Source organism: Peromyscus maniculatus, chromosome 11 (assembly GCF_049852395.1).
Source record: "Peromyscus maniculatus bairdii isolate BWxNUB_F1_BW_parent chromosome 11, HU_Pman_BW_mat_3.1, whole genome shotgun sequence".
NCBI classification, from domain to species: domain Eukaryota; kingdom Metazoa; phylum Chordata; class Mammalia; order Rodentia; family Cricetidae; genus Peromyscus; species Peromyscus maniculatus.
In genome coordinates this window covers 37,994,795-38,127,036 of record NC_134862.1, presented here as the reverse complement: position 1 = coordinate 38,127,036, position 132,242 = coordinate 37,994,795, and the positions used below count along the sequence as shown (strand labels likewise).

Below are 132,242 nucleotides of genomic sequence, written 5' to 3'. Positions count from 1 at the left end.
GGGGTAGCAGTGTGCCTTAGCCTAAGACACAACACATGTTCCAGTTACATTTTCTCTCCTGCCTGTAAAGCTTGTTCTAGAGACAACCAGGGCTCGTAAAACTTGTTGGAACCCTGTGCTACAGTTTAGGCTCAGTCCCACTTTACCACAAAGCAAAAACAGTACCTTGGGGTCTACAGATAAGAGCTGACTTTTAGCTAAACTCCTATATGTGCTTTCTCAAGCTTGACCGTAGGTGAATCCAAAGCTTCAAGCCCTCCAAGCCAGGATGCCCTTTATCCCTTCATCTCCACCTCTTTGGGGATCTCTGCTGAGAGATCCTATAGAGGGAGAAGAGAGAATCTATGTATGTATGTGCATGTAAATAGTTATGGATGTAGATGACATCATAATTGAAACGTAAGTTAGAACACTCCTGCTTTATTTATTAAAAGAGTGATGATAGGGACTTTCTAAAGGCTTGGTCTGAGTACCAAGATGCTACTGTTCATTGAGAGGCGCCAGATGCCTTTGCAACAATTTCAAATTTGTAGTCAGCATTAAGTAAACTGCAGGGGTTCAGGACACAGAAGTGGAAGGAGTCACTCAGCTCATCATCTCTCGAAGTTAGGGATTCAATTGAGAATTTGTTCATCCTTCCTATTGCTAATCTGTGGGTCTAAATGTTCCCAAAGAGTTAACACTTCAGACCGGGTGGCAGTGGCACACACCTTTAATCCCAGTACTCAGGAGACAGAGCCAGAAGGATCTCTGTGAGTTCGAGGCCAACCTGGTCTACAGAGCGAGATCCAGGACAGGCACTAAAACTACACAGAGAAACCCTGTCTTGAAAAACCAAAGGGAAAAAAAAAAAAAAAAGTTAACATTTCAATTAGGAGACACGTTGAAGGCATTGATGTACAACAAAGTCAGTAGAGTGCTTGTATGAAGCCCTGATTTGAATCCCCAGCACTATATAAACCAAGAATTGTGTATGCCTGTAACTAAACATTTAGGGATAGAAGCAGAAAGATCAGAAGTTCAGGACTATCATCAGCTACAAAGGGAGTTTCAGGCCATCCTGAGCTACAACAGATTGTCTCAAAATCAGAGTATAAAAATGTGTTTCCTCTGATTAGCCAGATCTGGTGATACACATCTTTATATAATTAGTCTCGATACTAAGAAGGTGGAGGCAAAAGCATCTAAAGTTTGATTCCAGCCAGGGCTGCAATCACCAACAAGAAAGACCCTGTCTCAAAGGGGGAAATAGGCTTACCTCAGAGAAGCTTTTTACAGTGGATGTGAAGTAACACAGACACCCACACCTGGACACAGTGCAGACAGGGAGAGATTTTTTGGAGCACTAAATAGTAAATGGGATGTGTTCACCAAACTCCTCTCTTCAGGGTTCAGGAAGTGAATTGGGAGAGGAGGAGGAAGGACTGTGAGAGCCAGAGGAGTGGATGACACCAAGGAAACACTCTTCCAGACACAGCAGGGCTGATGAACAGGAATGCAGACAGTATGCATAGGGTCTGCACAGGTTCAAGCCAGCAGTCTCTGCTTAGAGGGGGAATAGACACAAGCTCCCATCCCTAACCAGGAAGCTATCTCCAACTGACATCAGCTTGGAAAGGAAAAACTTGCTCCAGTAGGTTGTCTTGGGCATATTAACCACACAGAAGGGTAGGCCCCATGCCCAGCCGTGATGACCAACTCAAAACGAGCTCAGTGGTATTTTTATAGCATTGCCTTATTTGGGCACTTTTGTCTTACTGGTCTTTTGCTTGTATATTATGGTTACCAATTTTGTGTTTTTAATGGGGCTTATGAGTGTGTTTTTTCTTTTTTAATTCTGGTTTGTTTGTTTACTTGTTTGTTTTCTAAAGAGAAAGAAAGGACATGCAATTTGCTAGGCAGAAAGATTCTGGGAGGCGTTGGATATGTTGTATGAAATTTTTTCTTTTTTTTTTTTTTTTTTTTTTTTGATTTTTCGAGACAGGGTTTCTCTGTGTAGCTTTGCGCCTTTCCTGGGACTCACTTGGTAGCCCAGGCTGGCCTCGAACTCACAGAGATCCACCTGGCTCTGCCTCCCGAGTGCTGGGATTAAAGGCGTGCGCCACCACCACCCGGCCGAAATTTTTTCTTAATAAAATAATTTTTTATTATATACTTTTTTGTTCATTTTACATACCAACCACATTTCCCCTCTTTCCCCTCCTTTCATTCCCTGCCTCCATCTCCCTTCTACACGCCGCCCACCCTCCATCCACTCCTCCGTCTCCATTCAGGAAGGGGCAGGCCTCCCATAGCAGTCAACAAAGCATGGCACATCCAGTTGCAGCAAGACCAAGCTCCTCTGCCTACATCAAGGTTGGGCGAGGCAACCCAGCATGGGGAATGAGTTCCTAAAAGCCAGCTCAAGCACCAAGGATTGGTCCTGATCCCACTGCTCAAGCCCCACAAACAGACCAAGCTATACAACTGCAGAAGGCCTAGGTCAGTCCCATGCAGACTCCCTAGCAGTTGGTCCAGAGTCAGTGAGCTCTCACTAGTTCAGGTCAGCTGTCTCTGTGGGTTCCCCTGTCATGACCTTGACCCCCCCTGGTTCGTACAGTCCTTCCTGTCTCTCTTCAGTAGGACTCCTGGAGCTTGGCTCAGTGCTTAGCTGTGGTCTCTGCATCTGCTTCCATCAGTTCCTGAATGAAGGCTCTATGATGACAATTAGGATAGTCATCAATCTGATTACAGGGGAAGGCCAGTTCAGGCACCCTTTCCCTTATTGCTAGTAGTCTTAGATGGGGTCATCCTTGTGGATTCCTGGGAGTTTCCCTGGCACCAGGTTTCTCCCTAATCCCAAAATGCACCCCCATCAAGATAACTCTAGCCGGTGGTGGCGCATGCTTTAATCCCAGCACCCTGGAGGCAGATCCAGGCAGGTCTCTAAGTTCAAGGCCAGCCTGGGCTACAGAGTGAGTTCCAGGACAGGCTCCAAAGCTACACAGAAACCCTGTCTCAAAAAACCAAAAAAAAAAAAAAAGATAACTCTTTCATTATTCTCCCCATCCATCTTGGGCCCAACCTAATCCCTCATGTTCCCATCCCCCTCCCCTCTAGCCACCCACCCCCAGCCCCCAGTTTTGCTTAAGAGATCTTTTCTATTTCCCCTTCCCAGGAAAATCTATGTGTCTGTCTTTGGGCCCTCCTTGTTACCTAGCTTCTCTGGGGCTGTGGATTGTGGCCTGGTTATCCTTTGCTTTACATCTAATATTCACCTATGAGTGAGTACATACGTTTGTCTTTGGGTCTGGGTTACCTCGCTCAGAATGATTTTTTTTTTCTAGTTCCTTCCATTTGCCTGCAAATTTCATGATGTCATTTTTTTAACTGCTGAGTAATACTCCATTATGTAAATGTACCACATTTTCTTTAGCCATTCTTCAATTGAGGGGCATCTAGATTGTTTCCAGGTTCTGGCCATTATAAATAATGCTGCTATGAACATAGTTGTCAAGTGTCCTTCATCCTTTGCGTGTATGCCCAAGAATGATATCACTGGGTCTTGAGGTATGAGAAACCGCCACACCAATTTTTTCTATTATATATCTTTTCATTTATTTTACATACTGACCGCATTTCCCCTCCCTCCCCTTCTCCCGTTCCCTGCCCCCCATCTCCCTTCTACGCCCCCCCCCCACTCACTCTATCTCCATTCAGGAAGGGGCCTCCCATGGCAGTCAACAAAACATGGCCCATCCAGTTGCAGCAGGACCAAGCTCCTGTACAAGTTTGCACTCCCACCAGCAGTGGAGAAGAGTTCCCCTTATTCCACATCCCCTCCAACATAAGCTGTCATTAGTGTTTTTGATATTAGACATTCTGACAGGTGTAAGATGGAATCTCAGAGTCATTTTGATTTGCATTTCCCTGATGACTAAGGATGTTGAACAATTCAAGTGTATCTCACCCATTTGAGATTCTTCTGTTGAGAATTCTCTGTTTAAATCTGTAGCCCATTTTTTAAATTGGATTATTTGGTATTTTCATATCTAGTTTCTTGAGTTCTTTATGTATTTTAAAGATCAGCCCTCTGTTGTATGATAATGAGTATTCAGAGACGGGTAATATCTGGGGGGCGCTCACCAACCTAAGACAGCACCTGTGTGACCTGCTGACGTCCCACACAACCTAAGTCAGAAGCTCATTTTTAGTAAAAGGGGGACCTGTAGGGCCCTGGCCCCATTTTGGGTAACTGTTGCCTTGCTTGCTGACCTTGACCTTGATATCCTCCCTATGCTAATTCCCTGCCAGGTTCCACCCTCCTGAATGCTTAAGGGAAGTTCCATGTCTGTGTATCCTGCATAATGGGCGTTAACAGTTTAGATGCAAGATTATAAAACATCGGTATCGAACTTCTGCCCTCTGGGGTTCTCCCATTGTGCTGTAAGCCTGTATTTAAGACCTCTTCCCTCCTTCAATAAACAGCATTTGGCATTAAAAAAAAAAAAAAAAAAAAAAAAAAAACTTCTATCCAGAAGTCCCTCAAAATTCAATAGTGGAGTGTGGGGGTCAGCAGAAGATGGAGTGGGGTGAGGAAGGACTAGAGAAGGACACAAGGTTACTTTGGCAAGTGACAACAATGTCTACTATATTCGCTAAGATGATGTCTCACAAATATATCTATGTATCAAAATATGCCAAGTTATTTGTTTTAAAGATATTCTCATTTTTTATGTCATTCTACCTCGATGAAACTGTTTAAAACTAAAAAAAAAAAAAAAAAAAGATTAGCCCTCTGTCAGATGTGAGGTTGGTGAAGATCTTTTCCCATTCTGTAGGCTGCTGTTTTGTTTTATTGATGGTGTCCTTTGCCTTACAGAAGTTTCTCAGTTTCAGGAGGTCCCATTTATTGTTGATCTCAGTGTCTGTGCTACTGGTGTTATATTTAGGAAGTTGTCTCCTGTGCCAATGTGTTCAAGACTACTTCCCACTTTCTCTTCTATCAGCTTCAGTGTAACTGGGTTTATGTTGAGGTCTTTGATCCACTTGGACTTGAGTTTTGTACAGGGTGATAGATATGGATCTATTTGCATTTTTCTACATGCTGACCTCCAGTTATGCCAGCACCATTTGTTGAAGATGCTTTCTTTTTTCTGTTGTATAATAATGAACTTTGTAATGATGAATAATGAATATAATAAAGAACTTTAATTCTTTGAAGAAAGAAATTAGAGAAGATATCAGAAAATAGAAAAATCTCCCATGTTCATGAATCGGTAGGATTAACATAGTAAAATTGGCAATCTTACCAAAAGCAATCACAATCAAAATTCCAACACAATACTTCACAGACCTCAAAAGAACAATACTCAATTTCATATGGAAAAACAAACAACCCAGGATAGCTCAAACAATCCTGTACAATAAAGGAACTTCTGTAAGTATCACCATCCTTGACCTCAAACTCTAATATAGCGTTATAGTAATAAGAACAGCTTGGTATTGGCATAAAAACAGATAGGTGGATCAATGGAATCAGATCAAAGACCTTGACGTAAATCCACACAACTATGAATACCTGATTTTTTTACAAAGAAGCCAAAATTATACAATGAAATAAAAATTTTCTGAAGTAATGATATCAAATATACCCTCCTATTAACCTCTCTACCACTCCCCTCCCCATGATACCTTTTTACTTTCTGGTTTATTGGGTTATATAAAACATAGATGAGAATGAACATATGGAGATAAGGAAAATGAGGTGGGTAATAAATACTAAGGATATTTGGGAAAGCCATAGAATCACACTATTATTTACCTAAAATGACAAAATCTGTATAAGTGCATGTATGTGCATATACATATGTAGTTTAAAATATGTCATGCCACTGGGGCTGACAATGGTCTCCCCAAGAGCCATAGACTGTATAACAAAGCCAAATACCAGGCATGAGAAATGGCCTTTGGAGTTTTTGTTCAGAGTGCAAGAGACTCCCAAACCAATATAGGCTAGTGCTGTTTCCCTTTGTTGCTTCCCAGAGGCTGAGAATGAGACCTTATTGCTGAAGACAGTTAATTGACAATCTGGATCTGACCTTCCTGAGGACTAGTGTAATGGTATTTACTCTGCCCATGACCTTGGGCTATCCAGCCAAAGGAGGTGGTGCTTCTTGCCTGTGGACCTGACCTCTTAAAAGGAAAGAGGGAGTGGTCACACTGCTCGTCTTGGTGTGATTGGACACAGGAAGGCCAGATGCATTCACTCCCCAGCAGAATGACTTCAGCTGTTTACTCGGTATTCATGAATGTATTTCCCCAACTTATATCTTAATAAATCCCAATTACCCATTAAACAGGCACACATGGATTGATCTTAACAAGTGGCGCCCACTGTGGGGCATGAACCCAGGACCCTGAGATTAAGAGTCTCATGCTCTACAGACTGGAACCATTCCTTTTTAGAGGTCAGGTACCCAGGCAGGAAGTCAGTACACAGACAAAAAGCACTGCCTCTTTGGGGCTGGATAGCCCAAGGTCATGGGTGGAGCAAATGCCACTACACTTCCCATTTTCGTCTAAATAAAAAGGTTCTAAACCTAATATAAACTATATACAATAAGAACAATTATCAAGTATTGTCCAGGAGAAATAAAGGGTAAAGACATAAACAAAAATGGAATTGTAACCAACAAGAACAACATCAAGCAAGAAACATACTAAATGTCCAGAACATAGGTAAATGGCAAATGACAGAGATTACTCTAAAAGCTGTCCTATCTTGAAGAATCTGAGGTTGGGCGGTGGTGGCACACGCCTTTAATCCCAGCACTTGGGAGGCAGAGGCAGGTGGATCTCTGAGTTTGAGGCCAGTCTGGTCTACAGAGTGAATTCCAGGAAAAGTGCAAAGCTACACAGAGAAACCCTGTCTTGAAAAAAAAAATCTGAATCTAGTACCTAATATGTTTTTAGCTAAGATATGAGACGACTATAACTGTAACTATCTATTTTTTTAATCCCATCAAAGACCTGAAAAGGAAAATAATATTACCTGAATAAACAGGAGAAGTACAAGGAAGCAGCTTCCGAGAGATCCAAGAAATGACAGAGACTGCTGGCTGCCTGGACAGCCATCCAATGTTTTCCCGCAATGTTGGGGTATCCGTTTATGGCTATAGGCCTAGAATACATGACAGAGCAATTTTAGAAGCAGGAATTTTGAAAGAATGTCTTACCCTGTCTTGGCAAGGTTTAGCAGTCACTTTTCCTCGTGTCCTGCTTGTCTGGAAAGGACACCGTGCTTTCTGTCAGCAGCTGAGGCAAGGGCAGTTCTTTTCCCAACAGGCCATTTATTGCCAAGAAGAAGACAAACTCCACAGGGGGTGTCTTCGGTGCCCAGCATCCTCTTGGGAGTAGATCAGTGCTGCCAGGAGCAGTCGTGTCTCGTGTCAACAGAATTCTAGGTTATTAAAACAAATGCCATATTCTCTAGGTCTATGAAGTGTTGAAGATTACCTATTCATCTAACATCTATCTTTGTGTATCTAGAAAACCTAACTAACATGACTTTAAATATAAGCATGGATGACTATTATCCTGTAATTCTTATCAACCTACATAACTTAAAGACTAAGGTTTCACATATAAGAATAAATAATCTGTAAACAGATGTAAAATGTAAAGACAATGACCTCGAATTTGTGACACCATACAAAAATATTTTAATCAGAGGTAGAAATGTATAGTGCAATATGACAATATCCTTAATATGTATCAATATACAAAATATCCTAAACAGAGATAGAACATACAGTATGACAAATATAATTTTACGTATGTATCAATATACAAAATATTTCAAACAGGAGTAGGAACATATGTACAATATGGCAAATATAGTTTTGATTTGTACCAATATGCAAATTATCTTAAATACAAATAATTTTGCATTTGTATCAATATATAAGAATCCATACCAGTGCAAATTATCTAAGGCTGATAGTTTGCTAAATTAGTTTACAAGTAGATACAATATTCTACCTTAATATCCTTTCCTATCTGCCCCCCCTTTCTTCTTTCCCAAAAGAGATTTCTGAGTCTAAATTATTGTTTCATCCCCAACCTTAATACAAAATATAACCAATCCCTAACAGACGACCGTTATCCATAACCCTGAGAAGACAAAACCTGTTGGGAGAGGAGGTGTCATTTTTTGTTGGTTTAGAATTGCTTCCTGTTGTCTAGGGGGCGACTATCTCTGTGAGATCCTGTGAAAACACTAAAACAATGGTTCAGTCTCACTGGGACTAGCCTAACATTTGTGGCCAGTCTCAGAGTTCTGACTAGAGGTGTCAGATGAGAAAGAGAGATGGCTCACGACTAAGCACTGACTGGGGTTCCAGAGGGCCCAGGTTTAATTCCCAGGCCAGCCAATGTCTGATCACGCCAGGATAAAAAAAAAAAGAAGGACCCATATGACCCCTCTCTCTTTCAAGAGGTCAGGTACCCAGGCAAGAAGCCATGTACACAGGCAAGAAGCACGGCATCTTTGGGGCTAGATAGCCCACGGTCATGGGTGGAGCAAACACCACTACATACTAGCTGTCATGGAGCCATCAAGTGCTATATGAGCAGCCAATATTCCTACCCTGCTCTGGTGCCTTTGAACCACAATAATGACCAGCATAGCAAGATATCCCTCTGCGTGCAATAGTGGCGCTCACAGTTTGTCAGTAACAACTCTTCAGCAGCAGGGAAATCATGCCTGGTACTGGAAATCTAGAGAAGTGCCTGGGACTAGTGAGGCATAGATCTTTTTTTTTAAAATTTTTTATTCCAGAATCTTTATTAAAGCAGCATGATAGAAATGGGCCACCAGCCCAAACCTAAGGAAAGACCTGTGTCAACAGGGCTTGACCTCTCCAAATGGGCTCTGTCACCTCCAGAGCATCCATCCCTGCCTAAACTCTCTGCTGGAAGATGAGGTACAGAGCCTCAGGAGAGGAAAGCATGGCCCCAACCCAGGCTGTAGCAGCTCCTGGACCACAGAGCGGTAGCAGAGGGGAAGAAAATAGCAACCGCCAGGGTTACCACTCTTGTGGGGTACAGGCCTCACTGTACCCTCTTACAGTTGTATTCAAAGCAATAAATTAAAATGACCACCAGCACCCCTCAAGACCCTTCAATCACGGAAGCTAAGCAGGAAGCAAAGCTAGAATTTGTAGGTTCTTGCCCCTCTGACCAAGGCTTAGGCTGTTCCCTCTAAGAGCAGCTGGGAGCATGCCATCGATTTGGCTCTTCGTGCGTGTCTATCAGGATGCCTGAAGGACCCAAATCCAAACGCACTGACCCTAGCAGGGGCAACACCTTTGGAAGGTACTAATGCATTTTGGCAATTGAAAGGATTAGAGCCCCGGAGAGAGGCAGGACTCAAAAAGGAATGCTGGGGCATGGATTTTACCTGTTTGAATTTCTCTGACCACCACGGCCCAGAACAGCCAAGCCGGTCAAGTGGGAAGGAGGAGGAGCTGACTGGCCACGCAGAGCCCTCATGGCCAACCAGCACCTTAGTGCACACTGTGGGGACAGGTGGACCTGGCCTCCCCTCCGGCTTCAGATATGGCATGGATTGTTCCAAGAGGAAAGGAGGGGTGGCAGTGACCCCTCCTCTGCTTGGTGGCCACCTGAGGGGGCCTGTGCCAAGCCACAGGTGGACGGCTGTGACATCTGTGGGTGTGCTGGTCTGACTGGGCCCCTGGCTGCCAGAGCCCTGGGGTGCTTCGGGCACCGGGCTGGGGGCCGTCTGGGTAGCTTCGATCTGCTGCTGACAGGCCCGCAGGCAGTCCACTTCGGTGCCTGTGATTCCTGCCAGCAACTCTGTGAGCTCATCTCCAGACATAGAACAGGCACTTAGACCTTGCACTGCAGCCCCAATGCTGCCTGTGGCGATCATGGATGGAGGATATATTGCAAAGGTGTAATCTGAAGCACAGAGGGCCAAAAAGGTCTGGGCATGTGTTTTGACCAAGGCTAATCGGTCACTGGGCAGAGAAAGGCGGTGCAGAATCAGAGCCAGGAAATCGTGTGCGTTCACAGCAGCTAGGTCCCCCTTGAGCTTCCCCAGGACCAGCACCTCCCATTCCCGCAACTGCCAGGGAGCCACAGCTTGGTCCATATAGGTGCAAAGCTTCTCAATAGTCAGGGGCATGGTTTCGCGCAGCTTGGAAGCCAGCAACAGGCAGACCTACCGAGGAGCCTGCAGTTGCGCCTTTCGGGTAGGCCCGCAGGACAGGTAGCGATCCAGGTAGTTCATGGCCAGAGGAAAGACATCCTCCTCTCAGCGCTGCTCCTCACACACCTCCAGCATCCAGGACGCCGGCATCTTCCGCATATGTGGCTTGATCTCCTTTTGCATGCACTGGAAGCAGGAGGCTTGCAGCACGTAGCGGTCCTCCAGGCGGAGCAAGCTCTGCAGGACACGCTGGTGCCCCAGCAGCCGCAGGTCGGGCCCGGCCCGGGGCGAGTGCCCGGTACCCTCGCAATACAGCAGCTCCATCCTGCGACGGCTCACGGGAGAGGGCAGGAGTGCGTGCTGGCAAGTCCTTGGAGAGGCGAGGCACACGTGCGGGCGGGGCTGGCGCTGACGCTGGCACTGTACGGAGAAGCCCCAGCCCGCCTGCCACCCGCATGCACCGCTTCCCTGTGGCATAGATCTTAGAGAGGAACCTGCTACCACCACTTGTAAGCCAGCATAGTTCCTAACTTATTCTAAATACTCAATCCTTATACCCACGCTCACCTCTCATCAAGGAAACTTCTCTTTGCAACCAATGGAGACCATTACAGAAAACCACAACTGGTCAAAGCGCGGAGAACAACTGTTGGTGAGGTGCCCAGCTCCAATGGGTACACCTATATAATGTAACTCCTGCACCTAAGGCTCAGGGAACTTTGCGAAAGAGGGGATTGGAAAAAAAAAAAAAAAAAAAAACAACTATAAAAAGCTAGAGGGGCCGGGCGGTGGTGGCGCACGCCTTTAATCCCAGCACTCGGGAGGCAGAGCCAGGCGGATCTCTGTGAGTTGGAGGCCAGCCTGGGCTACCAAGTGAGTTCCAGGAAAGGTGCAAAGCTACACAGAGAAACCCTGTCTCGAAAAACCAAAAAAAAAAAAAAAAAAAGCTAGAGGATCAGGAAATGGGCTATGGGATTGTGTCTCCTAGAAATGTCAGGAACACTTCACCCATGATACCTCAACATGGCTGCCTAAACAAGGCTTGAACAAGGACACCAGGACTCATGCTAACATAGAAGAGGGGGAAATCTCTTGGGGCCGCACCTGCTACACAAAGATCTACCGGAAATTAAGGAATGCTGGGAGTGGGAGAGATGGTCTTTACCAGGGAGGAGCACACCACTTGTTTATCCAATACTAAATGATCAGTCTGGAAATCACAAACATACGCAATACTAAATGGACTCAGGAGTTGTGTTTATATATTTATGTGTCTGCGTGTATGTATGTAGCAACAAAAAGGCCATGAATTCGAGAGGGAGGGAAGGGAAGAGGGGAAATGATGTAATCTTACTTTTACAAAAATTTCATTTTTTATGTATTTGTTTATTTTAATAATTGTAGCTAGAGTTTTTCTGCTTTGCCCACAGTCAGGACAAATCTTTGTCACCCGCCAGTCCCACAGCCGCTCAGACCCAACCAAGTAAACACAGAGACTTATATTGCTTACAAACTGTATGGCCGTGGCAGGCTTCTTGCTAAATGTTCTTTTATCTTAAATTAACCATTTCCATAAATCTATACCTTGCCACGTGGCTGGTGGCTTACCGGCGTCTTCACATGCTGCTGGTCATGGCGGCGGCTGCAGTGTCTCTCCACGTCAGCCTTCCACTTCCCAGAATTCTCCTCTCTCCTTGTCCCACCTACTTCCTGCCTGGCCACTGGCCAACCAGTGTTTTATTTATTGACCAATCAGAGCAATTTGACATATAGACCGTCCCACAGCAAATAATGATAGTGCAGAAAGCTTCTTCATGGGGCCGGGAGAGGGCTCAATGAATAACAAAAGCCTGATGACCAAAGTTCAGTCCTCAGAAACCACATAACGGCGGAAGGACAGAACTGACTCCACCAAGCTATTCTCCATTCCCCCCACACACTGGCACACTTGTGCCTCCCTCTCAGATGATAAGATCAAAGAAACAAGAATGTGGATGGCACACCATGGAGTCAAAAATGAAGGCCCTGGGAGCTGAGGAGATGGCTCAGTATGTGCTCGCTGTGCAAGCAAAGGTTTCTGAGTTCAATCCCCACAACTCACATGAAGAACCCAGGTGCGGTGCCCCCTGCTTGTAGCCGCAGAGGTGGAGGGCAGAAGCAGGGAGATCACTGGGGATGCTGGCCAGCCAGGCTAGCCTATTTGGTGAGCTCCAGGCCAGGGAGAGATCTCAAAACACAAGGTGGACAGCACCTGAGCAGTATCAGCCAATTCCTATGTCCTCTACACGTGAGTGCACACAAACATAAAAAGCTGCCATCACTCAGTGCTCTTTGGGACTTCCAAAATCAGCACAGGATCATGGGAGTTTTGTTTTGCATTTTACTTAATGACTTCAGTGTAACTTGCATTCAGATCAGAAAAAAAAAATTGCACTTGGTCCCATCCATACTGCTCATAAATGCATCTTTTCCTGATCTGATGATAAACACCAGCCTGCCATTCCATGGCTGAATCTCCTGGGGCTGTAACATGATGATCAGCCTGCTGTGACCAGGCTGACCTCAACCTCAGAGAGATCCTTTTGCCTCTGTCTCCCCAGCGTTGGGATTAAAGGTGTTCTCCACCACACCTGGTCTTCAGAGGTTTTCCTTTTCCATCTTAAGCCAAGGAAAGATGGGTTTTATCTCAGAAAACTATGTTAATGATTGAGCTTACTCTGTAACCCATGGAGGCTTTGAACTACAGGCAATGAATTTTTATTCTTTAACTAGCTTTTTATTTTTTATATAGTTTAAAGAATTCCAGGGGATTGGGGATTTAGCTCAGTGGTAGAGCACTTGCCTAGCAAGAGCAAGGCCCTGGGGTTTGGTCCTCAGCTCTGAAAAAAAAAAAAATTCCAGGCATGAATATTGTATTTATATCATTTCCACTCCATCCTCTCCTCCTGTTCCTCTAGTGTCCCCTACCCAGTTCATGACTTCTTTAATATCCCCGTGTGTGTGTGTGTGTGTGTGTGTGTGTGTGTGTGTGTGTGTGTGTGCGCGCGCGCAGATGTGCAGGTCTTGTTTAAGTGACCATGTTAAGATTTCATGAGTGCAGTTAGCTCCCTATCACATACAGAAGACTCTCACAGCAGATGTACTGATCATCTGTCTTGTAACAGTCTTTCTTCCTCTTCCATGATGTTCCCTGAGCTTTATAACAATTGAGTGGTTGTTTTGCAGATGTACCAACTGGGCATGGACATCTCATGGTCAGTTGTTCTCTGCATTTTGACTAGTTGGGATACTGTCTCTGTCTACCGCAAAAGAAGCTTCTTTGATGAGAACCGAGGGCTACACTTATCCACAGATATAAGGATAGGTACTTAGAATGCAGTTGGGATTTTTGTTTTGTTTTGTTTTTCCCCTTTGAGACTGTAGTTTTGGAGCCTGTCCTGGATCTCGCTCTGTAGACCAGGCTGGCCTCGGACTCACAGAGACGAGTTCTGCGTGGCTCTGCCTCCCTAGTGCTAGGATTAAAGGCGTGCGCCACCACCTCCCGGCTGCAGTTGGGAATTCATACTGTCTAGAAAAATGACAGTAGTTATTAGGTTCTCCTCTAATCTATGACATCACCAGTCACAAATAGATGCCTAGGGTTCCGGTACCAGGATGAATTCTCTCCCTACTGAGTGATCCAATTAGATGTCTGTTGGTTACCCGAAAGATAGATGTGCTACTGTAACACCCTTGGGAATATCTTACAATGCTGGTCATTGTCATGGATCATAAACTTTAGATTATTAATTGCTTTTTTCCCTTGGCAGCTTGCATACAGTGAGGGTTCTCAGAGAGGAGGCTTCCAAGTCAGTCCTAGCTTAATTTCTTTTTCTTTTTCTTTTCTTTCTTTCTTTCTTTTTTTTTTTGAAGAAAAATTACTTGTTCTTTGAAACATTCATACATACACACAATGATTTCATTTTTTTACTTTTAAACATCAACTAAAACCCAAGCAGCTGGGCACACCTATGAAGGATTTTCTTGATTGGATCCTGTGAGGTGAGGAGACCTACTTTAAATCTGGATCATTTGAAATCAGAAAACCTACCCAAAGACAGTCACAAGCCTTTAATTCCAGCACTTAGGAGGCAGGGGCAGGCCAATGTATAAGTTAGAGGTCAGCCTGGTCTTCAGAGAGAATTCTAGGACAGCCAGATTTACACAGAGGAACCCTGAAAAAAAAATATGGCCCATCCTAAATGGACCACACCTGTTTGTTTGTTTGTCTGTCTGTTTGTTTGTTTGTTTGTTTGAGACAGGGTTTCTCTGTGTAGTTTTGGTGCCTGTCCTAGATCTCGCTCTGTAGACCAAGCTGGCCTTGAACTCACAGAAATCGCCTGGCTCTGCCTCCCGAGTGCTGGGATTAAAGGCATGTGCCACCACTGCACAGCTGGACCACACCCTCTGATGGCAGCCTACCTAAAATGACACAGAAGAAGGAAGCCTTTTGTTTTTGACCTACTTGCACTCACTTTCATTGGCAAGTTTACCTGTCCTGCTGCTGAGGCATACTTTAATGATCCTAGAACCCTTTTCTTCAGGATTCCAACATACAATGAAGACCAGCCTAGACATCAGCAGTTCGGTTGTAGACTGAACAACTACTGGATTCCACTGCTGACCCAGCTGGACCACAGCCTGTACACTACTCTTAATAAATCATAGATATCATTCTATTGGTTTTGTACCACTAGAAATTCCCTATACTCACACAGTGAAGGCTACATTTGAAATCGTGAAGGACTGAGGCATACAAGGCTTCAAGTCTTTAACATCCTTTAGTTAGACGATACCCTCAATTCCAGATCTCTGTAATATATAACTTAATAGTTATCTTAGTTAGGGTTTCTATTGCAACAAGACACTATGACCAGGCCGGGCGGTGGTGGCGCATGCCTTTAATCCCAGCACTCGGGAGGCAGAGGCAGGCGGATCTCTGTGAGTTCGAGGCCAGCCTGGTCTCCAAAGCGAGTTCCAGGAAAGGTGCAAAGCTACACAGAGAAACCCTGTCTCGAAAAAAGCAAAACAACAACAACAACAACAACAACAACAACAAAAAGACACTATGACCTAAAAACAAGCTGGGGAGGAAAGGGTTTATTTGGCTTACACCTCAGCATTGCTGTTCATCACTGAAGGAAGTCAGGATAGGAACTCAAAAAGGGCAGAATCCCAGGGCCAGGAGCTGATGCAGAGGCCATGGAAGGGTGCTGCTTACTGGTTTCTTTTCCATGGCTTGCTCAGCTGCCTTCTTATAGAACCCAGGACCAACAGCCCAGGGATGGCACCACCCACCGTAGCCTGAGCCCTTCCCCATTGATCACTAAATGAAAAAAAAAAAAAAAGCCCTACAGCTGGATCTCATGGAAGCATTTCCTCAACTGAGACTCCTTCCTCTGATGACCCTAGCTTGTGTCAAGTTGACACACAAAACCAGCCAGTTCAATAGTATTAAAATACTAATTTGATCTACCCAGGCTGGCATTAATTTTAACACCCTGTAAGCCTCAAAAGGATATTTTAAATGTGTTTGTTTGCTTATTTTGGTTCAGGTTTGCTGTGTCCTGAAGGCCCAGAAAAAAAAAAAGAGAAACTGTTCAAAGACAGCTTCAAGTCATCAACACCAACGTATCAAAGGGCTGGCGATGTGGCTTATTTAATGGCAAGCTAGCCCTTGTCTAGAACTCAGGAAGCTCTGGGTTCAGTCCCAATGTGATGGTCCCATCGGGAATTCAAGGCCAAGTCTGGGCTACACGAGACCCTATCTCAGTGAAAATCAACAATGTCCAGTGTTTTGCAGATTTTACTGTGGCAGGAGGACCCGGAAGCGATAACTCCTCCTGCAGCAGAATTTATCTGTCTTTGGCTTGTGTACGCGCATGTGCAGGCTGGTGTTCACAGAGGGCGGCAGAGGGTATCAAATCCCTTGGTGCTGGAGTGACAGGTGGTGAACTGTCTGATGTAGGTGCTGAGAGTCCAGCCGGGTCCTCTGCAGAACAGTTCTCTTGATCTCTGAGCCATCTCTCTAGTCCTCCATCTGACTTTGACAGGACTCTCTCCTGTGGTTTGTTTCCGGTTCATTTCCCCCAGCTAGACAGTTCAGAGAGGCCTAACTGAGTGATTTTTCCTCTTTCCCAGTGCCTTATTCTTACCCCCGAATACTACGAAACTATCTGAAAAACATGAAAAAAAATGTAATCCTTAGGAGTCCCTTCCACTCTTTGAATTGTTTTTTGTTTGTTTGTTTGTTTGGCTTTTTTTTGGTTGGTTTTTTCGAGACAGGGTTTCTCTGTGTAGCTTTGTGTCTTTCCTGGAGGTCACTTGGTAGCCCAGGCTGGCCTCGAACTCACAGAGATCCGCCTGCCTCTGCCTCCCGAGTGCTGGGATTAAAGGAGTGCCCACCAACGCCTGGCTGTATGTTTTTTTTAAAGATTTATTTCTTTATTATGTACACAGTGTTCTGCTTGAACGCCGGAAGAGGGCACCAGATCACGTTACAGATGGTTGTGAGCCACCATGTGGTTGCTGGGAATTGAACTCAGGACCTCTGGGAGAGCAGTCAGTGCTCTTAACCTCTGAGCCATCTCTCCAGCCCCGAATTGTTTTTCTTTACTTAATAAATCTACATAAGCTCTGGAGATAAAGAGGGAGAGGAGAGAGAGAGAGAAAGGAAGGAAGGAAAGAAACGAAAAGGGGAGGGGGGAGTTGAAAAATCCACCACGACGTAGCTGCAAACAACTTCCCCAGCTCCAGAAACCAAAACAACCTGAGGGTGGGCGAGACGACATGGCGCATGCGCATAAAGCTCCTCCCAGTCTGCATTTGGCGCGAAATTCCCGTGTGGGTGGGCGGGGCTCTGGACGGAACCGCCATTGATTGGACAGGTTTGGCGCGAAGTACCCCAGCTCCTGCTCCATGATTGGCTGGGGCGGGAGGGCGGGGCTTGGCGGAGGCGCGCGCGAAGCGGCGGCGCGGAAGGAGCACCGCGTGAAGCCCGCGTCCGGGTGCTCCCTCCTCTGCCGCGGCCTCCCTTCCGCGGTGGTCTTCCCTCCGCGGTCCGGACCCTCAGCGCTGCCATGGACCTCGCGGCGGCCGCCGAGCCCGGCGCCGGAAGCCAGCACCCGGAGGTGCGCGACGAGGTGGCCGAGAAATGCCAGAAGCTGTTCCTAGACTTCCTGGAAGAGTGAGTGGCCTCCGGGGGCTGCAGGGCCTGGCGGAGCCTGGGGGCCCGGGGTGCTCGGGGTCCGGGAGGGATGGAGCCGGTCCGGACCGGAATCCAAAGCCGCGTCGAGCCCTTTTCCCCACCCTAGTGCCTCCCCGCGCCGTGCTTTGCTTCCTTCTCTTTGCTTTTCCGAGACAAGGTCTCCTCGAACTCGCTGGGTAGCCAGGGATGGTTTTGAACTAGCGTTCTTCCTGCCTCCGCTCCGCGAGTGCGGGGATGACAGGGGCATCGCCATGCCCGGCGGCGGCGATGCTGGGAGCAGAACCCAGCCCTGCCGTTTGATTTCGGCGCTCACGTCACAGCCCAGTGAGGCCGGGGTTTGAGGGGGGACCCGGGACCTCTAGGGTAGGGTTGAGCACACAGCCAGGTACTGGGAGCTTGTGGTGCTGCGAGCCTGGGACACCCCGTGTTGGAGAAAGTTCCAGCAGGAGCCTGTGGCTCGGAAACTGCACAGTGGGGTGAGTTCTGCCCTGTTTGATGAAAGAATTGTTCTGGACATCTGCCTCCCTCCGTTTCTCCTCTTCCCCGCCATCCTTCTGGGTCCTGGACTCATAGCTTCCACCCCTTGGTTTATTTACATCATGCAGCAGGTACATACTAGTGCGTTCCTTACTCATCTGCCTCCAGTATGGAGTGCAAACACATTGACTTGGCTTACAAAATTCTTTTTTATTATTTGTTTATTATACCAATATGTAACAGAAACTTACTGTTTTGACCTTTTGGAGGTGTGTGCAAAAGGTAGCATCTTGAAGTGCATTTCAGCCTGTTGTATCCCTGTCATCCCTGTTGGAAACTCATCTTTCCACACAGACTCTACCTGTTAAACAGTTTTATGCGCCCCTTCCCCAGCCTACTGACAGCTGCCACACTTACATCCCTGAATTGGATGATTATAGATGCCTTGTATACGTAGTGTGCGGGGCTAATTTTGCTAGACACCTTATTGCAGTCAGAGGTTTCTTTGTAAGGCAGAGTAAAATTACATGGCATGCGTATACCTACCACATATTGCTTACCCATTCATCTTCCTTTTGGCTCCTTGAATTATACTGCTGTCTTATGAAATTCTGCTATACTTAAAACTGATTTAAAAAATTCATTTTCCTACTTTTGATAATGTTCTTGGTGCAGTCAGTACAACAGCATGCTCGTAGTTCACAACCCAGCTCAAGACTGTTGGAAAGTATAAAATAGCGGTTCTCAACCTGTGGGTCTCAACACCTTGGGAGGAGCATGATCAGATTATGACTCCTACCAGTGGTGAAATTACAGTTATGAAGTAGCAATGAAATAACTGTATGGTTGGGGGTCACCACAGCATGAGGAGGAACTGTATTAGAGGGTCACAGCATTAGGAAGGTTAAGAACCACTGCTATAAACCTTTGAGGCAGTAGGCAGTAGCTGCTTCTTCCCTTGTGAGGGCAGTAAGCCTGTTTTCCAGGGGCTTCCTCCTGTCAGCTCTGGCATTCTCAGCCCCCTAGCCATCTTACCACCTCAGCAAAGGTATTGGAAAGGTTCTGCAGATAATAAAAGTGCCTTCGCTGGGTGATGGGGCACACCTCTAATCAGCAGAGACAGGCGGATCTCAGAGTGTAAGGCCAGCCTGGTCTACAGAGCAAGTTCCAGGACAGTCAGAACTATACAGAGAAGCCTTCCCTGTCTCAAAAACAAAACAAAACAAAAAGTGCCTTTACCTTTACTTGGTAGCTAAGTGTTGAAGCTAAGCATAAACAAAGACTTTGTTTTTAAAAATCAGCTTCCTTTCACAGAAGCAGCTTTGTTTTCGTTTACAGAATAAAGTCTACTTTTTTTTTTTTTTTTAAACTTTTGTTTTTCGAGACAGGCTTTCTGTCTGTAGCCCTGGCTGTCTAGGACTCACTCTGTAGACCAGGCTGGCCTCAAACTCAGAAATCCACCTGTCTCTGCCTCCCAAGGGCTGGGACTAAAGGTGTGTACCAACACCACCCAGCTACTTCTAAATTTTCTATTACAGTTTCATTCTCCAAAACCACCATCAGCTACCATAGGTGGTTGAATCATCTGCTTTGTTTTTGGTTGCTTGCTTGTTTTCTTAATGTGTTGGGGAAGGAACCCAGGGCCTTATCCATGCTAGACACGCATTCTGCCACTGAACTATATCTCCAGCATCACCCGCTTCTATTTATTTACTTGACGGGGTCTTACTGTGTTGCCATGGCTGTCTGGAATTGACAGAAATCATTCTGTGTGCTAGGATTAAAGGAGTACACCACTGCACACAGCTCCCTGGGCCTTTTTTGACTTTTTTATTTTGAAAAAAGTTCCCTCTACGTTGCCCAGATGATCCTTGAACTTCCAGTTTTCCACCTTTAGCCTCCCCAGTAATTAGTATTACAGGCCTGCACCATCAAGCCCAGCCACTTTTTTTTTTTTTTTTTAATAAATTTAACTTTTAATGACCTTCAGGGAAGAATTCCAATGCCACTTCTTACATATTTGAATCTTTATTATAGATATTCCTTTATGCATAATTGGCTTATTTTTCTGGCACTTCTCATCAATAGAAACATTCTTTATTGTTTGTGTCTTGTCTCCTAAGAATGCTAACCCAGCCTTTTCTGTGCCTTTAGGTATCACATGTAATGCTTTATACTTGAATATGTCTAAAATAAATATTTTAGAAGAATTTGAGCCTGATGTAGTTAGAAGAGAAATTAATTTTGCTCAAAACAAAACCTGATCTACATAGTATGTGAAAAGAGCAGAAAATAAATCTGTATGATAGTCTGCTTTGCCTTTGGTTGGGACATTACCATCACTTCATGTGTTTACATATTCTTAGTGTCTTTAACAGTGATACCTCATTTCTAGGCGGGGTGTTGTTTGTTTTGCTTGCTTTAAGATCTTTTTTTTTGTGATATTGGAGATTAGATCTAAGGCTTCATGCGTGCTGGGCAAGCACTCTAGCACTGAACTATGTTCCTGATCTCTTTGTTCTGCTTCTTAAATTATGATTAATAGAAAATTTTTTTTCCCCCCCGAGACAGGGTTTCTCTGTGTAGCTTTGCACCTTTACTGGGACTCACTTGGTAGCCCAGGCTGGCCTCGAACTCGCAGAGATCCGCCTGGCTCTGCCTCCCAAGTGCTGGGATTAAAGGCGTGTGCCACCACTGCCTGGCGATTAATAGAAATTTAATACTTGGATTTTTAAACTCTGTTTCTTAACTGTCTGATCTTAATTACACATAACAATAATTTTAAAAACCTGTTGTTTAGAAAATGTTAAATCATCCAGGAGGTCAGGTATATCTCTGTAAGCCAGTCTGGTCCACAGAGCGAGTTCCAGGACAGCCAGGACTATGCACAGAAACCTTGTCTTGGAAAGAAAAAAGTTTAGAAAAGTAAATAACTTGCCCCAAGTCCTGGAAATACTGAATGTGGACGTCTCTGATCCTAAAGCTGATGCCCATTAACCAATATACCAAGTTAGCTACTGTCCGGATTCTTTTTTACTGCCTCGTTCCTCTGTTTGATGTGACTTTGTATCTGCAGGTTCCAGGGTAGTGATGGAGAAATTAAATACTTGCAGTTTGCAGAGGAGCTGATTCGTCCTGAGAGAAACACGCTGGTTGTGAGTTTTGCAGACCTGGAACAGTTTAACCAACAACTTTCTACCACCATTCAGGAAGAGTTCTATAGGTAAGAGCGTGTTCATTTTTCCCTTCAAAAGACATGAAGCCTGAGAAGCCAACTTCTTGCCTGGATGTGTTCCTTGGTAAGGAAGAAGGCCAGCGTCACAATTACTTCCTTCTAAGGAGAGGCCCTTTGGTACAAGTGGTCCTGTTAATGCTGGTGTGTCTTTAACATAGGCCTCTGTGGAGCTGGGTTTCCTCATATCAGATGTTTAAAAAACAGTTACTTTATATAGTTTTCCCAAAGAAGGAAATGCTCACTTTGTGTCATGCAGCTGTCCTATTATGCGCTGACTCTAGCGCTCTCTCTCATAGCCCTGGCTGTCCTGGAACTCGCTCTGTAGACCAGGCTTATTTTGAACTCAGAAATCCACCTGCATCTACCTCCCAAGTGCTGGGATTAAAGATGTGCACTGCCACCGCCCCGCGATTGCTTTCTCATTGTATTTGATCTTTACCTATCCTGTCTCACTCCTGGAATAGGTACTTGGAGTAACTGTCTACTAAGTCCTGGTTTTGCCCCAAGGACATTACTTTTTCTGACAGGGTCTCACCATGGTTGCTGCCCAGGTTGACCCTGAACTCCTGGCTGGAGATCTTGCCTCAGCTTCCTGAATAGCTGAAATCACAAGCATACACCACTCATGCCTACTTAAGGGGTCTTTATAACAATAATGTTGTATTTATTTGTCTTGTTAAAAGTTTTTGGGCAGTGTGGCACACGCCTTTAATCCCAGCACTCAGGAGGCAGAGCCAGGTGGATCTCTGTCTCTTTTAAAGTTTTTTTGTTGTTGTTTTGTTTTATTTTTCAAGACAGGATTTTTTCTGTGAAACAGTCCTGATGTCCTAGAACTCACATGTAGACCAGGCTGGCCTCCAACTCAGAGAGATCCACCTGCCTCTGCCTCCCAGGTGCTGGGATTAAAGGCGTGTGTCACCACTACCTGGCCTTGTTTTTTGTTTTAAGACAGGGTTTCATTATATCCTGGTTGGTCTTGAACTTGTTTTGTAGGCCAAGCTGACCTCAAACTCAGATCTCCCTGTCTCTGCCTCCCAAGTACTGGGGTCACATTTCAGCATAGCTTGAGTGTTTTAGGGGTAGAAATAACTTGAGCTCATTTTGTTTTTAACTATGCATGACAAAAAAAAAAAAAAAATAGCTTTGTTGCCAGACGGTGGTAGCGCACGCCTTTAATCCCAGCACTTGGGAGGCAGAGACAGGCGGATCTCTGAGTTTAAGGCCAGCCTGATCTACAAAGAGTTCCAGGACAACCAGAGCTGTTATAGAGAAACCCTGTCTTAAAAAACAAAACAAAACAACAGCTTTGTTCAGAAACAATGATCTACTTTGTTCTAAATAAATGCTTGGATAAATACGGATTTTTGTCAATAGTTACAAAAGAGAAGACACAGATTAGGAGACATGGTCCTGTTTTCATGGTGGATTGGAAGTTGGAGGAGTCTGAAGTATTTTAGTCATAGCTGACTGAAGAACACTTGAAGGGGAACTGGGCAGATAGCTCCATGGGTGAATGTGCTTGCTGTACAGCATTAGGGTTGGAGTTTATTTCCCGGTGCCCACATAAACTAGAGGGGTGGTTAGTACCTGTGACCCCAAGGCTGGGGAACGGAGAAGGCGATCCCGGTGCTTGCTGGCTAGCCAGTCTAGCTAATCAGTGAGGGACCTTGTGTAAAACATGATGCAGGAAGACACCTAGTGCTGCTCTCAGGCTTCAGATGTTTTTGTGGGTGCGCATGCTCATATACACAGCAGCAGGGTTATTACAGAAGCAAGCAGCTGTCTGTGACCACGTGGGACGCTGTCGTCTCAAGCTGACAAACATGAAGAAGATGGCAGACTTGGTAAGAGTGGGCTGTCACTGGTCTGTTTGTTTTTCAGAGTCTACCCTTACCTGTGTCGAGCCTTGAAGACTTTTGTGAAAGACCGAAAGGAGATCCCTTTTGCCAAGGATTTTTATGTTGCCTTCCAAGACCTACCTACTAGACACAAGTAAGGAAGGAATCTTTGGGGGTGAGAGGATCTGTCATACCAGTACCACTTACTGGGCATTCATAAATGGCTAACAGCTGGCTTTATATTATACAGACCACTCTTACTTTGCTGGGTCTCAGTGTTCTCATCTGTCATGTCTTTTTTTTTTTTTTTTTTTTTTTTTTAATCTTTTTTGGGGTTTGTTGTTGCCTTTTTAAAATTTTTTTAAATGATTTATTTATTTGCATTGTTGCATCTGTGTAAGGGTGTTGGATCCCCTGGAGCTAGAATTACAAATAGTTGTAAGCTGCCGTAAGGATGTCAGGAATTGAACCCAGGTCCTCTAGAAGAGCAGCCAGTGCTCTTAACCACTGAGCCGTCTCTCCAGCCCCCTGTCATGTCATTTGTTTTGAGTTTTCTACTTAAGTCAAAAGACAGATTTGTTGCTGTAAATATTTTTATAACGGCCAAGCCTTGAGCTGTGTAACTCGTGCTGGCTTCAAACTGCCAATCATCCAGTCTCTTCTTTGCATGTGCTGCTGCACCCAGTTCAGATTGGCGTTTTGAAGTGTTTAAACCTATTACCCAGACAATTTAGATTGGAGAAACTTGTTTTCCGGTGGAGATAGGACGGGCAGTATGAAGTGAGGCAGGTACTCAGCGTTGTCATTTCTAAGGCACCTTTTAGGTAAACTGGGAGACAGGATTTGCTGAGGGGGGATTTGAGAAGTTAGCATAGTTTGCAGAAATTCATAAATAAGGCACAATAATTGGCACATGCCTAATCCCAGTACTCAGGAATCAGAGAAATGTGATCTCTTTTGTGTTCAAGACCAGCTGGTCTACATAGTGAGTTCCAAGTCAGCCAGAGATATGTAGTGAAAGCCTATTTCAAAAAAGAAAAGGAAAAAGTAAAAGAAATTAATACATTTTAAGGCTTTAATGAATATAGAGTCTCAGTATGTCGACTCACTGGCCTTGAACTTACAGTGATTGATTTTTACAGAAATTGACTATTTCTGCTTCCCTAAGTACTGGAATTAAAGGCATATACCAGTGGGGTTCAGAGAGATGATTCAAAGGTTAAGAGCACTGGCTGCTCTTCCAGAGGATCAGGTTCAGTTCTCAGAACCCACATGGCAGCTCAAGCTGTCTGTAACTCTAGTTCCAGGGGATCCAGTGGTGTGTGTGTGTGTGTGTGTGTGTGTGTGTGTGTGTGTGTGTGTGTGTGTGTGTGTGTGTGTGTGTTCATGAATACCAAGCGTGTACAGTGCCCAAAGAGTGCTAGGTTCTCCTGGAGTGAGTTGCGTGTTGTGAGCTGCCTGACATGGGTGCTTAGGAACTGAACTCAGATCTTCTGGAAGAGCAGCAGGTACTCTTAACCTCTGAGTTCTTCGGTCCTGAAACAGTATTTTTCACTGAGCCTGAGATGGCCCTCTGACTAGGCTGCCTGGCCAACAAATGCCCAAAAATCTGCCGGTTCACCCCTTCGGTGACATGCTGTGGTTTTAGATGCAAGATCAAGGCACCTAGCTTTTTTATTTCTTCAGTCTTTTTATCTTTCATATTCATAATTATTTATTTAGGTTTATTGGGACAAAGTTTATGTCTTGCTGTCCTGGAACTCACTCTGTAGATCAGGCTGGCCTCAAACCCAAATATCCAACTGCCTCTGCCTCCCGAGGGCTGGGACTAAAGGTGTATGCTGACACTGCCCCGCTCATTTTTATTTTTGTTAGGAATTTGTGTTACATAAATTAGCAGTGGGCCTACTGACCAAACTATTCTTTTAGGAGATTTGTCTCCATTCTTTAAAGCATGTTTATCATTAATCACTCTTTTTTTTTTTTTTTTTAAGATTTATTTATTTATTATGTATACAGCATGTATGACTGCAGGCCAGAAGAGGGCACCAGATCTCATTACAGATGGTTGTGAGCCACCGTGTGGTTGCTGGGAATTGAACTCAGGACCTCTGGAAGAGTATTAAGTGCTCTTAACCTCTGAGCCATCTGTCCAGCCCCCATTAATCACTCTTAATAGAGACAGAAATTATGGAATGGAGAGATGGCTCAGCAGGTAAGAGTGTGAACTGCTATTTGCAGAGGACCTGAATTTGGTTTCCAACACTAGTATCTATCAGGAGGCTCACAACTGCCTTTAACTCTCTAGGAGGATTTAGTGTCTCTGGCCTTTGAAAGCACTTGCCCTCACATGCACATACCCACCAGAGACACTCATACATAATTTTAAAAACTTAAAGAAAAATTTCTTAGGTTTCCTGTGCTAAGAAAATGGGAAGTGGAAGCGGACTAGGGTTGTAGCTCAGTGTTAGGTCCTAGGTTTAGTCCCTAGAACTGAAGAAAAAGAAAGATGGATATTTATAATGTGACTCTTGTCTTCAAACAGGATTCGTGAGCTCACGTCATCCAGGATCGGGGTGCTCACCCGCATCAGTGGGCAGGTGGTGCGCACTCATCCTGTTCACCCTGAGCTCGTGAGTGGGACCTTCCTGTGCCTGGACTGTCAAACAGTGATCAAGGATGTAGAACAGCAGTTCAAATACACACAGCCCAATATCTGCCGAAATCCAGTGTGTGCCAACAGGAAGAGGTTCCTGCTAGACACCAATAAATCAAGATTTGTTGACTTTCAAAAGGTACTTACTTGTGTTTAGATCAGGTTTATATATATAAGTATTAGACAAATAGTACAGTAGATCAGAGTCACTGTTAGTATTTTTTTTTTGTTGTTCTTTGTGATAACTCAATTTAGATGTCAGTTTTTAAGGAAGTTATGTAAGTATCAGAGGTCTTTCTCCCTTTTCATAAAGTTTATTGCTGTACCATCAGCAAGTTTTATTCCTGAAGATGCTCTAATTTCTGTGAGGAGGGACTACGACTATTTCAGAAGAACTGGAGATGGAGCAATAACCAAAATCTGAATATTCACATACCCGTGGGGTATTCGCAGAGGGACTCTGGGAAAGTACAACAGTGTGTTCTTCTATAAAGTCTCATTTCAACTTGAATGTACCCTAAGTGTCCTCTCAAGAGGATCTTTCAAAGTTAGAGGGCCAGGCTTGGTTGTGCACATCTTAGACCTAGCCCTTGGGGGCAGTGGTAGGTAGGTCTCTGAGGCCAGCCTGGTCTACATAGCAACTTCAGGACAGCCAGAGCTACGTAATAGAGAAAGGAAAAAGTGACAGGTTTTCTTCTCTGATTCCTTGTCCATTGCAGGTCATCCTGTAACAATTGTCTCCACCGTGTTAGCAGATTAGCAAGAATAAAGGAGAGTGTCCTGTGAGGTAGACGTGGTACATAGTCTGGGAATGTGCTTCAGTAGATAGAATGCTGGCTTAGCAGCACAAAGCCTGGGATTTTGTCCCTAGCACACCATAAACTGGCTCCGGTGGTGCCTGCCTCTAGTCCCAGCACCTGGGAGGTAAAGGCAGAAGGATCAGAAATTCAAGGTCATCCTTTAGTATGTAATTGGAGACCGTGCTGGGCTACATGAGACCCTGTCTCTAAAACAAACAAACAAAAAAATCCCCGTGTTCCTGAAAGTGCCCACACCTGTTTCTTTGCTTTCCAGTGGGAAACATTCGTTGACCTTAAATATAGTTGATTTTTTTCCCGTTAGAGGTCAATACTGAAATAGTTAGGTGTGAAGTTTTTTGTTTTTTGTTTTGTTTGTTGTTGTTTTGTTTTTTTGGAGTGGGTGTGGGTTCAAACAGTTTCAGTGTGTAGCCCTGGCTGTCCTGGAACTCACTTTGTAGACTTGGATGGCTTCAAATTCGCCTACCTCTGCCTCCCAAGTGCTGGGGTTCAAGGTACGTGCTGCCATGCCCTGCTGAGGTGTGAAGATGATGTCTGCAGTTTGTAGATGTTACAATAAAGAAAGCATCACTGGGTAGGCAAGATGGCTTAGTATGTAAAGGTGTCTGCCACCAAGCCTGACCTGAATTTGATCCCACACACCTATTTTGTGGAAGGAGGAATGACTCCCCTGAAATGTCCATGCATGCACACACACATACAGAAAATAAGTGAAAATATGAAATTTTTTTAAAGAAAACATCTGTATGTAATTAATAGAGATGTGAAAGTTTGTTGGAAGCTTTTCAAAAATTTCTTTGAGAAGTTTGAGGGTATGACATAGTCGGTTTTTTTTTTTTTTTCAAAGATTTATTTATTATGTATACTGCACACCAGAAGATGGCATCAGATTTCACTACAGATGGCTGTGGGCCACCATGTGATTGCTGGGAATTGAACTCAGAACCTCTGGGAGAGCAGCCAGTGCTCTTAACCGCTGAGCTATCTCTCCAGCCCCAACATAGTCGTTTTGAAAACAGAATTGTTTTAGAGTAAAAGGTAAAAGTTTTTTGGGGTTTGATTTTGTTTTGTTGAGGCAGGTTGTCATATAACACAGAAAGTCTTAAACTCACAGTGTGGCCAAGGGTAACCTGATCCTAATGCTTCCAGTTACTGAGTGCTGGGATTACAGGCCTGCACCAACACACCCAGTTAAAAGTGAAGGCTTTTTGGGGACGGGGGTGGTTCCGAAACAGGGTTTCTCTATAGAATAGTCCTGGCTGTCCTAAAACTCACTCTGTAGACAAGGCTGGCCTTGAACTCACAGAGACCTGCTTGCCTCTGCCTCCTGGGTGCTGGGATTAAAGGTGTGAACCACCACTGCTAAGCAAAAGTGAAGTTTTCAAAGATTTGTTTTTATCTATGAGTGGTTTTTGTTTGTTGGTTTGTATGTATGTATGTGTGCTACTTGCATGTAGTACCCACAGAGGCCAGAAGAGGGTGTCAGGTTCTGTGTTACAGGAATTAGAGACTGCCTTAGGTTCTGTTGCTGTGATAAACATCATGACCAAAAACAACTTGGGGAGGAAAGGGTTTATTTCAACTTATAATTGTAGTCCATCATAGAAGGAAGTCAAGACAGGAAACTGGAGGCAGGTAATGAAGCAGAGAATATCAAATAGTGGTTCTCAACCTGTGGGTCATGACCCCCTTGGGAAGGGTGAAATGGCCCTTTCATAGGGGTTGCTTAAGACAGATATTTTCTTTTTGTTTGTTTGTTTGTTTTTTGGGTTTTCGAGACAGGGTTTCTCTGTGTAGCTTTGAGCCTGTCCTGGAACTAGCTTTGGAGACCAGGCTGGCCTCGACTCACAGAGATCCGCCTGCCTCTGCCTCCCAAGTGCTGGGATTAAAGGTGTGTGCCACCACTGCCCGGCTTTTTTTTTTTTTTAAGATTTATTTATTTTATGTGTGTGAGTACTCTCTCTGCATGTATGCCTTTATACCAGAAGAGGGCAGCAGATCCCACTATAGATGGCTGTGAGCCACCATGTGGTTGCTGGGAATTGAACTCAGGACCGCTGGAAGAGCAACCAGCTCTCTTAACCTCTGAGCCATCTCTCCAGCCCGAGATATTTTCTTACAGTTCATAACAGTTGCAGAAATACAGTTATAAAGTAGCAACAAAAATGATTTTATGGTTGGGGGTCACCACAACATGAGGAGCTGTATTAAAGGGTCGCAGCATTAGAACGTTGAAAAACACCTCCTTTTGACTTTTTAACTACTGAACCATCTCTTCAGCACCCCACCCACCCCATGACGAGGTTTCCCTGTGTAACAGTCCTGGCTGTCCTGGAACTCACTTTGTAGACCCGGCATTAGATGTAATGGCTTAGCCAGTTGAACTATTTGACTAAAAGTAGTTTTAGGACACAATTTTTATTTATTTATTTTTATGCATATGGGTGTTTTCCTTGCATGTATGTCTATGCACCGTATGTATTGCAGTGCCTATAGAGGCCAGAAGAGGGCATCGGAGTCCCTGGGATTGGAGTTATTGATGGTTGTGACCCTTCATATGGGTGGTTAGGAATTAAATCCAAGTCCTCTGGAGAGCAGCCAGTGATCCTAACTGCTGAGACATCTCCAGCTCCTGGTACAACTTGTTAAGTGAAGATTGATATATGTCAAACGTCCCCAGGGCAGGGCCTGTGGAGGTAGTTTAGTTGTAACATGTTTGTCACACAAACTTGAAGAGACCTGGATTTGATCCCTGGCACCCCCAAAAAGGCCAAATGTGGTGGCATGTACTTGGAATTTGAACTGGGGGGCGGGGGCAGAGACAACCAGATCCCTAAAGCTAATTGGTCAACCAGCATAGCCAGATTGTTGAGTTCCAGGCCAGTGAGACCCTGTCTTTAAAGAGGTGGATGGTGCCGAGGATTGACACCTGAGCTAGGCCCCTGGCCTCCCTCTGCACACACAGAAGAGTGTTGTCAGTTGCTTTTCACTCTTATTTGGTGGGGGAGGGGGGCTCTCCCCCAAATAAATTCTACATGAAGGCTTATTCTTAATTATGAATGCCCGACCTTAGCTTAGCTTAGTTTCTAGCCAGCTTTCCTCTTGTCTATTTTATTTTATTTATTTAATTTTTTTGGTCTTTTGAGACAGGGATTCTCTGTAGTTTTGGAGCCTGTCCTGGAACTCACTCTGTAGACCAGGCTGGCCTCGAACTCAGAGATCCGCCTGGCTCTGCCTCCCGAGTGCTGGGATTAAAGGTGTGCTCCACCACCGCCCAGCGCCAGCTTTTCTTAGCTTAAATTTTCCTGACTATCTTTGCCTCTGGGCTTTTCCCATTCTCTTACTTTTGTAAGTCTTACTCTTATTCTGTGGCTTGTTGTATAGTTGGGTGGTTGGACCCTGGAGTCCTCCTCCTTCTCTAGCTGCTAGATCTCTTTTCCTAGAATTCTCCTTCTATATATTCTCTCTGCCTGCCAGCCTCATCTATCCTTTCTCCTGCCTTGCATCGGCCGTTCAGTTCCTTGTTACACCACCAGGTGTTTTACACAGGCACAGTAACACAACTTCACAGAGTTAAACAAATACAACATAAACAAAAGTAACACCCCTTAAAATAATATTCTACTACAGAAAAGTGTACACACAGGCTGGGATATGTGGGTATTTGTAGCAGTTGATTTTAGTTGTACAGTGTATAAAGGCATCTGTCTCTTTCTTTTGCTGTTGGTGTAGGTTCGTATTCAAGAGACTCAAGCGGAACTTCCCCGAGGAAGTATCCCCCGAAGTTTAGAGGTCATCCTGAGAGCTGAAGCTGTAGAGTCAGCCCAAGCTGGTGACAAGTGTGACTTCACGGGGACACTGATAGTTGTGCCTGATGTCTCCAAGCTTAGTGTACCAGGTCAGTGATTTGTTGCTCAGCTTTAACCAGTCCTGGTCACCTGCTCCTCCGAATATCTGGCTTCTACCAATTAGGGTGAATGTAGAAGTATGAAGAGATTGAAAAACTGATTTTTCTATGAAAGGTGCTGTTTCAACTTGGGCTTATTGACTATATTAGTTCTTATTAGCACCTTTAGTATTTGAGCCGTGAAACACCTCCTCTCTTACTCTTAGGAGCACGTGCAGAGACTAACTCGCGAGTCAGTGGAGTTGATGGGTATGAGACAGAAGGCATTCGAGGGCTGCGGGCCCTTGGTGTCAGAGACCTGTCATACAGGCTCGTCTTCCTTGCCTGTTACGTCGCACCAACCAACCCCAGGGTAAGTCTTACTTTAACCTCTTTATTTCTTTGTTTGCCATGCTAGGGATCAAGCACGGGGTCTTGTGCATGCTTTGAATTGGACTCTGTCCCTAACCCTAGTGGTGAGATTTACTAAGATGGCAGAGCTTGGTAAAGCCCTTTGCTTGAGCTCGTTTTCCTGTCAGTGATGACTTCTATTATGGCTCAGAGTAACAATAGTAGCTTTTGTTTTCCTCACTGGACAAATGACAAGCTCTTACATATCTTTATTAACTGAAGCCTTGCTAGTTGAAGGACTGTAGTCAAATCACAACTTGGACCTCTTGAGCACTTCCATTATAGTGAAATTTCTTTTCCTTTACATTATCTTAGCTTTAATGTTTTTTCGTTTTGTTTTTCTGCCACCTCTCAGTTTGGCGGGAAAGAACTCAGAGATGAAGAACAGACAGCTGAGAGCATTAAGAACCAAATGACAGTGAAGGAATGGGAAAAGGTGTTTGAAATGAGTCAGGACAAAAACCTGTACCACAACCTCTGCACCAGCCTCTTCCCTACTATACACGGTGAGAGCTCCATTTGTGATACAGACTTGCAATCAGTAGTAAAGGTTTCATGGGTGGGACTGGTTCAGGCATCTTCATGTTGGGACTGCTTCCAGAGAACCTGGGTATGATTCACAATACCCACATAGTGACTCTCAACTGCCTGTAACTCCAGGTCTAGGGGATCAGTGCCTTCTGAGGGTCCCAAGCCTGCATGTGGTACATAACATACATGCAGACAAAACAGCAATACACTTCAAGTTGATATGTCAACAGGCTTTGGGTGCCCAAAAGGTTGACTGGGGTTCGAGCAACAGTTCATACAGGGGCTCAGATGATTCACCTCAGTGCTATTGGATAGCTGGGAGCTTGGTTCCTTACCATGTGAGATATCCAGGGGGCAGGCCTGCACCACAAAGCAGCTCGCTTAGTTCAGAACACAAGATCAGGGAGGAGACACAGTGCTCTTGTGTCCTACCGAATCTTGGAGCCACAGGCCTTTAATTCCACATAGTTATTTGTTGAAATTCAAGTCACACTAGGTACCTGTATTCCCTGCCTTCAAGGAGGAGGCTGACCCAGGAGAATGCTTGTGAGCTCTATCTGTAGACTTTTAAGAGTCACTAAATTCAGCCGGGCGGTGGTGGCGCACGCCTTTAATCCCAGCACTCGGGAGGCAGAGCCAGGTGGATCGCTGTGAGTTTGAGGTCAGCCTGGGCTACCAAGTGAGCTCCAGGAAAGGCGCAAAACTACGCAGAGAAACCCTGTCTCGAAAAACCATAAAAAAAAAAAAAAAAAGAGTCACTAAATTCATGCCTACTTTGAAAGAGGAAAATTAAGTTCCACCTCCTTTATTTGAGACAAGTTCTCACTATGTAGTCTTGGCTGTTTTGAAACTATGTCGACCAGGCTAGCCTTGAACTCACAGGATCCGCCTGCCTCTCCAAGTGCTGGGATTAAAGGCGTGCACCACTAACCCTAGCTTTTTTTTTTAAATTAAGTTACTTTGTGTATATATCATGCCAAGAGGGGGCACATTTGAAAGTCAGAGGACAGCTCTGTAGAGTTGGTTATTTCCTTCTTCCTTCACGTGGTTCCCAGTATCAAACTCTGGTCTTCTGGCTTATGAAGCCGGAACCTTTACCTGCTGGGCCATCTCACCATCCCCCTGAAAGATGAATTTTTATCTGGAGCTTTTCATTTCAGGCAATGATGAAGTAAAACGTGGTGTCTTACTGATGCTGTTTGGTGGTGTTCCTAAGACAACAGGGGAAGGGACCTCTCTTCGTGGGGACATAAACGTTTGCATTGTTGGTGACCCAAGTACAGCTAAGAGCCAGTTTCTCAAGTAAGTGCCTGCAGTCGTACGGTGGGAAAAGCAGTGTGTGTGTGTGCGTGCGCGCGCGCGCGCACACGAGCCGTGGTCTACAGCCATGCTCCCAAGAGTGCAGTCTGGTGGTTGCTGCTTTTGAGACAAGGTCTGTATAGCATGTGTCACTGAGCCCAGACTAGTTGTTTTAAGTTTTATGATTATTTCAAGTGTATCACAGGTTGAATTTTGTTTCATCTTTGATATGCTGGAGATTGAGGGCCTTACATATGCTACCTCTTGAGCAAGGTCCTCATCCCTAAGATGAATTTTAGATTGAAAGTAATGGTTTTGTTTAAAGTATTCTATTTTTCTATTCGCAGTGCTCCCCACCGCAGTGTTGTCGGTTAGGACAGTGTTGTGTTTTACATGTGTGGTTTTCTTAGATCTTTTATTACTACATTTATTTGCATGTGCAGGTGCATATAGAGCTCAGAAGACAACATGTGGTAGAAGTTCAATCCTTCCAGGGGATTGAACTCAGGTCATTAGGCTTGTCAGCAAGCACCTATTAGTCATCTTGCTGGCCCTTCTTAGATCTTCTGTATAGTGTTTTCTAGCATCTTTATTGAAATGCAATATATGCATTATGACATTCACTCCTTTGCATTTTGCAGCTTGGTGCTTGTAATATATCAGTAGGATTATAAGTTGAACTAAGTTTAGAATGTTACTGTTACGTGGAGGGAAACCCTGTACTTAGTAGTCACTCCTTCCCCTATAGAAAGGATCAGTGTACTGCATTGTCCCAATCTGCATTTTTTTTTAATCAGCTGATATGTGGTCATTAGAAATAAACTCCGTACTTAGCATGAAGCCATGTTGGAACTTGCATCAGTATTTTGTTTCCTTCTCTGGCTAAATAATACACGACCACCAGATGGTGTTAGCCAGCCTCCATCACTGTGACTGATACCTAAGCAATAAGATATCTAATACCTAAGGTAGTGGAGTTTGTTTTATACATAATAAGGTAAGCAACTTAAAGGAGGAAGGATTTATTTTGACTCAGTTTCCATCCAAAATCACTTGGTTCCATTGTTCCTGGGGTGATAAGGAGACAAAGTCATGATGGAGAGAGGGAGCAGAGCTCACCTCTTGGGAACTAGGAAGTAGGGGAAGACAGGAAAACAGGAGCCTTTCCAGGTATTCCAGCAGTGGCCGATTTCTCCTAAATGCACAAATGCACGCCCCCCCCCCCCCCCATCTGTTTTCCACTACTTCCCAATAGTGCCCGTCTGTTGTGAGTACCTTAAGGGATTCATCTGTTGATCAGATCAGATCCTCATAATCAAATCATTGGGAACCACCAGCTACATTCAAGGGGTCACTGTCCATTTATTAATCAATCAACATTTGAGTTATTTCTGCCTTCGCTTTTATACTTAGTGCTTGCTTGAATTGTGGCTTATAGGAGAGTTTTTGTTTTTGTTTCCTTCTATCCCTTTTTTATTTGCAGGAGCAGGTGGTGGTGGTGTTTGTTTTATACATAATGCATTGGTGGACCTTTCGGTTGTTTACATTCTCCCCTAATGGAAATACTTCTATGAAAATTGTTATACTGAGTATCAAAATCTCTATTTTTCTGCTTTATTTTGAGACAGGGTCTTGCTATACAGCCCAGGATGGCCTCATACTCAGTTTAAGAAGCCAAAGGAGATAGAACTCCTCCTGTCAGCTGATCTTTCTGGAAAATGTAGTATGTTGATGTGTTCATGAATCTTTGTGTGCTGTTCTTGAACAGGCATGTGGATGAGTTCAGCCCCAGAGCTGTCTACACCAGTGGCAAAGCCTCCAGCGCCGCTGGCTTAACAGCAGCTGTGGTGAGGGATGAAGAATCTCATGAATTTGTCATTGAGGCTGGAGCGTTGATGCTGGCTGATAATGTAAGGACGTTGTGCACTGTTGGACAGTCAGAATACCCTTTGACCTTCCAGTAAAGAGCTATAGTTTTTATTGAATTCATTAGTATGTTACTCAGTTTTATTAATCTACTTTGAATTGAAACTGTCATCATTAACTTTTGTTAGTTTGGGGTTTTGTTTGTTTGTTTTTCAAGATAGGGTCTCACTATGTAACTCTGGCTGTTCTGGAACTCAGACCTGGCTGGCCTTGAACTCACAGATCTCACCTGCCTCTGCCTCCCTAGTGCTGGGATTAAAGGTGTGTGCCACTACACACGGCTGAGACTGTTGTTAGTTGGCACACTTTCTGAGCATCCCTAGAATGTGTTGGTTGCTTTGACTAGACATCCCAAAATTTGTTATTTTGCAGAATCTTAACATCTCTTAATAGATCCATCCACGGATACATAGTATATTACATACATATTTGGCAAAGATCATTTCTTTGTGAGTGTGCAAGCTTGTATTCATTGTAGTACTCCTTCACTCTGTACTTTCCCAGACAAAAATGAGTGGCTGAACCAGAGTCAGGCTATGTTTGTCGCTGGCCTGGAGCTCCCAGAGATCTACTGCCTCTGCCTCTGCCTTCCACAGAGGTGTGCACCATTACACCCAGCCCAAGTGTCTTGATGCTGAGGTTGAATTGTTGAGAAGAGTACATTGTCTGCATATTAATAAATAGTTTTGCTCTTAGTTTAAGTGAGTCACATGAGATTCCCTTCCAGCTCTTTGTTCTGTTGGACAGTCTTGCCTAAACAGGAATTAAGAATGTTTACATCCTATCTTCCATTTGCGTAGGGAATGGAAAGGTCTCTGGTAGGAAACTGAGTTTATCATTTTACATCTGTTTTTACAAGGCAGTTTCTCTGCTTTCCTCACACAAGCTAGGCAAGTAACTGCTCTACCACCAAGCTGTATCTCCAGCCCTTAATGTTAGATCTGTTTGGTTATAGGGTGTCTGTTGTATTGATGAATTTGATAAGATGGACATGCGGGACCAAGTCGCTATCCATGAAGCTATGGAGCAGCAGACCATATCGATCACCAAAGCAGGAGTGAAGGTGTGTATCCCTTAGCCATGCAGATTGGTATGTTAGAGATATCCACCTGATGAAATACATTGTTTCAGTGTGTAATGCTGATCTAAAATGTAAAATACAGATGTTATAGAGGGTCCAGTGCACATATATTGCTGTGATAGAAAATAATTGTACTGGTGTAATGTTTATCATTTCTTAGTTTCTCAAATTTAAAGCTTTAGAAGTGTTTATTGGGGGAGGGGTGCCATGGCATGCATGTGCCGGAAGACAGCTTTGTGGCTTTGGTTCTTCCATCTTTACATGGGTTTCCGGGGGTCACACTCAGGTCACCAAGCTTTCACAGAACGGGCTTTTACCTGCTGGGTTTTCTTGCCCACTGTGTAGCAAAATTTTCATAAACAAAACTTAAATTCTTTGATAAATATGCTTATTATAACAAATAGTGATTGGTTCCAGCACCACAAAATACTCACAGGTCAACAGATAACTTAATGAAAATAACTGATTACTATATTATGACCAACATTAGAGAGAATCTTAACTTATTAAAAGTAGTAGCTTTGGTGGACAGATGGATGGCTCACCAGTTGAAAGCATGTACTGTTCTTGCAGAGGACCCCAGTTCAGTTCCCAGAACTCACAGTGGACAGTTTGTAGCTCCAGGGACTTCAGCACCCTCTTCTGGCTCCTACAGGGTCTGCATGCACATGCACTTACACACAGAGACAGAAATGCATACACATAATTTTAAAATAAAATCTTTTAAAAAATCTGAAAGAAAGTTAAATTTTAAAAATTTGGTTAGTTAAATTTTTAGAGTAATATGCTACTGTATAAATTTAAGCGAGATCTTCCCCTTCAACTCCTAGCACAATGGATATCTGGGAATACCTTAAACATTGATAAGCGTGTACATACGGTTCTTTCCTCCTTTAACTTCATAGTTTTGTTATCCATCTTCCTATATAGCACCTACTAGGTCAGTTGTGACTTACTAGCCCATGGCATTCAACTGCATGAACCACACATTGAGTGGGTCGTTTTTAGTCTTGTGTGTCACAAAATACAGTTATTGTAGTCAACTGAGTTACCACCTGTATCTAGTTAACAAGGTAAATTCCTAGCAGAATGCTGGCTAAGGGACTCATAAAAGATTATTACATCACCAATGTAGAAGAGCCTAGTGTGCTGTGTTATCATACTTGAGTTTTGATGATTCAATAGGTAAAAAAGCTTCCTCCTTTTTGTTGTGGAATAGAATATTTGTTTAATTATATAAAGATATATTACAATTGTTTATGCTGCATTTGTTTTACCTTGCCTGCATAAGGTACCTGTTTTGTTTAATAAAAAGCTGAGTGGTCAATAGCTAGGCAGTAGAAGGGTAGGCGGGGCTGGCGGGCAAAGAGAATAAGTAGGAGAAGAAATCTAGGCTTGAGGAAGACTCCAGGGACCAGCCAGCCAGGCAACCAATAGACAGACAGACAGACACAGAGGAGGCAGGAAAGTAGGATATACAGAATGAAAGAAAGGTAAAAAGCCCCAAGACAAAATGTAGATGAAGAGAAACAGGTTAAGAATAAGCCTAAACTAAGGGACAAGCCTAAACAAGTCTCAGTGTCATGATTTGGGGGCTGGCGGTCCAAGAAAGCCTGCCACACGTTTGCTTCCTTTTAGTTAATTGCATGAGACAGAACCTTTCCTTGTATCTATATTGACCAGTTTGGGTTTGTTCTTAAATCTCATGGTTTTCTCTCACGGTCAGGCGACTCTGAATGCCAGAACATCCATTTTAGCTGCAGCAAACCCTGTCAGCGGACACTACGACAGATCGAAATCACTGAAACAGAACATCAGTCTGTCGGCGCCCATCATGTCCCGCTTTGATCTCTTCTTTATCCTGGTGGATGAGTGCAATGAGGTAACCAGCCACTCAGGCTCCTGTTCGTCTTTCCGTTGATGTGTCTTGTGTGGCCTCTTGTGCTTCTCGGGTGTACTGCTCCTGGTCAGAGTTCATTGTTCTCAGGTTGAAAGACCAGCCTTACCACCTCAGACGTGTGTGATAACACACACACAGCCCACCATCCCCACCCCCCCACAAAGTTTTGTGTAACTTAAGCTGGCCCTGACCCCTGTGTAACCCACTATGGTCATCTTTGGACTGGACTCACATTCGCTGAGCAGGGAGGTCCTCTATTCAGTAGTTACAGTGCAGAACCCTGCTTCCCACCTGACTTGAAACATTACCTAGATTAAACTGCCTTGCTGTTGTGAAAGTTTGGAGACTTGGGCCTGGATTTCTCTCCTTCCCCTTCACAAGTACATGAACACGGCTAACTCCCAGATAATAATAAAATGGGTGAGAGGACACACTGGAGCTTGATTGTTGAATCCTGTCTCCACTACTTACTGAGACCTTGGACAAATTGTTTAAGTCAGTTTGCTTCTATATAAAATAAAATTAATATCTCCTTTATGGGGTTTTTATGAGGATTGCTTCTAGACATACCTGAGGAGACAGCATCATGTAATGAGTGCCATGTAAATGCTCTGCCATGGCTATTTATAATCTGTTATACGCATTGGTGTTTTGCCGGCATGGATGTCTGTGTGAAGGTGTCAGAAGCCCTGGTACTGGAGTTACAGACAGGTATGACTGCCCTGTGGGTGCTGGGAGTTGAACCTTGGTCTTCTGGAAGAACAGCCAGTGCTCTGAACCTCTGAGCCATCTCTCCAGCCCCTTAAAACTAATTTTTTCTTTCTTTTTTTTTTTTTTTCCCCTCTTTTTTGTTTTTCAAGACAGGGTTTCTCTGTAGCTTTGCTCCTTTCCTGGAACTCACTCTGTAGTCCAGGCTGGCCCAGTGCTAGGATTAAAGGAGTGCACCACCACGCCCAGCCTTAAAACTAATTTTTAAGTTAGCATATGCTACTAGACTTCATTATAGCTTTTTCTCTTTTCTTTTTTCTTTTTCCTTTTTTTTAAGACAGGGTCTTTGTGTAGCCTCAGCTATCCTGGAACTCTCTCTCTGTAGACTAGACTGGGCTTGAACTCAGAGATCCGCCTGCTTCTGCCTCCAAAAATCTAGGTTAAAGGCGTGAGCCACCGTGCTTGTCCCTCAGGCCCTGTGTCATTTCCATCCCCACGTCAGTAGCTTTGCTCTAATTGGTTACTCGCCACCACCCATTTTAGTTGTGTGTTTGTTTTGGCTGGTTCCCTTCCTCCCCACTAGTTCTTTCTTCTGTGTCCATAGCAAATACGCTTATTAAAGGTAGTCCACTCCTTCCAGATATATATCATTTTTAGAGTGGCGCAAAGATGGGTACCACGTGCTGGAGAGGTGGCTTAGTGGTTAAGAGCACTTGTTGCTTTTGTAGAGGACCATGTTCGATTCCCGGCACCCACGTGGTGGCTCACCACTATCCATAACTCCAGTTCCAGGGGATCTGCAGCCTTCTTTTGGCCTCTCTGGGCACCAAGCATGTACATGGTGTAAAGATATACACAGAGGCAAAACACTTGACACAGAAAATAAATTTTATTATTGTTGGTTTTTTGAGACAGTCTCACCCATAATTCTGGCTGGTCTGGAACTTGCTGTGTAGGCCAGGCTGGCTCAAAATCAGAGATTCTGCCTCCTTGGTGCTGGGATTAAAGACATATGCTACCATACCCAGCATAAAATGTGTTTATTTTTTAATTTAAAAATCTGTTGTAAGGACTTTGTTCGTGGGGCTGGAGAGATGGCTCAGCAGTTAAGAACACTCTGTTATTTCAGAGAATCCAGGTTCAATTCCCAGCACCCACGTGATGGCTTACAGACATGTATAACTCCAGTTCCAGGAGATCCAGTGCCTTCTCACCCCAGTGCACATCAGACATGTACATGGTACACAGACATACATGCAAGCAAAATATAGAATAAATAAATCTAAAATAATAAAAAAAAAAACTCTGCTCAGAATGTTGGTACTTATTAATAACTTCTTTCAGGGGGCATAGAGGTTAATTTTGTCTTTGTTTCAAGATAGGGTCTCTGATACCTGCTACTGGCCTTGAACATCTTTTGCAGTCAAGGCTGACTTCATTGAACTGCTGTTCTGCCTCTACCTCCCAAGTACTGGGATTACAGACGTGGACTACACGCCTAGATGAGAGATCATTTGTTAGCTGTAAATTACCTGGGGTACTTTGGAGTCGATACTACTAGAACTGATAGAAGCTATCTTCTTGTCTTGAATTAGGTGACAGATTATGCTATCGCCAGGCGTATAGTAGACTTGCATTCAAGGATTGAAGAATCGATTGACCGAGTTTATTCCCTTGATGATATCAGAAGATATCTTCTCTTTGCCCGGCAGTTCAAGCCCAAGGTAATCTGCCCTGCTATACCTGGATAAGTCCTGTGTGCATGTGTGCATTAAAATTGGATTTAAATAAATGGGTTGTGTGGAAATTAACTGAGCCTGTACTTGGCTTTGGTTTGATTTTGTTTTAGCTTTAGTTTTGATTTTGATCTTTTGAGGCAGGGTCTCCACTATGTAGACCAGGATGGCTTCAAGCTCATAATCCTGCTTTAGAGTCCTTTTGCTTGGTTTATAGGAATGTGCCGCTGTCCCTAGCTGTATTTATCTTTTTAATGTCCTTAAGTCTTTTTTAACTTATTGCTTGAAAATTTCATACTTGAATATAATGTGCTTTGATAAATCCACCTCCCACTTCCAGACCTCACTCCTCCCATACCCCACGACTTTTCCTTTCCAGCTCTGTACTCCTCTTACAAATAAGTGCACTATCATCTCCTTGGAGTGTAAAATTTTGTGTTGTTTTGAATACTAGTTTGTTTCTTCAGAAATAGTTGAGAGGAGATTATTTTTTAATCTGAATAATTTCATATTTGTTAGATACTAGTAAAAAATTGGCGGGCATAATAGTCTAGTAGTCTACTTAAACACTGTCTAATAATGAAATTAAATAAATAGGATTTTGAGTGACTTTTGTATGAAGAGTGCATGTTCACCAGGACTATATATTGGTCCCCTCTGTGTACCAAGTTTCTTGTTCTGAAAAACTGAGGGCCTTTTAGGTCAGTATATGCTGTCTTTTCCCCCAAAGCCAGCTTGAGTTCATTAGCTGAGCCTTAAGTATAGTCTGAGTGTTAATTCAGTTAACGAGCTATGACACTTGAAATACAAAAGGCATTTCATTTTATTTCACTCTTCATTTGTTAAACATCATTTAGAAATGGTCATTTGCTTAAACTAGTCTATTTTCTTCCTGTTCATAAAATAAGTACATGGAATTTACAAGTGTCTTAGTGCCCATTTCTGAAGTAATTCATTGTCTTTGTGATAGCTTAAAGTTTCAGTCTCTGAGTTCCCAGAATGTTCCACCTGGGGTCCTCTTTAACTGCAGGTTAATGTAGCCATCAAGGGAAATGAGTGTAGACGTCTCCCTGACTTGACTGGTTTTCAAACAGATTTCCAAGGAGTCGGAGGACTTCATTGTGGAGCAGTACAAACGCCTGCGCCAGAGGGATGGCTCTGGGGTCACTAAGTCCTCATGGAGAATCACTGTGCGGCAACTCGAGAGCATGATCCGCCTCTCAGAATCAATGGCCCGGATGCACTGCTGTGACGAGGTACCATGGTCCCTCTGATAACACAGGAATGCATGAGTTGGCTTGTGGGCATGTTTTTATCTTTGTTATGGAATTTCCAGAACCAGTTGGTACTAGTCTCCCAGTGGAAAGGTTGCTGTCTTGCAGTTATGAAGTATGATAGTTAGACTGATAGTAACAGATAATCATGTTTATTGTAATCAATAGTTGTGGAGTAGATAGAGGTGAGTAATCATTTATCCAGGAGAAGCATATTTCATCTCTACAGTGTCCTCGGCCTCTGGCTGTGAATTACAGATGTGACTGTGACTCCTTTCTCAGAAGGAGCCTTCCTCCTTGAGGTTTGTATAATCAGTGTGTGGTGGATTTGGCTATTAATTTTTTTGTGTGTGTGCTTGGGATTAAATTCAGAGCCTTGTACATGCTAAGCACACATTTGACACTAATCTATACCCTTAGCTCCGTGGGTTTTAAATTGCTCTTTGAGCCCTGGATTCATAGGCAAGAGTCAGAATATGGAGAGAGGATATTGGAAGCCACACATCTCTGCTTCAAAGAGGCTTTTGTATACTTTATATACAAAGTTCAGTTAGAATTCAGACTTTGTCTGTGAAAGGGCTGGTTGGATCTCACTTTATAACCTGGACTAAACCCCCAGCCCTGTGCCACAGACTCCCATGGATGGATCATAAGTGAGTGCACTTTGTTTTTGAGATGGTGTTTATGGCCCAAGCTGCCCTTGAACCTGGAATTGTATCATGTGCCTGTAATCCCAGCACTTAGGAGGTGGTCTCTGGATTCAGTTCTCAATCTGTGAGGGGGAAGGCGGACATGGACAGGTGGTAGTGGCAAGTGCCAGCATTTATGAGACAGAGGAAGGTGGATCTCTGAGTTGAAGGACAGCCAGGGCTACATGAGAGAGAATTCTGTCCCAAGGAAAGACAGTGTAGCTGGGGCGATAGGTGGCTTAGTGGTTAAGAACGCGTAAAGTGCATACTGCTGGGCTGTAGAGATAGATGGCTCAGTAAAGAGAACTGGATGCTTTCCAGAGAACCCAGGTGTTGTGGGGATTCTGCCATTCGGTCTAATGACCAATGGAATGGAGTGGGTTGGCCCAATGGGCATGGTCTTCTCTGAAGATACGCTATCCTTTAAGAATCAGAGGAGGAGGGTCATACGCCCTTTTATATTCCCAGCACCCATATGATGGCTTGCAGTTGTCCGTGACTCCACTATTCCCAATACTTTCTTCTGGCCTCTGCAGATATAAATGCAGAATCCCCCTCCCCCCCAAAAAAAGAGTGTGCACATAAAATAAGGGGAAGAAAGTGCATACTGCTTTTTAAATAAAAGTCAAGTACTTTTACTGAAAGAATCTACTAAATGGTTGTATCAATTTGTATGACTCCAGTGGGTGAGAGTTATTCTTTGTTCCTGCCAATGCATGATATTGTCAGTCATTTCAGCCATTTTAGTGAGTTAATAGTGTACATGATGAAGAGCACATTCTTCTTAGCTCTTTGCTATAAAATATCATCTTATATAGCTAAGTTGTCTCATTACTGGGTTAGGTCCAGCCTAAACATGTGAAGGAAGCTTTTCGGCTACTGAATAAATCAATCATCCGTGTAGAAACGCCTGATGTCAATCTAGATCAAGAGGAAGAGATCCAGATGGAGACGGATGAGGGACCAGATGGCATCAATGGTGAGGAGCTTGCTCATCACTTGTCTAAAGATAGAAACTGATCTTACAGGATGTCATGATACCTGTCTTAGTTTGGGATTTCATTGCTGTAAAGAGACATCATAACCATGGTAACTCTTATAAAGAAAACATTTAATTGGGTGACTCACTACAGTTTCAGAGGTTTAGCCCATTATCATGATGAGGAGCATGGCAACACGCAGGCAGACATGGTGCTGGCAGCTGAGTACCCTGCATCTTGCAGGCAACAGCAAGTTGACTGACTGTCACACTGAGGGAAGGATCAGCAAAAGAGACTTCAAAGCCCTCCCCCACGGTGACACACTTCTCCAACAAGGCCACACCTCCTAATAGTGCCACTCCCTCTAGGGGGCATTTTTCTTTTAAACCACTATAGTACCAATGTACCTGTTGGTGGCTATGAAGTAGATGTATTCAAAAGGGGAAGGCAGATGGATTTTAAATTAAGTAGTTATACAAAGTATGTGTGCTTTAAAGAGTGGAAGAAAACATCAAAATGGGGTGGTAGATGAGTCCTTTGGCCTCTACTCTTTACAGTATTCTTTTTTGCTCTTGAATTTAAATTTTCTTGGGCGAGTACATGATTCAGTGGGTAAATACCCTTGCATGAAAACATAGTTCATTACCCTGCACCCAAGTAAAGATGAGAGGACTAAATCTTCTGATTTCCACATACATACTATGGCATGCTCACCAGTGTCCATACACATAATGATAATTAAAACCTTTCGGTCACATTGAAACAGGTGAAACAGATTGGTTTTGTTCATAACACTACAGATTGATGGTTGGTGCAGGGGAAAGATGGTATTATGTAGGTAGCTAAGCTATACTAAATTCATAGCCTTCTGGTTCAGTCATTTAAGTGCACAGATTAGAGGTGTGTGCCGCCATGACCTGTCCCTTATATTCCTCTCCAGTCAGTTGTCTTTACTAGTAGGATTTTAATTTGTTCCAGATTTACTTATAAAGTGATTGTTTTCTGAAGCTCATAGTAAGCTGAAGCAATGTGTGCATCGATGCTATATGAGGGTGTGTTGAGGGTACAAGGACAAGACTCAGTGGTTGTTCTTTCCTTAGGTCATGCCGACAGCCCTGCCCCTGTGAATGGGGTCAATGGCCCCAGTGAAGATGCCAGTCAAGAACCCCCAGTTTCCAAGCCCTCCCTGAGGCTGGGCTTTGCTGAGTACTGCCGAATCTCTAACCTCATTGTGCTCCACCTCAGGAAAATGGAAGAAGGTGAGTGAGTGAGTATGTGCCCAACACTGCTTACTTGCTGTCACCCAGACAGGCTGTTTCTGCCGCTTGGGAGGTTAGGCATGTGTTCTCTCAGGAGAGATGGTCATTTATGTGGCCTTACAGATCAGTCTTGTTTGTGTACTTAGTTCATGATTTTGAAGCAGACTCTTTAGATCTGATCATATAAAGAACATAACATTTTTGCAGGTGAAATTACAGTAGTTGCTTTCTTCCCAACAAATGGTCTCCCAAGGTATTCATAAACCCAAGAAACCTATTTGTAACTATTACTAACTTAGTAAAATCTTCCTCTGCCCATCAGTACCTGCTTATTGGGACAATGGCCCACTTCTTACCCTTAAATGCTTGTTGTTATCAGTTTCACCTTTCTCCTTGTGGGCAGGAGGAAAAACATCATCTGTTAGAGTTGTAGTTAATTCTTTTGGTGTATGTGTTGTATAAGCATTTGTGTATGGGTGCCCATGGAAATCAAAAGGGGATCTGGATCTCCCAGAGCTAGAGTTATGATAGGTTGTGAGCTGCCCAGCATGTGTGCTCGAAACTGAAAAGTTCCAAGAATGACTGATAGCTTCTAGGCCTCATTCATCATGCAAAATTCCAATCTGCTGGAGAATTTCACAGCCAGCTTCACCTATGCTTGGAAAAATTGGAATAGGAAGTAGATTCTGGCTGGGTGTGATAGCCTACACTTTTAGTCCTAGCACTCAGGAGACAGGCGTGTTCAAAACCTGGTCTACATAGTGAGCTCCAAGCTAGCCAAGGCTGCCCAGTGAAAAGACCTTATTTCAGAAGAGCAAAGAAAATAAAGTACTCTGAAGAGGAGCTTACAAAGACATCTGATGTTATATCTTTTGTACGTGTGTGGTGCTAAGGATTGAATCCAGTTCTTGGTACATCCTAACACATGTTCCAAAACCAAATCCTGACTCTTGCACCTTATTTTGCAGTTTCTAAAATCAAAACTAAAGTTGTTTGGTTTTGTGTGTGTGTGTGTGTGTGTGTGTGTGTGTGTGTGTGTGTGTGTGTGTGTGTGTGTGTGTGTTTGCCATTAATTGGCAGCGTAGTTTGTTAGAGATCAGTCCTTTTAAATGATGTGTTTTTGTTGTAGAGGAGGATGAGTCAGCGTTAAAGAGGAGCGAGCTGGTTAATTGGTACCTGAAGGAAATCGAGTCAGAAATAGACTCTGAAGAGGAGCTCATAAATAAAAAGAGGATCATAGAGAAGGTGGTTCATCGTCTAACGCACTATGTATGTATCCACTGCCTGGGCTCCAGGGTAATGGGGGCGGATTCTTATATCAGCAGGTTTCATAGTAGGCTTTTTGATGAGTTTGTTTATTTTGAATCATTGGGGTATAGTCATAATTGTGGTTAAGGAGAATTAACAGCAGGAAGGGACTTCTTTTCCTAAGATAAGCAGAATTTAGGTAAAAGCTGAGCAAGTAGCTTTTGAATCTTGTTTTGTGGTGTCTTTAGCTGTACAGCACTGAACCCTGGGTTTGTGTGTGCTGGTCACACTTGGGTCTGTGCTGTGTCTACGCCCCATTGGGTACTTTTTACCCTTTGTTTTCACCCCGTCTGCTTCATTCACACTTGGCTGTGGTGAGTTCTCAGCCAGTGTCCGCTCACATCCCCTGGTGCTTCATCTGCCTCCCCCTCCTCAGTCCAATAATCAGTCTTGTTTGTCAGAAATTGCTTAGGAACTGAGAAAGGAGAGGACAGATGGCATGTTCTACATTTATTTTTACTTGTTCAGAGAGAAAATTTCCAGATGAATTATTTTGAGATGTTTTGTTGTTTGTTTACTTAGAGATTGTGTCTCACTGTGAAGCTCACACTGGCCTAGAGTTCAAGGACTTTGTGCCTTAGCCACCTGAGTGCTAGTATTACAAGGTGTATACCACCATGGCAGCTTTGACCCATTCTTAGTCCAGTTAGAAACAGAATCTGCCTAGCATGTCCACGGCCCTGGGTATGATACCTCATAAAAAAATAGATAAGAGCTGGAGAGATGGGTGAGTGGTTATGAGCACGCAGGTTTGATTCCCAGCACCCACATCAGGTGGCTAAGAACTGCCTGTAACTCTTTAAAATAAATTTTAAAAAGAAATAGAACCTTGCTGAGTATGATGACACACACTTAAAATCCCAGTGCTCAAGTGAGTAGGGCAGGAAAATTGCAAGTGTCAGGCCAACCTGGCTGCATAGACTGTCTCTGAAAGAGGGAGGGGAGTGCATGAGAAAGAAGAGCTTACAGGCAGTAATTAACAATTAACTGGCGACATTAAATGAAACTAAAACAGATTTAGATGTTAGGGGATTTTGCACAATTGTATAATCTTAATTCAAGCACGGTTTCCATTTTTGAAGTTATGCTAACAAGCATTTGATAAATTTGTAGGATACCTTATATAAATCCCAACACCTGCTGAGTTTCCTAGTTTTTCAAAGCAGTTCCGAGTAAAGGTCAGCATCCTCCTAAGAAGGGAACCAAGCAGAATACTGGTTCTAAGGTGTGGTTCTGGTCCAAGGGCTTTGGGACAGGAGACAAGAGAATGTGTAAGTAACAGACATTTAGAAGAGTGTGGATCTGGACTGAAGACAAACTGTTCCGCAGGATCATGTTCTGATTGAGCTTACCCAGGCTGGACTGAAAGGCTCCACCGAGGAAAGCGAGAGCTATGAGGAAGATCCCTACTTGGTAGTCAACCCTAACTACTTGCTTGAAGATTGAGATGGTGAAGGTAACTTTATGGCCGGAGAGGAGGACCTGTGGTGTCCTGCTCTGCCCCGAGCCTGATGACGCTCACGAGAGAGTTCCTGGAGCCATGTTTGAGGACTGAGAGCTGAGTCCACCGCCCTGTGAGCCTTGTACTGGGCCAGGCTTGGGCCCTTGTGCTTCTTGTCATAGTAAAGTCGGAACCCACTCGTGTTCTTTGTGGAAGACCTTGGTCTTCGTGTGCAGGAAAGGCTGCTGCCTTTGTCACTTAAGTATCTGGAGATGCCTCCTTCAATTTCCAACTGCTTTTATTCACAAAAATAAAATAACTTGTTCTGCAGTTGTCTGTTGGATTCATTTCTGCTCTTGATTATTACCTCTATTTCCATGAGTGAGTTTCTTCTGGCTTCTGTAGTAGAAAGGCCACATCAGGTGAGAGGCCTTGGAGGTGACTTTCTGAAGTTAATACCAGTGGCTTTGCTTTTGGGGGAGGGGCTGTTGTTTGGTATGTTTTGTTTTTGAGTGGCAGGGGTAGGGGGTCCCAGGTAGCCTCTTAGTCTTGAATTGCCTGATCTTCTTGTTTTAGTTTGATTGCTGGGACTGTAGGTGTGACGTTAATTATATTTGGCTTCTAGTATAAAGACTGTTTACCATTTACTTGGTACTGATTTATTTTAATTCTCTATCCTAAGGGTAATTTTTTGAAATTTTTTTTTTTTTTTTTAGAAGAAATAGGCCATTTTTTAAAATTATTACTAATTCTTTTTTTTTTTTTTTTTTTTTAAAGGTTTATTTATTATATGTATTCTATCTGCACATATCCCTGCAGGCCAGAAGAGGGCACCAGATCTCATTATAGATGGTTGTGATGAGCCACCATGTGGTTGCTGGGAATTGAACTCTGGACCTCTGGAAGAGCAGCCAGTGCTCTTAACCGCTAAGCCATCTCTCCAGCCCCCATTTTTTTTTTTAAATTGAATTTATTTGTTTTGTAGGGGTGTGCATGCTGTGGAATTTGTGTGAATATCCCAAGAGAACTTGCTAGGTAATAGATCTTAGATCTCTCCTGCCATGTGGGATTCTCTAGATATAGGACTCTGGTTGTCAGGATTGACTATTTGTTTGCCAACAGAGCCATCTTACTTTTTTTTTTTTTTTTTTTTTTTTAAGACAGGTTTCTCTGTGTAGCCCTGGCTGTCCTGGAACTCACTTTATAAACCAGGCTGGCCTCAAATTCATGTATATCCTCCTGCCTCTGCCCCCAGAGTGCTAGGACTGAAGCCATGCACCACCACTGCCCGGCTAGAGCAAGCATTTCTATTGCATGGGAGGTCACAAGTAGCTTGAGCCAGCAGGTGTGTTTATCATGTGTCTGTGGTCCCACCTCCTAGGCAGCTAAGGCAGACGAATCATAGACTATAATTTTAGTTAACCTGGGTGAGGATATAAAACTTTGCTCAAAGGCGTGGTTGGTAATAGAGATTTTCAGACCATCCAAGGCTAGAGTTGAAAGGGACTAGGGAGAAAGCCTAGTCAGTGAAGTGTTTAAAGGCCTGTCTTAGCCAGGGTTACGATTGCTGGGATGAGACTCGGGGACCAAAAAGCAAGTAGGGGAGGAAAGGGTTTATTTGGCTTACACCTCTACAACACCCTTCAGCATCGAAAGAAGTCAGGGCAGAGGCCATGGATGGATGCTGCTTATTAGCTTGTTCCCCATGGCTTGCTTGGCCAATTAGAGCCCAGGGCTGGGCCCTCTCCCAAGAATCATTAAGAAAATGCTTCATAGGCTTGCCTGCAGGAGACATTTTCTCATTTTAGGCTCCCTATCTGATGACATAAAGACTATCTGGGGATGATAGTGCATGCCTATAATTTCTTTGCTGGGGGTGTAGAAACAGGCAGGGAGGGTCCTTGGGGCCTGATAGCCTACTTGGCGAGTTCCAAGCCAGTGAGAGACCCCGTTTTAAAAAAACAAGGTGGAGCCAGGCGGCGGCGGTGGTGGCGCACGCCTTTAATCCCAGCACTCGAGAGGCAGAGCCAGGCGGATCTCTGTGAGTTCAAGGCCAGCCTGGGTTACCAAGTGAGTCCCAGGAAAGGCGCAAAGCTACACAGAGAAACCCTGTCTCGAAAAACAAAAAAAAAAAACAAGGTGGATTGTAGGGAGCCGCTATTCAAAGATGGCACTGGCTTCCTGGTAGCCTAGCTGTAAACAACTCCATATTTGGCTATGATGCACGAGTATGGTAATTGGCCTTATGTCCTCAGCCTATCCCGTGGCTCCCCGTGCTAGCATTCTGGCGGGACCCAATCACAGTACGGCAAGTTTGCCTGATTCCCCTTATAAGCAGTGGCAATTTAGTTCTTGGGGCCCCTCACCTCCCGCTCTCCCTTAACCAAGAGGCGCTCCAATAAAGTGTGATCTGAGAAGAATCCTCGTGTGGTGGTCGTTCTTCCTCGCTGGCCGAGGAGCACGCCACAGTGGATGTCACCCGAGGGATAACACTCAGGACTCACATGGTGGCTTACAATCATCTGTAAGTGCAGGTACTAGGAATGCACATGGTACACGTATGTACATACAGGCAAAACACTCAAACACTCACCACATAATTTGGTTTTTGTTTTTGAGTCAGGGTTTCTCTGTAGCCCTTGCTGTCCTGGAACTCACTCTAGATTAGGCTGGCTTTGAACTCAGATCTGCCTGCCTCTGCTAGAATTAAAGACACAGGCTACCACTGCCCAGCTAAATTTTTGTCTTAAATGAAATTTTTTAAAAACAGGTTGAGATGGCTCAGCAGGTAAAGACACTTGCTATGCTACTGTAGTTCAGTCCCTAGAGCCCACAGTGCAAAGCAAGCCACTCTACAAAGTTGTCTCTGACTTCCACGTGTTATACTGCTGCACATATACACAGTGATGATTGGAATATACAGGTTTTAGGAAATAAGTAAATAAAGCAGGGCATTGGTGTCACACGCTTCTAGTTCCAGCACTCAGGCAGAGGCAAGCAGATTCTGAGTTTGAGGCCAGCCTGGTCTACATAGTTCCAAGATAGCCAGGGCTGCATAGTGAAACCCTGTCTCAAAATAAATAAATAAATAAAATAAAAAGAAGAAAGAAAGAAGGGAAATACTTAAATAGGCTTCTTGTGGTTTGTATGTGTGTGTTTAAAGACAGTCTCACTGTGGAGTTCTGTGTGTAAGACTAGTTCTGGCTGGCCTGGAACTCACTGCCTCTGCCTCCCCAGGAGTAGGATTAAAGGAATGTGCCACCAAACCTGACTTCACATATATCTTCAGAGACACTTGAAAACGCTATCATATTTTAATTTGATATTTGAAAACTTGATAGTTTTTGTTTTCGGAGACAGGGTTTCTCTATGTAGTCCTGGAATTCACTCTGTAGTCCAGGTTGGACTCAACTCAGAGATCCACCTGCCCCTGTTTCTGCTGGGATTAGGGCGTGAGCCACCACCGCCTGGCTTGAAAGCTTGATAGTTTTTATATTGGTTGTTGAGATAGCTCAGTCGTTAGAGTGCTAACCTCTTACCCCTCAAACATAATACAATATATTATGTTAATATACATAAAATACAAATACACACACGTGCACACTCACACCATGCACACATGTATATAGAGAAGGGATGTTGCCCACTTTCACAAGATTTATTTATGGATGTGTTTTGCCTACATGTACGTATATGCACCATGCGTCTCTGGTGCCTTGGTCAGAGGAGGGCCTCAGATCCCCTGGTGAGTCACCATCTGGGTCCTGGAAAGCAAACCTAGTTCTTTTGCAAAAACAATAGGTGCTCTTAAGTCACTGATCCGGCTTTCCACTCCCACCCCAGTTTTGTCTGAATGTTGGTTTTTTTAGACAGGGTCTCACCAGCTCTGGCTGGCCTGAAACTCCCAGAGATCCACTTACCTCAGCCTCCTGGGGGCTGAGTTACAGATGGACATCACCATTCCCAATGTGTTCCCATGTTTTCAAAGGGAACAGATTGGAGAGGGGTTCATTTTTGTTATGTCAAATTTAAACTGATTTGTCAGTAAGAAAAAAGTGATCTTTTTTTTTTTTCCTTTTCCGGGATTTTCAAGTTCCTGTCCTTGTTTTAAGTGGGGAATTTGAAGTTTGTTATCGTAACCTTCATTCCTGGCAGGAATGAAAATACATTAAGAGATCTACAACCCCCTTCCTTTATCTAGAGACCAGTTTGAACAAGGAACCCCATGGGACCAGGATTTCTCCTGGAATTCCACACAGTCTTGGAGTGGGGCAGGAAGAAAAGCAGAAGCTGGGTGCCAGTCAGGGAGGGAGCTTGTCAGAGGTCAGCGCTTCTCAGACCCCTGTGCAGGATAAACTGAATGGGTCAGTGATGGGCAGGGCCACATCTTGACCAGAACGCCTACACTGTGCCCTGTATTTAAATTTAAACCTCATGGGACTGGAGAGATGGCTCAGTGGTTAAGAATACTGGCTCCTCTTCAGAGGACCCGGTTTTGATTCCCAGCATCCATATAGTGACTCAAAGCCATTTGTAACTCCAGTTCCAGGGCATCCAACACCCTCCTCTAGCCTCTGAGGCTACTTACCGTGTATGCGGTGCACATCCAGGGGAGAAAAACAGTCGTACACATAAACCTTTTGTTGGTTTTGGTTTTTGGTTTGTGTTGGTTTGGGGTTTTTTGAGATGGCCCTGGCTGTCCTGGAACTGGTTCTGTAGACCAGGCTGGCCTAGAACTCACCGAGATCTGCCTGCCTGCATCTGCCTCCCGAGTGCTGGGATTAAAGATAAGTGTCAGCACCGCCTGGCAATAAATCTTAAAAAATAACAAAACACGTCAAGACCCTGAAGATAGGGCTAGAAGTTAAACACACCTCTATATCTTCCCACCATGTCCACACCAAATAACTATTTTTGTTTCTCACTGTTACGTGTCTGGTATTTGGGGGGACAGTGGCTGAGCCTAGCTTGTTGGGGCTTCCAACATCTCATAGTATTTAAATGTGTAGAGATTCAGGCGGAGGACAGGGTTCGGTTGGCAAAGTCTTGCTGTACAAGCAAAGAGGACCTGAGTTATGATGCTTGGTACCCATGTGAAAAGCCAGGTGTGACACCTGTAATCCTGCACTGAAGAGGCGGAGACAGGCAGTTCCCTGGGACTCACAGTTGGGGAAGACACCCAAGATCTACCTCTCCCACCTTTGTGTGTGTGTGCACCCCACAAGTGCGTGAACATGTATACAGAAACACAAAACCCTTTTTTTCCTGAAGATTACGCCAGTTGAACCAAGTTCGGCTTTAACTATCCTAGATAACCCAGTTAAATATTGTGTGGATAATCACTGTATTTTACAGCCTCAGCTGTGGTTATAAGGTCAGGATTCCTCCCACAGGCTTCTAAAAGTGCCTTGAACATGGGTCTGCCTTGGCCGGCCCTCTTCCTGGGCACCGTCCTCCTGAGTCTTTCCTGCCAGGGGACTGACTGGGAATCTGACAGGAATTTTATCTCAGCCGCTGGTCCTCTGACAAATGGCTTAGTGCTTAGCCTGAGCCATCCGCTGGGAACCCGGGGCTCTGATGCGGTAGCTGGTAGCACGGTCATCTCCATCTGCCAGCAGCCGTTGCCGTCTCTCCTCCCACAGTATTTCCACAGTCTTCATGCCAGTCAGGTCACCCATTACAAAGTGCTTCTGTCATGGGCACAGCTTCTCCCCACAGGAAGCTCCAGGAATCCAGACCAGGAAGCGGTCCGCTGCTACCGACAGCTGCTGCGGTCCCTCAAGGCTGCCCAGCTTCAGCCCATGGTGGTCCTGTGCCACCAGGCCCCACCCACCAGCGGCGCCATCCAGAGAGACGGCGACTTCGCTGACCTCTTTGCCGACTATGCCGCATTCGCCTTCCAGTCCTTCGGGGACCTCGTGGAGATCTGGTTCACCTTCAGTGACGTGGAGAAAGTGATCATGGGTCTTCCCCACCAGGGTTCGAAAGCCTCCGCTCTCCAAGCCCTCAGCAGTGCCCACAGGAGAGCCTTCGAAGTCTACCACAGGAAGTTCTCTTCTCAGGGTGAGTACACACGGACACGGGGGGGGGGGGGGGGGGGGCGGGGGGGGGGCGCAGCAGTGGCCTTCACCACCTCCTCCGTTTGCTTCCGGGAGCAGGAACTGGTGTTCCTCCCACCTGTGCGCTCCCAGGAGCCCCCCAGAGCTGAGCATTGCTAAGAATCCGTCCCCAAAAGGGACGCAGATAGAAATGTCCAGCGTTTGTCTGAGATGTCTTTTCCTTTGAGATAAAGTCTCTTGTAGTCCAGGCTGGCTCACTATGAGGTCAGAAGATGAGCTGGAACCTCCTAACCTCCTGACTTCACCTGAGTTCTGAGGTGACAGACATGCCACCACATCCAGTGTTATGCAGTGCTGGGGTTTGTACATGCCAGGCAAGCACTAACCACTAGGCCGTATCCTAAGCTCATGTTCAACGCCATATATATGGGTGTTGTCTGACACCATGTGCATGCCTGTGCCCTCAGATCCCCTGGAACTGGAGTTACAGAGGGTTTTGAGCCACCATGTGGATGCTGGGAATCCAACCCGGGGCCTCTGGACGAGCAGCCAGTGCTCTTAACTGCTGAGCCGTCTCTGCAGCCCTTGAAAACTGTCTTCTAGAACTCTTCCTCAGGGTCAAGTCCATGCAGCTGTCTTTCTCTGTCCTTCCTTGAAGGGAAGGTTATGAAGTCAGGATTGCTGCCCCATTCTTCTACAGTTCTTGAACACAGAGCTGCCTTGGAGAGAAGAGTGCAGTCCTGAGTGTCTCCAAGGAGACTCAGCTGTGGTTCCCCTTCAGACTCCACTCTTAGGGAAACAAGCGTATACTTTCTAGTTGGAGCTTATAGTGCATCAGGGGAGGCACAGGTAAAGATGCATTATGGGTAATGAGAAGCCTGTAATTTGGGAATGCACAGTGGAGACTAAAACTGAAACCTCGTGCATGGGAGACAAGTGCTCTACAACTTGTATTAACTCGCTTTTTACTATTAACAAATTAGGGTGCAGTGACTACTGCTATGTATAAATTCTTGCCCACCCTGATAATTCCTTTTAATACAGCCTTCGAATTGAAATTAGCAAGGTGTGGTGGCACATGCCTGTAAATGTAGCATTAGAAAGACTGAGTGGGAAGATTGTAAGTTCAAAGTCAGCCTGGTGTGCACATCTCTGTGAGTTCAAGACCAGCCAGAGCTACATAGTCAGATCCCCATCCTCCCCTCAAAAAATAAGAAAAGAGATAAAAGATGAGACCAGTGTTTTAAAATAGCTGCATTCTTTAAGACCTCAAAGCATAGGTGCTGTTACACCCATTGCTACAATGTTGATAAGAATGAAACCCGTGTTTAAAGTAGTTTTTCTAGTTAAAAGTTTAAAAACTAGCTGGGCGTTGGTGGTACATGCCTTTAATCCCAGCACTCAGGAGGTAGAGGCCGTTGGATCTCTGAGTTCCAGGGTCTACAGAGTGAGTTCCAGGACAGCTAGGGTTACACAGAGAAACCCTGTCTCGAAAAACAAACAAACAAAAAACCCCAAGAATGTAACTGAGCGATATGGTTGAGTGTTTGCATGGCGGAGTACTTACCGTGCATGCAGGAAGCCCTGGGTTCGAGTTCCCGCACTGCATAACCTGGGCACAGTGACACATGCCTGTAACCCAAGCACTGAAGCTGAGACACCTGAGGTCCTGACTCATAAACTAATTAGTGAACCAATTAAAACAACGCAACTAAAATGAACCACAAGCACTGAGAACGTAGTTAAGTCTGTAGAGCACTTACCTGGCATGCATGGAGCTCCATTCCCAACATAGCTTAACTCAGGAGGCGGGGACAAGAGGAGTGAGAGCTGAAGGTCCTCCTCAGTCACATACCAAGTTCAAGGCCGACCTGGGCAAGAAATGGGATCCAAAATAAAAAGGAAAGAAGAAAAAGAACTTTTCCACCCCAAGACAGGGTCTCACTATGTAGTTCTGGCTGTCCTTCAATTCACTGTATAGACCAGGCTAGCCTTGAACTCACGAAGATCCACCTGCCTCTGCCTTCCAAATGTTGGGATTAGAGCTGTGTGTCATACCTGGCCAGGAGAAGAAAATCCACTTAACAATAGGAAGCAGGAACTGGATGTAGTGGTATACCTGTGATCTCAGCACTCAGCAGGATTGTGTGTTTGAGACCAGCCTGAGACACCTAGTGAGACCCCCTAACACACACACACACACACACACACACACACACACACACACACACACACACACAACAGGGGCTAAGGACTGGAGTAGACATCTCTCCAATGAAGATGTGGAAAGGGACAAACAGCAACAACAGCCCAAACCATTAGAGAAGTGCCCACCAAAACCGTGAGTGTCCACTCACACCGAAGGACGGCTGTGAGGAGTCATCGCTGAGGACCTGGAGGAACGGCAAGGCTGAGCATCGCTGTGCAGAGTGTAAAAAGGCGCAGCTGCTGTGGCGGAAGGGTGAGCGCCCCTGGGGGCAAGTGCAGCAGACGCACACACAGCACAGGGGAGCACTCCGGCTAACACCGGGGACCCCCACCCCGCTGCAGACAACCCACAGAGCTGACGCTGGCAGCTCATGAGGAAGTTGTTCATTCGGGAAGGTCAGACATGGGCTGGGGACACCATCCCACCCACGTGCGCTAATGCAAGGTTCACTTAAGCGTGGCAGTCTAAGGTTATAACGTGGCCCCACTGGGCCTGTCCCTGAATTCCTGGAGACAGCTTTATCTTATCAGGATGAGGACTGCCTCCCAGAGACGGTCCCTACTCCAAGCTTTGCTTTTCTTCCTTTCTTCCTTCCTTCCTTCCTTCCTTCCTTCCTTCCTTCCTTCCTTCCTTCCTTCCTTCCTTCCTTCCTTCCTTCCTTTCTTTCTTTCTTTCTTTCTTTCTTTTTTTCCTGTGATACAGGGTCTCACTATGTGTAGCCCTGGCTATCCTGGAGCTCACTTTGTAGACCAGGCTGGCCTCAAACTCAGTGATCTGCTGCCTCTGCCCCGCAAGCGCTGGATTAAAGGTGTGCGCCACTATGCGCGGCTACTCTGAGCTTTTCAAAGTCTATGCATAGCAGAGCAAGCTCCGGGTGCAGGGGTGCAGCTCAGGGTTATGGTGCTCGTCCGGCTTGTGTAAGACACAGCTGCTGTGGTTGGCAGTGCCTTCCTGCTGCAGAGACTGAATGCAAGAGGAAGTACGTGACCCCACAGTTAAGTCGCAGAGCCCCTGCTCGGTGTGGGTCCAGTTTTAAGCGTAATGTTGGAAGGAATCCCATGTTATCAAGTCTTGTGTGCGTTTGTGTGCCCGTATGTGTGCAAATGCATGTGTGAGCCCATGTATGTAGAGGCCAGAGGACAACCTCAGTCGTCATTCCTCAAGACCTATTCACCACATTTTTTTTAAAAATTCTTATTTTGGCCCTGCGGTGGTGGCGCACACCTTTAATCCCAGCTCTCAGGAGGCAGAGGCAGGCGGATCTCTAAGTTCGAGGCCAGCCTGGTCCATAGAGTGTGTTCCAGGACAACCAGGGTTACACAGAAAAACCCTGTTTCGAAAAACTTAAAAAACAAAAACTTATTTATTATTAGTATGTATGTCTATGTGTTCTGTGTGTGCCACACACGTATGAAGGTCAGAGGACAACATCTAGAAGTCAGTTATTTCCTTCCATCTGGATTCTGGGATTGAACTCAGGACATCCGTGCACAGCAAGCCCTTTACATACTGAGCCATCTCTCCAGCCTAACGCCTTGTGAGACAGGTCTGACCCTGGCCTGGAACTCACGAAGGAGACATGCTGGCAGGCCAGCTGTGCCCTACTGCCCCTGTGCACTACCACCCCTGGCTAATTTACATGGGCTCTGGTTCTTGAGCTCAGGTCTTCATGAGGCAGTCACTTCAGCAACTGAGCCATGTTCCCAACTCTAGTCCTTCCCGTTTTCTTCTCAAGGAGCACACAATGGCCGGGCGGTGGTGGCGCACGCCTTTATCCCAGCACTCGGGAGGCACAGGCAGGCGGATCTCTGTGAGTTCAAGGCCAGCCTGGTCTACAGAGCGAGATCCAGGACAGGCGCAAAGCTACACAGAGAAACCCTGTCTCGAAAAAACCAAAAAAACAAAAAAAAAGGAGCACAGAATGTGTGGGACGCACGTGCATGCCAGTTAGACAGTAAGGAATCCAGCCCTCCACAGTAGTGTTTCTCAGCCATCTAAGGACCGCGCCCATGGACGGCTCGTGTTGAAGTTCTTGTTCCTGGCTGCCGACGTAGCTAAGTCAGTAGAAGGCTTGCCTAGCCTTCGGGAGGTCCCACCTTCAATCCTCAGCACTGCTGGTGCCTACCTATATAATCCCAGCACTTGGAGGGGAAGGCAGGAGGATCAGAAGTTCAAGGTTATCCTTGTCCACTTGGAGAGTTGGAGGCCAGCCTGGGCTACATGAAACCCTGTCTCAAAAAAGGCATTGGGGTAGGGGGTTAGTGGAGAGATGGCTCCTAATGGGCTAAGAGTGATTGCTGCTCTCGGAGGACCAGAGTTTGGTTCCAGCGCCCACAGCAAGTGGTTCACAACCCCCTGAAATTCCAGCTCCAGGGGTTCCACACTTTCTTTGGACCTCTGCTGGCATCTCTATATGCATTGCATATACTCACATGGACATAGAAACATACACATCCATAAAGACAACTCTATTTTTAAAAGAGTTGTTATGTTCCTGGGCCGATCCATATCTTGACTCTTGACTCTAAATCTGAAGATGGGTCCTGACGTAGCTTTCTTTTTCTCTCTTTCTTTTTTTTTTCTCTAATTTTATTTGATGAGTGTGTGAATCAAGTTTTTTTGTGTGTGTGCATGTATACTTAGTAAATAGGTTTAAAGTCCTTTTTTTGTTTATTTTTGATTTTTTGGTTTGTTTTAGTTTGGTTTGGTTTTTCAAGACAGGGTTTCCTTGTGAAGCCCTGACTGTCCTGGAACTCACTCTGAAGTCTATGCTGGCCTCGAACTCAGAGATCCACCTGTCTCTGCCTTGCAAGTGCTGGGATTAAAGGCGTGCGCCACCACCAGCCAGCAGCTTTTTTTTTTTTTCCTTTTTCTTTTTTTCTCTCTCTCTCTCTCTCTCTCTCTCTCTCTCTCTCTCTCTCTCTCTCTCTCTCTCTCTTCTTTTCTTTTTTTTTTTTTTTTTGGTTTTTCGAGACAGGGTTTCTCTGTGTAGCTTTGCGCCTTTCCTGGAACTCACTTGGTAGCCCAGGCTGGCCTCGAACTCACAGAGATCCACCTGCCTCTGCCTCCCGAGTGCTGGGATTAAAGGCGTGCACCACCACCGCCCGGCAGCTTTCTTTTTCTTAAACTTGTTCTCCAGGCAGTTCTAGTGTATACGAAAGCTTGAGAATCATCACCATGCTGCGTAAGCGCTAAGCAGAACTAGCTTTGTATTTCCTTTGTTTCCCCATCAAGGCGCAGGAGCTACAATGAGGGAAAAAACCCAGCAGTTTCCTGAGGGCACCAAAACTTTGGGTTTTGTTTTGTGTTAGGTGGGAGCTCTGGTCCCGATCGGCCAGAAATCCAGCTGGGATAGAGCCAGGATGACCTCAAGTTTCTGATCCTCCTTGCTTCTACTTCTCAAGTGCTGGGATCACAGGCATGCACCACCACACCTGATTCAGGCTGTGCTGATATCAATCCCTGAGCTGGTGCAAGCTCGCTACCGACTGAGCTACATCCTCAGCCCAGAGCACCTTGCTTTTAACTAGAATTTAGAAAGGGGTTCTCTAAAGTGGGACACGGGAGTATGGGGCCAGGTAAGCTCTGTTAAGGAAGGAAAACATTAAGGTAGACTCATGACCCAGAACAGAGCTGAGACGCCGCTGCTGCTGTCCTGCCGTTCTGACCAAGGGTGATGGAACCATCCACAAGCCATGCTTCTCTGCTGCTCACTGCTGCTCCCACAGCCCCAGAGAGAGGGCGTGGCCCTTGCTCCACAGTTTTTAAGAGGTCATGTATCTTCAGAGAAGACCATGCTTATAAGGCCCAAAACAAAAAAACAAAAACAAAACAAGCACTGCCTTCAGTGGGTCGTTGGACCGAGTGGCAGAATCCCCACCACAGTTCCCTTGTCACCTTAGAATAATTCTTCTTATTCTGACTCTTCCAAGTGCTCTGTATGTAGGTCTTGATTCGGACAAAACACTCTCTCTTTTTTGGGGGTGGTGAATTCCGAAAGATCGGAGAAACAGAACAAGCCACCTCCAACCTCACCTTACCAGTTCCTCAGCTGAACCTGTTTCCTCGGACTGGAAGCCTCTGAGTCCTCATCCGAATGGATCTCAGCTGAACTGCTGCTCAAAGCCTAAAAGCTTAACAAACTTAGTTTCTGGTCCTCACACCTTATATACCATTCTGCTTCCTGCCATCACTTCCTGAGATTACGGGTGTGTGTCACCATGCCTGGCTGTTTCCAGAGTGGCTTTGAACTCACAGAGATCCAGGCGGATCTCCAAAACAGTCTCTTAACCAGGCATGGTGACATACAAATTTAGTCCAAGCACTCAGGAGGCAGAGACAGGCAGACCTCTGTGAGTTCAAGGCCAGCCTGATCTACAGACTCTGACTTCCAGGATAGCCAGGGTCACACAGTGAGACCCTGTCTCAAAAACAAATCCGAATAAAAACCAAAATAGTCTCTTAGAAAGACGCTATATTTTTTTTTAGTTATTTTGTTTTTTACAGTCTGTCAATTGGCTAAAGACAAGTCGTGGTAGTGATCTATCCCTTCAGAAGCTTAGCCCTCCCTCAGCTACTGTTCCTTCCTCTGTTTGGTTCCAGGAGGAAGAATCTCCGTGGTCCTGAAGGCTGAAGATATCCCCGAGCTTCTGCTAGCCCCATCCTCGGTGGCACTCACCAAGGTAGACGCGCATCTGGAAGGCCCAGGGAGAACTGTGATTGTCTTTATTTATTTTGAGATAAGGTCTCTGTAAGAAGAAAAGGGCAGGAGGCCGCTCAAGGGCAGTGGGACAGGTTTATTTCTGGGTCAACCAGAGACGGGCTGTCATCAGAGCAGAGACTGACTTCTCTCACTGGCTAGGCTTTTTATCAGGGACGGGGAGGAGGGCTGGTCAGAGGGCAGAGGCTGGGCTTGGCCAGGGTTGTTAATTGTTAATCTAGGACATACAGAAACGCTACTTGTGTTGACTTCGTGGTTTGGACTTTGGGGAATTGGAACTGTCAGTTACAGGAGGAGGGCAGGGGTGGTGGTGGGCCTTAGGCTGTAATGTAATCACAGAGAAGGGGTGCTGTTTAGGCCAGAATGGGGGTGCCCACAAGGTAAGATGGTCATGCATTCTCTCAGTCTCACTCTGTAGGTCAGGAAGCCTCGAACTCACAGATCCACCTGCCTCTGCTTCCCAAGGTGCTGGTATTAAAGGTGTGCGCCACCATACCTGGACAAATTGCGATTTCTTAAAAGTGAGGCTTTTAATTTGTTTCTTTTTATTATTATTTTTACATTTTTGAGATCGGGTCCTATGTATGTCAGACTAGTCTAGAACTCAGTCTATAGCAGAAGATGAACTTGAACCTCTGACCCTCCTGCCTGCACCTCCTGCGTGCTACAACCCGATTATAGGCATGTGGCCCCTGGCAGTGCTGTGCGGAAAGCTGGTGAGCGGGGCTGCAAACCCTGCCCCGGTCCGACATCTCTGTGAATTCTTCCAAACAGAATAATCCATTCGCAGATCTCTAGCTGCCTTCAAAGGAAACAGACCTGGCTCTTGGTTTGTTGTGTTTTAGCTCTTAACCAGAGTTCAGACAGGCAGGGTGCCGCACGCCTTTAATCCCAGCACTCAAGAGGCAGAAACAGGTGGATCTCTGTGAATTTGAGGCCAGCCTGGTCTACAGAGTGAGTTGCAGGCCAACCAGAGATACCTAGTGAGACTCTGTCTCAAACAAAACAAAACAAATTACTTCTGGAACCCACATGGTCTACACATGCCCACACATGGAAAAAAACACATTAAGAGATAACTGAAAAAAAAATATACTTCTGGGGGTTGGAGAGATGACCCAGTGGTTAAAAGCACTAGCTGTTCTTCTGGAGGATCCAGGTTCAGTTCCCTGCACCTGCATGGTGGCTCACAACCATCTGTAACCTCCAGTTCCAGGAGAGCCAAAGTCCTCTTCTGCCTTCCTTGGGTACTTGCACATGCTACACAGAAAATAAAAATAAATTAACCTTATAAATAAAATACACTTCTTTTTTTTTTTAAGATTTATTTATTTATTTATTATGTATACAGTGTTCTGCCTGCATATCTGCAGGCCAGAAGGGGGTGCCAGATCTCACTACAGATGGTTGTGAGCCACCATGTGGTTGCTGGGAATTGAACTCAGGACCTCTGGAAGAGCAGTCAGTGCTCTTAACCTCTGAGCCATCTCTCCAGCCCTCTCTTGCTTTTTTAAATTGTAACTTGTTTTTTGTTTTGTTTTAGAACAAGGCTTCCCTAAGTAGCCCAGGCTGACCTTGAACTCTTGAGCTTCTGGCAAAACAGGGAGTCCAGAGTCAGAAAGAGAGGCACACACTGCGCAGGCCCATTGGAAGGCCCTGGGGGTTTGCACTTTGTGGTGATATTTTATTTGTGGTCTAACACAAATCTGGAGATCAGAGAACAGAGCCAGCCACTAGATTAGACATAGAGGCCAGACAGTGGTGGCACACACCTGTAATCCTAGCACTCGGGAGGCAGAGATCTGTCTGGATCTCTGTGAGTTCAAGGCCACACTGGAAACAGAGTCAGGCTGTTAGCACACACCTTTAATCCCTGCACTTGAGATCTCATGTCTTTGCTTGGGAAGAACACACACCTTCAATCCCAGGAAGTGATGAAGGAAGCAGAAAGGTATATAAGGCGTGAGGACCAGAACTAGAGGTTTTTTAGGCAGTTCAACTGAGACCCTCAGGGGTGAGAACCCAGAGGCTTTCAGTCTGAGGATTTGTGGAAACAGGATCAGCTGAGGAGTTGGAAAGATGAGGTTGACTGTGGCTTGTTCTGTTTCTCTGATCTTCCAGCTTTCACCCCAATATCTAGCTCTTTTTTTTTTAATTAATAAGACCATGTAGCAATTCATGTTACAGCACTTCCCAGAGGGAACCCGCACACTCTCCTGGGTTATGTGTTGGGTGAGATACCAGTTCAAAGGCTGTTGCTAGACAAGCATTTTTAGAATCAGCCCTTTGGACTCTTGATAGCAATTATCACTCATTGTAAATTAATTTAGATGGCATCTAGTCAGCAAGAGACTTGTTTTTCCAGAACCTTATTGTAGCTGTTTTTCAAGTTTCTTTGCTGTCAGACCTGGACTCTGGTGAACTCTGAGGATCACTTGATTAGGAAAGCATTGGGGAGCCAGTGAGGGCTTAGGGGTCAGGCCTATGAGACACTTGGCTCCCAGCTGGTGCCTGGCCTGTGAAACAGCCGACCTGTGGGAGACAAGGGCTGTGATGAGCTGGTGAGATCCCAGCCAAGAGAGAAATAGAGTGGCCAGTCAGGCATGGGGAGTCAGGTGTGTGTGTGTGTGTGTGTGTGTGTGTGTGTGTGTGTGTGTGTTAGTCCCACTACTTGGAAGGCAGATGCAGGCTGATCTCTAGGAGTTCAAGGCCAACCTAGCCTACATAATGAATTCTGGGCCAGCCAAAGACGGCACAGCAAACAGCAACATCAAAACAAAAAAGACACACTCCTGGGTTTTAGGTGGGTCCTGGAGATCGGCTCACGGAGAGAACTTCCTGAACCAGCTCTTACCCAGCCCCTTCCTTTCTTTTATTTTTTTATTTTTATTCTTCAAAACAGGGTTTCTCTGAATAGCCCTGGCTGTCCAGAAACTTGCTGGGTAGACCAGGCTGGCCTCAAACTCAGATACTTCCTCTTCTGTCTCTCCCAAGTGTTAGGATTAAACCACCTGGCCTTCCTTTTTCTTTGCTTTTTAAAACATTCATTACGTTTTTGTTTTGTGTGTGGTGTGGTGTGTGTGTGTGTGTGTGTGTGTGTGTGTGTGTGTGTGTGTGTGTGAACTCATGTCCTCAGAGTTGATGGCAGACACCTATATCTGCTAGGCCTTCTCACTATTCTCTTCCTCCTCCTCCTCCTCCTCCTCCTCCTCCTCCTCCTCCTCCTCCTCCTCCTCCTCCTCCTCTTCTTCAAGACAAGATTTCATGTTGCCCAAGCTGGCCTTGAACTCGTGAGGCAGCCCAGGATGAGAGTGCTGGACAGACAGGTACCGCCACGGCCTGTTGATGTGCTGCTGCTGACAGACCCAGGGCCTTGCACCCGCTCAGCAAGCCTTCTGCCCACTGAGCTCCATGCTCAGAAGAGCTGGATCCCTTGGCCAGAGGGTGGTTAGAGAGCAAGGCTGGTCAGGACTGTGTAGCTTGTGTTTTCTGCTAGTCGAACTGGTCCAGCCAGGCCCAAGAGGGTCCCCACATATCACCAAGGTCAAGGGGAGCGCTCCCTGGGGGAAGCTCCAGACTCCGATTCCCTCCCTAGTGCTCCCCCACTTGTTGGCACCCCACACCCGGCACGCCCATTTTCACACTTACTAGTTAACCACACACTCACGCTCCTGCCGTAGTCACGTGCACACACATCCCCAGCTTTCTCCTGGGGAATCCCCAGATTGGGTTAGTCACGGGGAGAATCACAGCACGCTGCTGAGGAGGGCTTGTTCCTAATGGTGGAATTTCCTTATTTCTAGGACTCGGTTGACTTCCTCTCTGTTGATTTGACTTATGAATGTCAAAGTGTGGCGACTCTCCCACAGAAGCTGAGTGAACTGCAGGTAATGTGAGAGCGTTTCCATCTTGATGGTGAGTGGCAGGTTCTGGACAGCTCATTAGAAACTGATGCTTGGGCTAAGGCGTGGACTGAGCCTTCCATCACAGTCTGACCTGCCGAGCCTCAGCTTCGGAGAGTCCCACTTGAAGAGACCATCAGGATGTGGGCTCACCGGGTTCACTGTGGGCTCACCGTGGGCTCTCCGTGGGCTCACCGTGGACTCTCCGTGGGCTCTCCGTGGACTCTCCGTGGACTCTCCGTGGACTCTCCGTGGGCTCACTGTGGGCTCTCTGTGGGCTCTCCGTGGGCTCACTGTGGGCTCTCCTTGGGCTCACTGTGGGCTCTCTGTGGGCTCTCCGTGGGCTCTCCTTGGGCTCACTGTGGGCTCTCCGTGGGTTCGCCGTGGGCTCGCTGTTTGCTCTCTGTGGGCTTGCTATGGGTTCCCTGTGGGCTTTTCTTGGGTTTGCTCAGTTGATAAACTACTTGCTTAGGATGAGCACAGCCCTGAGTCCCATCCGCAGCACAGCATAAAACAAGTGTAGTAGTGCATGCTTGTAATCCCAGCACACAGGAGGTAGAGGCAGGAGGATCAGGAGTTCAGAGTCATTCTCAACTACACAGTGAGTTCAAGGCCAGCCTAGGCTACATGAAACCCTGCTTGAGAGGGAGGGGTGGAGAAGAGAGAACATCACCACAAGCTGCCACGTGAAAGGGTGTGTGCAGAGGCCACCAGACCCCAGCCACAATAAAACTGATGTAAAGTGAAGTCAGACATACCAGCCTGAAGATCATTTCCCTATACACCAAAGATGCTGGGGGGAAACTGAGGAAGGACAGAAAGGTCATAAGAGCCAGAGCACCAGCAAGTTTGCCGTGAGATTGTGTCTCCTGCTCACATCAGGAGCTACAGCCATGAAGTCACCACCACGACTGCCTGCCCAGATGTGAGCTGAGCAAGGACCACACCAACGAATGTGCAAAACTGGATGGAGGAAGCCCCGGAAGCCTCAGCTCCGCACAAAGAACTACAGACAAGAGCAGAGCTGGGAGCGGGAGAGGGGTCCTCCCCAGGGGAGGGCTCACCATTGGGTGTCAGTGCCAAGCGGCCAGCCCTGAAAACACACATACAGATAACAGTATATGGACTCAACAGACTACATTTAGGAATATATGTATGTAGACGTCCTTACAAATACATGTATGCAAGAAATAAGAATTGACAAAAAAGGAGGCCCTGGATTTGAAGATGAGAAGGGTAGGTTGGAGGGCTTGGGGGGAAGGGAAGGAAGAAATGTAAGTAAATGACAATCTCAAAAATAAGTAAAACGAATAGAAGGAAATCAATCACACATGCTGAGATCTCCACTTTTAAGAACAATTTCTGTGTGTATGTTTTTGTGTGAATGTATACATAGTTGTGCAAATGTATGTGCCCCCTGCTGGGAGGGAAAGGTATTGCCTGTGTGCACAGAGGCTGGAAGAGAGCTGGAGTGACCCGGCCTTTGTGTGAGGCCCTGCTGTTACACAGGATCCGAACTCCTGATTGTAAGGTCGGTCTCTTAGTCACAAGGCGTCTCTCTAGGTCTTTGACTTTTGGTTATAGAAAGTTGGAAACAAATCGCAAGTAGAAAGGACAGTGGAGACATGGAAAGCTTGTTCTCCTAGCCAGCGTGTCTGCCTGTTGGCATCAATTCTCCTTTCCAAAGTGTGTCATAAACCTGGATGGAAGCCAGGGCTTTACACATTCTAGACAAACACTCTGCCCACCAAACACATTCTCAGCCTCACAAACCAGGATGCTTTTTAAGCAAACCACAGATGCTCATGAACATGGTGATGTGGCATCTTGGTTAAACTTTTTAGATAGTGCAGGCTCCTGACACCAGCGGAAACTTAGCTCTCAACCCTAATATTGTTGCTGGCTTATGAGGTGCGCCATCTAAAATGAACTGGTGTGGGTACCGCTTCATTTTGGAAGGGTTGGTGGCCAATGGTCACTGAATAGTGAGTGTCTTTCTTCCTCAGAGTCCGAGTCACTGCCCTCAATAAGTGGGATGGCTGGAGGTCATTTCTAAAAGGTGAACATGTAGCACCTCACCTGTTCCTGTTACTAAGGACACACTTGTTGGTCTTTATCTTTTCTAGAACATTGAGCCCAGAATGAAAGTTTTCGTTTATACCCTAAAACTTCAGGACTGCCCATCCACAGGGAAGAGTCCCTCCTCCCTGCTCTTCAGCCTGATTGAAGGTGAGTGGACCAGCATGTGACTCATGTTGAGTGACATTTGGTGCACTGGCGTGTTGGGTAGCAATACTGAAATCAGGGTTCTCATGAGGGGGGGGCCTAGGAAAATGGCTGGACTGAGAGTCTATAGAATGAGGCTAAAGTCCCCTCTCTGCCTAAAGTCCCCTCTCTGCCTTCCCTGGCAATGAGCTCTTCCTGTCCAAAGACACTGAGAGTTTCTGTACAGATGCCAAAGATGCCCAATATGGACAGGAAAACCTTCAGGCCTTTGATGGAAACTGTCAGCATGGAAACATACCCTGTTCTGGGTAGCCCCACTGGCACCTAAGATGCTAAAAATGTCTAGGTGTAGGACCTGCTGTTCTAGAACTCACTATGTAGCCCAGCTAGGCCTTGAACTGAAGGCTAGTCTTTTTGGTGTATGCGTGTGTGTGTGTGTGTGTGTGTGTGTGTGTGTGTGTGTGTGTGCGTGCGTGTGCATATGTGTACATATTGGTAAAGGTGCGTGAGGAGGACAGAAGAGGGTGTTGGATGCCCTGGAAATGGAGTTACAAGCAGTTGGGAGCCACCTGCAGAGGGTGCTGGGACCTGAACTCAGGTCTTCTAGAAGGACAGTCTGCTCCTTAACCAGTCATCTCTCCTACCCCAGCCCAGCTTTTTGTGTAGATCTGGAGCTTGAGCTTAGGCCCTCATGTTTACCTGGAAGGCACCTTACCAATTAACTCCCCAGCCTTCTTTTTCAAAAATTTTCCAGCCAAGTGGTGTTGGCCCACACTTTTAATCCCAGCACTCGGAAGGGAGAGGCAGGCGGATCTCTGTGAGTTCAAGGCCAGCCTGTTCTACAGAGCGAGTTCCAGGACAGCCAGGGTTACAAAGGGAAACTCAAAAAACTGTCTCATAAAACAAAAACAAAAGACCAAAAGGGTGGGGGGAATACATGCCTACTCCTGATTGCCCTGAGACCCCCTGTGTCCAAGACTGCAGGGTGGTCCAGCTCTCTTCGGAAGTGTCTAGGTGATTGGTATTCACCCTGAAAAGTGAGGACCAACATTCTAGTGTTTAAGCAGGCCAGACACATCCATGGCATTTTCAGAAGGGCTTAGAGTCATCGCTTGGGGTGTGGGTGGGTTTTAGAGTGAGGCACACTGCTGATTGCATGTGTGTGCTTGAGCCCCACACACAGTCAACCAAGCTGCTTTTCTTACAGCCATCAATAAAGACCAAGTGCAGACTGTTGGGTTCGACGTCAGTGCATTCCTGAGCTGTCCATCCAGTTCTGAGGAGAGGTAATGTTGGCTTGCACAGTTAACTCTAAGGAACCGGTAGTATGGGCTCTGCTGTTGTTTACGTGGACAGTCACTGGGGACCATTGTGCTTGTCTCTTGGTGTTTTTGTTTGTTTGATGTGTGTGTGTGCACATGTGCGCACATGCATATGAAAGCCTGAGTGTGTATGTATGTGCACCACCTGTCTAAGTAAACCCGCAGAGATCAGAATAGCTTGTCAGTTCCCATGGAACCTGATTTCTCATGTGAGTGCTGGGAACTAAACCCAGGCCTTCTGCAGCAGCAATAAACAGTCTTAACTGCTGAGCCCTCTCTCAGGCCTGTCTTTGCCTCTTGGAGCAGCAAATAGGTTCTAGTCATTTAACAGCTGAGAGATGGAGGCTCGGAGGGAAGGCTGGAGAAGCAGTTCCTCATTGAGATGTACCTGGGTCCAACACAGTCTGGCTTCCTCACTGTCACATTCTCCCAGGTCTACATATTTAGCAGAGCTGAGATTTAAGATACTGTCTATATGTGGCAGAGAAAGCTAGTTCTTGGGCCAGCTGGATGGTTCAGCAGGTAAAGGCACCTGCAGCCAAGCCTGATGACCTGAGTTCGGTCCCTCAGGCTCACATGTTGGAAGGAGACAACTGACACCCACAAATTGTCTTCCTACCTCCACACACACGTCATGTGCACACCCCCACACACAGAGTCCCTAGATAAATAAATAGGTAAGATGGCTGGGTGGCTGTTGACTCCGAGGGTGAAGACTTCTGCCTTGTGTTCTAGTTGTCTCTGTTGCTGTGATAAAACACTGACCAAACCAACTCAGGGAGGAAAGAGCTGATTTCATGGAGGGACTCAAGGCAGGAGTTGAAGCAGAGGCCGTGGGGAATGCTGCTTGCTTGTTTGCTTTTCCTGGCTTGTTTAGCCCTCTTTCTTTGTTAAAGGTTTATTATTTTACTAATTTATTTTATATATTTGGGTGTTTTGTCTACATGTATGCACACCAGAAGAGGGCACTGTATTCCTTGGAACTACAGATGTAGACTTCGATGAGCCAACATGTGGATGCTAGGAATTGAACTCAGGACCTCTGGGAAAGCAGCCAGTGTTCTCAACCTCTGAGCCATCTTACCTCTCCAGCTCCAGCCTGCTTTCTTGTACAGCTCAGGCCCAGGGGTCATACTACCCACAGTGGGCGGGGCTCTCCCGCCTCCATCATTAAGTCAAGAAAATGCCTACAGACTTGTGTACAGGCCAGTCTGACCTAAGCGTTTTTCTCAGTCAAGGTTTCCTCTTCTCAGATGACCCTAGCTTGGTGTCGAGTTGACAACAAACTGAACAGCTTACCACGCAAGCCTGGTGACCCTACTTCCACCCCCAGGTCCCATGTCAAGGCAGAGGAAGACAAGGGACTCCATGAAGTTGTCCATATACAACAACCACCACAACAAATAGTGAAACTTAAAAAGGAAATAAATATAATAATGTTTTTAGAGGGAAGGAAGAAGAGAAAGCAGTTTAGCTGTAGATCTGAGCAGCCCACGGGAGCTCCGTGAAGTAAGTTCCCGACCACAGGTCTTCAGTGTGAGATGTGGAACACCTCCCCCGAAGCCCAGCACCGTCAGGAAGCCAGTGTAGAGCAGAGCCATGCTCCAAAGAGTCCTTACTTGAAAAAGTTACAAGAGCAGTTTGGGCTGGAGAGGTCATGCGGTCTGCAAAGAGCCTTCTCTGTCAGCACGGGGGCCTGAGCACCCACAGAACAAGTATAAAAAGCCAAGAATGGTGGTACACACTTGTCACCCCCGCGCTGGCCCTTCTCCAGAGGTGGCCAGAGGTGGCCCTCCTCCTCCTGGTCCTTCTCTTCCTCATTCTGCCCCTCCCTCCCTCCCTCCCTCCCTCCCTCCCTCCCTCCCTCCCTCCCTTCTTTTCTTCCTTCCTTCTTTTCTCCTCCTTTCTTCTTCTTAAGGTTTCCCTGTGTAACCATGGCTGTCCTGGAACTCACTCTGTAGACCAGGCTGGCCTCACATTCACAAAGATCCTCCTGCCTCTGCCTCCTGGGTGCTGAGATTAAGGGCATGCGCCACCACGCCTGACCCTGTGGGGCGTTTGTAACTCAGTCATTAATTACGTCCCCTTATGTCCCTTCCACCCCACAGTCCGGCTTGCTCTCTGACTGACAGCCTGGCCTTTCCGACTGAGCAGGAGCAGGAGAGAGCTGTTGCGCCCCCTCCCCTTGCATCAGCCTACCAGAGAGTCTGGGCAGCCTTTGCCAAGCAGTCTAGGGAGGAAAGGGATGCCTTCCTGCAGGATGTGTTTCCAGAAGGGTTCCTCTGGGGCGTATCTACCGGAGCCTTTAACGTGGAAGGAGGATGGGCCGAAGGCAACCGAGGCCCGAGCATCTGGGACCACTACAGTAACCTGAATGCTGCCGAGGGCCAAGCGACGGCAAAGGTGGCCAGTGACAGCTACCACAAACCGGTCTCTGATGTCGCCCTGCTCCGGGGCCTCAGGGCTGGGGTGTACAAATTCTCCATCTCCTGGTCCCGGCTGTTCTCCACGGGGCGGAAGAGCAGCCCCAACCTCCAGGGCGTGGCCTACTACAACAGACTGATCGACAGCCTGCTGGACTCGCACATCGAGCCCATGGTGACACTGTTCCACTGGGACCTGCCTCAGGCCCTGCAGGATCACGGCGGGTGGCAGAACGAGAGTGTGGTGGACGCCTTCCTGGACTACGCAGCCTTCTGCTTCTCCGCTTTCGGGGACCGTGTAAAGCTGTGGGTGACCTTCCACGAGCCATGGGTGATAAGCTACGCGGGCTATGGCACTGGGCAGCACGTACCAGCCATCTCTGACCCAGGAGTGGCTTCTTTTAAGGTACTTCCCCCCATCCCTGCAACTCCTGCCAATTAGAAAACACATTTGGCTGTCTCCTTCCCGCCCTGGAAAGGAAGCCAGAGAGGGAAGGATGGGTACATGTTGTTACTGTTGTCTTGTACACCCAGGCTGATGCTGTACTCATCATGTAGCTGAGGATGACCTTGAGCTTCTGAGCTCTTACTTAGATTCCTGAGAGCTGGGGTCACAGGCATCCACCGCCAGGTCTGATCTGTAAACAGTGAAGAGAATTAGACCTAGGGCTAAGCACTCTGCCAACTGAGCTGCACCCTCGGCCCTGGTCAAGTCTTCTTAACCCCAAAGACGAGTTCCAGGCTTGGAGGGGTATCCTCACTGTGGGGCTCTTGCCTAGTGTGCACATGGCCCTGGGTTCAATCCCTGCCTCCTGCTGCTGCGATGACAGACACGGGCCACCATGCCTGCTTTTATGGGGGGAAGACCAGGGCCCTTGCATTCTAGGCTAGCAATTCTATGTGTATAACTTATCTGTAGTCACAGCTCTTAAGCTTTTGTTTTTATTTGCTTTGGTGTTTTCCAGCTAGGTCTCAGTTTGTAGCTCAAGCTAACATGAAATTCCAAGTTTTCAGTCTTCAGCTCACCGAAATCCTCCTGCCTCAGCCTCTAAAAGACAGGCCAGGGGTGGGGTGGAATGGGGTTGGGGAGACAGGCTGAGCCACCATACCTGGCTTTTGTAAACTTTTCTTTTTTTTTTTTTTTTTTTTTTTGGTTTTTCGAGATGGGGTTTCTCTGTGTAGCTTTGCGCCTTTCCTGGAACTCACTCTGTAGACCAGGCTGGCCTCAAACTCACAGAGATCTGCCTGCCTCTGCCTCCCTAGTGCTCGGATTAAAGGTGTGCGCCAGGTAAGCTTTTCTTATGGTTGAGAATTTCCTGAGTGTTTATAGTGGCTCCTGTGATTTCAGCTTGCACCACCATGCCAGAGTCGTGTAGTGCAGGAAATGGAGCTGGGGTTTTGTGAACAGGAGGCTGTCTACCATTGCAGCCCCATCCCAGCCCCATTGCTGATTCTGTTGACTTCGGCAGTAACTTGGCGACACGACTGAGCTGCTAGTGCCGCTGTTGACATTACCTTCCTCCCTTTTCCCTCCCAAGGTGGCTCACTTGATCCTCAAGGCGCACGCCAGAACTTGGCATCACTACGACCTTCACTATCGCCAACAGCAGCAGGGGCGCGTGGGCATTGTGCTCAATTCCGACTGGGCAGAGCCTCTGGATGGGCAGAGTCCCCAGGACCTTGCTGCCGCTGAGCGCTTCCTGCACTTCATGCTGGGCTGGTTTGCACACCCCATCTTTGTGGATGGGGACTACCCCACCGTGCTTCGGACCCAGATCCGGCAGATAAACCAGCAGTGTGGTGGTCCTGTGGCCCAACTCCCGGAGTTCACTGCAGCGGAGAAGCAGCTCCTGAAAGGCTCGGCGGACTTCCTTGGTCTGTCTCATTACACGTCCCGCCTGGTCAGCAAGGCTGGGCGGCAGACCTGCATCCCCAGCTACGATAACATCGGAGGATTCTCCCAGCACGTGGACCCCACGTGGCCCCAGACTGCATCTCCCTGGATGCGGGTGGTGCCCTGGGGCATAAGGAGGCTGCTGCAGTTTGCTTCCATGGAGTACACGAAGGGAAGAGTTCCAATCTTCGTGGCTGGGAATGGCATGCCGGTAGGGGAAGGAGACGATCTCCTTGACGACTCGGTGAGGGTGAACTACTTCAACCTGTACATCAACGAGGTGCTCAAGGGTAAGAAGGCTGCTGATCCTGAGGGGCTGGCTCTTCCCTGAGGCTTCAGAGTTCTGTTTAATGAGACAGGGCAGAGACTGATCTCGGGTCAACAGGCTTGCTCACCAAGAGCCTTTCTTTACTGAGCCATTGCACCAGCCTCTCCGGTCCAGGAGTCTAACGCACTTGGTTAACCAGTGTTCATTGAGAGCACGAGGAACCAGGGACTGTGTAAGACAGTGAGGACACGGTACCGAATAAATGTCATCCCTCCTGAAAGAGGCCCTCAGTCCCTAGTGGGGTGCAGATGGGCTGACACAGGCTAGGACCCCAGACCGCTGATTCCCCTCAGGGCACCAGCCCTTTGAGCTCCGCCCCCCTCAGCTGGCCATCCAGTCTGCACTGCGCTTCCCTTTTCTGTAGCTGAGCCACACATACACGCTCAGTCTGACCCACGCACCTTCTTATCCAAGTGGAAAGGGTGGCAAGTGGTTTTCAGCACATAGGTCGCTCACCTAGAATGAGTTCACCTGTCACTCTCAGAAGCCGATGAGAATCGGCCATCTGAGAAGATGTGATTAATGGCCTAGCATCCATATCTTCTCCAGCCTATGCCTCCATCTTCATGTGATCCATGGATGCTTGTTGCTAGGCATGGTGGTGTATCCCTTTATCCCCAGCACTTGGAATCAGATTGAGAGTTCAAAGTCATCCTGGAATACTCAGTGAGAGCCTGTCTCAAAAATAATTAAATAGGGGGCTTCAGAGATGGCTCAGTGGTTAAGAGCACTGGCTGTTCTTCCAGAGGTCCTGAGTTCAATTCCCAGCAACCACATGGTGACTCACAACTATCTGTAATGAGATCTGGCACCCTCTTCTGGCCTGCAGGCAGAACACTGTATACATAATAAATAAATAAATAAATAAATAAATAAATCTTTAAAAATAATAATAATAATGAATAGGTCAGGGGATGTAACTCAGGAGGTAGCGTGCTCTCCTAGCGTGCTGGCAGCAGTAGGGTCCATCCGGAGCGCTGTGTAAACCGGGGAGTGTATGCCGCTCACACCAGCACTCAGGAGGCAGAGGCAGTGGGATCAGGAGTGGAACTCTAGTCCCAGGGGACCTGATGGCCTCTTCAGACCTCTGTAGGCGCTGCACACATGTGGTGACAGACGTACATGCAGGCAAAACACCCGTACACATAAAAATAATTTTTAAGTTAAAAAAAAAAGAGGGTGGCATGCTGAGGAACAACAGCTGAGATTGTCTTCTGGTTTTTACATGCATTCACACATACACGCACACACACTTGCACATGCCTAACTTTTGTTTTCTCTTTATAGCTGTCAAGGAGGATTTGGTGGACGTCCGCTCATACATTGTTCGTTCCCTCATTGATGGCTTCGAAGGACCCTCAGGTTACAGCCAGAGGTTCGGCCTGTACCATGTCAACTTTAACGACAGCAGCAGGCCAAGGACTGCCAGGAAATCTGCCTACTTCTTCACCAGCGTCATAGAAAAGAACGGTTTCCCCGCCGGGAAAGCAAGAAGCAGCCCCCTGCCTCCGAAAGCAGACCTTGCCTCCAGAGCCCCAGCCCTCTTCACCTTCCCGTCTGAGGTGCCCTCCAAGGCTAAAATAGTGTGGGAGAAGTTCTCCAGTCAGCCCAAGTTTGAAAGAGATTTGTTCTATCATGGCACGTTCCGGGATGACTTCCTGTGGGGTGTGTCCTCTTCGGCCTATCAGATCGAAGGAGGCTGGGACGCTGATGGCAAAGGCCCCAGCATCTGGGACAATTTCACCCACACCCCGGGGAACAGTGTGAAAGACAATGCCACCGGAGACGTAGCCTGTGACAGCTACCACCAGCTGGATGCCGACCTGAATATTCTTCGCACCCTCAAGGTCAAGGCCTATCGGTTCTCCATCTCCTGGTCTCGGATCTTCCCCACAGGAAGGAACACTTCCATCAACAATCACGGTGTGGATTATTACAACAGGCTGATTGACGGCCTGGTGGGGAGCAACATCTTTCCCATGGTGACGCTGTTCCACTGGGACCTGCCCCAGGCCCTCCAGGATATTGGAGGTTGGGAGAACTCCTCTTTGGTTGACTTGTTCAACAGCTATGCTGACTTCTGTTTTAAGACCTTTGGTGACAGAGTCAAGTTCTGGATGACCTTTAATGAGCCGTTGTATATGGTGCTGTTGGGCTACAGTTCAGGGGTATTTCCCCCAAACGTGCAGGACCCGGGCTGGGCACCTTACAGGGTCAGCCACGTCATCATCAAGGCTCACGCCAGAGTCTACCATACTTACGACGAGAAATACAGGCAGCAGCAGAAGGGGGTCATTTCCCTGAGCCTCAACACTCACTGGGTGGAACCCAAGGACCCAGGGCTCCAAAGAGATGTGGAAGCTGCCGACCGGATGCTGCAGTTTTCCCTGGGCTGGTTTGCCCACCCCATTTTTAGGAATGGGGACTACCCAGATGTCATGAAGTGGAATGTGGGGAACAGGAGTGAACTGCAGCGCCTGGCTGAGTCCCGCCTGCCCATCTTCACAGAGGAGGAGAAGGGTTACATCAGGGGTACCGCTGACGTCTTTTGCCTCAACACCTACTCGTCCGTGTATGTGCAGCATAACACCCCAAGGCTGAACCCACCCAGCTATGACGATGACCGGGAGCTGACGGTCAGCGACATGACCTCTCCGTCCGTCTCCACGGCAGTGCACGCGGCCGTGCCCTGGGGGATGCGGAGGCTGCTGAACTGGATCAAGGAAGAGTATGGCAACATTCCCATTTACATCACTGAGAATGGACAGGGGCTGGAGAGCCCCACGCTGGACGACACAGCAAGGATATTCTACCACAAAACCTATATCAACGAGGCTCTGAAAGGTGCGTGAGACTCAGCCTCTGGCTAAACCTCCCAGGCTCCTGTCCTCCGTCCGTCACGTGTCCAGTCTCCTGTCCTCCATCCGTCACGTGTCCAGTCTCCTGTCCTCCGTCCGTCACGTGTCCAGTCTCCTGTCCTCCGCCCGTCACGTGTCCAGTCTCCTGTCCTCTGTCCGTCACGTGTCCAGTCTCCTGTCCTCCATCCGTCACGTGTCCAGTTTCCTGTCCTCTGTCTGTCACGTGTCCAGTCTCCTGTCCTCCATCTATCACGTGTCCAGTCTCCTGTCCTCCGTCCGTCACGTGTCCAGTTTCCTGTCCTCTGTCTGTCACGTGTCCAGTCTCCTGTCCTCCGTCCATCACGTGTCCAGTCTCCTGTCCTCCATCCGTCACGTGTCCAGTCTCCTGTCCTCTGTCCGTCACGTGTCCAGTCTCCTGTCCTCCGTCTGTCACGTGTCCAGTCTCCTGTCCTCTGTCCGTCACGTGTCCAGTCTCCTGTCCTCTGTCCGTCACGTGTCCAGTCTCCTGTCCTCCATCTGTCACGTGTCCAGTCTCCTGTCCTCCGTCCGTCACGTGTCCAGTCTCCTGTCCTCCGTCCGTCACATGTCCAGTCTCCTGTCCTCCGTCTGTCACGTGTCCAGTCTCCTGTCCTCCGTCTGTCACGTGTCCAGTCTCCTGTCCTCTGTCCGTCACGTGTCCAGTCTCCTGTCCTCTGTCCGTCACGTGTCCAGTCTCCTGTCCTCTGTCCGTCACGTGTCCAGTCTCCTGTCCTCCATCTGTCATGTGTCCCCATGCTTTGACAGGTGCTTTGAAAGTCACTCTTTTGGGCATGGGCAGGGCTCAGTTAGTAAAGTGTTTGCCTTGCAAGGCTGGGGACCAGAAAAGGAGCCAGCAGGATGTGTTTGTAATCTCTGTGCTGAGGAAGCAGAAAGGGGATCACTGGCCAGCCAGCCCAGACCACTTGGTGAGCTCCAGGTCACATGAGCGGCTCTGGGAAAGAAAAGTGGGTTTTCTGAGGTTGTGTTCTGGCCTACACACACACACACACACACACACACACACACACACACACACACACACACACTCACGCACACACTCACACACACACTCACACACACACTCACACACACACTCACACAGATAAATAACAAATAAAAAATGTAAGTTTGCACTTGAAGAGCTGGGTTTGTGGCTCAGTTCTCGAATTGCTTGCCTAGAACACAAAGCCCCGGTCTCCAATCCCAGCCCCAGAGAGGGAGGGCATGGTGTGCACACCCGCATTCCCACCACTGGTGCAGCCCGGGGAGAAGGAACAGAAGAAACCCAAGTTTATCTTTGACTACAGTGAGTTCAAGGCCAGCCTGGGCTACATGAGATCCTGTCTCAAAACATTTGAAACGACATCAATAAATTCACACTGGTGTGCTTAGTGTCTAACCAGGGCTGAGGCTCTTGAGTTTGAGAGGCCTGTCCTTTTACCTCACTTGCTGCAGGGTCACAGAGGCTAGCAAAAAGTTAGTAACTGCGAATTTGACCTTCACAATCCAGTCTGGAGCAGTCCTCCGAGAATCCGTTCCAGATCACATGTGCCTCTGTTCCAGCTGCAGTCAGTCCTGTCTGCTGTCAACACACTTCCACTGTGGCGTCACAAAAGAACAGTCTCACGGTTCTTCTGTGCACGTTCTGCTCCTGGACAATGAACTTCTTGACTATAAGGCACTGTCTTTCGTTTCTTTTTCTTTTTTTTTTTTTTTTAAAGATTTATTTATTTATTATGTATACAGCATATGTGACTGCAGACCAGAAGAGGGCACCAGATCTCATTACAGATGGTTGTGAGCCACCATGTGGTTGTGGGAATTGAACTCAGGACCTCTGGAAGAGCAGTCAGTGCTCTTAACCTCGGAGCCATCTCTCCAGCCCAAGGCACTGTCTTTCAATTTTACATCCCAACAGCCTATCTTGGCCAATACCCAGAGAGTCATACACTTATTTGAAGTCATCCCAGAAAGAAAGCAAAATATTTCAACACCAACTTGAGAATGCAGGTTTAAGAAACACATCCATCCTTTGCTGAGAGGTGTTGGTGCACACCTTTAATCCCAGCACTCGGGAGGCAGAGGCAGGCAGATCTCTGTGAGTTCGAGGCCAGCCTGGGCTACAGAGCGAGTTCCAGGACAGGCACCAAAACTACACAGAGAAACCCTGTCTTGAAAAAGAAAGAGAGAAAGAAGGAAGGAAGGAAGGAAGGAAGGAAGGAAGGAAGGAAGGAAGGAAGGAAAGAAAGAAAGAAAGAAAGAAAGAAAGAAAGAAAGAAAGAAAGAAAGAAAGAAAGAAAGAAAGAAAGAAAGAAAAAAAACCACAGTTCTGGTGGAAGCTGCACCTCAGCCCCCTCCCCAACTCTCTCTTCCCAAACTCTGCCTCATCTCAGAAAGCCCGCCAAACATGGCTCCTCTCCCAGAGATGCTCAAGACCACTCCCACAGGGTATTTAAACCGCACCCCCCAAATGCAGACATGTTTTTTTGTCTCTCTTCCCCATCTCCTCTCTGAGAGGCCAGGAAAATCATCCAGGAGCATTTTTACCATTAAACTTGGGCTTTTCCTCATTTGGTTTGATTTGGTCTGATTTGGTTTGATTTGGTCTAATTTGGATTGCTGCATCGGCAGAGAGGCCTGTTGGGTGCAAAAACTTACAGACACAAAAACAAAACAAGAAGCAAAAAGTGAGAGTGAGGAGGTGGCCTGTCCTCTCTCAGGAGTCATGTGACTGTACACTTCCCTGGTTGAGGGACATAGCCTGGAAGCCAGTGCCCGCACATGGCTGGCCTTCTCGAGGCTCCTGCCTATTGCCTAACGCTTTCTTCTGCTCTCTTTGGCATAACCTAGCCTACAGGCTGGATGGCGTGGACCTTCGAGGGTATTCTGCCTGGTCCCTGATGGACAACTTTGAGTGGCTGTCGGGCTACACAGTCAAGTTTGGATTGTATCATGTTGACTTTGACCATGCGGACAGACCTCGAACAGCAAGAGCCTCAGCCAGAAACTATACAGACATCATCGCCAACAACGGCATGCCCCTGGCCAAGGAGGACGAGTTCCTGTATGGGGAGTTCCCCAAGGGCTTCATCTGGAGTGCGGCTTCTGCTGCGTATCAGGTGAGGAGTTTGACGCCCTGGGCTCACTCTCCTACATTGCTGTGGGGCTCCAAGCTTCTGCACAGTGCCGGGGAGGCGGGCACACAAGCCAGAGCCTCCAGAGGACCTGTGCAGACGTGTGTGTGTGTGTGTGTGTGTGTGTGTGTGTGTGTGTGTGTGTGTATGTGTGTGTGTGTACCAAGTACCTCCCACCGCCAAATTCAGTAAGGTCAGTTTGGGTGGGGGCTGGCTTCTTACTTGTCTTGTTGCTCTGATAAAATACCAGACAAAGAAACTGAAGGAGAAAAGGGTTGAAATTCAGGTTCACAGTTTAGGATGCCGTCTCTCGTGATACCGTGATACTGTGATGGGGGGAAGTCCTGACAGCAGGGGTCACATCCCATCCTCAGGAAGCAGAGAGGATGGATGGATGCTTGGGCTCAGCTCACTCTCTCAGTTTTATTCACTCTGAGACTCCAGCCACTGAACGGTAACTGCCCACATCCAGGGTGATTTTCCTCCTTTAGTTAATTCAGTCTAGAAACTTCTTTGTAGATTGGCCAGACAATTGTTTCCTAGGTGTCTGTAGATCCTGTCAAGGGCTGAGATGAGCATCTGAAGGGCCAGATGGGGCAGGTAGAGCCATGACAGACAGAACGTCCAGGGAGAGGCCGGCGAGCCCATCATCTCCCTGGAGGCCGCCTCCTCTCGCCCAGCTCATCTGCACAGGCAGCTGGCCCAAGTGGGCTCCGAACTCAGTCTGGGTTTTTCTGATGCTCGGACATCGGACGCCTCCTGTGTTCGTGACAAAGGAGATGAATACAGACCATAGGATACTATTACCTTTCCTCAGGAGTTGAGAGAGAACAGTGAATGGGCACGGGATGTGGCTCAGCGCCGGCATGCTGACCCTTGCCAGGCATGGAGCTCCGGGTTTGATCTCCAGTACCATAGAGAAAAAGCAATAGACAACTTGTCTGATGTGAAGTTCACAGGGTCCCTGTCCCTATCTTCTATTTTTTGTTCCTGTGATAAATACCATGACCTAGGCAATGCATAGAAGAACTAGTTTACTTGGGCTTTCTCTAGATACTTACGGCTATAGATAGTCTACGGCTGGAGATGGCCGGTCTCCAGTGCCCACGCCACCATGTGATAGTCCGCCACAGTTCCACCAGACTGACGTTTAGTAGGGAAACATCAACTACCTGTTCATTCATTCTCTGTTCAGCTCAAGGAACCCCAGGTCCCTGTCCTGTTAGGTGCTCTGGCCGACCTTACACTCAGTAGGGGCCAATGTCAAGACCCCAGAGGCTTCGTCCTGTGTGTTTCAGGCAAACAACATCAGTCCTCTGTAGCAGAATTTCTCAGCTTGGGTCTGATCAGCATGTTCTTTTTAAAGAACTCCCTCCCTCTCTTCCTCCTCCTCTCTCTTTCTCTTTCCTTCTTCTTCTTCTCCTCCTCTTTATCCAGTGGTTTTTGTTTTGGGACAGGGTCTCATCTAGGTCAGGCTGGCCTTGAATTTGCTGAGCACCCCAGAATTCTTGGGTTCTTGACCGTTCGAACGCGCTGCTTCCATCTCCTCAAAGGCCGGGCTTATGGGTGCCCAGAGCTAGGCATGCTTCGTGCGGTGCTGGGATGGAATGGCCCATGGGTCCGGGCATGCTGGCCAGGCCTCCACCAGTTAAGCCACACCCCAGCCCGGCTTCCGTAATCCCTTCTGGCACAGTGGGCTCACCTGTACCCTTTCCTCTCCAGTTGTTAGGCAGCCCTTTCTCTAGGATGCCCAGCTGTTTTTCACAGCAGCAAACTGTCTGGATGCTGGTACCCTCACCGCCCCTGGAGTATCACAACTTGTGGGTCCTCTCAGTAGTCAGAACTGAAAAACACACGGATGTACCCCACATACAGTTGTGTAAATTAACTCTTCCAGCCACCCCACTTTGCGTTTATTGATTATATACACGACAGGGTCTTATGTACACCAGGCTGGCTTCAAACTCACTCTGTAGCCAAGGATGACCTTGAACTCCTGATCCCCCTGCCTCTACCTTCCAAGTATTGGGATTACTGGCGTGAACCAACACCCCCAGTGTATGCAGTGCTGGGGATAGAGACCAGGGCCTCATACAGGCCAGGCAAGGCCTCTTCTAACTTAGCCACATCCCCCAGTCCCACACTTGGTGTGTTTAAAGCCTTGAGTTCATATCCATACATCCAGTTCAAATCTGACTCCGTGGGGAAATGCTGGTCCTTTCACTCTCCGTATTGGTGTCTCCTCCTCCAGTAGAAGTCTCTATATAAATAATCTCGCTGTGTATAAATCTGGCTTCTCACCGCCTCAGCTGGTCCTCTGGTCCCAGCCTCCTCCCCCTCTGCGCGCGCGGGTGGTTCCTATGGCGATGCTCCTTCTGGCTCTCTCCACTCTGCCCCTCTCCCAGCCAGGACGGGATGTGCATTCATGGTTAAAATGCGACATCGTCTCAGCTGCGGCACTGTACTTGTGTGTGACAGCATGTTCGCTGGAATGTTTTAAAGTAAATTGTGGTGCCTGTCTACCCACTGGACACCACAGACAGGAAGGAGTTAGGGAGCAGGAGGAGGAGGAGCAGGAGGAGGAGGAGCAGGAGGAGGAGGAGGAGGAGAAGGAGGAAGGCAGAAACAGCCAGCATGTCTGGACCACAGCTACGTCTTCCACACCAGTACCCTTGCAGTTTGCTTGGCTGTAGTTAGAGGTGGTAGGGGGCATGGAATTGTTCGCTCAGGACTTTTGGTGAGTACCCACCATCTGACAGACCCCACTGCCAGCATTAATTGGAAACTAGAATGAAATCCATCATCTTGGAACTGGGGATGCGACTCGGTTGGTAGAGCACTTGGTTCCTTTGTTACATGAGAGTTCAAAGCCAGCCTCGGCTGCGTGAGACTCTGTCTCTCCCTGTCCCTGTCTCTCTCTCACGTACAGAGACAGAGACAGAGAGATGCCCGCTCTGCACGGTGGTGTGGGCAGCCAGTACAGCCACAGAGCGCAGGGCGATGCTGCTAGGTGCTCAGGCAACTTCAGAAACCGGCGGCGGCGGCAGGGTGTGCGGAAGAGGACCTGCGTCTGGTCACACGACTCAGGCTGCCTCCTCTTGTCTCTAGGTTGAAGGCGCGTGGAGGGCAGACGGCAAAGGACTCAGCATTTGGGACACGTTTTCCCACACGCCCCTGAGGGTGGCGAACAACGACAATGGAGATGTGGCCTGTGACAGTTACCACAAGATCGCTGAGGACGTGGTGGCCCTCCAGAGCCTGGGCGTGTCCCACTACCGCTTCTCCATCTCCTGGTCCAGGGTCCTCCCCGACGGAACCACCCGGTTCATCAATGAAGCGGGCCTCAGCTACTACGTCCGCTTCATTGACGCCCTGCTGGCTGCTGGCATCACTCCACAGGTGAGGGAGGGTGCGGTCCCCCGAGGCAGTGGGGCATGCGGGGACCCATCTAGTGTACAGACAAAAGCTGGCTTTTTATTGTATTCATCTAATCTATTTTTAAGGTGCTGCCTGCCCCTCCTATCCATTTATTTATTTCTCAGACAGGATCTTACTGATTTATGTTTGAGACAGGGTCTCCTATATCCCAGCAGGCCTTTGACTCCTTGGCTGTCCTTGACCTTCTGTCCCGTCTATGTGCACCATCATGCCATGCATTTGGTGCTGGGGATGGAGCCCAGGGCTTCATGCATGCTAGGCAAGTACTCAATCGACTGAGTCCTATTGCCAACCCCCAAAACGTAGGTGTGTGTGTGTGTGTGTGTGTGTGTGTGTGTGTGTGTGTGTGTGTGTAAGTAAATCAGAACACAGCTTTCCAGGAGGACCTCTCTCTTCCGCCATGCGGATCCTGGAGGTTGAACCTAGATCTGGTTCGGTGGCAAGTGCCTTCACCGGCCGAGCCACCATCTGGGCACCGAAACGGCTTTTCAGCTTGGGTTTTGAACTGTCCATATATTCACATGGTTCAGAGTTAGAGAAGGGAGCGTTTTCTTTCCTGTCTTGGAGATAGTCCAGACCTCCCTGAGCCTCTCCACGCCAGCGCCTGTGCATGTCTCCTGTCGCTGAGGAAACGGTTGACAGAACACTGCTCTGGCTTCCCCCCCAGGTGACCTTGTATCACTGGGACCTGCCCCAGGCCCTTCAGGACATCGGGGGCTGGGAGAACGAGACAATTGTGCAGCTGTTTAAGGAGTATGCAGATGTGCTCTTCCGGAGGCTGGGGGACAAGGTGAAGTTTTGGATCACACTGAATGAGCCCTTCGTCATCGCTGCCCATGGCTACGGCAGTGGGGTGTCTGCTCCAGGTAAAGGCCCAGGGCCACCTTGTCGGCTGTTTGGGTCCTAACATTCTTAGCACGTTGAGAAGGCATGGCCAGGCGGTGTGTTGGAAACCCCACCTCCACGGGCCTGGGGAGGGGGGTCAGTTGGTAAAGTGCTTGCCATACAAGTGTGGGGGTCTGAGTTGTCTCCCCAGAACCCATGCAAAACCAAAACAGACAAACCAGGCATGGTGACACCTTCCTTCCTTAGCCCTGGGACGGCAGAGGCAGGGGCCTCTCTGGGCCTCACTGGGTGCTCAGTCTAGCCTAGTTCAGGCCCACAAGTGACCCTGTCTCAGAAGTAGACGGTCTCTCTGTGAATGGCACCTCAGGCTGTCCTCTGGCCTCCACCTGCACTCACACACGTTAGCACGTGTCCCCCCCCCACACACACACACACTTCAGTCCTGAAATGGGTTGGGGAGGTATTTCTCAAGTCACCGCTAAGTGACCTCCTGCCGCTCTGCTTGGCATTTCGACCCGAGCACTAGTTCTTGTATCCTGTGTTATTGTCGCCATTGGGTGTGTCCTGCAGTCCTGACTTCATGGTGGCCCCCTGGAGCTCCAGGATGTCAGCGTCTGAGCATTCATCATGGTAGACGTCCCACCAGAGGAGGGGGACATAACCCGACATAGATCGTACCTTGTCTCAGCCAGAGTGCGGCTGCCCACGGACAATCCTGTGGCCCCGCTTCTCTATCTTTTTTTTTTTTTTTTTTTTTTGGTTTTTCGAGACAGGGTTTCTCTGTGTAGTTTTGGTGCCTGTCCTGGATCTCGCTCTGTAGACCGGGCTGGCCTCGAACTCACAGAGATCCGCCTGGCTCTGCCTCCCGAGTGCGGGGAATTAAAGGCGAGCGCCGCCGCCCGGCTCCTGTTCCCTTCTTACAAGCACTCTTCGCTGCCTGTTCTCCTGGGAAAGACGCTGTAAGGCCGACTTCCGGTCTGCCATCCAGTAGGAGGGAGAGCTGGAGTTGGAACGGCAGTCTCCCAGGTGTCAGATCCTTCCTTCCATGCACAGAGAGCATGGTGTTTCCTGCTGACATCCCTGTGTGTTTCCAGGGATCTCCTTCCGGCCCGGCACGGCTCCCTACGCTGCTGGCCACAACCTAATAAAGGCTCACGCGGAGGCTTGGCATCTCTACAACGACAAATACCGAGGCAGCCAGGGAGGCGTGATCTCCATCACCATCAGCAGTGACTGGGCCGAGCCCAGGGACCCCTCCAAGCAGGAGGACGTGGAGGCCGCCAGGAGATATGTCCAGGTCTGTCCTCGGGGAGCTCTCTCTCCTTGGCTATCTTCTCCCCGACTGTGGAGACCAGGAATCAAATGTTTTAGATCTAAGCCCAGTTTTGCTCTTACTTGATTTTGTGAGCTTGAGGGGAATTGCTTAACTTTTCTGGTCTTCCAATTTTTCATCTGTGAACTAGATGTTTCTTACTCAGAGGTTTGCTGTGACAAAGGGGACGAGTTATAAGAGACTGGGGTTTTTGTTTTGTTTTGTTTTTAAAGATTTTATCTGTTTGTTTTTTGGAGACAGGGTTTCTCTGTGTAGCCCTGGCTGTGCTGGAACTCAATTTGTAGGCCAGGCTGGCCTGGAACTCAGAGATCCACCTGCCTTTCCCTCCAGAGCAATGGGGTCAAAGGTGTGCCCCACCGCCACCACCACCACCGAATTTATTTTTAATTATGTGTATGTGTGCCTGTGAATGCAGGAGTCTGTGGAGTCCAGAAGAGGGAATCAGATATCCAGGAATGGTTGTGAGCAACATGACCAGGGTACTGGGAACCAAACTCGGGTCCTCTGGAGAGCAGCAAGTGCATTTGAAAACTGAACCTCCTCTCCAGCCAGGGACTGAGGTTTTTTTGTTTTTGTTTTGTTTTTTGGTGTTGTTATTTTTGTTTTGTTTTAGATTTATTTATTATGTATACAGTGTTCTGCCTGCATGTATCCCTGCAGGCCAGAAGAGGGCACCAGATCTCATTACAGATGGTTGTGAGCCACCATGTGGTTGCTGGGAACTGAACTCAGGACCTCTGGAAGAGCAGCCAGTGCTCCTAACCTCTGAGCCATCTCTCCAGACCCTGGGACTAAATTTTAAGTCTTAAAATATTGTCTGTGGGCTGGCAGGATGGCCAGGTAGGTGAAGGCACTTGCCACTACAAGCCTGGTGACTTGAACTCTAGCCTCAGAGGATGGTGTTTTCTGCTGCCATCCCTGTGTGTTTCCAGGGATCTCCTTCAGGCCCGGCACTGCTCCCTACACTGCTGGTCACAGCCTAACAAAGGAAGGAGGGGGCCGGAGCGATGGCCCAGCCGTTAAGAGCACTGTCTGGATCAATTCCCAGCAACCACACGGCGGCTCACACTGTCTGTAACTCCTGTTCCGGGGATCACCCTCACACAGACACACACGCAGGCAAAGCACCAATGTTCATAAATTACAAATAAATAAATGCTTAAAAAAAGGACGGAGGCGAGAAGAGACTCCCCAGAGCTGCCTTCTGACCTCCGTGTGTGCACTGTGGCACCCGCCCCCCCTCCACATCCCACCCACAGACGCACACACCGCGCGGCCGCCGCCGCCACCTCTGAGGATGATTTTTAACAACTGTTAGCACAGGGCTGGGGAGGCGACTCGTTTGGTCGGGTTCTGGCTCAGCGTGCACGGAGCCTGCGGCTCTGTCCTCGGCATAAGGCCGGTTGTGGTGATCCGTGCCTGTGATCCTAGCGCTCCGGAGACTGAAACAGGAGGACGGGGAGTTTACGGCATCCCTGGCTACATGGGAATGAAGCAATGTCCTCCACACTTTGACTACAGGAGGCTGTAGAGCCAGACTGTAGCCATTACCTCCGGGTGCCAAGAGTTCCTTATATCCTGAGGAACTCGTTAGTGTCCCCGATTTTCTAAGTCTCCAAACAAGGGTGTGCGTCTACCCTCCCGAAGTCTAGTATAGTAGACAGATGCCAGCAAGAAGCACACATGTTCAATGAAGACCCCTGACAGGGGGAGATGCCTCTCCCATGTCAGTTTCAACAGAGATTTACCCCTCCACACAGTTTATGGGAGGCTGGTTTGCACACCCCATCTTCAGTAACGGAGATTACCCGGAGGTGATGAAGACGCGGATCCTGGAGAGGAGCCTGGCGGCGGGCCTCAGCAAATCGAGGTAAAAGCTGTGTGTGTCCATGGCAGTGAGTGGCAGTGTGAGGGTCAGCGCCAGGAGGGCACCGTGCCTAGGGCTTGGGTCTCTGCTAGGAAGATAGCGTGTGAGACTCAGCTCAGTCTGTCTGGAAGCCGCTGTCCTTGGAGTCCCCTGTCACCTCTGACTCCCACAGTCTTCCCACCTCCTCTTCTGCGCATAGGTCCTCAAGGGGAGGGAGGGTTTGAGAAGACACCCCATTAGGACGCTCACTCTGCGCTGTCCAGTTGGGAGTCTCCGTGAATTCCCGTCTACTGCGAGAAGACGCTTTTCTCCTGAGAGTTGAGCGAGCCAGTGATCCATGGGTGGGTTTGACTGGTGTGTGTTTTGCTCTTTGTTTTTGAAAGAGAGAGAACAAAGTTGGGGGAGCAGGGAGGTGGGGAGGATCTGTGTAGAGCTGGAGGAGGGGAAGACAGATTTCTGTATAAGAAACATTTTTTTTTCTTTTTTAAAGATTTTATTTTATTATATATACAGCATGTATGACTGCAGGCCAGGAGAGGGCATCAGATCTCATTCTAGATGGCTGTGAGCCACCATGTGGGTGCTGGGAATTGAACCCAGGTCCTCTGGAAGAGCAGCCAGTGCTCTTAACCTCTGAGCCATCTCTCCAGCCTGAGAAACAAGTTTTTTTAATTAAAACAAAGCAAAACTAGGCTCAGAGCCTGGCACAGGAAGGCTCCTGATGAAACAGTTGCTATTGTTGTTGTTGTTCTCCAGGATAGCCACGGGAACAGTCCCCGGAGTGCCTGGTCCTAAGCAACCCATTGCCTCACTCCGAGGACACGTTCCCAGTTCACCTCCTCTGGTTTATCACCAGAAAGCTCTTGCCTGGGGACTGTCGGGCACACGCGTTTCATCATTTGGCCAGCAGAGGGCAGTGGTGTGCAGCAGCGTCCCTGCGTCCCTGCTCTGTGGCTTCCACAGCTGCTTTTATTACTAAGGATGAGGACTAAAGGCCAGGGCAAGAGTGCTCCACCACCTAAGTGATGTTCAGAACAAGGCTGCCTGTACCAGGCTCTTTCTTTTGGGCCACCAACCAGCTCCCAAATCCCGACATACAGACTTTTTAGTTTTGAATGCTCAGCCCAGCTTAGGCATGTCTCTGGCTAGCTCTTTTAACTTAAATCACCCTGTTCATCTGCCCTTTGCCTCGGGGCTTATTGCCTTTCTTCCTTCTGTCTATCTATCTTACTTTCACGGCTTCTCTGTGTCTGGCTGGCGTCTGCCTGGCTTGCCCTGGGCGTCTCCCTCCTTCTCCTTCTCTCATTCCCTCTCCTTCTCTTTGAGCCTAGATTCCTCCTCCTATTTATTTATTTATTTATTTATTTATTTATTTATTTATTTATTTTGGTTTTTCGAGACAGGGTTTCTCTGTGTAGCTTTGTGCCTTTCCTGGATCTTGCTCTGTAGACCAGGCTGGCCTTGAACTCACAAAGATCCGCCTGCCTCTGCCTCCGAGGATTAAAGGTGTGCGCCACCACCGCCCGGCCTTCCTCCTATTTATTCTCTCTGCCTGGCAGCCCCATCTCTCCTTTCTCTGCCCAGCTATTGGCTGCTCAGCTTTTTATTAGACCAATCAGTGCTTTAAGCAGACAAAGTAACATAGCTTTGCGTAATTAAACAAGTGCAGCATAAACACATGTAACACTTCTTTGCCTAGTTAAAATAATATTCTACAACAGCTGCCTGCCTCCAAAACCAGCTGGCACTGGAGGTGTGGCATGTGGAAAGGCACAAAAAGATAGTCCCTGGCTGTATGGGGACAGACCCACAAACTCTACACTAGCTCATGTGACCAGTGGAGGATGAAGGGATCCAGCGGGTGTACACTCCTAATAGCCCTTGAGTCTTTCCGCCCAAATCTGCCGTCTCTCCCTTCTTGGGATAATGGAAATTCTGGTTTATGCCTTGTACACACACCCAGCCTGCCGGGCAAGGTCCTGCTGGGCCAGGCAATGCCAATGTGTCTGATGTACCAGTGTGCAAGTGCGCATTCTGGTCCCTGCACACGGCTTTGCTGGGCAGCCGCTGTACACTTGGGTCAGGAGTAAGCGGGTAGGGGCCCTAGGCGAGTCGGGCTCCTCCAGCTGTGACAGGCCAGCAGGGAAGAGAGGCGGCATGGGATTCTATTTCTCAGTTCCTTCAGGAGAAAGAAACTCCAAAGAGACCTGGGAGGCTGGTAGGCCTGGGGATTTCACAGCCGAGGCAGGGCACTGGTGGAGCCAGGCCTTCAGAACAAGAATGTGGGGGAGCAGAAGCTGCTGTGTGTCGGGTTACGGTACAGACAGAGTAAGAATGAGCAGATTGTATGCAGCAGAGTGGAGAGGAGCCTGCTGCAGGAGAGCCTGGGCCACATGGAAGCCAGATGGGGCCTCGGCCTTGAGGCCACCAGCTGAGGAGCTGATACAGCTCTCTCCAGAGACAGAAGGGTTGAGAACACCAGTCCAGTGAAACAGCCAGAGTGGAAAAGTCCTCATATCCAACATTCAGTTCTCCAAACTCCCGTTAGTGAGGACAGACATGGAGGGCACCTGAGTAAAGCCAGCCCGGGAAAGCGCAGGGTCAGAGGGCGAGCCGGGGGGAGGCAGGTGACGAAGACTGAGTTTACGAGCATAAAAACAGAGTTCAAAGGCAGTTACCTCAGACACGCTCTTGGTTCTCAAGTCTGTCATACATGGCAGAAGTCAGAATGTCTGAAGAAAATGGGGCGGGGTGGGGACAGCCTGCGGGAGGCTTACACAGGGCAGTGAGGCCAGCGGCCGAGTGGCTCTGTGGAGAAGGGATGTGGCAGCAGCAGGAGCACCTCCTGAAGGGCCTGCCTTTCCAGGGAGCTGTTCTAGTCCCAGCCGAGTGCCCGGAGTTCCGAGTGCTCCCCTGAGTGCTCCCCGCCCTGTCTGGACAGTCTCTCTGCAAAGTGCGATTCTTCCTGACGCTTCTTCCCCTAACGGCTCCCTCCTCCCAGGCTCCCGGAATTTACCGAGGCTGAGAAGAAGAGGATCAATGGCACCTTTGACTTTTTCGGGTTCAACCACTACACCACCGTGCTGGCCTACAACCTCAACTACCCTGCGGCCATCTCTTCCTTCGATGCCGACAGGTAAGGTGACCGGTGGGGCACCTGAGGCAGAAAGTGCCCTTTGCCCAGCTTGGCCTCAGGTCTGCTTGGCCTCAGAACGTACCTCACGGTATGTATGGACACCGGGGTTTGCTTGATGGCACTTGATGGCAAGTGACAGGCATCCCACACTGAACTGCCGTCCGCTCCCCACACGCCCTTGGTGTCTGTGTCAATAACAGGCCACCCTGCTACACGTGCGCTATGTAAATAGTGCATGCTCAGGGCGGGAACACTGGGAATGACAGTGAGAAATTCCTGCACGGATGACTTCAGAAGTGATCTAGAGGACACCATCTATGGTTTTCATTATTATTTGTCATTGTTATTTTCTTAGTTGCAATTTATGTATTTAAACAGCAAGGGTTGTATGTATACACATAATCTTTCTGTACCTTTTGGGTATGTGAATGTTGGTGTGTGCGGAGCAATCCTCCTGTCTCCACCTTCCCAGCACTGGGGTTACAGGCAGGAACGGCCATGCCCAGCCTCCCCCTTTTTAAAAACATGGACTCGTGCTTATAAGGCAGGCACTTTACGGAGACACCTCTCCAGCCCTTCTTTTGAATCCGCACCAAGCATCTTTCTGGTTCTTTCTTTACAAACAAGCCTTGTGTCGGCCACCCCTACTTGGAACCAGAGAGTCAGACCCCTCTGCTTGCTCCGTTAGAGCCCTGCAGTTCTGAGACTGTTTCCCCAGAAACCTCCACCAGAGCCTATGAGACGCGACAGTCAGTTCAGCTAAGTGGAGTCCAGAACCGCGAAGAATCTGGGGATGGAGAAGTCTTTGTCTACGGAAACACAGGGCTCGTCAGATACTTGAGCTTTGCGTCTTCCCCCAGCCGGCATTCCACACCATGAACTCTTCCCCTTCCTCTTCCATCATTCCAGAAGGGCCAGGGATGTGGACATTTGGGGTGGTCATCATCTGATGCCCATCACTACACAGATGAGGACCTCCAGAATGGGGGTCATTAACTGGACGTAGGACTTGGGGACCATTCTCTGAAGGTAGCACTGACATTTCAGCAGGACACAGGACCCCGGAAGGTTAGGTGCCACAGCGGAGACCACCCCCTGGGGCTTGTAAGCAAGACCTCATCTTCACTTTGTGAACTTGCAGGGGAGTCGCCTCCATTGCAGACAGCTCTTGGCCAGAGTCCGGCTCCTTCTGGCTGAAGGTGACCCCTTTTGGCTTCCGGAGGATCTTGAACTGGCTGAAGGAGGAATACAACAACCCTCTAATTTATGTCACAGAGAATGGAGTCTCCAGACGGGGGGACCCAGAACTCAACGACACCGACAGGGTCTATTACCTCCGCAGCTACATCAACGAAGCCCTCAAAGGTGAGAGCGCCCGCCTCCACCCTGCCGGGCCCAGGAGCGCCCTTTCCTGCTGGAGCACCCGGGTCTGTAGGAGGGCAGTCTGGCACCCTCAGGACAGTCATGAGAAGGCCCTTTGCTCGAAGGAGCTGGAGCATTTGTTGGAGGCTAGAACCTGAGGTTTTTTTTCCTTCCTGGACTTGGCCACCCCCAGCAGATAGAAGCCACTGCCTGAGCTGGCTGACCTTAGCTCCGACCTGGGTCCTCTGCAGCCTGTGGTCTTTCTTGCTCTTGGGCCTCTCTGCACAGCCAGGGTTGTCTGGTGGCCGCCTCCAGGGCCTTTTGTTTCCAAGGCAAAAGGACCGGGAAAGTAGCAGTTGGTGAAGTCTCGGTGTACAACCCTGAGAGCCGAGTGCAATCCCAGCCACCGTGTGCAAAGCTAGGCATGGTGGTGGGTGCTAGAGAATGGGGCTCTGGTTGCCCAGCCTGGCCTACTTGTCTCAAAGAACAAGGTGGACAGCAGCTGAGGCTCCCATCTGGCCTCTACATGCACCCACACATAGCCCTCACGTGAACACATAGCTACAAACTGTGTGTGTGTGATATATATGTAAACCCCGGCCCCACTACAGCCTAGGAAATGGACCGGAGGCCCTATCACAGCTCAGATCTTTAGTTCTGCACACCCCTGCCTCTCCATGGGTGGGAGTATTTCCAAGTCCTGACTCAGACCAGTCCTCTGAGCTACAGAAGCTGGGAGATCAGCTCAGGCTATCCAAGTTCCATTCAGAAGCGAGCCTTTTTAGAGATACCGACGGCCCTGCGTGTCCACTAGAGAGGACCTGCTGGCTCTCAGGAAGGGGCCTCAGAGATGGAACTCACTCTGCAGAGCAGGACAGTGGGGGCAACTACGAGCCCGGCTTCCGGAGGCCTGGCACACAGGTGTCTTGATGTGACGTGTTCATAGCAGGCCTGTGTTTCAGCCACTGTGCAGGATAAGGTGGACCTCCGGGGATACACGGTGTGGAGCGTGATGGACAACTTCGAGTGGGCTACAGGCTTCGCAGAGAGGTTCGGGGTGCACTATGTGAACCGCTCTGACCCGTCTCTGCCAAGGATCCCCAAGGCATCGGCCAAGTTCTACGCCTCTGTTGTCCGCTGCAATGGCTTTCCTGACCCTGCACAAGGACCTCATCCTTGTCTCCACCAACCAGAGGGTGAGGTGGCTCTGGGAGGGAGGGGGAGCTGACCTTCCCACCGCCTTCTGCCTTTCTGTCCCCTTCACTCATTAGCACGAGCTCCAGGAGCCTACAGAGACTCCACAGAGCCTGTCTCCCCCGGGACTGGGCCCTACTGTAGGAAGGAGATCTAGATTCCTCCAGTCCTACCTCTAAGGCACTGTGGCCCTTCCTTGAGAAGGGCAGAGGCTGCCAGGCAGTTACTAGGTCAAGTTAAAAGGTTGTCTAAACACTGGGGCTGTTACTTACTGGGTGACTATAAACTATAAATGGCCATGACAATAAAAGACCGTTAGCCGATTCAGGCTGCAGTTTAGTTGCCCAGAGTGATGCTTGAAACGGGGCTAAGGATGCGCCTTAGTTGATCGAGAGCTCACCCAGCATGCCCAAGGTGATAGGGCTCAGTTACCCAGCACCACACCAACAGGGTACAGTAGCTAGCATAGCCCTGTAAGCTGAGTACCTAGGAGGTGGAGGCGGCAGAATTTGAAGTTCAAGGTCATCCATGGCTACCTAGCTAGCTTGAGGCCTGTCTGGGCTACGTGAGACCAGTCTCAGGGGAAAGGGTATGTGGGGTGGGGTGGGGCACAATGAGATGGCTGTGGCTCAGTCGGTCAAACGCTGTGGCCGAGTACAATACTAGGAACAGGAAGGGGAACAGAGAACTCCTGAAGTTGTCCTCTGCCTCTCCATGGGCATCATGGTATGCACACGCACACAATCATAAAACACAACACAACACAATGGGCTGAGAGACAGCTCAGCGGTTGAGAGCACCGCTCTTCAGAGGACCCGGTTCAGCTCCCAGCACCCGGAAGGCAGTTCACAACTGTCTGTAACTCCAGTTCCAGGGCTTCTGACACCTTCACACAGACATCCATGCAGGTAAAACAGGGAACAGAAAATAAGAATAAACAAATTCATTAAAAAAAGCACAACATGGGGCTGGAGAGATGGCTCAGAGGTTAAGAGCACTGGCTGCTCTTCCAGAGGTCCTGAGTTCAATTCCCAGCACCCACATGGTGGCTCACAACCATGTGTAATGAGATCTGGCACCCTCTTCTGTACACATAATAAAAATCTTAATAAAAAACACAACAGCGAGGGAGACCCATGATGATACACAGTGTTGAGTGAGCTTGCTTTTGCTGTGTGTGTTTCGGGGGTGGAGTGGGGGGTGGGGGGTACTATGCAGCCTCTGGACTGCAGGGATCATCGAGACCCTTGCAGAGTGGTAGCTAACAGTGCCAGAGCCTGAGCCCCCCATTGTCCTCTCCTAGATGCTGGACCGACTGCCAGCCCTGTGAAGACGGAAGTGCCCTTCCTGGGGCTGATGCTGGGCATCACAGAAGCACAGACAGCGTTGTACGTACTCTTCGCCCTTCTGCTACTTGGGGTCTGTAGCTTGGCCTTTCTGTTATACAAATACTGCAAGCGCTCCAAGCAACGGGAAACACAGCCAAGCCAACACAACCTGAGTCCAGTTTCCTCCTTCTAACAGTCTCCACCTCCTCACTTGTGCAGAGATGCCCAGTTTCTTTGGACAGGTAGCCTGTGGGCACAGACGACTCCTGCCCACAGTGGACCTCCTCGTCAAGGCTTCCTGCACTGTGGGAGACGATTTCCATCTTGAAGCTTTTCACGTTCTCACTTGAAATGAAAGCATCTTCAGCACTGGGAATTCTCCTGTGGACTCTGAGACCTGCCAAGTACCCCTGTGGAAATGCAGAGACCAAACTGTCTAGCGGTTCTCTGCGTTCATTTCAAGGTGTGATGGTAGATTCCTAACTAAATAAGTAAACATAAAGCGCAGGTCTAGCCATGATAGCCCATGTCTGCCTATAATCCTGCACTCAGGAGGCACTCCAGTTTGAGGCCAGCCCCAACCACGTCGTGAAACCCTGCTTCGGGGTGAGAGGGAGCAGGAGATGGGGGCAACAGAGGTCAGGGACATAGCATGGTGGCAAAACACTTGCCTATCCGATTCAAAGGTTCAATTCCTAGCCCCTCACCCCCAGTTTCTGGCTAATTTAAAAAGATTATTATGTGGCTAGAGAGAAGGTTCAGCAATTAAGAGCACCCACCGCTCTTCCAGAGGACGACCTGAGTTTGATTCCCAGTGCCCATGTGGCAGGTGGCACTGTTGGTAACTCCAGCCAGAGGATCCAACGTCCTCTTCTGGCCTCCCTGGAAACCAGGCATACGTGATGCACAGACACACGTGCTGGAAAAATACCCACACCCACAACAATAAAACTTAAAAATAAGTAAGCGTGACTATGTCTGCAGTTCTGCTTCTTACAGGCATCCTAACCTGCAGTATTTCCATAGAAACTTCCTACCCAGGGACTGGAGACGTGGCTCAGCAGTTAAGAGCTCTGACTGCTCTTCCAGAGGGTTTGAGTCTCAGCAGCCATACCGCAGCTAACAACTGTCTGTAACTCGAGTTCTAGGGATCCAGTGCTCCCTTCTGGCTTCTGTGGGCACTGTATTCATGTGGTACACAAACATGTAGGCAAAACACCCATCCATATAGATTGTCTTAAAAAACAACAACCCTATCCAAAGGTTCTAGGACTAGCTTGGCAGTCAGGAACTTTTAGTGAGCGCACATCCTTTTTCTTTTGATAGGAAAAGCTGCCAAAGGGAGCAAAGGGAGTCTGGTTTTGTGTCTTTTGAAAGAGGGCATCACTTGCTACCCTTGGCTGCCCTTGGCACTCTATGCAGAAAAAGCTAGCCTTGGATTTTGGGTTAGCTTTTAATTAGGCCCGTGCTTGAGAATACAGGGATTACAAACATGCACTACAATACCCTAAATGTGGGTGCTTCCAAAACTGGGTACTGAGCCGGGCATTGGTGGCGCACGCCTTTAATCCCAGCACTCGGGAGGCAGAGGCAGGCGGATCTCTGTGAGTTCGAGGCCAGCCTGGTCTACAGAGTGAGTTCCAGGAAAGGCGCAAAGCTACACAGAGAAACCCTGTCACGAAAAACCACAAAACTGGGTACTGGGCATTTCTTGAACAGAAAGATTCATGATCAAATGTTAGCAGCTGGAGTTAGAGAGATGGCTCAGCAGTTAAGAGCACTTGCTGCTCTTGCAGAGGTTCTGGGTTCAGTTCTGTGGACCATGATGGCCTACAATTATCCCTAACTTCAGTTCCAGGGGATATGACACCATCCTCTGGCTTCTGCAAGCACCAGGCAGCAAGTAGTATGTTTATATACATTTAAGCAAAACATTCATACACATGAAGTAAAAATAAGTCTTTAAAACATAAACACTAAGAATATTAGGATAGCCAGGGGGTGGTGGCGCACACCTTTAATCCCAGTATTTGGGAGGTAGAGGCTGCTAGATCTTTGAGTTTGATGCCAGCCTGGTCTAGAGTTCCAGGACAGCTGGGGCTATACAGAAAAATCCTGTTTCACACCCCCACCACATGCAAAGAATATTAGAATATGAAACTCAGACTTAGGTTTTGAAACGGAAAGATATCTGTGAGACCGAAGACCTAGAGGATAAAAAGAAACACACTGTCGGGGCTGGAGAGATGGCTCAGTGGTTAAGAGCACTGACTGCTCTTCCAAAGGAACTGGGTTCAATTCCCAGCACCCACATGGCAGCTCACAACTGTCTGTAACTCCAGTTCCAGGGGACCCTCAGACAGACATACATGCAGGCAAAACACCAATGCACATAAAATAAAAATAAATTTAAAAAAAAGAAACACACTATCTGACCGTGTACAAAAAATAAAGCAGGCCCTTGAGATTGCTCAGCAGTCTCAAGTCTTACGACCTGAGCTTGTTCCCAGGACGCGTTCGGGGAAGAACTGATTCCCACATATTATCTCTGACCCCCTTCCTTCCTGCCCTAACTGTAACAAAAAACGGTTTTAAGGAGGCTGGAAGACTGCTTAATATTTAAGAGTGCTTGTTGCTCTTGCAGAGGATCTGAGTTTTGTTCAGTTTCTAGCCTGTAACCTCAGGTCCATGGGTTCTCAGACTCTTCTGGCTCTGGTGTGCACATACCCATATGTACATAAAAAATAAATCTTGAAGAATAAAAAAGATTAAAGGACAAAATATTCACAGCATATGCTGGTAAAGGGTTTTCTTACGTGCACAGAGTTTTTACAAATTAGTAGGAAAAATATAGAAGTAAAACTGGAGGACAGTTTCAAAACAGGTCAGCACTGCCAGGAGCACGGAAAGACCACCTCACTAGTCATGCTGCAACCTTCAACCCCAGCCCTCAGGGGCAGAGGAAGACAGATCGCTGTGATCCACAGCCAGCCCGGTCTAGTGAGTCTGCGCTGAGACCTGTCTCAACGCCCCCTCCCAAAGTCCACGTTCGTTCCAGCTGAACAGTGCACATAAATTCAACATTACCTCCATCTACGGTGTTGACAAGGATGAGGGATGCACAGATGGCGAGGGGTCCAGTCTCACACTGATGGGAGAGTACGTCAGTTCCTACAGCCTCAGAGAACATCTGGCATCCTTCATAATCTAAACCGCAAATATCATTTAAGGTAACAAACCATGTCCCATGGGTCCACTTCCTCAGTCAGAATACAGCTCCCCTCAGGGTGTTTGTACACAAAAACCAAACAGGCCATTTTTGTTTTGTTTTAGAGATAGCGTCTCACTGTGTAACCTAAGTCAGCCTGGAACTCACTGTGTAGAACAGCCTGGCTTCAAACAGAGATCCTCTTGTTTTTGCCTCCAGGCTGGGATCAAAATCTTGTGTTACCACATCTGGCCTAACCAAGAAACTTTTTTTCCCTTCCATTTTTGGAGACAGGGTTACACTGTGTAGCCCTGGCTGTCCTGGAACTCAGAGATCTGCCTGCCCCTGCCTCCCAAGTGCTGGGATTAAAAACATGTGCCATCACTGTCTGCCTCAAACCAAGTAATTTTTAATACCCATGGAAGAGAACCAATGGTAATCAGTTGGGTCCTTGCATTCAGCAAACTGCTCCAGACAGGAGTAAGACTGAGGCAGCCAGCTGTGTGTGGACAGGTCAAGATCTTCGAAACTGTAAGGAAGGAGAAAGATGCAGGGTAGTACATACAATATGATCCCATTTATTTAAAAATAAAGATTACATATTTGCTTATATGCATAAAATTTTTCTGAAAATTACATTAGAAATTATTAATAGAGGTTACCTCTGGGGAATGGTAGTGGGGTCCAATGCCAGGAGAGAGACACCATTTTCTCTATTTTGGAGCTTTTGAACCATGTGGACTTTTTAAAGAGATAAAGCTAAAGAGGAACCCTCTACCAAAACATGAATTATGTACATTTTAAGATTTGTATTTAATCTTCTTCAAGACAAACTGACTTGAGGTACTTAATGTTTTTCCAGGATTCATACCCACTTGACAAGTATTTTTTTTAAAAAAATCATATATTGCCTCGCTATTGTGGAGACAGGATCTTATTCAGCCTAGGTTGGACTTGAACCTGTACCTGAGGATAAACTTGGTACTCCTGCCTCCTCCTCCTCCCAAGTGCTCGGATTACAGCATGAGACACCACCCTAGCTGGCTGCATTTTAGAAGACTGGATTTTAAATGAGTCAGTTACTAGAAATTTTTGAAAACTCACATTTTTGTTGTTGTTTTTGAGACAAGGCTTTTATCTTGTAGCCTTGGCTGGCCTGAACTTGCTATGTAGACCAGGCTGGCCCTTAAACTCATAGACTGCCTCTGAGCACTAAGTGCTGGGATTTTAAGTGTGAGCAAAACTCTCTTTAAATAATGTAAATATGATCAATGCAGAAGACTGGGAAAATTCAAGAGTACAAAGAACTAAGACATACAGCCATCCATTAACAATGTTTTCTTCTTTCTTTACATACTCGTTAACTCACACAAAACTTACTCACAAAGTGGGACTCATCCTATCCTACGCTAGGTCTCCTACCTTTCTTGTTTTTCACTAACACACAGCAGGCATTCAGTAATATGGCAAGTGCTGGATTAGTATGTACCGTTTCTCAACAGAAATTACATCCACAGAGAGCATTTAGTTGTTTCCAGTTTTTAAGTTAAACTAGTAATTAGGTCTAGACATAGCTAAACTTTTGCAATGATGATCACTACTTAGAAAAAGTTACTGTGTCAAAGCATGAGACATTTGAAGTTTCTGGGCATGTTTTCAGAAGGGTTCTGTTGTCCCCAGCAGCTCAGCAGCTCCTGCTTCCGGCCAGCACACCGTCCCACAAGCCTGCTATCCCACAGGGTTGGACAAAGTCCTTCCTCCTCTCACAGATGCGGCGGTCTTCTCTGACATGCGGTCGTCAGGTCTCACCCATCACGACTTTTAGAGGAAGAAGCAGGAAGTTAGAGAATGTCTTCCGAACTCAGGAAGAACCGCAGTGAAGGAAGGTGTGTCTGCTCTTCCCTAGTCCTACCCTTGGGTCCTGAAGTGTGATTGCTGAATGGGAAACTTCAGCACAAACGTGAGTGTGCACACGAGGCTGCAGACTATCCATCCTCATCTGTTTGGCATCGATGAGAACAGATCATAAAACAACAAATGCCTCAGTGACCTAGGACACGTGGGACCTGGTGTCCGGAAGATCCAGAATCCCTGAACTCTCTATTTTAAAGGAAGCATAGCCAGTTTTTTGCTGACATCTTCAGGGCAGCGCTGGGAGAGAGAAAGTCAGACAAAAGTGACCTTGATACAGCCCTGGACAACAGAAAGATGCTTACAGCAAAAATAAAATTATTCTCATTTTTGGAAAAAATTTTTTATTCAAGGTTTAAGTAAGATCAAAACTACAAGATTTTGTTTGCAGCTGATGAGTGCAAAGAGAAATGCTAACCATCATTATCGCCTGATAGCTAGTGGAAGAGCTCTAGGGTCAGATACCCAGTGACACACCAATTACTTTGTGTGGCTTAGAAGTCTTGCAGCAAAAAGTATTCTAAATGAAACACTGGGCTGGAAAGTTTGAGCAGGAACTGGTAGATGGCTGAGCGAGCAGCTGGTTACCCTATACAAGGACCTAGCATCCAGCTAGTTCCTATTTTGACTTTTTCAGGTTAAACAACTTGAACTCATAACCTCTAAGCAGAAATAAAGAGTGTACCCATGGTCTGAAAACATAAGCAGCCCCACTGGTCCAGCAGAAGCTGGAGTGGCCTCCTGGGGAAGCAGTGAAGACTGTCCCCCTGTGCGCGGCGATCTACATCTGCTGCGTGGAGTTCCCGTTCCAAGTGTTGTTCTCATCTTCGCCATCGTCTGGAGTCCTCAGCCTGTATATCTTCCCTTCCTTTTTAAAGTCCTCCCCACGCTTCTCCAGCACTCTTTTTCGGACTGGTTCCCTGGTATGGCAGAGGAGGAAAGGGGAGGTGACACAACCAGACAACACGAAGCTTTTTCTTCACACTTCTGCTGATAGAGGACTGGGACCGGCAACCGTATTTTGTTTTTAGCTCAACAATGAAGTCTATGGGCAATATTTGTATCTCTTCCTGCAATAATTGATTTTATTAGCCTTTACTAATTTAATCTCCTCAGTTCTGTAAGTCAACCAGTCAAATCATGTCCATTTTCCTGATGACTTACTAAACCTCAGAACATGATCATTTGCTAGCTAGATTTCAAAACCTCATACAAGCGGACACACATACTAAGATATAACTTACAGACCACCCTAGAGGCTATACAAAGCTCCGGCTGTACCTTAACTCCTAGAAATGGCCAGTCATTTGCAATCCTTTCAAAACCTTTACAGTGACTTACAACCAAGAACAAATAAGACTTCCTATCTGGAAACAGGAAGGAAAGAGTCTAAATTTAAACAATTATTTGTTTGTTTTTGTAGACAGGATCTCTCTGTAGCCTCAGCTGTCCTGGAATTCTCTCTGTAGACCAGGGTGGACTTGAACTCACAGAGATCTGACTGCCTCTTCCTCCCAAGTGCTGGGATTAAAGGCATGCAATGCTGCCACTACCACCCAGCAAGTTTAAAGAATTTTATTAACAACAGAAAATGAAAAAATAGTGGAACACGAAGCCTTACCCTTTCACAGACACATTCACTCTCTCCTCTGCCTCAAATTCAAGTCCCTTTCCCTCACTTGAGAAAAGTCTGAATGGTTCCCTTGGCATCCTATTCCATACTATAGTAATCACAGAATTAAACATTTCCACCTACTCTTCAGCAAGACTAAGGATGTTATTGATCTTGTGGCCTAACACTCAAGATATAGGCCATATCAGTTAATCCCAGTATTCACACACATCACCAATCACACAATCAGTGAAACACTGGACTAGGTGTCTCCAGACAGCAGAGTAGTGGCTTCCAGGGCTGATACAATGTCTACCATAGGCCCAAGAGAAGTGGGAGTGTAGTGAGTAACTGTACCCTAGTACTAGGGAAATGGAGGCAAGAGGATCAGGAGTTCAAGGTCACAGACAGTGAAGAGGCCAGCCTGAACTTCTCAAAACACCTCACCCCTGCAAGACCAGCGCTAACAGAGCGTGTTTAATGAGAATAAGCACTGTCGGATGGTGGCCCCCTCCTCTTCTGGACAACACTTCCTGTTAACCCATTTAGATCACGCGTCAGAGTACAGGCTACAGCTACCAGTGCTGTCTGTACAACCAGATCTCCGCTCTGCAATCAATTAAGGCCAAAGTAAGGTTAAGTCAGTCTCAGGGCATCATTTTTCTTCTTCTTGTTTTTCATTTCCCGTTTTGCTCAGGGTTTCACTGTGTAGCCTAGAAAGGACTCAGATTCATAATCCCCACCCTCCACCTGCCTGCCCACCAGGTTCTCAAGTGCCAGAGATTACTATGGACCCTGACAAGTCTGGCCATATTCAAGGGAGTATTTAGTTTTTCAGTGTGATTTTCTTCTGAGTGACGCAGACAAGGAAATCAGCCAGTAGATTAAAGAAAGCTCAGACTAAATTCCTGTAAAGAAATGATGCAAGACTAAGCAACTAGTGGCATTGTTTTATGCAAAACATGGCTAGCAAGGCGGCCAGGTGTGGTGGCACAGACCTTTAATCCTAGCACTTGGGAAACAGAGAAGGGAGGAAGACACCAGGCTGTGAGTGTGATGTCAACCTGACCTACATAACAAGTTCCAGGCCAGCCAGGGCAACAGAGAGAGACCTATCTTAAAAACAGATGGACAACAACAAAACATGGCTACATGGCTAGCCACAAAGAGAGTACAGACTGGGAAGAAACACTGTATTAGTAATGACGGAATAGACAGAGCTCACTGACTGGGGAAAAAAGAGGCAAAGCAGATTTTTTAGCAACTTTTTTCTAGCAAGGAGCAAGAGGCCTACTGGACATGACCTGGGTATTTGACCAACAGAGAAGACCAGAACACATACCTTTTCTCTGACTTGGTGGATGACGCAGGGTTGGAAGGCTCTGTGGGTGTGGCTCTTGCTGACCTCTGTGCAGGAGGATTACTAAATAAAAAATTGCTAATCAGTCTCCATATGGCCAGGAATGGATAAAGCACCGTCCCCAGTAACGTCCAAAGGTCTCTACTGGAAGAGTGGACAATGGATGTGGCTGGCCGTCCTGCCTAGAAAGGAAAAAATTAAAGGTAAACAAGCAAGTAAGGACTACATCAGTACAACTGAATCACACTTAGATGCTTCTTTTATCTGGAAATGAGACTCTACTGACTTTGTCTCAATGCAAGGGAGTAAAAATGATCATCTTTTACTACTTTCCATGTGCCCACGAACTTGTGGGGACTCCCAGAGCTGTCTGTCTGTCTGTCTTTGTTTCTTTCTATTTTTCGAGATGGGTCTGGAACTCACTCTGTAGACCAGACTGGCCTTGAACTCATAAAGATCTGCCTGCCTCTGCCTCTACCACCCAACTACTGGGATTAAAGGCATGCACCATCACACCTGGCTAATTTTACTTTTTAAAAAGCAATTAATTTTATGTGTATATGTGTGCCTGAATGTACATATGTGCATCATGTGTGTACATGAGCCCACAAAGGTAAGAAAAGGGCATGGGATCCCCTGCAACTGGAGTTACAGACAGTTGGGAGCCACCATGTGGATGCTAGAAACTGAACCCAGGCCCTCTGCAAGTACAGTCAGTGCTCTTAACTGCTGAGCCAGCTCTCCAGCCCTTATTTATGTCCCGAGACAAGCTCTCAGAGTGTAACTTACTATGTGAACCAGGCTGGCCTTCAACTCACAGAGAGATCCACCTGTTTCTAACTCCCATGTGTTAGAATTAAGGAGGTGTGCCACACACTGGGCTGAATCAACTCAAAAAAAAAAAGGAAAGATTTAGTCTTCTTTTATGTGGATTAATGTTTTGCCTATATATGTGTACTACGTGTGTCTGGTGGCCAGGGTGACCAGGAGAGGACGTCAGAGCCTTTGGACCTGGACAGCTGTGAGCTGCTGTGTGTGTGCAGGGAACTGAACTTGTGTCCTCCAGGAGAGCAGCACCTTCTCTAATTGCTGAGCCATCTCTCTAGCCCTGAACCAACTGTTTTTAAGAAAAGTCAACTTTGGCAAGAAAATTAACAACTTTGATAATAAAAGTCTCACTACCTAGAAGAGAAAGGCTTAAAAAAAAAACAAAGATTAAGATTTCAAATCCAGTGAACACCATGAAACCATTCTGCTCGCAGGGCTGCTCCAAGGGTGAGGCCCCTCTAGTTTAGAGCAGGAAAACTGTACTGACCAGGACAAAGACTCGGCTGGCACTTCAGGTCGGACCCTGGCAACATCTTAGCTTTCTGAGCCTCTTTTCTCCATGAGGGATCAAAGTGCTACACTCATTGGGTGTGATGGCACACCCCTTTAGTCCTGGCACTCAGAGGCAGAGGCAGGAAGACCTCTTTGAGTTCAAGGCCAGTCTAGTCTACACAGTGAGCTCTCAGACACAATAAGACCCTGTTTCAAAACAAAAAACAAAAAAAAAAGCAAGCTATACTTGAAGAATTCAATGTTTGTTTTTTTATGTTATACACATATTTTTAATATGGTAGACAGTAGAGTCATAGGCTAACAGTCCACAGAGAAAACAATTCAATATTTGTTTCCCTCTGTTCACTTTTTTTTTTTTTTTGCGTACTCAACAGTTGAAAATTCAAAGGCTCACAAAACATTAGCACCACAGATTTATGAGACAGAATAAATGGCACTGTAAACGGATCCAATTTGGCTACTTTGTGTTTTCGTTACCCACGGCCTTCTCTCCTGTCAACTGTAGAGCGACCAAGCCCAGGGCTGGGGCTTACCGGCAGCAGCACCACGGAGGCACTGGGGGCCAGCTCCAGGTCCAGCAGCTTCCTCTTATAGTCTTCTTTGGTGAACTCCCTCCTGGGAAACATGGTTGCTAGAGAAAAGTTACCATAGGTGTTGCCAACAGTCTGGAACAGAGAAGTGAACGTGAAACCTTAGAAAAGGTGCCTTTAAAAAGTAAGCTACTAACACTATGCAGCATTTGGGAGTCTAAAATGACTGCTAAAATCGCCTTAATTTATAAAGTACAATTAGACATAAATTCAAAAATCACTTAGCAAAAAAATTGTTTTAAGAAGTAGTTGAGGGGTTGGGTTTTTAGCTCGGTGGTAGAGAGCTTGCCTAGCAAGCACAAGGCCCTGGGTTTGGTCCTCAGCTCCGGAGGGGGGGAAAAGTAGTTGAGACATACCAAATCCAAATGGTTTAAAAGCTTTTAACATCTAAAATATGACCACTGTCTCGCTGCGGGTAAATGGAGGCTGTGTGGGTAAAGAGCTCTCCTCTGTGGACAGCTAGATGGCTCACTGTTCAAAGTCCCTGCTGCCGGGCCTGACAAACGAGTCAGGTCCCCAGGGGGAGAACTGACTTCTCCAGCTGTCCTCTGACCCCCACATGTGCTGTGGTGTGCACATGCCTCCCCCCCCACCCCCACAGTACTCAAAACACGCCACAAAGTGGCAGCTGTGCCTTTAAGCCTAGCAGCAGCTGGGTCTTCACTAGCATTTGGCTTTTCTGGGACACAATAGTCAGAAATAAAAATAAAATAGGAAAAAACGGTATCTGTAGAATATGCCGAAATGGGTTTGCCTATGTATTAAGGCGAAAATGGCATTGTGGGTTTTTTTTTAATGTATTTGGAGACATGATCTCAGTGTGTATGCCGAGCCATTGCAAATTTTTGATAAGAAATATGATAACAATCCAAGTGTGTGTTGGTGAGTCATGAGCTTAGTTTTCCAAATGCACACCATAGCATTTCAGTCATTAAAATTACATTTTAATAATAGGTCAATTCTTCTTATGAATGTAATATGTAGTCAAGTACACATCCATTGGGTTCATGTACTTTTTTGTTGTTGTTGTTTTGGTTTTTTTTCAAGACAGAGTTTTTCTGTGTAGTTTTGGAGCCTGTCCTGGGTCTCGCTGTCCTGGGCTGTCCTGGCCAGACTCTAATCAACCATCAGAAAACAAGAGAAACCACCTCCTTTCCAGGACAGACAGGTCCTCCAATAATTCCTCTTGTTAATTAAGTGCAGTAATAGAATTTTCCTGAGCCATTTTTCTGCTTGGGAACTTGTCCTGAAAGATTTTAATAACCCACACATCTGTCGTTATAAACTCACCTGTGCGGCAAACTGCCTTGCTTCTTCTAACGGAGCATCGGAAGGAAACTGATTTGTAAAGGAAGAACCATCGGGCAACCGGAACTGAATTCTTGCAACAGTGCTAGGAAAAAGTCAAGCTGAAGTCAGCACCTTCAACTGCAGATTCTCAAGCAGCGTCGTTGACCACCAGACAAAGGGCTGTGAGACAGGTCAGGACACCGGGAAGGAGAGACTGACTCCCCTAAGCGGTCACCTGACCTCCATGCATGCACATGGTGTCCTGCTCCCACCCTCCCTCCCTCTTTCTTTCTCCTTCAATTCAGCTGAGAGTAGACATGTCCTTTTTGAGGCAGGCATGATGGCTCTTGCCATGCTAAAGCCTGTCAACCTGTAATCCTATCACTTGAGAGGCTAAAACAGGAGGATCCAAAGTTAGAGGCAAGCCTGGGCTACATACCCAAGGAAACCATGTCTCAAAAACAACACAAGGGCCTGGAGAGATGATGTAAGCTCAATCCCTAAGCGCTTACCTCCATGGAGGAAGTGGAGAACTAATTCCTGAAAGCTGTTGTTTTACATTCATATGGACACCATGGTACACACACAACCCCCCTTCCAGGTCCCAAACAAATGTTGAAGAAAGTTTTTTTAAACCACAAAAACAAAACAATAAACAGAACCATGTAGCTATCACACTAACTAGACTATTTCATCACTTCCCAAAGTAACCCTGAGCCTATTAATAATCACTCCCATTTATCTCCCAGGCCCTAGCAGCCATTAACTGATTTGCCTAGTTGTAACCTCTCATCTAAAAGAATCATATTATATGTGATCTTTCATAGAGCACTGACTTTTTTTTTTTTTTTTTTTTTTTTTTTTTTTTTTTTTTTTTTTTTTTGAGACAGGGTTTCTCTGTGTAGCTTTGCGCCTTTCCTGGAGCTAACTTGGTAGCCCAGGCTGGCCTCGAACTCACAGAGATCCACCTGGCTCTGCCTCCCAAGTGCTGGGATTAAAGGCGTGCGCCACCACCGCCCGGCCCACTGACTTTTGAAAACATAATGCTGTATCAGTTCTGGATTCTTTTATTGCTGAATCTCATCTTAAACTGACAAAATCTATGATCACATTTTGGCCTGTTTGAATAACATGAGCATTTACATACAGGTTTTTGTGTGGACATACTTTTAGTCCTTGCATTGGCTGGCTTTATGTCAACTTGATACCAGCTACAGTCATCAAAGAGGAGGGAGCCTCAATTGAGAAAAATGTCTCCATAAGATCTGGCTGTAACTTGTGTAGCTTGGTCTGTCTGTAGGCCCCTAGCAGCGGGACCAGGATCTGTCCCTGGCACGAGCTGGCTTTTTGGAACCTATTCCTTATGGTGGGATGCCTCGCTCAGCCTGGATGCAGCGGGGAGGAGCTTGGTCCTGTTCAATTGATACGTCATTCGTTGTTGACTACTATGGGCGGCCGTACCCTTTCTGAGGAGTGGATTGGGGGGGACGGGCAGAAAGGTGGTAGGGAAGGGAATGGGAGGAGAAGGGGACACTGGTTGGCATGTAAAATAAATTTTAAAAAATTAATAATAATAATAATAATAAAAAAGATCTGGCTGTAAGGCATTTTCTTTCTTTTTTTTTTTAAGATTTATTTATTTATTATGTATACAGCGTTTGCCTGCATGTATACCTGCAGGCCAGAAGAGGGCACCAGATCTCATTACAGATGGTTGTGAGCCACCATGTGGTTGCTGGGAACTGAACTCAGGACCTCTGGAAGAATAGCCAGTGCTCTTAACCGCTGAGCCATCTCTCCAGCCCTGTAAGGCATTTTCTTAATTAGTGACCAATGAAGGAAGAGCCAGTCCATTGTGGTGGTGCCATCTCTGGGCAGGTGGTACTGAACTCTTTAAGAAAGCAGGCTGAAGGGACCAAAGCTGTTTCCTGAGACACAGACTCCACCAGCTCCTATTGGACCAAGAGAGCCTTCATCCAGTAACTGACAGAAGCAGATGCAGAGATCCACAGCCAAGCGTCAGGCTGAGTTCCAGGAGTCCAGTGGAACAGAGGGAAGAGGGATTCTATGAGCAAAGGGCATCAAGATCATGATGGGGAAACCTACAGAGACAACTGAACCAAGCTCAAATGACCTCATGAACTTTAGACTGACAGCTGAGGAACCTGATGGGACCAGACTAGACCCTCTGCATACAGGAGACAGCTGTGTAGCTGGGTCTGCTTGAGGGGCCCCTGGCAGTGGGATCAGGATCTATCCCTGGTGCATGAGCCAGCTTTCTGGACACTTTGCTGACCCCTGATGCAGCGGGGAGGGGCTTGGTCCTGCCTCACCTGAATATACCAGGCTTAGCTGTCCTCCCATGGGAGAACTTACCCTGTTGGAGGAGGGGAGGAGGGGTGGGGGGAGGCGGGGGTGGAGGGAGTGGGAGGAGGGATGAGAGGGGGGATCTGTGGTTGGTATGTAAAATGAATAATAATAATAAAAAAGATGTGTGCCACCCAAAAAAAAAAAAAAAAAGATAGCAGGCTGAGGTGGTCATGGGAAGCAAGCCAGTAAGTAGCACCCCTCATGGCTCTGCTTAGGTTCCTGCCCCGTTTGATTTCCTGTCCTGACTTCCTTTGATGATGAACGGTGATATGGAAGTGTGAGCCAAACAAACTCTTTCCTTCCCAAGTTGCTTCAGTCATGGTGTTTCACCACAGCAATGTAACCCTAACCAAGACAATCCTCTTGGACATATATCTAAGAGTGAGTGCTGGGCTACTTGGTAACTCCATGTTTAATATTCTGAGGAATTACCAAATGTTCTAAAATGGCCACACCATTTTATAACCCATTGATAATGTAGAGAGGCTCCAAATGCTCTAACTCCTCACAAACATTTGTTTTTTGTTTTTTGTGTTTGTTTTGGACTTTTGAGACAGGGTTTTCTTTGTGTAGTTGGTGCCTATCCTGGATCTCACTCTGTAGCCCAGGCTGGCCTCAAACTCAGAGATCCACCTGTCTGGCTCTGCCTCCCGAGTGCTGGGATTAAAGGCATGTGCCACCACCGCCTGGCATCTTTTTACTTTTTATTGTATAAGACTTATACTTTTGTTAAATTTATCAAATATTTATTGCAATATCTAAGAAATTTTGATTCTATTTATTTTTTGAGATTTATTGTATTTTTATTTATGTGTTTGTGTGTTTGTGTGTTTGTGTGTGTTTGTGTGTGTGTGTGTGTGTGTGTGTGTGTGTGTGTGCACGTGTCTGTGTGACTGTATACAAGTACAGGTGCCTTAGAAGTCGGAAGTGAGTCTTAGATCCTCTGGAGCAATAACGGGTGGTTTTAAGCTGCCTGATGTGGGTGTTAGGAACTGAACTCAGGCCCTCCTCTGTGCCATTTCTCTAGCCCTTCTGAGAAATCAAAATTTTAAAAAAGTATTTTTCTCAGACCGGGTCTCACCATGTAGCCTTGGCAGGCCTGGAACTCACTATGTAGATCAGGCTAGCCTCAAACTCAGAGATCAGCCTGTCTCCCGAGTCCTGGGATTAAAGGTGTATACCACCACACCCAGTCATAATATTTGGTTATGAAAGTTAGCAATTATCAAATATCAAAATATACATAAATCCTAACCAAGAGCTGGGCTTGGTGCCCACACCTTTACACCCAGCAGTTTGGAGGCAAAGGCAGGTAGATCTCTGTGAGTTCAAGGCCAGCCTGGGCTACATAATGAGTTTTAGGTTAGCAGGGCAACATAGGGAGATTCTGTGGAAAATAAAAAATAAAAATACATAAATAAACAGCCCCCAAACGCCTGGCTATTTGAGGGTGACATTTATAAAGCAGTACTACCTTCTGTCTCGAGCAGAAGCCTCCCTCTTGACGTCCGCTTCGGCCTGTTTGGCCAGCAAGGCAGCAGCTTTGGCAGCCTCGACTTCCTTTGTCTTTGCAAAGCGGGCAGCTCTTTCTGCACGGTCCTTCCAAGTCAATGAGACACCGTTAGACACACACTTCTCACTGTCAGCACCTACCCATTTCTAAACACAAGGAGCAAACATAAATTCATGGCCTTCCTAAGTGCATAGGCAAACCTCACACACTGAAGACTGGAGTTTGTTTATTTTCTTCATTTAGGCAACTGTCAAGAATCTGAGTTGTGCCTGGCGGTGGTGGCACACGCCTTTAATCCCAGCACTCGGGAGGCAGAGGCAGGCGGATCTCTGTGAGTTCGAGGCCAGCCTGGTCTACAAAGCGAGTTCCAGGAAAGGCGCAAAGCTACATAGAGAAACCCCGTCTCGAAAAACAAAAACAAAAAAAGAATTTGAGTTGTTATTACAAAAAAAAGATGAGCTGGCTCCATAGCCAGGAACAAAGTCTGATACAAGGTTGATGTTTAATGGATGTTTGTCGAATGACCACACGAATAAACAATATTCAGAGGTGTATACAATAGCTTAATTTAAAAAGCACTTGTTATGGCTCGGTGGTTCAGCACTGACTGCTCTTCCAGAGGACATAGGTTCCAGCATCTGGCGGCTCACAAACCCCTGTAACTCCAGTCCCAGGGGACCCAAAACCCTCTTCTGGCCTCTGTGAGCACTTGCATGCATGTGGTGTACACACATACACATATGCAAAACGTTTATACACAAAAATAATTTAAAAAAGAAAAGCAGCTGCTGCAAAACCATTCTAGACTTTGAGTTGTGCCTACATCTTTTCAAAAGTCTCTCTCTCTCAAAAACAATGCTTTTATAGACTACCAAGTAACAGGGTTTCACTGTTTGGGTCTGACTGGCCTGTGACTCATGAGCTCCATCTCCATGTCTCCTGAGTGCCAGGATTAAAGGCATGCACCACCATGCCCAGCTAGAGAATCTTTTAAAGCTGCATTTTCTTAGAAATTCTTAGTAACTAAGAGGGTGGGGTAGTGCATGCCTTTAACCCCAGCACTTGGCAGATCTCTGTGAGTTTGTAGCCTGCCTGGTCGAAGTATCACATTCCAGTGCAGCCAGGGCTGTACTGTGAGACACTGTCTCAAAACATAAAGTAACATGGAGAAAATAACTTTAAAAGGGTTTTGGGTGGCCAGAGAGATGGCTCGGTGGTTAAGAGCACTTGCTGCTCTTCCAAAGGACCTGACTTCAGCTCCTAACACACATGTAAGGAAGCTCACAACCATCTGTAACTCCAGTTCCAGGGGATTTGACACCTCTGGTTTCTGAGAATATCTACACTCTCATGCATATGTCCACATCAGATACACATACCTGCATATAATTAAACACACAAATACATAAAAAACAAACAAACATAACAACAAAACCTAACAAAACAAAACACCCAATCTTGAGCTAGTGAAATGGATTCAAGGGTAAAAGCAATTGCTGCATGAGCCCGGTGACCTTGAGTTGTTCCAGAAACCAACCTTGAGTTCCAGAAACCATATAAAGGTTGAAGGTGAGAACTGACTCTACAAAGTTGTCCTCTGACCTCCAAATATGTCATTACACACAGGCACGCACACACGCACATGCGCAATTTTTGATAGGGTTGGGTGGTAGAGATGGCTCAGTGGTTTAGAGAACCTGTCCCTCTTGTATAGCACTCTTGTATAGGTTCAATTCCCAGCACCGACGTGGTGACTTAACAGCCATCCCAAAGGCTCCAACACCCTCTTCTGGCCTCTGAGGGCACCAGGCACACAACTGTTATACATGTATTCATGCAGGCAGAATACTCATAGATGTGAAATAAATAAATCTTTTTTTTTTCTTCCGGTTTTTCGAGACAGGGTTTCTCTGTGTAGCTTTGCGCCTTTCCTGGAACTCGCTTTGTAGACCAGGCTGGCCTCGAACTCAGAGAGATCCACCTGGCTCTGCCTCCCGAGTGCTGGGATTAAAGGCGTGCACCACCACTGCCCGGCGTGAAATAAATAAATCTTAAGAGAAAAATTTTACAAACATTTTTTGAGGAGTAGCTACATGGGAAAAAAAAGAAAAATGTTCAAAACTAAAATAATTATCTATTAATGTGTTCTTAACTATTTCAATTCAATATATAATTCCTTTAAAAAGGGAAGCCCAGATGATATTACTAAAATGTGCTATTGTGTGCACTGTTGGTAATGACTGAAAAGCATGAAGAAACAGTATCACAAATGTCAGAGAGGCAAGCATTTAAAATAAACTGCAATGCCAGTGGCTCCCTTGGGTAAGTAAGGCCAGCACTCAGCAGGTTCAGTTAGAGAAGGAAGGTCAGGACTTCTCCTGGCTCCAGAGTCTCCAGATGAACCACCGGAGACACGGGGAAGCTCACCAGTGCGATCTGCTGCTTGATGCGCTCTCGAGCCGCTCTGTCCTCTGCCTTTTCTCGGCTTCTTTCCTCTAACATTCTTTTTGTTAATTCCTCTTCTTGTCTTCTTTTATAATCCAACATTTCCTTTCCAGTTTTTCTCCTTTCAATTTCCTTCTTAATCTCTCTCTGAATCAAAGAAAAGAACTATGAACCAAAGCCGTAATCCAGTCTTCTGTCCCAGATCATATCCTGATGTAAGGAAAGCTAATCACAGAACGTAGTTAAAGAACTTCATGAGATGTCTGCTGTGAGGTGCTCAGTGAGTCAAAGGACCTGCCATCAACGTTTACACTATGGACTCACACAATGGGAAGAAAAAACGGACTGCTGTTAAGTTGTCTGCTGATCTCCACATGTTTGCATGTGCACCCGTGCACACACACACTAAACAAATGAATGAATGAATGAATGAATGAATAAATGTCATTTTTTAAAAAGGAGCTGAAGAAGCCAGGTGGTGGTGGCCTTTAATCCCAGTACTTGTGAGGCAGAGGCAGGTGGATCTCTGTGAGTTCCAGATCAGCCTGGTCTACAGAATGAGTTCCAGGACAGCCAGGACTACACAGAGAAACCCTGTTTTAAAAAACACAAAACAAACAAACAAAAAAAGAGTACAATGTCCTCAGTGTAATCTATATCCAAGCAGAATTGTAAAGTCTTTAGTTTCTACAGCATATGTGTTATCCTTCATGGACAACATGGATCAATTATTTGTCTTGAAAAAAAGATAATCTATATGAGACCCCAAAGAGATGGGGCACAATTATTGTGAGAAAGATGAGGAGTACACCAGAATGCAGCATTAGATACAAAATTCAGGAGGATGTCTACAAATTTGACTTTCCTCAAATCTAGCAATTTTAGACCAACTTCCTTTAGCTAATTAGTACAAAAGGATCAATTCACAGAGGAAAGAAAAAGATTAGTCAATTATTCTTGGCAATTTACAAAAAGAAAATAAACAGGTAGGCAACCCTAAGATTTCTGGTCCAGCAGGGACTGCATGGCAATCATGACAAACAGACAAACAATAACCAACATCCTAAAGTGTATACAGTATAACCTGAGTGCAGAGAACACATAATTTCCTTCCCCACAGGACAACACTGAGCTCTAGGGATGTCACCGTAGGTCTGATAAACTGGACAACACATCAGAAATTCCCTCAAGTAACCGAGAGTGAACGGATGCTAAGTGTGAGCCCTACCTGTTCTTCTTCCTTCCTTTTCTCTTCTCTCCTTTCTTCAAGTTTTTTTGTGAGTCTGTTTAAAGAACAAAGCACCAAGATGCATTCTATTATTCAAACACAACTAAGAATTTTATTGGGGCCGGCAGCAGGGGTGGGGTGCACAGCTTTCCCATCAGCACTTAGGAAGCAGAGGCTAGCTAGGAGAACACAATCAGCTGTCTCCAAAAGGATTTAGTTAGCTAAAACAAAGGGAAATATGGAAACCAAAACAGAACTCTCTGAAAGTACAACACAGTTTATCTGCACATCTCCTGTTCCCCACAGAGATCTAGGACCCCACAGGAGTCGTCAGAAGCCTGTTTCCAACCCTGTTTTAGACTAGATTTACTATTAGAGTTCTCACTTTTTCATGGTTTATCGGATTCATAGTGCTTGAAAAATATATAAATCTAAGCTGAAGAGATGGCTTAGCAGTTAAAAGCTTCTACTGTTCTTGCACTGGACCAAAGTTCGATTCCCACAGCCCACTTCTTGAAGTTCACAATTGCCTGTATTCACAGCTACAAGTCGTGAATTTGAATGTTTATTTATTTTTTTCTGTCGTTCTTCTGTTCTGCAGAGCTGAGGATTGAACCCGGGACCTTATGTCTACTAAGTATTCTAACATTGAGCCAGACTCCATTGTCTTTTTGTTTTGTTTTCTTTTTTGAGACAGGGTCTCTCTGTGTAGCCCTGGCTGTCCTGGAACTCACTCTGTAGACCAGGCTGGCCTCTAACTCACAAGATTCGCTTGCCTCTGCCTCCTGAGTGCTGGAATTAAGGGGACAATTAAAGGGGTAAATTTAATTTAAATTAAGTTCATTTCCTTTAATTAAAGGAAACTAAAAAAGCATTTTTAATTTCCACATAATATTAAAGGTTTTTATGTTGAGATTAGAAATATTAGCCATTTACTCACACTTTTTAATTACCACATAACAGATAAATTCAGTTACTGCATTTTTTTTTTAAAGATTTATTTATTTATAATGTATACAATGTTCTGCCCGAGTGTACACCTGCAGGCCAGAAGAGGGTACCAGATCTCATTATAGATAAGCCCTAAACTAGAAACTACAATAAGTCAGAGACCTTTACTATTAGTTCAACCAATAAAAAAATGACATTTAGGGGGCTGGAGAGATGGCTCAGAGATTAAGAGCACTGGTTGCTCTTCCAGAGGTCCTGAGTTCAATTCCTAGCAACCACATGGTGGCTCACAACCGTCTGTAATGAGATCTGGTGCCCTCTTCTGGCATGTAGGAACACATGCCGGCACAACACCATATGTATAATAAATAAATCTTAAAAACAAAAGAAAATAAACAAACAAACAAAAAAACCTAGGAAGAAAAGACCTTAGAAATGACATTTAGTAGTTATTCAGAACCCCAGCTGAGTGCATATGCATAATATGAGCTGCATTTTTGTTCATCTGGAGCTTATTTTTCTTCTGATATAAAGAGATAAAAGCAAAAGTGACAGATGGACACACATGCATGTACCAAAAGGACTCTTAGAACAAAACGTTCAGATCTACAGTTGACTGACAACTTCAAAGATACAGAAAAGCTGTACCCTAGTTTTAATTATCATGGAATAGTTAAATTATTGAGGCAATCAAAAATTTAAAACTGCAATTCTGAATCTTCATTTGCATTATATTTAGGTTTCGTTCATGTTAACAAAATAACTAGAAACTAATTTTTTTTTTTTTAAACAAAATGCTTTCTACAAAAGTAAAAGCAAACCTTTCCACTCTAACGGTGAGATCCTCTGCTGGTCTCTGGTTTGAACATCCATGAGGTTCTTGGGAGGGGTTGTCACAACCTGAGCATTCTCCTCCTTAATTATTAAAAGAAAACAAAGTAAGAATATTGCACATAATGCAACTTGTAAAAGGTATAAACCATCTGTTAGCCTTGTCTCTGGAATACTAGGATGACAGAAATGCACCACTGTGCCTGATGGAATGCCAGACAAGCACTCCACCAGCTAAGCTAAGCCCTCAGCTCGGTTTGGGTTTATCAGGGTGTAACTGCATTTGAAAGGCTTGATACTGTCTGTCTGGGATGCTATAGTGAGACCACCCCACGCCCTTAAATGTGAAGTGAAGGAATACTCTTCCTGTACCTGCTGTAGTATCTGACTTTGTGTCGGAAGCAGCTGGTGTCTTACAAAGCTCTGTGTGTCTGGACTCAGTATTTTCACATACGGCATTAGGCTCAAATGAGGCAGATGGGGTAGATACTGAACTTTCTGACTGGTTGTCATCTGTCACCGATGTTTCACCTTTTGATGAGTGCATCTCGGGAGAAAAGAAATTGGAACTTAATGGGACACTCCATAGCCATTTAATGGTAGATGAATTATGAACACACATACACACCCAGAGTAGAAATACTAAACCCTCAGTAAAGACAAACAATTCAATTACAAGCTGGCCAGAGCATAATTTTCCTTCTTCAGTCCTGGGGGATGAGCTCTATCTCCAGCCCATAAAAGGTTTTAAAGCAGAGGGACCGTCTGGCCAGGGGAGGGACTCAAGACACTTGCAAAGGCAAGGCAGACCTTCTGATGGGCAACACCACACTCCGGACTGGAGAGCTCACTCCTCTCAAGGGTCCCATCATTGCAGGTGTTGACAACGCTGCTCCTCTGAGAAATGGGTCACTGGCTGGGGTAATACTGCTTTGTCAAGCTACAGGAATCAGAGGGCAGTTCTGTGCTACCTTCAGAGAATACCTATTGCTAAAAACTGAGCTATTCCAGGGCCTGAGATCAGAGAACATACACAGGGTGGGAAGCATCAACTGGCCTGCCACAGCCCTTGAGTGAGAAAGTCCAGACAGCTGTGGGGAGCAGGAGGGAAGGACTCCATGAGCTGAAGAGTGCAGGTGGGAGGAAACTGGCTTGGGCTAGGGAAAATGCTAAGAGATATCCCTGCACACTCAGAGGCCAAAACCTGGAGCTTGATAGCTCTGAACTTGAGGCCAGTGTGGGACTCCAATTCCGGAGTCACTCTTCCTCTCTTCACTGCTGCATCTGAGAACTAAGGTTCGAGGAGTGTACTTGATACTCACTCACATAGGCACGCCTCCCTCTAGAAGGGCGACTGACACTCAGAAGCCCTGAGACACACAGGCAGGTCTTCACCTGTACCAACCTCAAGAAAACCACCTGTTGTTTCCTACACTCAAAAAAATGACTAAATGAAAAAATAGCCTTGCACCCCAAAGTTCCAAAAAATATGAACAATCCAAATCTTGAAGCAGTAGATAGCAAGAAATAATAATGATGAAATTAATGGCCGGGCATGATGGTGCACGCCTTTAATCCCAGCACTCGGGAGGCAGAGGTAACTGGATCTCTGTGAGTTTGAGGCCAGCCTGGTCTACAAAGTTAGTCTTGGACAGTCACATAGAGAAATCCTGTCTTGAAAAACAAAACAAAACAAGACAAAAATTAGTAATATTTAATGAGAAGGGGGAGGTTACTACAGAGCGTAATGAAATACAAAAAAAAAAAAAAAAAAAAAGAGAGACATTTCAAAAAACTAGAAAATCTCTGAGGCTGGAGAGATGGCTCCTAAGTTAACTGCTCTTGTAGAGGATTTGGGTCACTTACATCAGATGGTCACAACCGCCTACAAATTAGCTCCAAGGGATCCAATGCCCTCTGACCACCTTGAACACCTGAATGCATGTGGTGCACATACATACAATCAGCCATATACACACACAAGCAAAATAAAATATATGTATTTTTAAAACTGGAAGATCACCAGGCATGGTGATACATGCCTTTGATTCCAGCACTTAGGAGGCAGAGGCAGGTGGATCTTTGAGTTTGAGATCGGCCTGGTCTACAAAGTGAGTTCTAGGACAGCCAGGGCTACACAGAGAAATCCTGTCTTGAAAAACCAAAATAAATAAATAAATGAATAAAATAAATATAAATAAATAAAACTGAAAAATCTAGACAAAATGGGAATTTCCCTGGACACCTATCATGTAGCAAAAATTAAATCAAGAAGATATAAACAATTTAAATAGATCCATAACAATTAATGAAATGAGGCCAGAATTTTAAAAAAATCTACCGGGCCATGGTGGCGGACACCTTTAATTCCAGCACTCCGGAGGCAGAGTTTGAGGCCAGCCTGGGCTACATAGTGAGTTCCAGGACTGGCTCCAAAGCTACACAAAGAAACTCCATCTTGAAAACCAAAACAAACAAACAAACTTCCAAAGGGCTACTGTGGATTAAAAACAAAAACAAAAGTTTTTTTTTTTTTTTTTTTTTTTTCAAGATAGGGTTTCTCTGTGTAGTTTTGCACCTTTCCTGGAACTCACTTTGTAGACCAGGCTGGCCTCAAACTCACAGAGATCCGCCTGCCTCTGCCTCCCGAGTGCTGGGATTAAAGGCGTGTGCCACCACCGCCAGGCAAAAAACAAAATCTTAAAAAAACAAAAAATAAAAACCAAAAAAGTAACAAACCAACCAACCAACCAACAACAAAGAAAAATCTGGGAGGGTGGGGGCACACCTTTAATCCCAGCACATGGGAGGCAGAGGAAGCTAGCTGGGTTTCTGTGAGTGTGAGGTCAGTCTGGGCTACAGAGCTAGTTCCACAACAGCCAGGGCTATACAGAGAAACCTTGTCTTGAAACCTCCCACTCCCTAAAAAAAGTTGATTCCTTCTTACTTGCTGGACTTTGTGAATTCTTGTAACAAGTTCATCTGCAGAAACACTCCCTGCTATTACTTCCAAAGGGATTCCGCTGTCTCCTATAAAGAAACTGGATGGAACACAGACTACAGGATCTGTACACGTTAATTAAGTCTAATAGTTCATGTGTGAAACAAGAAGTCTTATAAAATACAATAACATAGCAAAACACATCATCTTAGTGGATTTTACAATGTTCCTCACCCCAATTACCATATCATGCCTCTAGTGCATGTGATATGTAAAATGATATACGGTTTGTTTGGCATATTGGAGTGAAAATGTATTTCATTTTCCTACATCATTTTATCTAATTTGCCTCTTGCCACCTGCTTTTAACATTTCAACCAAATTACTCCATACTGCTCTTCAGATATTCACATTAAAAAAGAAAACATTGGTTTAGCATCCATATGGCAGCTCACAACTGTCTGTAACTCCAGTTCCAGGGGACCCAATATCCTCACACAGATATACATGCAGGCAAAACACCAATGCACGAAAATTTTTTTTAAAAAAATTAATTAATTAAAAAAAATACAAAACAAAACAACAACAACAACCAGGATGATCTTGCAATTCTGCAAGGCCATTAAAAACAAAAAACAAAAAAAACGCCGGGCGTTGGTGGCGCACGCCTTTAATCCCAGCACTCGGGAGGCAGAGGCAGGTGGATCTCTGTGAGTTCGAGGCCAGCCTGGGCTACCAAGTGAGTTCCAGGAAAGGCGCAAAGCTACACAGAGAAACCCTGTCTCGAAAAACCAAAAAAAAAAAAAAAAAAAAAACAAAAACAAACAAAAAAAAAAAAACAAAAAAAACAACCCACCAAAAACATAAACATTGGGGACTAAAGAGAAGGCTCAGAGCACTTAACTGGTTTTCCAGAGGACCCAGGTTCAATTCCCAGCACCCACGTGTCAGCTCATGGTTGTCTCAAACTAAAGTTCCAGGGGACCTGACACCCTCACCCGGGGAGACATACATGCAGGCAAAACTTCAATGCACATAAAGTAAAAATAATTAAAAAAAAAAAAGAAAGAAAAACATCTACTTTGCCATTAGCTACAATGTATTACCTCAAAAGACTGCAACATTACTTCTACCAAAAGATGTTTTCTTAAATAAAACTAAATTCTAAATTTTTTAATTAAAAAAAGAAAAGCAAATATAATATATATGAAACCAATTCTTCAATGAAAGGATACAAATCTGTGAAAATTGCAGACAGGCTTCACTGTAAAAAAACAAAATCAAGAGAAAAATCATAATATGAATTCAACTATTTTCTAAATACTGGGTTGCTTTCATTAAATTTACTATACTAATCACAAGTATATTTTAAAAATTACTAGTTGTCATAGCAATAAGCTAGAAGGACAGAAATAAGAATTTTATTTAATTTTATTTATTTATTTTTAGTTTTTCGAGACAGGGTTTCTCTGTGTAGCTTTGTGCCTTTCCTGGAGCTCACTTGGTAGCCCAGGCTGGCCTCGAACTCACAGAGATCTACCTGCCTCTGCCTCCCGAGTGCTGGGATTAAAGGTGTGCGCCACCACAGCCTGGCAAAAATTTTATTTCACAAGACAATTTTTGTTCATTTTAATTGTTGTTTCATAATTTCCAGATTAAACAATCCTTTCTTCTTATAACCCACAAAGTGGTGGCTGGGTTTACAAGTTAAAAATGTCTGTCTTGCTGGGTGGAGGCAGAAGTGGGAGGATTTTTATGAGTTCAATGTCAGTCTGGTCTATTCAGTGAGTTCTAGGACAGCCAGAGCTACATAGTGAGACCCATGGGGGGGGGAGGGGACACACAAAACAAAAAGAATATCTCGTGTTGCTTCCTTAATAGAAATATACTTAAATAAAATCTTGGGGGCTGGAGAAATGGCTCAGTGGTTAAGAGCACAAGTAGCTCTTCCAGAGGACCCTGTTTGACTTCCAGCACCCACATGGTGGTTCACAATCATCTCTAACTCCAGTTCCAGGGAATCCAACGCCCTTTTCCTTGGGCACTGTACGAACATGATGCAGACATACATGGAAATACTCATATAATGCACATAAATCTTTAAAAAACCTTAGCCTTTCATAAGATACGGTGACATAACATACTACTCTGTGATAACAAGGATGAAAACACCTAAATGTCCATTAAGAAAACCGGTCTAAGAGAATTAATAGGGAAAAGGTATAGAAAGTTGTCAAATACCATCATTTCTACAAAAAAAGTCAGAGGGCCACTGAGATGGTTCACTGGGTAAGGTAGCTGCGGGGCAAGCTGAACAATCTGAGTTAAATCTCCAGACCATACAGGAAGACGGAAGAGAACCAACTCTACCAAGGTATCCACATGCGTGCTATTACACGTGTGTTCCTTACCCTATGATAATAATAAAAAAATTTAAAATTGGAAAATATATATATTTTTTTTAATTCTTTTTTTTTTTTTTTTTTTTTTTTTGGTTTTTTTGAGACAGGGTTTCTCTGTGCAGCTTTGTGCCTTTTCTGGAACTCACTTTGTAGCCTAGGCTGGCCTCGAACTCACCGAGATCCGCCTGCCTCTGCCTCCCGAGTGCTGGGATTAAAGGCGTGCACGCCACCACCGCCGCCCGGTGGAAACTGTATTTTAATCATTTACTTAGCACCAGTAAAGAGCCCGGTGGTCAGGATAGGAGAGAGGGCTCAGGTAACAGTAAAGCACATGCCTAGCATGTATCATCCCTCAATTCAACCACTAGCAAAACACATGAATGCCGCTTACACACACAGTCGGGAGTAAGAGAGACTTTTCAGAGTAGTTAATTAGATACTGAACAAAGCCAGTAACCTCATAATTCCCAAGTACTGCTATAAACCCAAAACAACATGTTGGAGAGATGGTTCAGCAATTAAGAGAGCTTGCTGCTCTTCCAGGAGATTCTAGTTAGACGGCAGTACCCACATCAGGTGCCTCACAAATACCTACAACTTTACTTTCAGAGGAACCGAGACCCATTGCTGGTCTGCAGAGACACTGCATGCACCTGGGACATACATACATACATACATACATACATACATACATACATACACACATACATACACGTAGGCTCCGGCAGGCACCTACACACACACATGAATAAAAATAAACAAAGTAAAACATAAGCTATATAGTTCAGTAATATAAAACAGGTCTGCTTTATGCTACTTTTGTTAATATGAAACAATGTAAGTGAAAGTTTTATGAGCTTACAGGTAAATTTCTGAACATTCATGTATTTAATGTGTGTGTATGTGCACTACATGTGTGTCTGATGTCCACAGAGGCCAGAAGTGGGTATTGAATTTTTTTTTTTGTAATCCCTGGAACTGGAATTACAGTAGTTTTGAGCCTCTGTATGGGTGCTGTTAATTGAACCTAGGTACCCTCAGAAGAGTAGCCAGCGTGCTTAACTGGACCATTTCTTCGGCCCCCTGAACCTTTTTATCTTAACAATGTTTTTCCAAGCATGTTATCTATTTTGAGATGAATATTGAAAAGACATTTGTAACAGTTAATAAATTAAAGATCTTACAGTCTGAAAAGTATTGCCAGGCTGAAATCTAAAATCCAAATCAGCTGGGAGGATGAGACAGGAGAACAAGTTCTAGACTAGCTTGGGCTACTGAATGAGTTCAAGCCCACCTTATACAACTTTGTAAGCCACTGTAGCCAAGTAAAATGGCAGGTATGGTGACGCACATGCATAACCTCAACACTTAGGAGGTAGAAGCAGGAGGGTCAGTAACTCAAGGTCAGCCTTAGCTACATAGCAAGTTTGAGGCCAATTTGGGTAACACAAGTTCCGTCTCAAAACACACACACACACACACACACACACACACACACACACACACACACACACACACCAATAAAAAGGACGACAGAGAATAAAACAAAAGTCTGTTTAACAGGAACTATGAGGTCCTATAAATGTCTTTATTCTCTTTGACTTATTTCCTTATGTGTGTGTGTGCACACACTCATGAGTGCATACACCCCATGGTGCATATGTGGAAATCAGAGGATAATTATAAGAGTTGGTTCTCTACTTCCAGCATGTGCGTTCTGAGGAATCAAACCTGGGTCACCAGGCTTGGTGGCAAGTGACTTTATTCAGTATGCTATCTCACCCTCCTCATTCCTTTGAAATTAAATGGCTCCATTCCCAAAAGGAGTCCAAAAGATATGGAAAAGCACTTGTTGCAGATTTAACCTAATCTTTATAGTCACTTCCAGGTTCTTCCAACCTAGACACTACAAATCTTTTTCAGACAGTAATTTTTTTCACATTCGTTTATTTATGTAATATATATGCATGTGCATATGTAGGCAGACATGTGCACACCGTAGAAGTCAGAGGACAACTTGTAGAAATTGTCTCTCTCTTCCCACCATGTGTGACCTGGGGACTGAACTCAGGCTGTCAGGCTTGGTGACAAGTGCCTTTACCCGCTGAGCTGTTCTGATAGCCCCCCAATCATACTTTTTGTTACATGCTACATGGATGTGAGGTGGACAAGAGAAATTAATTTTTTAAAAAATCAAGGTGTAATAATGAATTTGAAAATGGTAACCAGAAAATATTAATTGCCGTGAAAATATTAATTTTGACTTACAACTTCTTTATAATAAAGTTTAAATAGTAATCATAACAAAATAATTTAAATTCCCATAACTGGGTGCAGTGGTATACTCAAAAGCAATAAAAAAATATTTTAAGTTCCCAATATATCTTAGTGCCTTAGTGTGGTGATATTTTATTTGTATGTTAATAAATAAAGTTTGCCTGGAGATCAGGGGGAATAGCAAGCCATTTTAAGTAAACACCAAAGTCAGGCAGTAGTAACACATGCTCTTATTCCAATCACTTGGCAGGGTCTGTGTTCAAGGCCATACTAGGGAAGCGTGGTGATACATGCCTTTAATCCCAGTACCAACCATAGAGACCTGGAGGTCTGCACAGACAGCGACAAGGAAGTGAGGTAAGAGCCAATGAGAGGGCAGAACAGCAAGGCAATAAAGGCATGGGTAGACAGGAAGTAGTTCACATTTGGAAGCTGCGGGCGCGTGGTGACGTAAGGTTAGCTGGTGGCTATTCCTATTTCCCTGATCTCTAAGGCTTTCACCCCTATATTTGGGTCCATGTTTTTTATTTAGCAAGACTGCTTAGAAATTTGTCTATACCATAGATATGTGTACTCATAAAATTAACATTCTTAATAGTCTAAGAGTATCCTCATAATAACAGACCATTATTACAAAATAAAACAGTAACGAAACATTAAAGCATAAGCGTACCTTTTGGTGTCGATTTTAATCGCAACGAAATTGTTTGCAGACGCTGCTGTCACTTTCTCATCTTCCCAGCTGGCGGCCATCTGTGTGGACTGCTCATCGTCACCTGAGAGAACATTTCAAGAACTCTTAGAAATGCCAAGGCCAGGACTGCTAATTCTAAATTCTTTCCCCTGTGAAACTAGAACTCCAAATAAAATATAACCCACAAATATTTTTCTTCCAAATTTTATTTTTTATTTTATGTGTATAAGCACTCTGCCTTGCATACACCTAAGAGCATCACAGTGTGTAATGAATGCCTAAGGAGGCCAGAAGATGGTTTTGGAACCCCTGGAAATGGAGACACAGACAATTGTGAGCTGCCATGTGAGTGCTGGGAACAAAACCAGTTGTCAGTAAGAGCAGCAAATGTGTTTCTCCTTCCTTCCTTTTTTTTTCTCCCCCCTGAGACAGTCTGTATGTGGTCCTGGAGCTCACTGTTTCTGCCTCCCAAGTGCTAGGATTAAAGGCGTGCTCAGCCACACCTAGTTTAGCAAGTCCTCTCTTAACTTCATCAAACTTGAAAACTGATCCTTCTGAAGCTTGGCTGTGGTCAAGTGCTTGTCTTGAACGCACAACGCCCTTGGTTTGATTCCCAGCAGAGCAAACACACAAATGCGCCCCAAAAAATTTATCTATAACTTCAGCTGGCTACTTAAAAATACAAATGTAACTACTACTGATAACTTCCACTGCTACCACCTTGAGCAAAGTTAGCAGAGGTCACCCACACAATTACAGTAGCCTAAATGGTTCTTCCCGCTGAGTCTTTTTTTTAAAGATGTCTTTACTTACTTTTATTTTGTGTGTGTTACATTTACATATATATATAAAATCACATGTATGTCTATGTCTAGTACTCAAAGAGGCCAGAAGAGGCTGAGTGGTGGTGGTGCACACTTTTAATCCCAACACTCAGGAGGCAGAGTCAGGCAGATCTCCTGAGTTCGAGGCCAGCCTGGGCTACAGAGTGAGTTCCTGCATAGCCAGGGCTACACAGAGAAACCCTGTCTTGGGGGTGGGGTGGGAGGCCAGAAGAGGGCATCAGATGTGCTGGAATTGGAATTATGGAGTTAAGCTGCCATGCTATGCTGGGAGCTGAACCTGAGTCCTGTGAAAGAACAAATGCTCTTGGCTTGTTCACTCCCACTAGGGTGTCTGTTCTTACACAGCAATTGGTGGTCATGTAGCTTCTGAGAACTGAACTTGGGGCCTCGATAAGAGCAGCAAGTGCTCCTAACCACTGAACCATCTCTCCAGCACCACTTAACATTAAAAAGGTTTTAAAAATTAACTTTACTATAAAAAAAACTTGGACATAAAAACCATCACAGGTTACCCACTTTCTAATACACTATGTATCTTAATTATCTTTATTGTTTACTGTCTTTCTCTCCCAAATAGAAAAGATTCTAGGAGGGCAAAGACAGTTTTTCATGTTATCTTAAGATGGAAATCTCGCCAGGTGGTGGTGGCACACGCCTTCAATTCCAGCACTCGGGAGGCAGAGCCAGGCAGATCTCTGTGAGTTGAGTTTAAGCCCAGCCTGGTCTACAGAGTGAGATCCAGGACAGGCTCCAAAACTATACAGAGAAACCCTGTCTTGAAAAACCAAAAAAAAAAAAAAAATAAATAAATAAATAAAAAATAAAAAAATAAAAAGATGGAAATCCCTACAACAGAACTTGCATCTAGGCATAAAGCAGGTGTTCAGTGTTTACTGGAATAAACATTTAAATGTCTAGTGCAGTAAGCATACAGGCATGCCTACAATACTTAACTACACATCTGAATGAGATAAGAGCCATGAAAAATTTGGACATGAAAATGGGACAGATTGAAACCAATTAAAAATACCCTTTTTAACAGGCTCATGGAAGTTACAACCAAGAATAAAGGAAAGTTGATATTTGTAAATGAGAGCATTCCAAATGAAAATGTTTCCAGAGACAATGGAGTTGAAAGAAATAATAAATTCCCAAGCAAATGACTCTGCTATGAACCTAGAAAATAGTTATTTAGGAACATTCTTTATTCAGACACTTTAAGGAGGCAGTAAAGAGTGAGAAGTGTGATGCAGTCTTTCATTCACTCACTATTTTATTCTACTTCCGTTCATTTGTTCAGTTCATAGGCATTGGGCTTGTGTACTAGATATAAAATAAACACTGTTCTCAGCACAGCTTAAAGTCTAATATGTATTTCATATATTTATATTATTTATCCAAACAAGTAGACAACTGCGAACACTTAAAGCAGTAATTGCTATGAATGAGAGTGTTTGGGTTTGGGAAGACAGCTCAGTTAGTAACAAGAAGATCTGAGTTTGATTCCCAGAATGTGAGCACACATACAAATAAAGAAAATCTCTTTATCATGATCAGAGAAGCGTTCTCTGAGATGACAGGGTCTCTCTACATGGCCCTGGATGTCGTGGATCTCACTATGTAGACCAGGCTGGCCTTGAACTCCCAAGTGCTGGGATTAAAGACATGCATCATCATACCCATCTCTAAGTTGACAATTAAGGTGGACCAAAGAAAGAATGAGCCACACTAAGTACAGAAAAGTTCACCATGCAGAAAGAATACACGTACAGAGAAAGGTCTGTGTGGCTGGGAAAATAATAAACAATGGAGAACACGAGGCAATGGAACTGAAAAGTTAATGCAGGCTACCCACAGCGTGGATTATCTAACAGAATGTACAATGGTGACATTTAGCTAGAAACCCTGGGGGAGAATAACAAATGAAGGCAATAAACATATTTAAGCTTGAGCCAATCCTAAGGAGGAGACTACATTTTGGTTTTTCTTTTTCTTTATAAAGTTGCTGTCTTTCATTCCCCACCCATACTGACTGGCTAGGTTAGTGTCTCAATGTCACATTCCCTCTGACACTGTTCCTAACTCAGCCTTGTGACGGCAGCAGTAGCTGAGGGAAATCCTCGATGAGAGGCTTCTTTTTTTTTTTTTGGTTTTTCGAGACAGGGTTTCTCTGTGTAGCTTTGCGCCTTTCCTGGGACTCACTTGGTAGCCCAGGCTGGCCTCGAACTCACAGAGATCCGCCTGGCTCTGCCTCCCGAGTGCTGGGATTAAAGGCGTGCGCCACCACCGCCCGGCGAGAGGCTTCTTAATACTTACTAAGTTCCACTAGAACACGAGTTGCCATTGTCAGTATCTTTAGAGGCTTATTTTTAATCAAATTATCAACCACATTATAAAATTAGATGACCCTAAGATTTTAGGAGAACATATGCTCTACTTGGAGGTAGCAGCAATATTCAAAGTGAGGACACTTAAAAGTGTGCAAACAAACTCCGAAGCACAGACAGCTGCCTTCTTCCAGCCTCACCATGCAACCTAAGGAATCTCAACTGCTCCAACCGCACAGGCTTTGTGGTCTGTGTCAATCAAAGAGGGCAGCCAACAGTACCGGACATGAACAATTTTCAGCCGGCCTTATGACATCACGGACTAGACAGACATCTTTGCTTCTGCCTCCTCATCAGATTTTGTACTGTGGCACAACTGTCTTTATATCTTTCAGTTCAAACAGCTAAAACTGGAAATTCTTGTTAATTTGGTTGAAGTATTTCTAGTTTCTAACACAACTCTACAATTATTTAATTTTTATTTAAGTATTAAATGAATCACCTAATTCATGAAAATTATATTAAACAACACCAGATGTAGTAGCCCATGCCTGAAGTCTTAGGTACTTGGGAGGCTGACGCTAGGGGGATTACTAAGTCCAGGAGTTGGAGGGCAGCCTGGGCAATAGCAAGACCTAGCCTCTGAAAAAGGAAACAATTTCATGAAATAGAAACTTGCCTAAAACATTTTCCTGGAATAATTTTTTAAAAAATATATACTTGGCCGGGTGGTGGTGATCCCAGCACTGGGGAGGCAGAGGCAGGAGGATCTCTGTGAGTTTGAGGCCAGCCTGGTCTACAGAGTGAGTTCCAGAACAGCCAGGACTGTTGAGACAGAGAAATGTCCTTTATGTGTCTGTGTGTGTGTCACATATGTGCAGGAGGCTGTGGAGGTCAGAAGATGCCTTGAATCCTCTAGACCTGGAGTTGGTGATGGCTGTGAGCTGCCACATGTCCTCTGCAAAAGCAGTAGACGCTCCTAACCACTGTGCCATCTCTCCAGGCCTGTACGTCGTGTGTGTGTGTGTGTGTGTGTGTGTGTGTGTGTGTGTGTGTGTGTGTGTGTGTGTGTTTAATCCCCTTGCCTCTACCTCCCAGGCTCTAGGCTGTGAATAATTCTTTGAACACTCTTGAAACCTCTTCCTCTCGCTATAGCTATCCTTTTCATTTTTTAAGAAGTTGAATTTTTGTAAAGGTTGGTGTATTACTAATGGGATCTCAGATCAAGAAAACCGTAAGTTCTGAATGTGTTCTTCAAGTTATGAACAAAGCTCTAGGGCCCAGGCATGTATAGCCTGTGTCCTTGAGTCAAAGCATAAGAGAATAGCTATGGGGGGCTGGAGAGATGGCTCAGTGGTTAAGAACACTGACTGCTCTTCCAGAGGACTTGGGTTCAATTCCTGGCACCCACATGGCAGCTCACAACTGTCTGTATGTCCAAGATCTAACACCCTCACACAGACATACATGCAGAAAACATAAAATATATTTTTTTAAAAAAAGAGAATAACTATGTCCATGGTACAACATAAAATATCTTGAGGACTATTTGTGTGACTTGGCTGAGATTTGGGTGGTGGCGGCGTAACTTGATTCTGAGGTTCTAAGGTGTAAACTCTGTAGACAGACAGCTGTGTCATGTCAGTGTCAAAAGATGGGACCTACCTGTTAGGTGCTACCAGAGTGTCGCTGCTCTATGATCCCAGTGTCTACACATTCTTAGAGCAACATTCATCCTACTTTGTGTTGGGACGACCTAGCTAAAACTCTAGAAAAACTAACTGTATTTTGGAAGAGGTTACGGGACAGACTCTACTGTAGTCTGTCCATTCTTAACAGTATTTCTGCAAACATTCAATAGCTGCTGATAGTCTAAATATATCTATTACCAGCAAATCCCAGTAAAGTTAACTGAGGAGTATGGATTTATGCAAAGCGCTATAAAAGTGTAAGACTTCAAGTATTTCTACAGCTTTCCAATATTTATTAATCAAATCTAGCAATTTAGACTAGGGATGTAGTTTATTGGCAGAGCAATTACTTGGCATGAATGAAGCCCCAGGTTTAGACTTACCCATGAAGGGGAAGTTTTTTCTTTTAAGTTAACTGCTACCTTTGTACTTTTTAAGAATGTTTAACTATCATCAATCGCATATTGTTAAAAAACATGGATGCCGCTGCCGGGCAGTGGTGGCGCACACCTTTAATCGCAGCACTCGGGAGGCAAAGGCTGGCGGATCTCTGTGAGTTCAAGGCCAGCCTGGTCTACAAAGTAAGATACAGGACAGGCACCAAAAACTACACAGAGATACCCTGTCTTGAAAAACCAATGTTATAAACTAGGGCTGGAGAGATAGCTCAGTGGTTAGAAGCATTAGTCACTCTTCAAGAGAACCTGGGTTCAATTCCCAAACCCATGTAATGGCTTACAATCATATTAAAATCTCATAAACCTATTGACCTCATGCTATAGTGTCATATTCTTTCATTCTTATGTGCTACTGTCCTTACTGGTTTACAAGACTTACATATTTAAAGTATAATACCAATCCAATAGACTCTAAAGGATTTATGCTCTAATTAACAGCAAGTACCAAGCTAAAAATTCAGCATAACAAAACAATCAGACATTTACATTTTAAGGCTGAATCAAATGCGTATTTCAGTCATTTTTCTTCACAGAAATGGACAAAGTTATAGAACGACTAAGAGATGTGGGTCAACTACGAGTAAAATGTTACTAAACAAAAGTAGGTGAAGAAATACACTTCAGGAGCTGGAGAGATGCCTCAGCAGTTCAGAGCAAGCACCACAGGCTGCTCTTCCAGAGGGCCCGGTTCAATTCCCAGCACCCACATGGCAACTCAACATGTCTAAACTCCAGTTCCAGGACTTTTGACACAGTCCCACAGACATGCATGCAGGCAAAACACCAGTGAACATAAAAAAAAAAAAATACACTTCAAATTAACAGTTGTCACACAAACTGGTCCGTGTAAGAAGAACGTAGAAAACTACAAGAAGCAGCTGGTTGACTGCAAATATACAAGACTTCAGCAATAAAACAGATTATGGAACAAAATAATCTAGAGACATTGGGTAAATGAGTTAGCATATGTCTGGAAAACTAGACTTGATGTTGGAAGGGGGTAAGAATCACGATTGAATATGTACTTTTAAAACTGTTAAAAGTGTGTAATTAATATATATATAAACTTGTAATAAAGCAGTGATTGCATCTTAGATTCCCCTCCTGGCGCTATTATAAAAGATTACGCCTCTGGGAAGCTTAAGTTTATGTTTCAGAAACATTCTAAGGCAGCTACTGTGGACATCAGGTGGTTTCTTTGTGGCTTACCGATGACACAGCTTTCTTGACAGCTTACAACTAACGAGACCCAACTGTCTGCCTAGTGGCCGGTCCCAATCCCGCCTGAACACCAAGACTTAAAAGGACGTCCAAGCTCCCTGGGCAGGGGACCCCACAGGACCGAGGGGGCACCAGGGTGGGGGGTCTCGGGGGTCTGCCTGCGACAGACAACCCGACTGCCAGGGCCTGCAGGGCTCGGTGTCTGGGCCAGGGCCTGGACTGCACTTCCCACACTGAAGCGGGGTGGGGGTGGGGGTGAGGGTCACGGCGGCGGCCCAAACAGAGCCAGAGGAGCCCCAGCCCGCCGCCCGAAGAAGCGGAGCAAGCCCGGAACCAAGCAACATAACCCCCCCCCTCCCGATCGGAGCCGAGCGGACCCGAGCCGACCTGGCGACCGGGGGAGGCTGCCCGAGCCCAGCCGCCCCGCAGGTCCTCCCACCCGGAGGGCCCGACGCTAACGAGCACCCAGAACAACCCAGAAGCGCTCTCTCGGTGCCTGCCGGGCCCGCTGCCCACTCACCTGCCACGAACACCACGAAGACGGCGCCGCTCCTCTTGGCAGACGCGATGGCCGCCGGGATGGCGCCTTGGAACCACAGCATCGCTCCCCGCAGGCCCCGGCGCTCGCTCGCTCGCTCGCTCGCTCGGTGTGGCGTCGCCGCGGCCCCACGGCCGGCCCCGCCCTCCTCGCCTTCCGGCCTCGCGGCCCCGGGGACACCACCGGCCCGTCCGCCGCCTCGTCTGAGGATCCGGCTCCTCACCGGCTCCTACGCCCGAAAGCGGCCCCCCCCACCCCGCCCCGCCGCCCGGGGACGCGCACGGGAGCGCGCGAGGCAGAAAAACACGCCCCCTGCACCCCCACCCCCCGTTCACGTGACCGCGCGCGTCTTCGGGGCCGCGCGCCCCGGGGCCTTATGGGTTAGGTAAGCCCGTCTAGGCGCGCGCCCGCGAAGCCTCGGGTTCCGAGTCCCGGAAGTGAAAGGAGGCCTCGGGAAGGATGACTAACCGCTACGGCGCGTCGGCGTCGCCTGCAGCGAGGCTCTCTGGGAATTGTAGTCTTTGCAGGCTTGTTTATTTCCTTGTTGTAGAACTATGAACCGTGGTTCCCAGGCGCGACAAAAGGGGGCAGTAGGGAGCGCCACGACGTTGTAAGAATAAATGCTAGATAGCGAGCTGCTATCACGCTCTGACGTGTGGAGGCAATCTGTTCCACAAAGAAATAAAAAGAAGCTTTCCAGGGGTTCACCGGAAGCCATTGGCTTCTATTTAGTTTGACCCTGTGAAAAACACAGGATTCAGAGGGGCGTGGTGGCGCATGCCTTTGGTCCTGCCACTCAGAGGCAGAGGGGGGTGAATCTGTGAGAGCTGGAGGCCAGCCTGGTGTACATGGTGAGTTCCAGGACAGCCAGGATATGGGAAGAAATCCCGAATCAAAACACAAAGGAAAGAAGAAAAAGACTGGATAAAGGCCATAAACCTCCTTACCTGAGGGGAGGTACTTGCAGAATACTGGCCTTCGGGGATATAATGGGCATTGATGAACAGGATCACGTTCTAAAACCTCTAGCCACTATGCGAAACAACTTATTCATTCATTCATTCATTTATTATTGTTGGTATTATTATTATTGGTTTTTCAAGACAGGGTTTCTCTGTGTTGTTTTGGTGCCTGTCCTGGAACTCACTCTGTAGACCAGGCTGGCCACCATCGCCTGGCTTCTTTTTTCTTGAGAGAGATGTAAAGAAAATTGTCTATATGGAGTAAAATCAACTTGCCTATAGGCCAGTAAGAAAATAACTTGAACCAGGCGGTGGTGGCACACGCCTTTAATCCCAGTACATGGGAAGCCAGGCAGGCAGATCTCTGTGAGTTCAAGGCCAGGCTGGTCTACAGAGTGACATCCAGGACAGGCTCCAAAGCTACACAGAGAAACCCTGTCTCGAAAAACCATAAAAGAAAATAACTTGATAACTGTGCATATGAAACAGAAATGGAAGATAAAAACATTTGCATTTGTCCTAGCTGCATTCAAACATCAAGTTTTGTTTTTTTTTTTTAATGTAAACTACTGTGACATTTCTCTTCTGCTTCGAAGGCAGATACAAGTGAATAATAATACAGAACAGTATTAGTGGCAAGATGTGGGGCAATAACAAGGGGTTAAGCCCATAAAGTCTGTAAACAAAGCCCAGGTCATGAATACCTCCATTTGTAATCAACATAACCCTGTACAAATTTCCTAACCTCTCTGACAGTTGAGTTGCCTCACTGGACAATTGGAGCCCTGAGGGAACCTGCCCTTTAGGCTATGTGATTACACAGAAAACCTTGTAAGTGCTTAGCAAGTACTTGGTAATTAAGTGGTAATTAAGTGCTTTACAGGTGTTAGGTAGGGTTCTGGATGCCTGCCCAAATCACGTTTAAGAAAACTATGCATGTACTCTTCAGAATTCAAAGCCTTTGTTTTGCTAGATCGTTTCTCAGTTTAATCACTGGACAAATACTTGTTGAGAAATGCATTGGTGGGGAGCTGGAGAGATGGCCCAGTGGTGAAGAGCACTGACGGCGCCAACAGAGGACCCGGGTTCAGTTCCCAGCACCCACGTGGCAGCTCACAGCTGTTTGTAATTCTAAGATCTGGGATACATGCAGGCAAAACACCAATGCACATAAAATAAAAATTAGTGTGGCTGGAGAGATGGCTCTGTGGTTAAGAGCACTGGCTGTTCTTCCAGAGGTCCTGAATGCAATTCCCAGCTCCCCCGTGGTCACTCAAAAACATCTGTAATGAGACCTGGCACCCTCTTCTGGCCTGCAGAATAAATCTTTTTTTTTTTTTTTTTTTTTTTTTAAAGAAATGTATTAGTGGTGTGGAGGAGGTATTATTAAAAGTAGTAGACGGTCTGTCTCAAGGATCACATTCTGATGGGTAACAAAACATTAAGCAATGAATTGGCCAATTACTCTCCCAATTGCTGCTGTAACAAATGCTGAGCAGAGGAACTACAGGATATTATTAATTTACATCAAGTCATTAATTATAGTTTAGCAGAAACAGCCTCATGTGAGACTGAAATGCACCACTGGAGAAGCTGGCTACTTGGAGGGAGTAGTATTTCAATATGAAGGAAGGGGCTCGGTGGAGGGAGGCTCAATGTGCAGAGGCACACATTACTCTGGCAGAGGACTTGAGTTCAGTTCCGAGTACCCACAGTAGAGGGCTCACAATAGCCTGGAACTCCAGCTGCAGGGGATCTCACAACCTCCTTTGGCTTCTGTGGACACCTGCAAACATGTGCACATAACACACACACACACACACACACACACACACACACACAATTAAGAAAAATCTTTTCTTTTTTGCTAACTTACCTGGAGAATGCTAGGTGAGAAGATTAAATGTTTCAGGCAGAAGTTAAATGCAGAAACAATGCTCAAATTTTTGTGCTCTGAATGCCCACTCAAGTCATTTTGTTTGTGTGCACTTGTGTGAGCATGTGTGTGGAAGCCAACAGCATTTCAGCTGTCATTCCCCAAGAACCATTCACCTTATTTGTTGGGGATAGGGTCTCTTACGGGCCTGAAGCTTGCCAAGCAGACCAAGCTGGCTAACCAGCAAGGCCCAGGTATCTGCTGTGGAGGGGACCCAAAACAGCTTGTCCACACAGCTGCCATGACAGGCTTAGGGGCCTAGACACAGCTTCTGTGACAGGCTTACTGGCAGGCAACACCCAGATCCAGGAAAAGCCTTAAGCTAATACCACCCAGGGATCCACCCAGGGATGAGGAAATACCTGACATCCCAAACATTGCAACCATTAGATAAGGTGGCCAGATGTCCCGGAGTCTAGCACACACCTATTTTTGTTTTACAGATACACCTAGACAGTTGTCAACCAATCAGGGTCCTGAACCCTGGAAATCCCCTCACCCCAACCTCTGCTACGATAAAGACCCCAAACCACCTGAGCTCAGGGCTCTCTGCTCTTACCACTCTGTCGGTCAGAGAGACCAAGTCTCAGAGCTAGAACATAATAAAGGCTCTTTGCTTTTACATTCAGGATTCAGTCTCCATGGTGGTCTTTTTGGGGTCCCCGAGATCTGGGCATAACATCTGCCCGTCTCAGGCTCCCCAGAATTGGGCATTTCCAATCATCAGGTTTTTTTGTTTGTTTGCCACCCTCCAGATAGCTCTGTCCTGGATCTTGCTCTGTAGACCAGGC

General features: G+C 46.2%; 3 protein-coding genes and 1 pseudogene across 3 annotated transcripts; 2 read left to right on the top strand and 2 right to left on the bottom strand.

The window, feature by feature from the left end:
• Nucleotides 1-9,229: 9,229 nt before the first annotated feature.
• Nucleotides 9,230-10,537, bottom strand: LOC102917597 (G1/S-specific cyclin-D3 pseudogene; annotated as a pseudogene).
• A 6,574-nt stretch (nucleotides 10,538-17,111) lies between these two features.
• Nucleotides 17,112-47,242, top strand: Mcm6 (minichromosome maintenance complex component 6). The gene is made up of 17 exons (XM_006992715.4): nucleotides 17,112-17,438; nucleotides 21,013-21,159; nucleotides 23,053-23,163; nucleotides 25,555-25,804; nucleotides 30,216-30,381; nucleotides 30,597-30,742; nucleotides 31,136-31,286; nucleotides 32,472-32,613; nucleotides 34,379-34,520; nucleotides 35,492-35,599; nucleotides 37,344-37,499; nucleotides 39,821-39,949; nucleotides 41,056-41,217; nucleotides 42,768-42,903; nucleotides 44,005-44,163; nucleotides 45,293-45,432; nucleotides 46,801-47,242. The coding sequence occupies exons 1-17, from the start codon at nucleotides 17,332-17,334 to the stop codon at nucleotides 46,915-46,917; spliced, it is 2,469 nt and encodes an 822-aa protein (XP_006992777.1). The 5' UTR covers nucleotides 17,112-17,331; the 3' UTR covers nucleotides 46,918-47,242.
• A 5,084-nt stretch (nucleotides 47,243-52,326) lies between these two features.
• On the top strand, nucleotides 52,327-93,481 carry Lct (lactase). The gene is made up of 17 exons (XM_076547296.1): nucleotides 52,327-52,975; nucleotides 59,783-59,862; nucleotides 63,704-63,787; nucleotides 65,929-66,031; nucleotides 67,236-67,314; nucleotides 69,459-70,179; nucleotides 71,312-71,957; nucleotides 73,283-74,839; nucleotides 77,722-77,990; nucleotides 81,114-81,404; nucleotides 82,111-82,309; nucleotides 83,384-83,586; nucleotides 85,383-85,492; nucleotides 88,491-88,625; nucleotides 89,767-89,990; nucleotides 90,950-91,183; nucleotides 92,485-93,481. The coding sequence occupies exons 1-17, from the start codon at nucleotides 52,327-52,329 to the stop codon at nucleotides 92,700-92,702; spliced, it is 5,802 nt and encodes a 1,933-aa protein (XP_076403411.1). The 3' UTR covers nucleotides 92,703-93,481.
• A 2,793-nt stretch (nucleotides 93,482-96,274) lies between these two features.
• Ubxn4 (UBX domain protein 4) lies at nucleotides 96,275-128,811 on the bottom strand. The gene is made up of 13 exons (XM_042258052.2): nucleotides 128,536-128,811; nucleotides 121,453-121,555; nucleotides 117,336-117,364; nucleotides 116,107-116,225; nucleotides 113,532-113,706; nucleotides 113,150-113,243; nucleotides 111,378-111,432; nucleotides 110,132-110,296; nucleotides 107,666-107,790; nucleotides 103,822-103,924; nucleotides 102,475-102,606; nucleotides 100,583-100,782; nucleotides 96,275-98,548 (listed from the first exon to the last, which is right to left on the bottom strand). Exons 1-13 carry the CDS (start codon nucleotides 128,615-128,617, stop codon nucleotides 98,410-98,412), a joined length of 1,521 nt encoding a protein of 506 aa, XP_042113986.2. The 5' UTR covers nucleotides 128,618-128,811; the 3' UTR covers nucleotides 96,275-98,409.
• Between the last annotated feature and the right edge of the window lie 3,431 nt (nucleotides 128,812-132,242).

Excerpts from the sequence above, each read along its gene's own strand:
- Ubxn4 (XM_042258052.2), bottom strand. The coding sequence starts at position 128,617 with ATGCTGTGGTTCCAAGGCGCCATCCCGGCGGCCATCGCGTCTGCCAAG. Across the intron at positions 121,556-128,535 it reads CTTCGTGGTGTTCGTGGCAG|GTGACGATGAGCAGTCCACA; the intron begins GTGAGTGGGCAG and ends ATGTTCTCTCAG. Across the intron at positions 113,244-113,531 it reads AAAGTCAGATACTACAGCAG|GAGGAGAATGCTCAGGTTGT; the intron begins GTACAGGAAGAG and ends TTAATAATTAAG.
- Mcm6 (XM_006992715.4), top strand. The coding sequence starts at position 17,332 with ATGGACCTCGCGGCGGCCGCCGAGCCCGGCGCCGGAAGCCAGCACCCG. Across the intron at positions 35,600-37,343 it reads TCACCAAAGCAGGAGTGAAG|GCGACTCTGAATGCCAGAAC; the intron begins GTGTGTATCCCT and ends TCTCACGGTCAG. Across the intron at positions 39,950-41,055 it reads CCCGGCAGTTCAAGCCCAAG|ATTTCCAAGGAGTCGGAGGA; the intron begins GTAATCTGCCCT and ends GTTTTCAAACAG.
- Lct (XM_076547296.1), top strand. The coding sequence starts at position 52,327 with ATGGGTCTGCCTTGGCCGGCCCTCTTCCTGGGCACCGTCCTCCTGAGT. Across the intron at positions 63,788-65,928 it reads AGAAGCTGAGTGAACTGCAG|AACATTGAGCCCAGAATGAA; the intron begins GTAATGTGAGAG and ends TATCTTTTCTAG. Across the intron at positions 67,315-69,458 it reads CCATCCAGTTCTGAGGAGAG|TCCGGCTTGCTCTCTGACTG; the intron begins GTAATGTTGGCT and ends TCCACCCCACAG.